The 119,781-nt window shown below is 37.7% G+C and overlaps 7 protein-coding genes and 1 long non-coding RNA gene across 9 annotated transcripts; 7 read left to right on the forward strand and 1 right to left on the reverse strand.

Annotated features, from left to right (window-relative positions):
* The first annotated feature begins 5,700 nt into the window (after window positions 1-5,700).
* LOC135469925 (EF-hand calcium-binding domain-containing protein 14-like) lies at window positions 5,701-23,213 on the forward strand. Of its 2 annotated transcripts, none has more exons than XM_064748567.1 (13): window positions 5,701-5,879; window positions 6,823-6,986; window positions 12,962-13,107; window positions 13,756-13,848; window positions 14,129-14,242; window positions 14,727-14,816; window positions 15,190-15,282; window positions 16,307-16,417; window positions 16,697-16,807; window positions 17,648-17,743; window positions 18,617-18,761; window positions 19,347-19,409; window positions 20,411-23,213. In XM_064748567.1, exons 1-13 carry the CDS (start codon window positions 5,752-5,754, stop codon window positions 20,497-20,499), a joined length of 1,443 nt encoding a protein of 480 aa, XP_064604637.1. In that variant the 5' UTR covers window positions 5,701-5,751; the 3' UTR covers window positions 20,500-23,213. The 2 variants fall into 2 exon arrangements, with proteins under 2 accessions (XP_064604637.1, XP_064604636.1); XM_064748566.1 differs by lacking the exons at window positions 5,701-5,879; window positions 6,823-6,986 and adding exons at window positions 8,508-8,825; window positions 11,732-11,880.
* A 7,987-nt stretch (window positions 23,214-31,200) lies between these two features.
* Window positions 31,201-65,810, forward strand: LOC135469788 (E3 ubiquitin-protein ligase Rnf220-like). Its single transcript, XM_064748385.1, has 14 exons — window positions 31,201-31,947; window positions 45,084-45,210; window positions 48,640-48,685; window positions 49,559-49,639; window positions 55,849-55,891; window positions 57,313-57,428; window positions 58,057-58,177; window positions 59,130-59,226; window positions 59,945-60,031; window positions 60,741-60,781; window positions 61,018-61,093; window positions 61,447-61,561; window positions 61,853-61,927; window positions 63,132-65,810. The coding sequence occupies exons 1-14, from the start codon at window positions 31,269-31,271 to the stop codon at window positions 63,201-63,203; spliced, it is 1,776 nt and encodes a 591-aa protein (XP_064604455.1). The 5' UTR covers window positions 31,201-31,268; the 3' UTR covers window positions 63,204-65,810.
* Window positions 65,811-67,187: 1,377 nt separating this feature from the next.
* LOC135471868 (mpv17-like protein 2) lies at window positions 67,188-73,409 on the forward strand. Its single transcript, XM_064751277.1, has 5 exons — window positions 67,188-67,613; window positions 69,087-69,248; window positions 70,378-70,454; window positions 70,767-70,895; window positions 71,441-73,409. Exons 1-5 carry the CDS (start codon window positions 67,406-67,408, stop codon window positions 71,495-71,497), a joined length of 633 nt encoding a protein of 210 aa, XP_064607347.1. The 5' UTR covers window positions 67,188-67,405; the 3' UTR covers window positions 71,498-73,409.
* A 13,984-nt stretch (window positions 73,410-87,393) lies between these two features.
* Window positions 87,394-89,283, forward strand: LOC135471872 (uncharacterized). Its single transcript, XR_010444476.1, has 2 exons — window positions 87,394-87,611; window positions 87,805-89,283. It is a non-coding gene; the product is annotated as an uncharacterized LOC135471872 (long non-coding RNA).
* Window positions 89,284-93,302: 4,019 nt separating this feature from the next.
* LOC135470879 (uncharacterized) lies at window positions 93,303-94,854 on the forward strand. Its single transcript, XM_064749927.1, has 4 exons — window positions 93,303-93,320; window positions 93,714-93,985; window positions 94,194-94,800; window positions 94,845-94,854. Exons 2-4 carry the CDS (start codon window positions 93,727-93,729, stop codon window positions 94,852-94,854), a joined length of 876 nt encoding a protein of 291 aa, XP_064605997.1. The 5' UTR covers window positions 93,303-93,320; window positions 93,714-93,726.
* On the forward strand, window positions 94,836-95,583 carry LOC135471866 (uncharacterized). Its single transcript, XM_064751273.1, has one exon. It carries the CDS (start codon window positions 94,862-94,864, stop codon window positions 95,576-95,578), a length of 717 nt encoding a protein of 238 aa, XP_064607343.1. The 5' UTR covers window positions 94,836-94,861; the 3' UTR covers window positions 95,579-95,583.
* Window positions 95,584-96,346: 763 nt separating this feature from the next.
* LOC135471860 (uncharacterized) lies at window positions 96,347-98,925 on the reverse strand. Its single transcript, XM_064751264.1, has 2 exons — window positions 98,828-98,925; window positions 96,347-97,867 (listed from the first exon to the last, which is right to left on the reverse strand). Exons 1-2 carry the CDS (start codon window positions 98,918-98,920, stop codon window positions 96,347-96,349), a joined length of 1,614 nt encoding a protein of 537 aa, XP_064607334.1. The 5' UTR covers window positions 98,921-98,925.
* A 3,148-nt stretch (window positions 98,926-102,073) lies between these two features.
* LOC135470880 (uncharacterized) lies at window positions 102,074-113,791 on the forward strand. Its single transcript, XM_064749928.1, is given in 10 exon segments — window positions 102,074-102,110; window positions 103,513-103,927; window positions 105,838-105,969; window positions 108,231-108,460; window positions 109,092-111,040; window positions 111,442-111,606; window positions 111,929-112,038; window positions 112,040-112,210; window positions 112,781-112,966; window positions 113,368-113,791. Coding segments are annotated over 9 exon segments (3,105 nt in total). The 5' UTR covers window positions 102,074-102,110; window positions 103,513-103,834; the 3' UTR covers window positions 113,437-113,791.
* The last annotated feature ends 5,990 nt before the right edge of the window (window positions 113,792-119,781 follow it).

A 119,781-nucleotide genomic window follows, 5' to 3' on the forward strand; every position in this document is an offset into this window, starting at 1 on the left:
AAGAGCATGTGCTTTTCTTGAGCGGCGAAAGCAGGGCAATCATATAGATAGTATACACTATTTTCATTGCGATAATGACAATACTCACAGGAGTGATCTGCAATAATATTGAGCGCTCAGGCCGATTTCTATCCGGCAATGCAATATAGTCGCGAAATTATCGAAGGAAGAGTGCAATGAACATAATTTTCTTGGTCTCTTGGAAAAAATGTTTTTAATACAAATAAACTTGAATTCCTGATTCCTATTGTTAAATTATTCCAATCCTTCGTAAGTTAAAGAAGAAGGATGATGCAAATAAATTCATTCTAGTTTTGAAAAGACGACGATTAGACAAAATTCTTTATCCTATAAACCAGGTGCTATTCTAGAATTTAGAGTTGGAAGCAAATCAGAAAGGAATGAAAGCGAGAGACTATTTACGATTTTATGAAACAATATTATACCATGGTTTCTACAACGCCCATGTGGAGAGGTAATCCCAGTTAAGTTCATCCAGTAAACGAAGACTAAGGAGTACGACGAGGAGCACCAGAACAAATTGTAGCTGCTCTGCGTTGTAGTTTTTCTGATCTTTGCCTGAGGTTTGCACTGCAATTATCAAATATTACATCTGCATATTTTAACTTTCGACTTAGATCTAATAGTCTGTTTTACACTGGCCATGATGCACAGCGTTTTGTTGCTTCTACAAATAACGTCATTAATATATCATGGTCCCATTTGCAATTTTCCTGCAGTGTAATGCCAAGATGTTTATGGGGCCGAAATACTTGCAAATAGACTCAATGCATTGTTTAATTCTAAAGCTAACGAAATTATCAAACGGCATTGATACATGCACTGTTCTAAATGAAGCACTTAATACGTAGTATAGCTTTGAGTCTCGTAAGTCCATGCATGGGACAAAGCCCAAAATTTCACATATTAGTACCGTCCAAGATGGCCAATTCTCCTTGATGCTTTTAACTTGATACATGTCTTAGTTCATGTTCATATATGATAACTCCAGCAAACAGGAAGCTTTATAGGGGTTACCTCACCTTTAATGCACACACTGTATTGGCGAATGTGTTGACTTAAACTTTGCAAAATGCAGTGCAATAACATCGCTTTTTAAATCCTCAGTCAACTCAGAAACCATGTTTTTATCTTCTGGAATACGAACTCAACTAATGCAAGCAATTCGTGTCTAACATGATGGAATAATAAGTGTTATTATAATTGTTGATGGAGCTAGGGGGACATTCAATGCCTTTCTTGATTTGAACGACAGATGGCGAGAGGACATTTTCCTTTGCAATCCATTTTTATTTTATCAAGTCACACACTTCGCATGTAGCTGACAATTAGGAATTACCGATAGCCAATGAACATTTATAAGTATAAAAGTATCCAATAAAACAGTTTCCTTGATGATGGAGAAAGACAAATTGTGAAAATACTTCTTGGAGCATAGGATCGCCTCCACAAACGATTTATTTAAGTGCTATTACTGCTTGCCTTATATATTTAATTGACGCATCTGATATTTTTAATTGAGTAAATGATTTTCCAATCGAACGAGTAAATATCTGACTAAATGATGATGGTCAGTTCAATTCCAAAAGAAGACTTTCGCGTGTCCGTCGAATCAGGTGGGAAAACGAAGTGACATATAATCGTAGCGAGGCATATAGGCAGTGTCTGGCTTGATTTAATGAGGATATTGCTACCATGCAAAACACGAAAAAATATACGCCAAATATATGTCAATTTTTCTGGAAATTAAGATCGTTCTGTTTTTTTTTTTTTTTTTTGTTTTGGTTTTCACGCTCACACCTGAAAATAAAATTAAAGTGTCACACCAGGTATATTCCTCTACGTATATATGTTTTGTTTTGTTTGTTTTGTTTTGGTTTTTCACGCTCACACCTGAAAATAAAATTAAAGTGTCACACCAGGTATATTCCTCTACGTATATATGCTCTCGTCTGCGCGTGTAGCCATATTTCATTGTGATGGGACAGATGTTTTGGGACATATCAGGCAATGTTTTGGGTGGAAGGTTCGCCAACTGTACCTTTGGAAAGAGACAAGTTTTCACACGAAGGAAATGTATTTTTGTTATTTTGTTATTTATTCATCTAATAATCTGTTGGCTACATCTGGAAGTGGGATGTACGTTATCTGATGATCACTACTGTTATAGGGCGTTCGACATACACCTCTCATCGACCCAAGGAGTCAGAATATCACTGGAGTTTACATAAAGGTCAAGAGAACACAAAAAGGATATATTTGCCAGATGAAGCAGAGCATGGGATACAAATTTTTTTTTTTTTTGTTACATTTGTCCCCAACCAGTAAAATGCTGTTGGGCCCAATTTGTATCAGTGACGCCACATCTATAAGTGTTTAAAGTAGCAAAAACACGGTGTGACATCACTTAATTCAATATATATATATGGTCAAAACGGCCACCACGGCCATGGCAGAATGCAGTATTTCACATGCATTTTACTAGGGTTCACTACTCAGGGACATTCTTTAATGGTCTTTCATATACTTGTTTTGTTTGTCTTTGAATTCAAAGGAGTCACCTATACCCTTTGTGAAAACCTTAGTCTTGGTGGTTGGCAGTTCTTATAATAAATATTTGTTAAAAGATAAAATATATCATCAGTTAATAGCAATGACAATGTAATATATGAATAACATGTAAGACTATAACGTGAATATAACTATACTTGAGTTAATTCACGTTATCTAAACCTAAATAATGACAGTTGTAAAAGAAAAGGCTACATAGCTGTGGCTATCAGGCCAACTGAAAAGGTCGCAGATTTTACATGCGAAGGTACCGGTCAGAGGAATATTTTGCTAATAGCTCATATTAACACATTGTTTATGCAAAAAAGTTGATTGTTAAATTTGCATAAACATAAACAATACAAACCAGGTTTTTTTTAGCATGCCTTTACTTTTTTGTTGACTGAGAATGTGAGACATATGGCGTTTCTCTTGCTTTCGTCATTTACACAACACGGAAAATGATCATTTTTCACTTTCTCAAAATATGTGATAAAGCACATAAAGCATTGTCGAAAGGCTATCGTATCTTAATTTACTTATACTGAGCCTGTAAACATGTTAGTACCATTTATTTTGGCCTCAGGTGGTACCAATATAAGGTCTGGCCCATGGACTACCAGGGAGGGCTCTTCAATGCGTTATCCAATATAACTTATATATTGATATATTATTGAAAATCACATGGTTTACATAAAAAAGTATCCTTTTTAAAAGTTTTGGGGAACATGTATGACTAATACTTATGTTAATGAAAAGTAAAAAAAAACCTCTGTATATGTCTAAATAAAGCAGCCTCAAAATGAATTAAGGCTGATCCCCAATAAACTAGGCCATGGACACCAAAATAAAGCTGATTCTTCATAATGCCTATGCCGTGTATATAACTTCGGTAAACATTAAGGGATAGATTTAACAAAATAATGGATCCAGACACAGACCCAATGACCTTGAAAAAATAAGCTAAGGTTTACACTGATAAACAGAAGGGTTTTTTTCTGCATGACTATAGCTGGACATGTGGTGAAAGTTGAATGCAGCGCTATATATATGACAACGGCCAATTTTGATTGTGTGAAAGAAAGAAACGGAATCATGCAACGGTGTAAATGCCCACATGTCAGCTGCAACACGTCTCATCAACAGTTCAACTGCATGGATTGAGAATTAAAAGCGATGAATTTAATAGACTCAGACATTTTGTGCGCTTGGACAAGAAAGTGATAAAACGTAAAACGTACGCGTTTAAACGCCAAGCTGTTGTATGATAGACATGCATGTAGGCTTATATAAGCACTCCGTGTTTGTGATTTAAGCGCAAAAATGCATGCATGTAAAAATCCAGGCCGAGAGAGCATGTGCGCCTTGTTTTAGGTTGGAGAAAAAAATACGAAAACTGTATGCTCAAACAACGGATTAGTGCTCTCGCGCTGAGGACAAAACCATTCACAAAAAATACCATGGCCAAACAATAATGCGCTTGAGAATATAGTGATTCGTATATATTCATGCAAGCCGCCAGAAATTAACTACCCGGAACGAAGTTGACAAACACTGTATTGATATATTGATATACTGAGATGTCAGATTTTGCAGTCCATATACGTTAAAAAGAGTGGACACGTATATATATATATATATATATATATATATATATATATATATATATATATATATATATATATATATATATATATATATGATTGGAATTAGGTCAAACTTCGATCATCAAGCTGAACCAGTCAACAAGCTAGAATAGAACAATATAATAATGTGCATGAGGCATGCAGTGGTATGGCTCAAGCAGATCATACGTAATTATAAGGAAATGAGAAAAAAATAAATAAAAATAAAAACATGTCCAAACAATCTGAATATGCAAGAAAGGTAAAATTATATGGTGCGTATATTCACCCATACCATGCATCAAGTTAAGGCCTATATAGGCCTATAGTTCAAATTAAGTATATACAAAAGTGGACAACTACCAAATTTCCATCAAGAAAGTGAAATAAACGTTTACTTGTAGACCTACAAGTTGATTGGTTTTGCCAAATATATATAGAACTGATTTACACGGGATCCACACATTCAAGTTGCAGTCAGCACTCTTGCATGCGTGACGACTTGAAACTGATGCATAGTTATAATAATTCACACATGGACTACGTAATCCTTTTAGCATGATAATATATTTTCCTGGTAGACATGTATGCGTAAATAGATAAACTAATATAAAGGGGGAAAATGTAAACACTATTGGCTACATGCACGAACAAAAGTTGTGTGTTATTTCTACGTGTATAATACTTTGTGGAACAAAATGTACAATTGTTTAAACTTGTGTATAGAAGGCTTGCTTGCGCGTTTTTTCGTTACACATACCGCGTTATACGTTGTCTTATATACATTTTAACGCTACAATGTGTATAATTGACATTTTACTTCGTATATAAAGGCCTATACATTTTAATGCTACAATGTACATATAATTTAAATTTTGGATAATTGTCCAAGTCTGTCGATCTGCAGTCTTATTACAGCATTCTGTGACTTTACCTGCGGAGGTATACATATAATAATCATGTCAGTTTGCGATACTACCAATATTAGCAATTTTTTACATTTATTTGAATGGTATATTTATGTGTAGGAATGTAGCGTATACATGTCTGCTTTATACAATTCATGCATATGTGACAATCAAACAATCTTGTGTAAGATATTGTATTCCAGATGTGACCAAGACAAAAGAAAGTTCCAAATTAACAATCATAGTTGAAAGCCTTCCCAATTCAGTGCTGCACAATTCTCGTTTTCTTTTTTAGCGGAGTGCATGACATGACTGACCATGCAGTGAAGTGCATATAAAAAGCCTTCATACGAGTTATGTCCCCCTTTTTGTTACTCCCAGTATTTATTTTCTGTGCAAATGCGATACTGCATGGATAAGTTCATTCAAACACAATTTTCGTGTTAACTTGCGGGGTTTTAGTGTAAGCAAAGTTCGCGGAATCTTCTTGCACAGAAAAAGTCCAGCAGCATACAGAGCCGGTTCAATCATGAGAGGCCTAAGCTTGTGGTCGAACTTCTTGTGACGTCATACAGAACTTATTCGCGGAAGTTTGTAAACTAGGCTGACGACTTCCACGTTGTTAAGAAGAGTTTGCTTCCTTAATTATGAGTTTTGATTTCAACTCTGGAACTAAAGACCTGATGAAGCTGATAGATTCTGTTAGTGACAGCGACACTGTGGAGTTGCTAACCCTCCCGCCCCCGAAGAAATCAAGCAGCAAACCGTCGAAAAGGTGAGATCTCAAAGCATGTGATCTTACAGTTTCAGCATAATAGAACTTGTAAGTTGGGATGCTTCATCCGAAGTCATATAACACGACCTATGACATGGTTTATTATCAGTGAGAGCGTTGGGGTAGGACCATGGGAAGTGGGTGAAAGCATGGTATATTCAGTGTATTTTGTATAACTTTTTTTGCAGGGCAATGTGCAATGATATACAAATAAATCAATATGATATCAATAGGCTTATTAGGTATCACCACTTCAAAAAAGAAATGATGATTTTAATTTATAATAAATTTTATAATCCTCTTAGATTATAGTAGATGATATGTACATAGGCCTATATAGGGATATATGTGATATCTTAGTGAATATCGTTTACAAATTAAATTGTCAAACTAAAACACTCAGAACAATCTTCTCATTCTAGTTATAAAAAGTAGGGCCTAAGGGATATGGACAAGATTTCCTGCACTCTGAGCGGAAACAACTGTTCCTTGTATTGAGTGGGCAAAGGAGTCCATCGTATAAGAATAGGTTAAGAAAGGAAGTAGAACACAAGTTTGGAAACAACAGAAAATAAGTTTTGTAACATATAAATGTATGCATATTGTGGACTCCATTATCAACACGTTTGAGTAAAGCTTGATTTTGTGGGCCAGTGACCAATGCCATCTTCTCTTTCGAAAATTGGATTACACTTTTAAACTGCTGGTCAGAGTAGTACAGTAATATTAATTACACCTAACCTATATCAAAGACTCCACATAATAACATTAAGAATTTTTGAAAACTTAGATTGCATTAGATTGTATCTGAAAAAGTGTTCAAAAGATTTAAAATCTGATTGTCGTGCTGATCACTTGCACTAGGTAATAGCGAATATTTTTCCCTGGCAGTGACAATGTAACATACATGTATATTGTATTCTTTACTTTCATGCACAAATAGGCGAAAGAGCCATTCATATGGCCAAAATATGTGTTCCATCTGGGTGCTCCTTAAGATGATACTGGCTCTGGTTCTTATTGGTGCCATGTCCTTCTTTGGGGTGACCACTTTTCAACTGACTAAACGGGTTGAAGATCTACAGGCTCAGGTGAAGAAAATTCAAGGTGAGCTTTTTGATGAGACCAGTCATAATATAACGTTCTTTGAACATAGCCCACCTGTGGGAAAAACACTTCTCCTCACCAAGCTATCAAGTTTTCATGATTTCACATGCTTTAAGGTTAGTTTTGTCAGCCAATCGTAATAGCCCTTTTCATGCATTCAGATTTTGCCCATGCAGTTCCTCCCAAACGACGATGCTGACTTTTATGATAGTTGCCAGTACATCTTACCTGTCACCTGAACTTGTGCATGCTTAACTTTAATTACAATTGAGTAATTATTGTCATAATTACCTTGACTTAGGACTTTGCGAAATACTAGTAGTAATTTTCCAGGTATTCAGACTTTGTCCCTGAAACTCTTTTTGAAGTACTGAACATATTGCCATGAAAGATGGTATCATCTAAACTGATGCAGGATTATGCTTAAGCACAATGAGTTAATTATGTTCATAGTTACTCCTGTCCAGGTACTTCTGATTGCTATGTTTCTCTGTTCAAACTGGATGTAGTGTAATCCATGAACACTGCAAATGGTCTATGGAAGAATCTACATAAAGCCAAACTTGTCATATGAATTCCTGTCATTTCTTTTAACGTTTTGTTTCTTTTATTTTTGAAAATGTTGATGGATGGAAGGGGGTATTTCGAACTTCTGGATTCTAGTTTTGTGTATGTGTTACAGTTTCTAGCTTATTAAATATGTCATGAATTATTTACACAAAGAGTTGGAAGACTTCCACAATTTTATATTTTATTGAAAGTGATGCAGATCACCTGTGACTGCATTTTAATAGATTCTGTGACAAGTTATTATCTCAACCTTCTTTATTTATTTGATAAGTGTTTTGCGCCATATCTCAACAATGTAGATTGCTGTATAGATGCAGTGTACAAATACTTATATATGTATTGGGTGGATTGTGTTCATATATTTTCATGTTTAATTGTGTAAAAACTCGAAGATAAACCCAAACTGCCTGTATCTTTTTTTAAGTGATATTTCTTAGTAAACCATCAGGAGCATATTGAGAGTTTTTGAAATTTATATTATATATGGACCTGAAAATGATTTTTCTGGATTTTTTAGCTGTCATTGGACATGATTTAATCTGTTTTGATTATGTATTTCATATGATGTTGCAATGAGAAAGATTAAATATTTCGTTTGGTTCAGATTAGATTGATTCTCTCCTTTACATTCTTTTTAATTTTTTGTCTGTTGTTTTAGTTCAGGATATTGCTATAAATAATGTTTTCTGCTTTTTACAAAAATTTTGTCAATGTACAGTATTCTACTTGTCAAGTCCTAATGTATGTTGTAATTTTATGGGTAAGTTTGCTGTTCATCAATATTTTTAGTTGTTTGGTTTGAAAAAGCTGGAAAAAATTATCTAAAGAAGGGAGTGAACTGTGTACATTTTCAGACAAAATTATTTCCCTTGATTGTATGACGATTTTTAACCAATCGTGTTAGCTGCTCTCGTTTTCATCCGTTAATTGCATGCGTAGTCGTCCAACATTTCCGGGGTTAAGTTGATGCTGTGAAGCCCAAAAACTAGCAATATCACGATAAATTTGTTATGTCTGAATGCGTTCTGTACACTGAACGACACACCTTATGGTGAGAAAGCACGACAAGCTGGATTCCGGCGGGAGACTAATCAATGTGGAGTTCAAACACGGCAAAAAGATGAAAAAGCGTCGTGAACTGGACGCGCTTGTCAGCAATGGAAAGGCCCGGCGAAAAACCAGAAGCGGTCACGAACTTCTGCGAAATGAATCGGATTCTTCTGAAATCGAGGAGTTTAGCTCACCAGACACGAAAATCAGTGTTAGAAAGTGAGACAGTATTTTTTCTTATTCAGTGGATACATAATATAATATTAGTTCAGTTAAATTAAACGTTGAGTTATATTTCCAACAATTTCAGCTATTTACCGGCCTCAAAGTTTAATCATTGAATTCAGAAACGTTGTAGGTCTATTCTGCAAGGCAGTTTGCGAAATGAAGTGGGTCCGTAAATCCACTGTAAAACAGCACCATACTCCAATTTCTGTTGAGGATTGAAGGGAAAATGATGTCTTCAATCAAGCATACAAGTTTAAATCCATTTCAAATTAGTTATATAGAGAAAATCTGATGAAGTGTTGACTTTCCTCTTCAAAATCGTGGTGTGCACAGGGGACGCATCAGGTGCATCCAAAATTAGGAATGTATCTGAGGGCATCAACGGAAAACATGGATAATGAAGCAGATGCGCATTTGATAGCCGCAAGACTTGATTGGAACCTGTAGAATATAATTTTTCTCATTTAACTGACCGAGTAACATGTTCTTTCTATTTTACATCCATGATGACTGATGAAATCATTGCTGGATGTCATAATACCTAAGACTAGTTTCGTGGTCTTGTTCGATTGATTTCTGTATCTTTTTGTGCAGTTCCGAGATTTTAGTACACCCAATTCACTATGACAGCACAAAGTTATTTTGACAAGCGAGAAGAAAATATATCTGTGGATTTCAACAACATTTCATCTCGGGAATGGATTTCCACTTGCAGGAGTGGTAATAAAGGTACTATTCTCTTTAATGCACACTAGAATTCAGCACGTCTCCGTTTTGGAGTGGATTCATCGGCCAACTTCGTTCCGCAAAGTGCCTTGCGGGATGGACCGCATTTTTAAATCCAACGATTTAACCTTGAGGCAGGTAAAGATCAGAAATTGTTGAAAATAGACATCATTTAATTTAATTTTAACTAAATACTGTATCAGTTTCACACAGGCCCCTTTAGCCATAGTTATCAGTACTTGGAGTTAAACACCATTTTGGCATAATGCCCCAGGAGTCTCTCACCAGTGCGGTCCCTGTGAGTTCAAGTCCAGCTCATGCTGGCTTCCTCTCCGGCCGTAAGTGGGAAGGTCTGTCAGCAACCTGCGGATGGTCCTGGGTTTCTTCCGGGCTCTGCCCGGTTTCCTCCCACCATAATGCTGGCCGAGGTCATATAAGTGAACTATTCTTGAGTACGGCGTAAAACACCAATCAAATAAAATAAATAATAAATCAACACCATTTTGAAGCTCAAGCTGGAATTTAAGCAAATCATTATTTATCAGTCGGAGTCATGACAGGACTTTAATAAATGGTGGGGGGTGGAGAGTTTTGGGTCTTTACTCTTAGGTCTGCGAAATTTATTCAATTCCCCAAAATGCCTATACCTAACCTGTGTTTTGATGAATAAGCCCAATCGATGTTTCGGGGGTCTAGTGAGTTCACACAGATATCAGCATGGAAGCTCTCGCAAACTAATGTAGATAAAAGACGTTATTTAACAGTGGTTGCTAGATTAAATACACGTATCTGTTGACTTGATGGCACCGTTGGCACCTGACGTATGATCACGTCTTTTAGCTGTGTTAGTTTGCAAGAGCTTCCACCTGTCTCACCCACATCTGCATGAACTAGCAAGACACCTGCAATGCCGATTTGAAGACAGGAAAGTTGGTGCTATTACTCTAACTTACTAATCTAATTTATTTTATTTCATTGATGTAATCTATATAAAATCAATCAAGAGTTAGGAAATTGTGATATCATTTCACGCCAATAGTTCACCATGTCAAATGCTCCACGGCTATTCATTAACTGGGGGCGGATGGTATAACGTTTACCTCACAACCCCTGTGGTACTAACGATGACAGTTTCAAAGTAAGATGAAAATGAACAGGCCAAGGTTGGTATCCACCCTTCACCAAAAAGAACATGGCCAGATTTCAGTTTGAAATGTATTATATTTAGTTATTTTATAATTCAAATCATTTGATCCCATCGCCTGTTTCTGATCTGTTTAAAACTGAAACCATCTAAAGACCATAACTCAAACCGAACAGGCCTGCACTTTAAGAAACTGTAAGTGAAATGACTCACAACCCTTAACATGTGTTTTAATGTTGTAGGGAAACAAAAACAGTCACACAGAGATATACTGGTATAGAAAACATAGCATATTAATTTGCATGTGAAGCATTCAGCAGCATCATCTGTATTTGAAATAATGAATGCTGTGCATATTTTGATAATCTTAGTGTCAAGTCTGCTGTGTCTATTCATAAAAGTTAGAGAAATGACTAAACACAGTGTTTTGGCAATTCTTTCACGGTGGGTGGTGTCTTTATAGGCTATCATATTTATAGCAGAACAAATGGTAAACCACGTACATTCCATTTTGTAATATCATGCCAGCCCCAAATTTTCTACGCAACACAGTGCTTCACAACAAATGGGCGATAGAGTATTTCTTTTCAGGTTTAACACATGCACTGTCCAGATACAAGACCCCTTTCCAGACCCATAACTGTGGTTAAGGCAAAATTGCTTGGGCTTCAACAATATGTATGCCATGAGCTTTGGGATGGTGTCATTATTGAGTCATATAAACAGTATGTGTATGAAGTGAGTATTGTGAAAGGTGAAAGCCACAGTTCACACATGTTTGATGGAAGACATCGTTTATAAAGGACTTATCAGACTCTGTGTTAAGTGGTGTATGGTTTACCATTTGCTTCTGCCTTGGCTATGATACTCGGTAAGCCCATTATAAAAATTGAAGTCAAATAGCCACCTGGGGTGTAGAAGGAAGAAAAACCACTGTTGATGCAATATTATGATAAGCCTTTATATGCAGAGTTACAAGTTTTGTGTGAGTTTTTCTGTCACAAAAGAATGTTTTGGCTTATTTCAGTCGACGTGGTGGTTCTTTGTGTGGCACATGCCTGACTGTCTTGGCCTTCCTACTGCTTCTGGCATGTGTTGTGGCCTGTGCAGGCCTGATGTGGGTGCATCTGGAGCTAAAGACAGAGATAGATACATTGAGGGGCAGAATTCAATCAGGTACACAGGGTTTGGTGAAAGAATTGTGATATTTTAACAATGTTCATTTTTCTTTCAGGCCATTTAATTATACTTATGAAAACTACTACTGTGTTTTAGCCTTATTACTGGTGGCTATTAGTTGAAATAACAAAGCTTATTTGTTTTTTTGTGAATCAGTAGCAGGTGTACAAGGGATAGATTGTCTGTACGCTGTTATGATCAACTAACATCAAACATGTCCATGCACTTGTCTGAATTTACTGCTTAGTTTTAAATTTTCATACATTTATTTGATTTCCTGGTTGGAAGTTGAGAGATGTGCATTATATATACATCTGAATATATCATTGATGTTGGCAGAAAAAAAAGAAAGTGAATTTTATTATTCTTGTGCTAAACCCATTTGTAAACGCATAATTTGATGGTAATAATTTCATGGTAATGGATTGTAATTGTTCATTTGAGTGTCAGTCTGAAGACATACACTTCCTGTATGATATGTAGAAAACACAACATTTTGTCATAAAGTATATCCTCATTTGACACTCCAACTGTTTTTTGTTTGTTTTTTTTTAATGATGCGGTTAAAATATCATTGTGTAACCTGATGATAGTATAAATTATATATTATTTATAAATAAGTTTTGTAATTATGTGTACATTTTATTTGCTTACTTTTTGGGGGTTATATGTTATCCTCTTCTGTAACATTTGTGTTTCTATTATTGCAACAGATGTAGGTGATTTTTAAGACAGCTATTACACCTTTGTTATATTTGGTATTAGTTAACATTTTTGACACATCTATGATACATATGTATACTTCTGTGATTTTGCTCTAACAGGAGCCTTCTTTTTATATTTGCGTTGACTCAGTAGGTTATAATAATTCATGTTAAAGTGCTACATGTACAATTGTTGTCTGATGTTTTTATGCAACAAACAAAGCACATGTATTTTCTGTTATCCTTATTAGGCATTTTTGAAATTGTTATTGTTGAAATGTCGAAGGAGATTTCAGGTTTCATAACATCTGACTTCCCAGTGGTGGTCTCACATTCATGTTCTGTCTTCAACATATTTTTTCTTTTAATTCCAGCTGAAAACAGTAATCAAGGTGTACCTGCAGAATTGGAGAGTATCAAATCTCAATTACAGGACTGGAATAAAACTCTGTTGGGTTATCGCAGTGGGAAACAAGGCCTGGAAGAGGTGATCAAAAATCTTACCACTGTTAGTCAACAGGTGAGTTTCTTTGAATCTGTGTGAGTGGAATATACATAGACATTGCTTGTCAATGTAATGCCAGATTTTCAGAAGCAGAACTAGTTTGTGGGTAATAATATGTTTAAATCAAAGGGAAGTCTTTAAATCAATCTTGACATGTATAAAATACCACATATGTAGATTTGTTTCGCTTTGATATAGGAGATGAAAATGGGTAGCAGTATCATGGCCATATAAGTGACACCCTTGTTCAAGCTTCTAATGAAATGAAATGGGACACTGGATTGGATTAGGCCCTTAAAAAACTTTTTTGTTGGCCCGAGTAAAATAACATATTATCTTCATTTCATTCATTAAAACATGATTACCACAGTTGAGAGCTTTGATCTACGCTGAAAGAGGAGAGGATTGATGTCTCCTTGTATTTAAGCTGTCATTACCTGAGAGTCCACTGAGGTAATGGAATATAAAGGATTGGACATAACACTTTTTTTGAATTCTGCTATCCCATCTAAACTGGGAAATTGTGGAATCAAGGAAGTAGGTGAGAAAGTACATGCGCAGCATAAATTAAAGGGACATTCATGTATGAATTGATATAGATGTGTTTAGGTCAAACGGTGGCATTGTCTTTGTTTGATGGGGTTCTTTTTTTCATCTTTAAAGGTAAAATTACTACAGACGTTGCTGACAGAAATCAAGAAGAAGATGGGTCAACACCCTGACGAATCTAGCATGGATGGCCAAAATCTTGCTAAAGTGAGTTCATTATGCATTGTCAGGTATAGCTGTACTACCTTCATTGTTGGTAGTTCATCTTGAAAAAAATTTGGTAAGATAATATGTCCTGTATGTGACAAGGGAGGTCCAGAAACTTACTGGTCTATACTAGCAAGAACTGTTTATATATGGTATTCATTGCTCGTTTTACAAATCTGCTTTTGACCTCCATGTACAGAAAGTTACTTCCGAAGGCATCAAGGTAATTTGATTGATTAAAATGTTCATGGCGTTGGCGATTCTTTTGTCCGATTGATAGAGCATGGCAGATATTGGCAGTGACTTGGAGACTGTTAAGAAACAACATGCACAGCTTGAGGACAAAACAAAGAAAAATATTCAGAAGTTGGAGGATAGAGTTGCGCAGCTTGAGGTAAGTTAGCAGAATTACCATAGACGGTGAAACTGGCTTTAGGGTGGTAAGGGGGTGGGGTATGTTTCCCTCCCCCCCCCCCCCACTCCCCTCACTATCCAAATTAATATATATATAATGTTCTGCCGCTCCTGTTACTTAGCATTGCCTTGTATCAGATCTCAAGGCAATAGCCAGCTGCTGGGCTTACATTATAAGCATGCAGATACATCATGAAGAATAGTTAAACATGCTTCTGTTTGTTTAAACTGTACCTACATTTAAGAGAACAGGTTTATTTTCATATATACATCCATGCACTTTATAATGGCAAAGCGTGTGTCTCACCTTTTAATGGTTCTGACTATTTGCAACACTTTAATGCACCAAGTATACTTCAAGTTCACAGCAAGATCAGAGACTATGTTAAAGTTTTAATAACATGCTTGGTTTATCTAATTATGTCTATCACTTTGTATCAAAATTCCATGCACAACTTTTTCAGAATCAGCTGAAAATGATGGTTATGCCTTCACTCCCTCCTACTCCAGCTGTAGCTTCTATGAATAAGGAGCAGACTACTGAACTGACACTTGTAAGTATCTGTCTATTGGATTTCCATATTTTCATTTGGTTAGTCGATGGACATAGACAAAAACTTACACGCTCAGAAAATTGCATTTAGTCTTGAGAGGTGAAATTCATTTTACTGAGTGATGATAAAAGACAAATATAAATATTGAATGTATAACGGACTGTTGTGTATATTTTTAGTCCTTTAGTTTTTTGCACCAGACACACATGGATAATAAATTCTCTACACGGAAAATGCTGCCTCTTTATGTGAAGTTAACATATAGCCCTTGATCATTTGGCTTTTCCAGATACATTTTATGTTTGCTACGCGTTCAATTGTCTGATTAGAGTGACTTATATATGTTCTATGTTTTTTTTTTTTTCGTTTATAGCAGCTTGAGCAGATGCAGAAGGAATTACAGACAACCAATGCATCTTTGTATGGGGAGATCAATGTTATAAGACAGGAGCTCTCTAATCATGAGGTTTGTTTTTTGATATATAGTTTGGATACTTCGGATACTTAAATCTCCAGAGCTGTAGGTGTAAGAAATGGTATGTTTGTTAATGGCTAAAGATTCTGTAGAGCCTAGAATAGAAGCCACAGTTCTTTCAGGTCACAGGTTAATTTTGGTGTTATTGATAAATTTGGATGTATTGAAAAGGCTCAGTGAAAGCATCTCTAATACCATATCTAATTTTTTATTTCTAATTTTTAGAGGTACAAGGAGATAATGTGCATCCATCAGTCTGTTACAGAAAACCCTGATTTGATTTATGTGCTGGACTTAAAAATTCGACCTCATCGTCATATGACTGAAAAATTGTAAAGTACATCGTTAAAACCCAAGTATCCACCCATCCTATAAAACTCGAACTTGTTTATATCACATTGAATTCTAAACTTTGACAAAATATTCCTTTTGATTGTGCCAATATCAGTGAAATATTGTATCTGGATTCAATTTTATCGGGTCAGTGGATCATTTTATAAACTTGATTTGACTGTGGGACCTGTCAAATGCCTGGCAGCAGCTTCTTAACATCATTTTAGTCAAAGGTTCTTTTCCTACATGTAGCTCTTCATGATGGTGTCACATTAGGCACAGTATGACAGTACAGAACAGAGTGATACATTGTAATATTGTAAACGTTGGGCTACAATCAATTTTTGATGTAACAATGGCTTGAGGTCCTGTTTTGCACTAGTGCTACCTCACAGGATTAAAAAATATGCCGGCCCTCTATTGACGTTAAATTAAAGCTCAAATTATGTTATGAAGCTCTAAACTTACATCAGTAAAACCATTGGTGTGACCATTCTCTCCCCATATTCAGACAAGGTAGTTTGCTGACTTTTTTTTTTCTTGTTTGTTTTTTTTTTTTTTTTCTCATGGAAGACCATGTACCAGTTGACGGAAGGTATGAACTACTTTTGTTTTCCTTCTTCTGGTATAATTGTTGCCCTTTCTGTAATTTGTTCTTTATGGATATTATCATTTGTTGCAGAGTCAATTTGAAGCCCTAGAAAGTCAATCTTCCAAGAAACCTGTTTCCATCAACACAACAGCTATTATGGTCAATTTGAGAAGTGAGCTAACTACTTACATACAGTCCATGGTAAGTGCTGAAGGGGGTTCCTGAGTTTCATATCTGATGTTCTTTTGGGTTTGATGGTAACCTGCAGAGTTATGCCCCTTGATGATATTTATCTGGGGCATAGCAGAGGTTTTCTTTTTAAACAAAGAGCCATGAATAAATGCAGATTGGCAAAAAATTCAAAGATGTTTAATGTAGCAGAACTGTAAGACCTGAAATTCAGCCTACAGGTAGAAAAGGGGGACAAAATGTTCATGTCCAGTCACAATTATTACAAAAAATCTTGATCTTTTTCTCCAGCTTTCTAATTCTAGCAAGTCTGCTGCTCCAGTGGTCCCAGACTCTGTCCTGGATACGATCAAAGATGAAGTTAAGAATATTTCTGTGGCAGTAGGCAGTCTGGAACAGCAGGTAATAGGAGAAATCAGTTACCAAACAGAACTTTTTAGAAATCCATAATGTACATCAGACCTGGCATGAGATTTTCCAACATGCAAGATATTCAAGACAGATTTTTGTCAGACTTTTTGTGGAATTACTTTCATTTTCCCTTGTTATAGAGGTATGGCGTTTTATGTTATAGAGATTTCATCCGTCTGTCTGTGTTCTTGTCCAGGCTGTAACTCTAACAGTTTTCAGCATAGAGTTTTCATTTTTGGTGGATACATACACCGATGACGATGGCGCGACTCACATTTGTCCAGTTCCGTGGTTGTCATGGTTACCAGGTTGCCATTTCCCTTTCTATATCATAGATGTGATTTCATGTCCGAGATAAAGATAGATACATGTGATGATGTGTCGTGACTTGCATTTGACCATTTTCACGGTTGTCATGGTAACCGCTTAACTGTTTTCCCTATAGATAATATATAAATAGGAATGATTTCATGTCCGGGCTATAACTTGAACTGTGTTCCGCATAAAGTTTTCATTTGTGGTGGACACATTTGTCCACTAGTGCAGTTGTCAAGGTAACCACATACCTACCATTAACACCCATGAAGATTCCCCTCGGGTTATAATCACGACAATGCTGTATTCTTTTATACATTTCAAACAAATGCATTTGTTGGGGGTGTATGTTGTTTTTCACCTGAACTCTTGTTTCATCTTTTGTAAGTATTGATTCTTGATAATTTGGATTTTCATGCTCATTCATTTGATTCCACTCCCTATCCCCAACACACTCGCCTACCCAAAATGTACATCTGTAAGCCCTTAGTGAGGAAAATACTTTTGGTGTTTCAGATTAATACAGAAGGAAGCTCGGCAGACTCTGTTAATATGGCTAAAACACTTGCAGTACTGCATGGTCATATTAACTCTACAGACAACAATGTACAAGTAAGACAGCCTTTGTGTTGATTTAGAATTGCACTGATTTGTGCATTGGATTTCTAATGCTTTTTTATGTATTTGTTTATTTATTTGATTTGCGTTTTAAGTCATACTCAAGAATATATCACTTATATGACAGGGGTCAGTGTTACGATTACGAGGAAACCGAGCAGTGCCTAATGTTTCTAATTAATGCAACTAATTAAAGAAAATTACAAGGAGGGAGGACATGGCTCAGTGATAAAAGTGCAGATCTCTTACACATTAGGCACTGGAGGTGCGGGGTCACTTCAGCCTTGGAAATAAAAGGGAATTTATACCTGAAGCAGTTGATGTTTGTCAATTGATTGGAATAATTTTATGTGTATTGAAGACGACTTGTCTTCTACTTACATGATGAATAAGTGAACATCACATAGTGCTAAATTTCCTCCATAACTGGCCTAAGGTTATTGGTTTATCACAGGCAGTACAGTTTCCTCCATCCATAGGCATAAAACTGATCATTGAAAATTATGAATCCAGCATGTAATTGTTCACAAAGTGCAAATATTCAGAAGAAGAAAACTACCCAAATTCAACTTTTTGGCATGTGAAAGGATGCAATTTGTGCAACTTTTTGATTTTGGAGACAAATCTACATTGGTTGAGTTGGCCACTTTCTGATTATCACTAGAAGTAATGTGATTACCAGTTTAGGCAAAGTAATGCTTTCAGAATATAAATGAATAAACATCTTGCTAACATACTTAAAGTTTAAAGAACTACAGTATGCACGCTTTAGAAGGCTACCCATCAAGCATCATGACTTGGAACCTTAGGTCGTGTGATTGTATTCGGTTGAAATTACCTCCCCTTAATGTGTTTCTTCAATTTTAGAACTTGAACAATTCTGTTGGCAAGCTGGAGACTACAGTGGAGAAACTGATGCATCTATATGTTGAAGAGAAGAATGTGATAATGAATTTGACCCATAATGTTCATGGAATTCTCAGATATGTTGACCGACTTTCAGGTCCTCAAAGTGAGTAAATTCTCAATGTATAAACCTGTATGTCCAATCATCCAAGTCAATCTTGGGGTACATTTTTATTCTAGAGTTTTTGTAGTAATAGAATTACTGTATTTTACCCAAAGTGAAACTTTTTGCAGTCTGCACATTCTGCTTGATTCTCATTGAGCAATTTAAGATTTTGCTGTGAAATTTGATTAATCGTTTTGGAATGGTTATCAAAAATATCATTTTCAGGCCTTTATGTGCTTCTGAACGTAAATTTTTGCAGGCAACTCAGATTTAAACATGAGATTTTACACTCGAGTCAGCAGTTACCGCACTGCAATCATAAAGAGGGCATATCCTGTTTTGAGTCTTATCCCACATGTCATGATATGAACAGGACAAGAATCTTTTCCCTTTGTTAGAATATTAAGGTGTCATGTCAAAGGCATGAGCTAATGACTTCAATTTTGTGTCATTACATATTTACATATGTATTCATTCAAGTAGTAAAATCTGAATAAAGAGCAATCTTGACTTTTGTCATTATTTGATGTTTGTATCTTTTTTTTTTTTTTTTGAGTGTGTAATTTTGTGTTTTATTTGCTTCAGATACTCTGAATAGTGATACCACAGAATCCAATACCACACCTGCACCTCAGCTGGATACCCAGAGTAAGTAAGAAAACCATCACAAATCCTTCACATTTAAACAGTATAGCCAGTCATATGTCCCAGTGACATCACTCTTTGGTATGAAATGGTGATGTTCTTAGGCGCCAGCTGCACACGGGGAAGTAAATGTGGAGCTGTGTGTATCTGTAGGTATGGTTTTACTTAAATTATACAGCAAGATTTTGGGAAAGCTAAAACAGTGCATGGGGGCCTCCGTGGCTCAGTCGGTTAGCGCGCTAGCGCAGCGTAGTGACCCAGAAGCCTCTCACCAATGCGGTCGCTGTGAGTTCAAGACCAGCTCATGCTGGCTTCCTCTCCGGGCGTACGTGGGAAGGTCTGTCAGCAACCTGCGGATGGTCGTGGGTTTCCGCCAGGCTCTGCCCGGTTTCCACCCACCATAATGCTGGCCGCCGTCGTATAAGTGAAATATTCTTGAGTACGGCGTAAAACACCAATCAAAAAAAAAAAAAAAAAAAAAAAAAAACAGTGCATGAAAAGAAGAAAATCATACACTGTCTATGTTTCTTGTAATAAGTATTATTGATTGTACTGAATTAAGAGCTTAGTTTTCATGTGACAACTTGAAACAGTTAACCTTTAACCAGGTTCAAACTTTGTAACCACTCTTGATCATGTATGCCTTTAACTCTTTAAGTACATATAAAAGAGTATGTTGTGGCTGAGTGATTTAGAACCTTGTCTTTCGATACTTGTCTTTTTTATATACTTCAATTGGATGGCCATTTGGATTGTGTTACATCCAAATACGTATGTTTGTTAGAGAAAATTTACCTTCGACCAGTATGACAGAGATCTGAACAACTGGCAAAGATTATTAGGCATTCATGATGGCCTGATGACTTCTATTTCCTCAGCCAGGAAACTGTATACTGTTGTATTAGTGAAAAATTTTTAGTATGCCATTAAAATCCAATCAAATAAACAAAAACTTTCAAATATAAAGTTATCAATCACCTGATGTGTTAATTTTACATTTACAGCAACTGAAGGCATTTCTGAAACCACCAGGACCGAAAACCGCCGAGATACATCGAACTTAAAAGAAGAATTACATGAAATTTTTGAATAATGCTTAATAGAGATGGTGGTGAATGTCGTGTACGGGTCTGAAAATCTCTATAAATTATCCCGCTTCTTCACATTTCCGCCATTCATGTGAACATTTCCAAAGTATAAATATATATTGTATTGTTTATCTGCTTTGACCTTGTTGCAGACTATAGTTAGTAAGCTTTACAAAATGTTATTCATTTGTTTGATGACTGTTAGGCACAGTGATCAGTGTGGGCAAACCCAGCTGTCAGTATCTTCATGTAGCTCTGTTGAAACCTTATCTTGATTTGGAAGTGCATATTGTTAAATTATGAAAAGAAATATTTTAAATTTTTGTATAAAGCTTACCTAGTATTGAGAGCTTAGGATAATGTTAATGTTTCATCTTTAGTCATCTTTAGTTTCATCCTGTCAATATGCAGGTTTTTTCTTTTCTTTGAGGCTTATGAGTAGGACTTGTACAAGATGGAATGTGTAATTGATATGTGATATGTTGCTTTAATAGACTGTTATGACAACCAATAATTATGTTATAGTGTAGATTATTTTCATACATCATGTTGCTAAATCTTGTTATATTGTTAACTTGGCTTGAATTCTTTGAAGAACAAAGTTTATAATATTTATGCCCTTTTTGCCCCATTGTTTTTGTGTATGTTCTTCTGTTGGTGTCAAAATTTGTAAGTGTTGCTCATTTTCATGTCACATTGCAAGTCTATATTCAAAACACACTCTTTATTCAAAGACAGCCCTATTTTGGAAGGCACCTCCAGATTTGGTATTTGACTGTCAATGCACTGCCAGCTTGACCTGATAATAATAAAACTAAAAATTGGAGCAAAGTTACAAATGTATTTATGACGAATTCTAATGTTCTGGATTTACTGAATCATCTTTGTGTATGGAGCATTTCTGTTGGATAGTCCAATCCTTAAAAGAAGAAATTTGTTCTACTGTATGCACCTGTTCCAGCTCTAAGAAAACTAACAAATTTGTAAAACTTGGTTTGATGGCTTGGGTCTTGTGCTCTTCAGGTAAAAATCTGTGTTCATGGAATTTGTTGTATATCTCTGTTGGCCATTACAAATGTGCACTCGTGCTTGTGAACTGCAGGTGGCCTTCAAAGATAAGTTTGTGTAACTATTACCCTGTGTGCCAGTGCTGGGGGAAAAGCCTGAATGGTGCTCATAGAATTATGACGAAGAAATAAGTAGATGTGCCATCGTTCTGCAACAGCTTTATTCCAGATTATTCAGTCACTAGTATAAAATTTAACAAAAAGTAAAATGCAGCATTTTTCTGAAATAATTATGATTTTTCAAATGAACATGAAGTCTCTTTTTATTTTTATTTTTTCATTTCCATTTCCATTTGTGAATCTGCTGCAATGTGCAGATTGTAAGTTTTGTATTTTAAGTAATGGTACTATAAAAAATTGGATAAATGAGCTAATATGTATACTGTATATTAAGCTAGCCACATTGTGAATTTGTATTGTAATACTGCATTTACCTGTACAAAGCCTGTTAGCTAGATGTATTGTCATGTTCAAATCCAATTGACTTTTTTCCCTACTGTATTAATAACTGTTCTTTTGTTTAATTTGTGTTCAGCTGCAGGTATTTGTTTGTAATCACATTTTGTCTGTACATTCAGTTGGCTTGAATAGTCAGTTTGTCTATCTTCAATTTGTCAGTATTTTCAATCTGTAATGTCAGTTTCTGAAGAAGTCCCTATTTCTTTCCTTATATTTTAAATGAGATTTTTATGAATGCTTTGAACTTATGTTCATTTTAGGTACTATGATAACTTTACTACTGCACATGGGTTGATATGTAGAATGATTGCAGAAAGAGACGTATGTTATGTACCAGGTATAAAACCATTAGGAGACATTTGGTTTCTCCACTGACTTAAATAGTAGATCTGATAGTTTCCATAATTTATTTGATATTATGAAATAATGTGCAGTAGCTTAAGACATAATAAAGGAAGAATGTGTGTGCAATTCTTATAATGATAGATCTATTTGACTTCAGATTATCCTGATTCATAATTTAGAAACCATTGTTATGGTGTGAAAAGTAGAGTATCATGTTAAATCTTAGATAATCTTAGATAATTAGATATTGGTTTGTTTTCACTCCATCATTGACTCTTGGCACAAGATTTCTTTTTCAAATACTTTAAATATTTTGCCTATCACAAAGCAATAAAATTGTTAAAAGCTTTCTCAACCATCACAAAAGTATGGAAGTTGCATATTTTAATAGTTTATTTCAAACGTTTATTTCGGAAGTAGAAACTCTGAATCTTTAAAATAGCACCAAAAATGACCTGAACCATGTGTAAATAATGTAGATAGATTGAAAGTGTACTGTGCTTTGAACCATATCCCACGAGAATGTACATACGTAGTCTCAGCATTGTGTACATAAGCAGACTGAATCCAGTAACACAGGTGTGACTACGCCAAAAAAAAAAAATAAATAAATGAAAAACCGTAAGTGTCGAAATAATAAGTGAATGCTAAGCAGCATGGCTTGTCATGCTTGATGTATATGTACGAACACTACCTGGCCCGAAGCTCAAAAAAAATATCAATATTGCACGTCCCAAAATAAGTAATCGGTCAGTGTTCTAGAACTCCTAGCGACGTCTCATGTTATACAATATCAACACTGGATGTAAAATGTTATTACATATCATTGCTGTGATAAAGAATTAAACACCAATTGAATTATATTTCTTGTTGGTCTTTGTTTTATTTACTGTTGTTGTAGGTTGCTTGCCATCACATGTTTCAGGATATACTACATGTTATGTGAACACGTAGCGCGCCTATTGGTGACGGAGGTACCTACATGTATATAACTCGCTCGACACGTGTACAGTATATTCTAGGTTCGGACTTTAAGAAGTTTACAACGCACCAGCACATTTCAAATCCAACACCATCTGGCTCGGCTACAGTCATGTGTTTGGAGGATTGACGGTTCTATGTGCATTTTACTTACGGTATACATATCCGACTGTACCGCCGCTTATACGTAAAACGTATACATATATATATTGCTGACTGCATAAAGACATTGGCATGTTTCCATTTTCTAACAGCAATTAGAAGAGAATATTAATTTTCACGTTCACAAACGACGCTCGCATGATATTTTATGATAGGTAATTATTTGGGCTATTCTACAATAAAAAGATAAGTGGAAGCTTCATGTTGGATTGTCTTGTTTTGGTCAGAATTATGGCGATGGTTCTACGTACACATTACGAAAGTAGTTTTCTGTCCGTCAGTCATCGGATTATCTTATGTCAATCTGTTAAAACGGTATTAATTATGTGATGAAAGTCATAATGTGCAGAATTTGAAATTCGATATATGCGACCTGAATGTTGTGATAAACTATTCTTAATAATGGAAACCGATTTATGCAGTTATATATAAAACTGTATATATATGAAGTACAAATTAAGGCTTTGATGTAGAGACATACATGTTCTCGCCTGAGACCAAGTTCTTGATATACTTTTCCTTTACACACACACATACATGTTTAAGTCTGGTTTGTCACATATCATGTGTATATATATATCTCTGCGTAAACCATACTAAAATATAGCACTGTAAGCAATACACTCGGGCATACACATGGATCACGAAGCCTGCATATAACCCAGACATCGCCATTTACGAAAAAAAGGTTCTACAGAAGAAATTGGATTTACCTTTTAAACCCGTGCAAATGATCATGTAGCTTTAAATTCAATTTACTATAATGTAGTAAATTAAAGGTTACATGGTCATAAGCTATATGTTTCTATTTAAGGCTTTGACATGTGTATAATACGGAGGAAATTCAATGCCTTATACACATGCTCATGCACGACGAAGATGAAGATTCTTGTATCTTTTACTGTATATATACTGTATTTTTGCAATTTGGAATGCGAAGTAAGAAAACTCATCACCTCATGAGAATCCATTACTGATGTCTATACTGATATATATATACATGTATATATATATATATATCAAACATATGTAGAGCTTTGAATACGAAGAGACAAAGTTCTTTTCCCTAACATTAGTTGTGGTATACAGAGTTGTGACTCAGGCTACAGCAACATGAATCCTTTTGATACACTGTCCATTTGTGTGTTTGCTTTTTTCAAACACTTAACCTATCCGGCGTTAAATGTGTTTGTAGTTAGATGGGTGGCAGTATGTAGTTAATTTCTCGTCATGGTTTCGAACCCAAGTTGTGCATCCATGCATGGCCACAAAACTTATTCAAGGCTACATGAAGGTGCTACCATTGTTCCAGTATAGTGCAGGACGAAAAGCACCGATCTCACGGCACAGAATGAATTGCGCAGCGTTGTGATTCAGAATTGTTCGTGAGGGTCATCGAATCACCATTGAAACACCTGCGGCCGTCACTTAGCACGCTGCCATTAGATGTCACATCCGTTCTCGAGATGACGTAACGGCTTGTAAAATTCACATCATTCCTGTACAAAGTAAACAAACACTTGTCAGATGAAATACAGCCACTTTCTTTTTATCGCTGCCTAAAACCCACATTATACGACGACACAAAGATGGGGTTTATCTTCCAATTAAAAGGCTATACCTATACTATACATCAGTGTTGAACTCTTCTGTGTAATAGTTATTATGTCATTAATTTCTGCTATATTTACCTTAAGTGTATTACAAAGAGAATAATATAGCTCCAAAACGTAGTTCCTGAAACACACACATATACAGAGGATTATGTGGCCTAATAAACAGCGATTGATACTGCTCCATGACGTACATACTGTAGTATAGGATTTTATATTTCGTAAATCCTTTTCTTTCCGCCGCCCAAGATTTACTGCATTCAGATAATTCAAAAAAATATGATATTTATATAATTCTTGCTATATAGTTCACAACACTTTAATATGTTCTAACCATTGAAAGTCACACATGCAAAACATCATGCTATGAAGCAAGAAAACGTGTAAAAGTATCGCAGTTATGCTTTTATTGCAACTGATATAAGCACAGTGGTGAGATTAAAACTGCGCTATATATACAAACATGTCCAGCAAACCATGACTTCAGGATGATATACACAAGCAATTATGGTCTGATAAGCAGATAACAAATAAATTCTTTGATGTATATTTGACTGCCATTTTAGGCGTATCCCGCAGACACACTCTTTTTTTGTAACATAATTTCTACATGAATGTTCAGCATGCATACATGTTTTAATGTTCGGAAACTATATAGCAAATTTAGGCTGTTCCTTTGTTTTGACAGAACAATGCGGAATTTGGAGATATACGCTGGTATAAAGGACAAACGTATCCAGGCAAACATGATGGACTTTAAATACAACTAAATATGCTTTCTTTTGAAAAATCAAAAAGCTTAATTGTAGTATTAAGTCTTAAAACAGGAAGCCTTGCACTGTGGGGACAAAACGTTAAGTCATGTACCTCAGAAGGTCAGGCGGCCAATGTGACCTTTGACACCAGATGGTCCAAGGAGGTCATTTCCACTTGAGAGGTCAGGACTTCCTTGATCGTGCATTGAGACACAGTACAGTCTTTCACCTGAAGACCGGGAAGTTGCCATCGCCACTAATCGACCGGAAATTATATTCTTTAAAGTCTTCACGGAAGGTGCAAAAATTTTACGGTCTCTTGAGCACCAGATGCAGATTGGAGATAAATGATCCCGACATCGAGGAAGGCGCACTTTCATCTATTGTTTCATTACAGGATCGGCAGATCGTTCAGCGTGAAAGGAGCCCCCATTATGCCCAATCTCAACACGTCTAATGCACTGCCCACATTAAACTTTGACTAAATTGTGAATAGTAATTAGGAGTCACGTCTTCAGTCACAACTCAACACCAGCTAGATGTACAATGGTGCTGATTTTGATGGCCAGGCTTTCAAGTAATATAGTTTCCCGATGCTCATTCAGCTAACGTTATCACTTCGAAAGACGCTAGTACACGCAGTTTTACTGTCCACCATACTTTCATTCTAACTACACTATATTTTTATTTCTCAAAAAAAAATTGATAAACTGAAACCATTTTAAAATGTATTTGCAAACGAGGCTTGCATAAAAAGAATGACACATAAATGACTTGTATATATCATTAGTTGAATATGCTGTCAACAGTTTAAGAATAATTCACCTTAGATGTCGTAAACATATATGGCTTAAATCATTCATAAACTGTATTATGGCCAACAAGCAGAGATCTACTATAGTTTAGAGCACAAACTTGTGCATATACATTCTCTAAGTAGGATAAATTTACACCTATTTATCAATATACCGATATTACCATGTTCAAAGGTGTATAGTATATTTCAAAGACCCTGTCGCCACCATGCTCACTGCTGTGTGGTTCTGATCTATACTCATACCCCTATGGCATGCTGGCTCTTAAAAACCATTTTGTCCTTGTCTGTAACGATATATGTCTATGTCATGCACATGCCCATTTCTACAGTATCGGACTATACTCAAACAATTGTCACGTTCACCCTTGAAAACAGGGTCAATATAATTATGCCTATATATATATATGTATATACCATGTTTCGCTTTTGACAAAACTATATTTTTATATATGAATTAAGGAATGATGCATTGCAACATAATGGAGAAAAGCATAAATGTATGTACATGGATGTCTTTTGGAAACATTTATGATAAAATGATTTCTTTAAATAATTATGTAACATTATATTATAATGACGCGTGCCGTGGCCGTGGAATAGTAGTTAAGGTGTTTCCCTTTCATGTGTTATAAGCCACACGCGGTGCGGGTTCAATCTACAGGGAATCAGCAGATTCCCCAACTTTCACTGTTTATGGAGACATGGTCGACAACGATTGTAGCCGTTTGCACATTGTATCGTTCGCTGAAGATAACTTGCCTTGCACCAATAATACGTGCACATGTTACAATTCGTCAGTAAATGCTTGCCATGCAAGTTTAGCTGGAAAGCCAGATCGCATTTATCAAGTTTTGTCACATTCAATTCTTAATTTCTTTACGCATGACGTCATGCATCAATATGCAGTTTCATCTAAGTTCGTCCATGCACGATGATAAATCGTACATTCACGTGACATTCTTAAAAAAATATATGTAATCGGATCGATGTGTTCTCCTGCAGTTGTAAAGAAATGTTTGTATTCGCCTCTTAAGTTCTGGTGGTGGTATTTCATGAACTAGTGGACTCAGTTAAGTTAATGCCTGGCAGTTTTTTGCACTTACATGTATACAGATCCTATATATTGACATATTACATGCACGCACAAAGGTTAAGGGTTAAGGGTTATAAGGGGCATTTACATGCAGCACTATTAGATACCCACCATTGCTACATTCGTACATGTGTGTGTGCAAGAACATGATTTGCATATCGTACATAAATGTTTACTTTATATACATGCATAACATACAAAATATAATTATTTCTATGGACACGGCTAATCCTCATACAAACATGTGTGCCATCCATACATGTCACGCTGTATTTTACGCTGTACTTTGTATAAGGTGATCTTGTGGACCAGTTTTTCTGCAGATGCCATTTCTTTGTTCTTTCACAAGTGGTTGTGTAAAATAAATTAGGGTACATCGCATATGCATGTATATCTGAGGGTTCTACTTTTCGTTGTATAATATAGGTAATGTCAGATATGTGTTTTACAATTAACAATCTTAGATGGATTATAAAATAACATTTAAAATTTTACTGTTACACTATCGTATATATGTAGATTTCGTACATTCCTCAAAATTCACGTCTATGTATGTGGACAATATCTATAGGCTCCATTTGTGTGTGTGTGTGTATATATATATATATAGGCCTATATATATATATATATATATATATATATATATATATATATATATATATATATATATATAAATGAAGAGTTCGGAAAATCTCAGGAAAATAAAGGACATCGTATTTTGTCCTTACCCTTGGCCGCACCGGGCGTTCTGATCCAGGGTAAAAGCACAGGGTTTAGAAGTGAATGAGAATAGGCTGACGAGGGTGACGGGCGATGAAGTGGGCTTAACACGGACCGATTGACAAAGGATTTGGTTCTCTTAACGCCGTCAACCAATGCTCCAAGTCGATGCAAGTATTCATGAGGCTGAGGAGTGTATATACGGTTAAACACAGTGCCGCCGTATAATTTGCTGCGCTATGGGGTTTAAGACTCGGGGATAATCAATGCAACATTAGCAGGATCCGGTGTCAAATGGGCACTATTGTTTAGCCACCTCGTTACGTGAAGCGGGTGGATCTTTTAGAGGATACTGAGCCCTGTCTTAAATAGGGCTACCGACATGACCAGCAACGGCCTAAGGTTTCCCTTCGAACGGCTAATAATGGACACGACAGAAAATTGCCCCCAAATGGCTTAGCCAAGCTAAAAATGCACTGAGTTCCTTTCTAAAGCTCCGAAATCCGCTTGATCACTTTGTTAAAATCACACTCGATGTTTCTCTTAACAGGTAAATTGCATTGTGACAGTGAAACCTCTGTTATGGATCTTAAAATAAAATGGCCATTTTACAAATGTCATGCCAGCTGTAAAGTTTTCCCCATTAAACCCTATACATTAATACATTTTGAGCGATTTACGCTCAGTGCAGTGCATGTGTTACATCAGTAGTGGATGACGTGACGATTTCAGAATCAGTTAGAATTATCTCCTTTTTATGCGGGAAAGCTTGCACAGTGCCAAAGACGGGAGTACGTGTAATGTGTTTTATTGACTGAGATATGGCACCACTGATAAGTCTGTCGTACAATTTATAAAAGACTGGCATTAACGTCCAAGCAGACCATTTTATTGCCAGTTACATTGCCTATTATACGCCTACATTTTATATTTCTATTTTATTACGTTTGGTTCTCTGAATATCGTTATCTTACAGAAGAAAAAATCAATACCTGGTGTAGCCCACAAGTTATTCTCATCGAGTGCACTGATAGCGTAAATATCCATATGGTCTTCATGTATATGAGTATACAAGTATATGCTACTATACTCGCATCCATACAATGAATATATGTACAGACTTGGACAGTGTAAGGAAAATGCTCATGATAGGCTAAAACAGCCCTTCTCAATGTTTTTTTTTTCTTTTTGGAAAATGGTAAATTGAAACTGCATTGGTAAATTCAATAAGATTGAAGCCGATTGCGATCGGGGTGCCTCTTGGTCTATAGGCCTACCGTAGGTGTAGATGCACATGTAGCTATAGATTCGTTGATGCATTATCTCAACCTGTAAATAAAACCATATTTTTCATTTAATTCAAACCTAATACCACTTCGCTTCTATTTCTGTGTACAATGCAGCGCGGCAACGAGCCGAACACTCTTTTTATTCTAGTTGGTCACACGTTATCCATAGACAGTGGCGTGGCAAGGGCACCCCGTTAGACCCTCTTCCGTATTAATGCATGGTTCGACTGTACATGTACACTTGCAAACTTTGTGACAAATGCTGTGTATGGTTTATGGCTTTTAGGTGTTCTTTTTTTTGTAATCAGATATATATTGTTTAAAAGCATAAATATAACTGTAATAATAGCAATAAAATAAACAAAAGACTCATTTATTTCATTTCAAACACTGTGCGGAATTCCAATGTTTTGATTTGGCGCAGGAAACGAGGGGATTCCTCCGTTTCCCATAATTCCATTTTGGAGATTCCCTATTTGAAAACGAGGCTGTCAATTACTCTTAGGCGGTGAGTATCAAGTGAATGATAGGCAGTTTTATCCATTCAATACTTCTGTCATCGATCTAATTCTTCTCACTATTTGATCAGTAATTCCTTTATCTGCTTTGTATTAATCGATCTGTGTGCTTATTTTACTGATCTCCGCTGTGCATGACCCGAAAAACTTTCCACGAAGTTGCGATGGTCCCACTGTGAACTGTCGTCTCGCGGGCCTTGTTTACCTTCAGCAGGGCGCCGTTCTAAATCCGCCCCCATCGTGCTTCATCCAACGATAGCGCGCGAACAAAATGTCACGATTTACATATGAATAAAGTAAACTATTGGATTATGTGTTATTTGGCCTGTTTTAGGGATCTAACGCGTCCCACTTACATTCCTGCCACATTGAGGGAAACCTCTCAGACCTGCCTACTCCTGTTAGAGCACTGAATGAATTTATGACAGACAGGTCATGTGGTCAACCTGCGTTAGGGGCAGGGCTATTGATACTCTCTCACAGGATTTGTTAATATTTCATAGCTACAATCCCACCTTGTCATGAAATGGAATAGTCAATCCGATTTGTAGTTTTAATTGGTGCGTCTGTGTGTAAATGCAAAGGAAATGTGTTGATAATCCGATAGCCCAAATAACACTATTCGAGAAGTGCCAGCACTGGGCCCTGACGAGGGGGATTGTAAAATGGTGTGCGCAGGCATTATACCAGACAGTTCCCAGGCGGACAGCTCACTGGCTGTGTAGGACTAGAGCAAGCGGACAGTGTACTACGCAGACACCTGATCAACTTCTATAAAACTTATCGCTTCTTTGTTCTTCGTGATTCTTTAAGAAAAAAGGACGGGGCATGCACGGACATCAAAAATGGGTCCATACATATTGAGAATTGGAACTGATTAATTTAAATGAAACGGTGTTTACAAAAATTTTAGCTTTTTTTTTAAAAGCTGTCATTGCCTCAAGACTTATCACAAATGAGTAACAGTTTTGATTTAATGATGTTTAGGTTTAATTTGTGGGCCAAGCCGTTTTTCCCACCACCCCAGTCTGTGGGTCCAGGGATGGAGAACTCTACCTATTTACCCAACCCTTTGACGTCCCCTGCCCTCATGGTGCTGGCAAGTACAGCTGAGGCGACCCGAGACGGCACCCGGCACCCTGCGCCACACCCTTTCCCTGGCCAAGGGGTTGCGGACAAGGATGGTATGGTTTCGCCCTACAGCAGCTCTTTCCCCACCATGTACCGACAGGGTGACCCTTTTCCCTCGCCCATGTATGCCCCCCTCCCCCCATTTGTTCGCCCCTCCCTGGAGCGTGGGGTGGGTTTCATCAACCCTGGAGGAGGAAGTGCATTTCGTCCAGTGTCAACCACTGGGGATGCCTCTGAGGGTTATCAGTCTGCTTTTACTCCAGCTAAACGGTCAAAACATGAGGAATCTGAAACTACTGGACTTTTCAGTAATGGTCGGACAGATCGTGGTCAGTTGGGCCTGGAGAAAAAACATGACACCTCGTCAAACAGAGGTTCTCCAGTGGTCAAGGAAGAGAGACCATCAAGCAACCACTCTTTGTGTGACACAAACTCTGAATCTCAGTCAGAACATGGAGATTTAGGGGATCGAAACACGCCAGATGAAGGCCGAAATCTAAGAAGTAAGTTGCTTTAATAAGATATAGATGTACATGTGCTCCTCTAAACAGGGGGCATTGAATGCTTTAAATGAATGTAAATGACACAAGTCAGATGTGTATGAAGGGTTCATTTGAAGTTTTTAATGCTGAAGTTTTTCAATTCTTTCGCATTAAATTATTTTGTTGTTAATTTGTATAAAATTGAATAACCAACTGGTGCACAGAGGAGCACTATGCTAAATGCAAAACTAAATTTACAGTCTACTGTACCTCCAACTTTTGTCTGTCAGTATCAGATACAAAAAAAAAATTAACAGGACAAATTATTTTTCAAGAATTCTTTTCCTAATGTGTTACACAAGCACTAGAAATCAGAATCCCAAGTGTCACAGCAAATAGTTGACAACTTGACATAGACCACACCTGTGACTGTCATGGGACATGTTAGACAATTTAATTATTTCAGTCTGGGAAGGTCTTCTAAGGAATATTTCAAAAGTTACATGAATTGAAGTTCAAAACGTAGGTAAGCTTGCTTGCTTTAAAAATATTTAACAGCCTCCTTTAATAAGTCTATTGGTATGCATGTAGATTAGGTTTGGAATGGCAACTCAGAATTATCAACAGAAACATTAAAAAGAGACTTCAGCACCTCTTACAGATAAATGAAAAAGTGGATCTGTACAAGTAGTGTGACATTCCAAAACATTCATTGTGTATAGTGACAGATAATATGTGCAGGAAATAAGTTTGAATTTTATTAAAATGAATTATAATTGTATACATATGTACCAACTTCTGCAGCCAGGCTACGGTCAGGTCTCTGTGTGCCAGGTACATTGTAGGATTGCATATAAGATCACAAGAACTTCTTCAGATGATCCTATTAGTATTACACATTACCTGGTAATTTACCAACATTTTGCATATTGAAGAGGACAATTGTAGATGCAATTTATAGTCAGATGTGCAAAATATAATATACATGTGCATGCTAGTATGTATTCTCAGAATACTTTAAAAGTTGGAATAAATTATTCATTTTGCCTGATTTTGAGAGTTCTATTGATCTTAGAGTAAATATGTGGAAAACACAGAATGACAACACATGGAAAGGTTGAGAATTTTTAGAAAGAGGTTATTATGTGTATGTATTTTAAGTGTCTTATGAAAAACAAGAGGCTTTTAAAGGCTATGGAGGAAACCTGTATACATTTTAAGTGAAAATTGAATTTTCAACATTTTTTTTTTTGTAATCAGAATTGTTTGCAGGGCAGGTATTTGGTAAGATCATAACAAACATTATTGTTCATTACTATGCATGTAACTGAGGATATTAGTATAACTCTTTTGAATTGTGGGAAAACATAATATTTTGGTTATGTACATCGACCTTTTCTTTGGAAAAGTATTTTGTCTTGTGACTGGGGAAATATTTGGAATGAAAGTTAGGCTTACAGGTTTTATACAGCAGTAGACCTGACTTAATTCCTCAACCTTTTCTCATATGAAAGATCTACTTTTGGTGCAATTTATGCACATTTTTAAGTTGATTTGGGAGACAACTACTTATCAAACTTCACAAAAAGTTTAATTTAATCCATCTACACAGATTAATGTGTATAGAATATGCTTCAATAAACACCTTGTAAAATATCTGAAAAGTGAAAAATCCTAATTTTGCAAGATCTTTTTGAATGAATATCCCCAAAACGCAATAAAAATTGTGGCATCTAATTAGTGTATGACCATTGGAACTGTATGTACACAGATCATTTCCAAGGTTTTATGTCTTTTTACTGGTTTAATTGGTTACATCGTACATGATAATGTAAGTGACAGTTGGTATCTTACATTGAACTGGTAATATCTGTCCATGGTTAAACCATGCACCAGCCCGTTTCATGAAAAATTTTATACTTCTGGTCATGTTTGTGAAAGAAATTAGACTGTGAAACATGAGCTCTGCAACGATTCCTCGTGGCAAATTTCTTTCTGTCTTAACATCAGTTTTATTCTATACATTCTTCTTAGCTGTAAGTATAAACTGTAGGAGAGTCTCATCTGACATCTCTCTTTATCTCCCCATTTCTCGATTTCCACTTGACAATTTATTTGTCTGTCGTACTTTGCTGAAAGAAACTTCTTCATGTACGTGTATTATCAGGATTAGTTACAAGTTGATTTTTTCATCATCAAGGAGAAAACTGAAAGATGGATATATTAGTATTCTGAGTGTCCACTAACCAGACATAAATGAGTCAGAATGAGGAGTGATCACTTCTACATGTACATGTAGATTGCTGAATATGTCTGCAGTTGTCAGACTATCTTCAGTTGTTGTTGTTGTGTTGTGTTTAAAGCTGTTTTAACTCCACACAGGTAGTAGTAATGATTAAATGTTTTGTCAAGGCTCAGTTGCAGTGCTCGGGATATACAAACTGTCCTGAGCTGGCAGCTTCCTTCATGACAGTGGGCAGTATGTATTATACCTGATAATGTCCATTGTCCTGTTCTGATCCAGGAGTATAAGCCCTGTCCAAGTGGTTTAGGTCTGTGGCCGTTAGACCTTGTGAGATTATCACTCTTGTGTCAGGGTTTACTAAAGTGTTTAAGGAGAAATTCTCTCCAAACAGTCCTGTAAATATTTATCCAACACAAGACTGTGCAGATTGCAGAGCTAAGCATTGGACTCTGATATCATGGCTAGATCATCGTGTTAATGCTTATGCACAGCTGACTGTGTGAATTTAGTTTAAGTACGTTTACTTGATGTAAAATTTTGACTTATGAAAAATGATCAAAACCTATCTGTAAAACCAATTACCTGTTATACATGTTCTATGGAAATCTAGATGCAGTCATGAAGGTTCTATGGAAATCTAGATGCAGTCATGAAGGTTCTATGGAAATCTAGATGCAGTCATGAAGGTTCTATGGAAATCTAGATGCAGCCATGAAGGTTATGTTTGTTCAAGAGAATGCCATTCAAACACCAGTAGGCCTAATTTGGTGAAATTGCTGCAAACATGATAAGTATGGGCTTTAAAGCACCATGTTCTATATTTACAGGTAGCTGTTTCTGAAGAAATGGTTTGAGATTTATATGATCAATATGTGACAAAAGATGAATGTTATTTTAAGCTTAAAAAAGTATGAAGTTTAATATTCAGTTTAGTATAACTTTATGTACTTCATAAAAGTTACAGCTACTGTCTGTTGGAGATTTAGACCTCTGGTATGTTTCATGTTTGTCCACATTGCGACCTATTATTGGTTGATTTTCAGTGGTGGTGTTTTACGTTATCCCTTGTGGTTGAGATGTTTACAGTATTTTTTTAGAGGACCTCCGGCACAGGTCATATACATGTATGCCTTTGTTACGAATTCCACGCAGATTGGCTTAATCTTGCTCATACAAATTGTTACATTAATGCAGGAGATGTAGCTACAAGTACATGTACATGTATCCTAAATAATGCTGCTTTCATCTGTGGTTCACAGGGTTAAACCATTGCGGCCTTTCGAAATGTAACAACTGAAGATTTTATATTCATAGGCTATTTCAGTTTATTGCTCTATCCAATGAGATGGACTTGGCCAAGGAAGATGAAGAGAATGAGGTTTATTATAAAATAAGCCTGCCAGAGTGTCGAGTTGATGTAAAGGCTCTATGTGATGTTAGGATTGGGAAGGTATGAAGTTAAGGGGGCCATGTTGAATTCAAGAGACAGAAAAAAAAAGGGAGAATGTTGTGGAGGGGAGGGAAGTAGAGTAGGGAAGCTTACAGAATAAGTTTTGGAAACCTTAAATCTTTCGTAGTTTACGTGAGGTGAAAAATAATTGCCTTCAATACATACCAGGTATGTTGTATTTTTTCTTACGGTAACTCTAGCATTTACACATTACAAGTAGAAAATAAAGTATTTAAAATCCTTCAGACAAGTTCTACAAATTCCCCTATTCTCATATCAAAATGTTGATGGTTTATGCAGGACATAGCAGGTGGGAGTTGAAAGGGAGTTAGGGCTTAACTATTTGATGTCTTTGTTGTGAGCACCCTTTGTGGTTGAGTATAACACAAAACAAAGTATAGCCTTCTGAATCACCACTCTGGATTACGTGCTCTGAGAACTGCCAATAGGCCTCTAACAACACCCAATATGTGAGTAAGGAGAGAGAGGCATAATTAAGAGTTCACTCAAAGTGGCCATATGTCTGTCGTACTGTAATTATTGCTCAACTCCATCATGACAGTTTTACCTGGGTACCTCACAACCATCAAATCACGGCTGCAGCAAACAGTACTCAAAGCTGCCTTGTCGACCCAGGCTCTTCGCCGATTATTGGCCGTTTAAATATCGATGTTATCAAAAGTAATTTAAAAGTGGTGGAAAGTGGCCTATTGTTCTCACAGGTGACGTTTATTATGGTGTTGTCAGTAAGCTTCCTGGCAACCCCAGAGTTGTGGCTGATCGGGACGACCGTAATAAAGTTGTCCCGTCATCTTGTAATGTTGAGAAGGCGCTATCGCCACTGATCTGCAGCTCTCTCTCTCTCTCCGATATTGCCACCAGATCTCCCAACACAAGCTGATTGGTTAAGCCGAGAAGTTTACCTGCAGAGATAAAGCCTGTGATAAAAACCTGCTTGTGAAGACATGCCAACTCCACCTGAAATTTGACGGCCAGAATCTGAATATTAAAGATCTTATCATAAGATGATTTTATCACAGACTTCTTTCTCTGTGGGCACTTGCCTTAGGAAAAATCTGAATACAGCTCATTTAACGACTGGAAAAGCAAATAAACTTCCAGGGCTGTACACTTGTGTTGTAAGTCCTTACTGATTAATTCATGAAATTTATATATAATTTCAATCCCAATAATTTGGAAGTTATAAAGCATACAATATGATAGGTTTCCCTAATATGGCAAGATGGAGAGTATTTAACATGGAAGCTTACATAATGCTACATTTGGAATTTATTTGCAGGATTCATTTTTGTGTCAGACTTTATGGAGTTGTAGTCAAGAAAATATCTTTGTGTAAGTCTTATTTCACGTTACTGTTTCACAAAGACGGATTTTAATGATTTAGTCTTTCTTAAAATGGCTTTTAACGTAAGTGCAAGGTTTAGTTATTAAAAACATTGTTAATTTATAATTTGAAACGAAAACGGTTTATGAAGTTTTTAAACTGTTACATCTGTCCTTAATAGAAAAGATAAAAGGTGTTTTTGTGTACATGTGTATGTAAACACGTATTCTGTATGTAAGTGATAAAAAAAACCCTGCATCTAGCAGAAAAAGAAGTTGAGGTCATCAATCAACTTGTCAATAAATGTCTTATGTCTTTTACACTTCGGTACATCTTGTCATCATCACTCAAGTGAAGGTACATGTACATATTGTGTCCAGGTGCTGTTAGACTACGCAAAGTACATGTCCATGTATTTGTATTAGTGACAAAGTTTTTACTGCACTACAGAAAACTAAGAGACATGGTGAGGGTCTCAGCCTTTGCTCCTGCCAATCTACCCGTGAGTGTCTAAACACTCAAACAACATGTTAAATACAATAACGGATTGTGTGTGTTTCCAGTAGGAGCTTAGAGTGCTTTTGTCCTGTAAATCAAGAATGGACCAAACGAGAATCGAATGCAATTATTTTTTCCGAGGCTGAAGTATTTGTTTGGCTGGTTTATGAAGCGTTATCAGGCAGCATGGGACAGCAAGATGGAAGTAGAGCCGTTAGTCTCTCGGAAGTTTCTCCCGAACACAGATGGCATAATGGGAGGTTGATTGTCCAAGTGGCCTTTGATAGAAGCTGAGCTCTTCAGTACGCTTAGCAACACGGCACTAGCCAGCCTGGCGGGTCTGAGGGCCCAGCTTTATGGCTATGCCGTAGCCCAGTAAGCTCGGGAAACACAATTACATCAGTAAAGGAGATATGTACTGAGTATTGAACAAATTCTGATGGCATTTCGTGTTGCGTAGTTTTTATTTGGGCTCTCATCGTGTGCTGAAGTGCCCGGAAAGTGGACATGAAGCCCTTTTGGCGGGTTGAAGAGGATTGAGCCAGGATGGCTGTTGTCATCTGTCTCCCACACTCTCTGCTCCATGCGCCTTCATTTATCTTCATATCCCTGTCACCGAGTTAAGACAAGATTTCTTGCCAAGCCACCCTCTCACCTCTCACTCACCACTGCCTCACTCATCCAGCTGGAGAGATATCGGAAGTTATTGGTAAAGAAAAGAACATTATTTAGACTTTGTATGAGCTTTTCAACTGAGCTTGTGACAAAAAGGAATTGAGCCAAATGTGTGCATAATCTTTGTACGAAATTGAAATCACCAGCCAGGGTTTTACAAAAGAGCAGAGACTGGGTCATTTATTAACTGGTTTTAAAGTGTCAATTCTTGCCATATGAATTCTCCTCTATCATCTCGCCAGCCTGTTTTGTCAATGATACATTTAGACATGTACAAACTGCGTCAGGCAACTATAGGATTGAGTGTGACAGTGCATTCATAGGTGTCCTGTTGTCTCCTCTTGCTGGAGATAAAATGAACGGCCAGTCATTACCAATGTCTGATATCCGTCTCTAACTAGGGTAATCCAGGGATGTCCAGACTTAGAAACTTGTGACACATTTGACAGACAACAATCTCTGTTCCTCACAATTCATCTGAACTTGACACTCCCCAAAGGTTAACTTAAATTGCTTCCAGAGTTTTGCAAAATATCTGAGAATTAATTTGACAATGTCACTATCATCAATTTTTTTATTGAATGTACCTACCTGTTCATTTCAGTGTCTGTAATATGAATATTAAGAGTTTGCATCATCTTAACTGTTTCAAGAAAATGCTTTATTTCCTTTATTAAAGAATTGTTTTCTTTTTACCTGTAATATTTTCGATCACTTGCATATTTTTTGTTCATGTGTACAGTCTATGGAGAAGTGTTAGCTGAAAGATGCTGTATTTCACCTAAAATTTGGTATGTACAAATGCTTTTCAGAAGCACAGAAAGGCCTTAAAATGATGCTTTCAATGCTAAAACTAAAGTTTTATCTGATGAAGAATTAAGCTTCGCAAAAACTTTTTACGTGGCCATAGAGGTGGATAAATCAGTCTAAAATGAAGCAGAATTTGTCAGTTGAAAAATGCTATACTTTGTGTCAAATACTTTGTCAACACATACATTCCTTATTTATTATGAGGAGAATAAAAGACTCGCATACAATCAGCTATTTTTGATGCAGTTCCATAAAACTAGCCTATAACAGTTTTGATAATTTGTTAAAACGAAGCCTTGCAAAAAAAGTTGAAGGGATGAAGGGGTTTCTCTGTAATGGCCCTTCTTCCTGGATGAGTTTGTCCAGATGGTAAATCGGAGGTGTGAGATCCTGCTGACTGTTTGTCCTCTGATCAGGGTTCAATGGCCACTCTAATGTATACGTGTATTCTCATCCACAGCCACAAGCAAACACGCCTGGGCTCAATTCTCAACAGATTTCTATGGTCTCTAGAATTTAGACTGATCGGCCCTTGGAATCAGGACAATTTGTCTGGCTTGCTCAGTTAGCCCAAACTCCCGGCTGCTGTTTGTTAGGTCTTTATGTGGTTTATACACAGATAGAGCTGTACCTAGGGGTGTTAGCACAGCCAGGCCCTACTGAAGTCTATGCTTTTCTTGACCAGGTGATAGGGCTCAGCCCTTCCGCCCACAAAACTTTCATGGCTGCCTAAATGTTTGACCTTGCTCCATGTAAAAAAAAAAACCCATTCAAAGGGATTTAAACCAGGGACATGTTGATATGTATATAGGTATAAGATATAAACAAGTAAATAACTTCTTAACAGACGGCTTCTTAGGTTGTAAATTTTCAGACGTGTGGAAAATTTATTCTGAGTATGCCTTATCGCTGTATCCAAATGTTCATGTGTGTAGTAACATAAAATATTTTATAAATAAATTCAGTTAGTAGTGACATCAAACCATTGAAACTGCATTTTAATAGTTGCATCCGACCAGTTTAGATCATGTTGATTGAAGGAGAACTTGGCAGATGCATCAAGATCATTTTTTTTTTTTTGCTTAATAAACTTTACTTAATAAAATGAGTGTATTCTAGTGACCAAGTTTTCTTCATGCTTAATATTTTAATTAGGTGCCTTTAACTGCACTGGTTTCCATTTTTCTCAAAAAAACAGTTAATGGGTCAGATATACATGAATCACTAAATATGTGTCCTATTATAGCTGCAAGTCTTTGTTTTTTCAATCATTTTATGAATATCAGGACTTGTTATTCAGCTTTAGTGCATAGTTCAGAATTGAGTCTAGAAAGTGTCAAGTGATTATGTATTTCTTGGTCTTTCCTGAATAATTCAATGAATAATCGCCATGGCCAGTTGCAGATTGAGTTATTTCTGATTGATTCAATAAACTTTCTTCAGTAAAAAATAGAAACCATTGAAAATCCATATCCATGTTTTCCAGAGGCTCTCTGTCTGGTCTCTGCAACAGCTGGGTGTGAATAAACATATTTTTGCAGTTTTTTGTAACTTCTGTGTGCCACACTTGTTTTGTGCCGAGATATGTAACATAAACCCATAAAATCTGACAAATACTAGTATGGTAATGTAAATGGTAGGTACATTTACTATAATGTCTTAACATCCTCGCATATAAAGTAAATTTATTAAGATGTGAATGGTTCTTGGAAGCATGAGGATTTGGAACAACATATTCCCTTCATTTACTCTGATCCACCCCAAATTGTCTTTGCCCAAACTGAATACATACATCTGAACATGCGTTGAACTCCTGCTTATTTCTTTTGTACCATAATTGTGAGAACAGATGCTCTATAATGCACCTCAGTTTTTAATCAGCCTCACAGAATAATATGACCAGAATATCCTTGAATAAAAACCTTGAAAGCATGCAAAAAAAGGTTGAACTCCAGTAGGTAGGCATCATGGATTCAAGAAGTGCACAAGAAATTAGGTACATAGTATTTAAATATCAACTCTTATAAACTTTGCTTTATGATAAGTGCTGTAAGTTTGTTCATAGTCACTTTTTATCCAAAACCTGGTAAAATCAATAAGATAACTTAATAACTTAATTATGTTGATGGCTGTCAGAATAATGAGAACTGTGGTTGCTGAATTAAATACTGGCTCTGTGTTTGGCTTGCCAGTGTAGAGTCTGACCCCACTAAGTTCAGCAGACTGGATTAGCATGGATTATCTGTAGCTTAGTCTCTGACTAGTTACCCCAAAAGGGCTAGAGTTGTCAATCGGAGGCAGTGCGAGCCAGGGAAGTCCCGTCATTCTGTTAGTCCGTCTGACTGTCACCTTGGTCATTGAGCTGAGCCCCTTGAGTGGCCGTTGACCGTAGCTGGACAGGGGTCAGCCCTGACTTAACACCAGGTATCTGCGCACATCCCCTTGTCACCGTGCTGCCAGGCGATTGAGCCCTAGAGACCTGGGCCACCAGTGCTGTCATATCAGCAGGCAAAATCACGGAAAAAGTTTAGAATCCAGGTCCAAAGTTGGATCATGGGATTGACAGGTTTGGATGAGAGAAATGGTAGGAGTGCTGTGATGCCCTTGTCTCCGTTTATCCCTGCTGCATTACCAACTGTCACATGGGCAATGGGAGGGCTAAGCAAGTCTCCCCAGCCCTCGCAGTCGCTAACATTCTTTTATTCATTCACCGTGTATAATATTCATGTGTGCTGACGAGAAAATCTCCCCCTGCAAGCCCAGCAGAAAAAATTGTTAGTCTAAACAGACCAGGGATTTTCCCTAATCTGCTGAATTCCGTCTTAAATTCCAAGAATGTGGGGCTGAAGCCAGCACATTTAACTTCACATACCTAGTTTGTTTAAAAGGTTACTTCAACAATTCTCACCTTAAATCCACTCTTATTCTCACCCTGTTCAGGCTACAGGCCTCACACTTCTTGCCTATCCTAGGTCCGGGTTTAGTGTCCATGTCTGAAAACCGGGATCTGATTAAACAGGCTATTATTTAATGATTTTTAACCAACCAGTGTGGGGAGGAAACTTCAAACAAACCTGTTTTCTGTGTTCTGAATTATAATGTATATACATGTCATTATAATATGATAAAAGAATTTAACATTGAACAGTATTTCCTGTTCCTGAAAGAGATTTGTACACTGTATCAGATCACCATTGTTCTCATGAAGATCAGTATAAGAGCAACTTATCACATGTAAAAATAAGATCTTAACACATGGAATCAACTTAGTGGACTGGACGGTGGGAGAAGGCAGATAGAAGTACCTTCTATTATGTTCCTCTTTGCATCATTGCATAGTGTAAAATTGTAATATCATAAAAGATTTTTATGCTGTAGGAGTAATTTCAAATTGCAAGTCTGAAAAGTGCTTAATTACAGCATTTATTTCCAAGCTCTGACACATTTTGGATAAAATATAGTCAAATATTTGATTTGATTTCTTTGGTGTTTTACACTGTACTCAAGAATATTTTACGGATACCATGGCAGCCAAGATTATGGTGGAGAGAAACGTCTAATAATTAAAGTTGAATGTGAAGGTTAATAAAGCCTGCCTGAATTGTTTTTGGGTAGGCTGTCCATAAAAATGTGGAATTGATCCAATTTCAGTTCAAACAAATTAGGTGCACATTTATGTCTTAGTGTAGAAAAAAGTAAATCAAGTTTTCAAGATTAAAGAAGATATGAAATTATGGGACATTAAATTCTACTTGAGTTAATACATTTTATTACCTACATGTACATTGTAAACTGCTTGCTGAAAATTTCTGATATGATGTAGTGGCTAGTGCTTGCAGAATTGCTCATACATTGTTGTGGTGAACATTGGCTCTGGTGCTAAAATCTGCGACAGGTGTGTGTAATGTGTGATGTTTACATGTTTGTGGATGTATTTTGGAGTGGTTTTTGTGTTGCCATACAGCAGGCATTCATATCAAGATTGACCTGTTTGTCATTTGAGGATAACTAAAGCCTTTGCATCGTTTGAGCCGGCCGAGTCCCCGATTTGTACCCTCCCATCATTCTTAGCTCTGTGTCTTTTTTTTTTTTTTAAATCTGAAAGAAAAAATTGTCTTTGGGCAGGCGGCCCATCAAAAGCGGGAGTGATGCAAATCCGGTGCAAGTCCAACCTTATCCACATTTCTACTTTTGATGGGTCCCAATTGTTGAACATAATTCCACTGAATCCGCGCCCGCACATGCTGCGAGGTGTGAAGTAAGCCTGGCTACAGGTATTATATCTACACATATCTCTGCATACAACATTGATCATAATAAAAAAATGTCAGTGAGACGGATGTGGCAGTTACCCTTGGCTTAACTCGTGAACAAAACCCCTGCCGGATTTGTAACCCAGCATTCAGTTTTTACCTTTACCTGGCCAAAAAGTACAGGTTGTACTTATGTCTCAGGTGTTAGCACTTAGAGAAATTGATAATACTTCTCAGGTTGACTTCAAGTTTTGTCATTAATTAAAGTTAAGCTGTAAAGAATATTTGTATGAATTTTAAATAAAAATGAAAAAGCATCCTACATTTACCTATGATTATAACCTGGATCCTTTTGTATACTGTGGCAGCGAGCTGTGTGACATCTATGCATACATGCATAGCCATGGCCAGATGAAGCCATTGCTGAGCATGTTTTGGTGACTATCAAGATATTTTCCACACATTTTAGTGGTATATATTTTTAAATTGAATTTTTAAATTGACTAATTTGAATTTAAAGTAGGACATGCTTACATCTGTCTGTAAGGAATGTGCCTCTAAAATAAGTATATCAACAATTTTCATTGGAACTAACCAGTGAAATATTAACTACCTTGAAAATAAAATGTGTTATGCAGGACTGCTACATGCATCAGGAAAACAAAGCTATCTTATGCTTACCACTTGGTCCTGAACATTGGACATTATCATCACAAATTACCACATACAAGTACCCATAGGGACAATTTTATCCCATTCATGTAATCAGAGTGTCTCTGTATTTTTTGGTTTAAGAGATGGTTGAGGTGTTGTGCTAAGCAATAATCTATCATACAGTCAGTCAGGCGGCAGCTGGTTTCTCCTTCCCTCTGCACGAAATGGCTCATGTACCAAAGATTTACATGTTCAAGTATTTCCGTCTGTCTGGCCAATTATTTGTAAATACAAGTGTTTTAAACCTTGTAGATAAGTAACTACATTGATACGCTTTAGCCTTGGAGATAACCTATTTCATTTTCTCTGACCCTGGCTCATTTTGTCAAGGTCTTTAGAAGTTACAGTTTTTATTACAAGCTTGTGGAAAATATCTCTTGAACTCTTTCAACAGTTTTCATTGATGACCTATTTTTCAAGGACATTAGGCTTGTGCCTCTGTGTACAGTATTTTTTGGAACTGTGTTTATGACCAAAAGGATATTAATTGTGAATTTCAGAGTGGTTTGTATTGTTACACTATTAATGTGTAACATTTACCCTAATTTCTCAACATTATTGCACATGAAACATCAATTTTCAGTGCAATTTATGCACATTTATAATTTGATTTTGGAGACAAGCTACATTGGTTGGATTGGACAATTTCAGAGCTTCAGAAAAAGTATAATTTTATCAGTCTACATAGAATAATTCCGTCAGAATATGCCTGAATAAACACCTTGCAAACATGCGAAAAGGTTGAAGAATGACAGCATCATGTAAAAACAACACTGTTTTCTTTATATGTCCATAGTACTAGTATTTTAAATACTAGTTGAAATTCAATGTGGAATAGAATATAAAAATTTGTATACATTCATCTCATGATGCCTGACTTTAATAAACATAAACATGTCTGCCATATATGAAGAGGAATTGGAATTGTGCTTTGGGAAATAAATATGAAATTTGCCCTCATTGGCAGGCTTATCATGTAGACTATCACCTGTCAGGGTGTTCCTTACAGGTATGAAACGATCAGAGTAACATTTATTAATTACTCAGTGCATTTATATAAATACAAATTTCCATATGTCATCTGTTTGTTTTACTTTTTTACCCCAGCTATACTGCTGTCTTGGCTAAAGCAATGTTAAGGTAAACATGTTTTTATTTTACCTTCAGAACAGAGGAAGCGCAGTTTGTTAGATGGCCAGACACCATGTTGTCCAGTCTGTGGCATCACTCTCAGGTCTGGTGAGGTAGAAGCTCATTACATCATGGAACTGGAAAAACTGGACAAAATCTCAAGGTAATCTTATAAGGAAAAGTCTTTTACAAGCATTTGTTTTTGTTTGGCTTTAATTGCTTATTTCTTTCCTGAATGTCTAACAAGTTCATTGCTTTTATATACAAAAGCCTACAAGTGGACTTAAGTAAAATAGTAAATCTGTTTCATTTACAACCTGGGGGATCATTAGAGATAGTAATGTTTGTTTTTTTTTAATGCACAATTTTGTATATATGTATTTCAGTTGTATGCTGCATGTAAATGTACCAGTTAAGACATTGTTAGATCTAGGGCTTTGTTTGATGATCATGCATTTAAGCTCCAGATCTTCAATCAAGGGAAATACTGGACCACAACCTTAATGACCTTTGATAACCAGTGCTGACAAGAAGGACAGACAGAGTAGTTATTAATCTGGGTAATAAGAGATGATAATAGAATCTTCCTGGCCGTAATCCCATTAATGGGGGTTTTGATTTGAGTTCGTTACTGTTCACTCCTCTGTCCCAATGCCGCACTCTGAAATATCCATCATCGTTATGGGTCATACTTTTTTCTCCTCTATGTACAAAAGATTTGACTGTGAGAGAGATGAAACGAATGTCTGTTGAACAGGCTTTTGTATACACTGTAAAAATATGAAGCATTTGTCAGCGGACTGTACAAACCGTTGAGGCGAGTGTCATGAATTGATACTTGTTTGATGACTAAATTGCCGGAGAAATATTGTCAGTGGTGGTTTCATGAACATTTCTAGCAGGGCTCCAGCAGAGGGTAGGCTGCTGCCAGGCGCTACTGAGACAGATAAAACTTTGATGATGTGAGAATTACTTTGTCAGTAGCCAGGCCCAAATTAAATTACTGGTGCATATTCAACCAATAAATTTGTCAAGAGACGGAAATTCTGGGGAAATAATGTAATCAAGTGAGCTGTAAATGAGTGGCAAATATCAGTGAACCCCCTCTCACTTTCTCCCTCACAATAGATATTAACTTGGCATTACCGGCACCCATCTTGCGCCATTGGAGTATCCAGTGTGAGGGTTATGGGGTAATGTTAGCACAGAAACTTCTGCAAGTCGAATCACTTGTGTTTGTATATTCATGTATATACTTCCACTTATATACATGTTTGAAAATTATTAGTATTGTAAGCATCATCTTTGCACATAAAAATTTGCTGCATATGTTTATTTCATGGTATAACATTTGCTGTTTTATACTTGCTATGCAGCATTCTTTACTCACACATATATATTTCATCTAGTTCATTATAGTGACAGACTTTCTAAATAAAAAAAATATTTGTATATTGTCTAACAACGAAGAAAGAACTATATTTGAAGAAGTGTTGCACTGTTTTCTGAACTAAACATTCAGTCATAGCAAAACACTTGAAAACAGCAAGTACTACTTATGGTTTGAGCACTACCTGTATCATACTTTGCTCTGTGTGGCTGATTGTCACAATTGTGGCAAGGCTGATGGTTGAAACCAAGATGTGTTTAGTATGTTGGGAAAGTGTTATTCGTTTAGCCTCAATAATTTGAATGGCTGAGAAATAAGAGAAATTGAGAATTCATGCTTCTTTTCAATGTTTCCAGATCTAATGATACTAAAAATCCAAGCTGAAAAAAAAAGACTTCCTTTTGCAATGTGGTTGTATTAAATTTTCAAGACCAGTCCCTGTTGGTTTGCAATAAAATATACATTTCAATATGGCAAACTCAAGAGTATTTGATTCATTGTATAGTGTCTTTGAAATATAATTTTGATTTCTGTGAACGGGTGTGGTGGTTGCTCAACTTCACAGCTCACATTAAATAAGAATTCACGCAAAGCTGCTCATTTTATATGACACCTAAAAGGAGGCCAGGTTGCTTTGTTTGGCAACAAAGTCTGAGATTTCCGCAGCTGTGAGCAGTGGTGTTGCTATGAGGCCTCAAAAGTTGAATTTTTTATGGTATTGGTTTTGTACGACACTTAACACTTTCATCCAGACCATGGTTTGAACTGAGAGATAATGGAGGGGGGTTAAAAAAAGTTAAGTAATTCATACCTGTGAAAAATGAAATTTTAATTGCGTAGAAAAGGAGCGATCTTGCCCTTTTGGTAGTTTGTAGCTTTAGTTAAACATTCTTGCTAGGTGGTCCCCTTACAACCCCAGAGAAATCATCATGATGAACTTAAGCTTGCCATTGTACAGAAAACCTACTCAATTGTGAGAGAACTGGATCTTTTGTGACTGGGTTGAAACTCTGGATATAAATCAAGTGCAGGGAGTGTGAAGACTGACAGCACTTGAACTTCTGCTATTGTCTGCCTGTTCTTCGAAGTAGATTAGTTGTGCTTCTAAAGAATATGAAATCCTGTGTAATTGTTCAGAGAACAGCCCCACCAAAATGCGACCAGTTCATAAATCTGTGGGGCGTTAAGACACAGAATGGTTGTTGAAGCTTGCGTGCATCTCCCTGGCTCAGGAATGTGGTACTAGGGAGGGAGCTGTCTAGGTTGTGACCAGACCTTGTACATCACCTACAGAAAACATCCCCATATGTCTTCATGTCTGTCAACACAAGCACTATCTCTAAATACTCTTTGTAATTCACAGCTTTTTTTGCCAATATGTACATGTACATCTGTGCAACAGCTCCCATCCCCCCTTCTTCTCTCTTCCTCCTTAACACCTGGGTTTTTACCTTTTAACCGCCCCTAATAACATGGTTAATCATCTCGCGATATGTGTCGGTTTAAACAAGATCAGCAATCATCTCAGACCCCTGTAGTAAAGGGAAATTTATTGTAAAAGACTTACAATAGCTTGTATCAGGGTCACATCAGTATTACTATTGAGATTTAAAGAAAAAATGTCAGCTTTGTTCCCAATTTTACCTTAAATTTGTAAACAAAAACATTGTGAATATTTTTGAATACACATGTACATTGGTAAAGCTAAGATACTTTATCTTTTTTAGGTTTTATCTAGACATTAGCAAGTTTGATGTCTGTCGTACTGAAGATTTTTTTATGTTTTTATTTGTGATTTCAGCGATATATAGAAGGATCACCACCAAACCTTCCCTAGTACTCACAGATTTTGTTTAATTTGAATTGTTTCAATCACAATTTTTGGAAACCTGATAAAGTAATCATGCATTATTAAAAGGAATTGTTCGTGGTTTAGGCAATGGAAAGTGTGTGATGTAAAATGTGATATTGTTCTTGATTGTGCACAGATCAAGAAAGTTGTGTTGAAATTTGTATGTTGACTGTTTGTACTGTAACTGGTAGGCATGTTAGATGCAAAGTCGTTAACATATTTGATTTACAGGTTATTCAGAATATTTAAGACAATCTGGATATTCCATATAGTAGAAAGATTTAGTGCTTAAGTTATAAATTATACCTAAAGTGTTTCCGATGTACAAGGTAAGATTTTCTTGCTTTCAGAAATGGAAAGAAGTGTACAAGAGACTCTACGCCACAAGGAAAGAAGGTTAGACATTATTTTGATAAAATATTTGAGAAAGACGTTTTAAAACAGGTGGGCGAGGATCTTAAGCTGTGAAGAATATACAATGTACCTGTTTGAGAGCTCAGTGGAAGGATTGTCAGTTGATTTGATTTATTGGATTGGTGTTTTGACGCCATACTCAATATTTCACTTATACGACGACAGCCAGCATTATAATGGAAGAAAACCGAGCTCAAATGAAACCCATGATCATCCGCAGGATGTGAACAGACCTTCCCATAGACCCATAGACGGCCGGAGAGGAAACCAGTAAGAGCTGGACTAGAAATTGCCAGTTGATATTTGAGATTATGAAATGCAGGTTTAAATGAAGAATTGTCTGTCTTTGTGATGTTCATTTTTTTTATATTCATAGAGAGGCACGTTTTGATCTGTGCCTTTTACATTTTTGACATAAACCTCCACAGGTTACACCAGCTTAAGTTGGAGAACCTCTTAATATGTCATTGAAATTTTCCCCAAGTAATCACTCTGCTTGAGTATTACAGTTAGAGAAAAGTTATTAGAAATTTTATGTACGTGTAATTAACAGTTAATAGTTTTCATCCATGTATAAACCTTCTGTACTGCAGTTTGTTCAGCAAGGTCATTTGTTGGTGACAAACTGCATGAAATCATCTGTGATAATTTTCAACTTGCATCTTCTGATGGTTCTTATTATTTTAGTCCATACTACCTGTGATAATGGTACATAACAAGGATTCCAACCCCCCTCCCCCCTCCAGTGTCTTTCAGTCAGACCACAGAGAAATGGTTCTCCACTGTTGAGAATTGATGTACATGTACTGTAGTAATCAGACAATGAAGCATTGAGTGTCTGTGGTTTGTCTCTAGGGCCAGTTGTCCCCATCCACTAGCAGAGCAGGGCGTGAGTCTCCCGTGGAATCCGACTGTATTCCAAACTCCAGGTTTGAGGTAAGTTGAACTCACCTGTAGACTATAGTTGTATCAGCAACAACCAACAGGTCTTCACCACTGGTAATGGTTACTGTATTCTACTCAGTGATGGTTTCTCTGCGCTTAGACTTACATTAACATGTCAGCTATTCCTTTTACATGAAGCCCAAAAGTAAGGTTTTATGTTTATATTTATTTTTTTCTTCTTGATCATGCTGTGAAGATGCATATGTCTTAATTCATCCAGAGTACAGATTTTATGTTTGGGTCAAATACAAATGTAGTCTCAAAGTTGGAGTATGCTTTCAAAAGTACTAAGTTTCTGACGTGGCCAATTTCTTATCTGATTTAGTAGGCTATTGATAAAGCCACCAGAGTAAGGTTTTGTATTTCCGTCAACTAGTCATTCATTCATTCAATTTATCCATGAAATTTTATGGGCCTGATGAACATGCTTTGAAGAAGTAGACATCTTAATTTTGAGATTTTTTTGGAATTTTATTCTTCAGAATGATCAGGTTATAAACAAAGTTTAATACTTGTAGTCCCTTAGTAAGAGGGACATGGTACATAATGTCCTGTGCATGTAGTCTTAATGCACAGATTCAGGATTGGGGAGACTCTTTGTGTTTTCTTTTCATCCTTTCTTGTTCTGAAAGTTAAGGTTCTTCTGACATTGTGAAATATAAGATTTCCCTGGCAGTTGGCTGTAGGATGTAGGATAAGCAATCTTTTGTTATTGTATTTTAAAACAATTTTTTTTTGTCTGTAAAATGTATCCACTATCCACAATCTGCAATGGAAACACTCTTACAAGTGTTAGTGTTCACATGGACATGATTGGCATCGCAATGCTTGTTTTTCTTTTTTTTTTGTTGTTATTGAAATAGTGTGGTTTTTGTTTGTCATGTGCAATATGTATGCACATATACACCCATGTTATCTTTAAACTAACATGTCTCAATTGCAACTTCAAATTTTGACTTAAGTCAGAAATGGCTTTGAGGAATCGGCCCCAGGGGCCAGTTTCACCAAGCTCTCTTGACTCCACGAGCTCGCTATTACCATGATGACGTAATGCTTACAGTACTGGTTGCCATGGTAGTTAGGTGAACGTAATGTTAAAAGTGCTTCGTGAAACCGGGCCCAGGTCTGCTATTTAGGAAAATTATAGGTGTAGACCTGTATGTCATATTTTTAAACAGAAGAGTGATAAGCATTAAAAGAAAATTCGGTAACATGTAATGTTGTTAGAGGTAGTTATACATTCCCATGTACAAGTAGTGTAGACTAGTAGTGTTTTCTCCTTCAGAAATATTCAGAATAAATATATTCAAAACTACTACAACCAAAATATTTTTTGAACTACAAAAAACAATTTGTAAATGGTCAAAGAAACATATAATACCAGTGCTTCTAATAATGTGAAACAGTTTCTTCAGAAACTTAAGATCTATTCTGGGCTGGTTGTTCTAAAGTCCTTGACATCCCCATTCCTGTTGTATCCATGGGTGGAACCATGTAATACATGTTATTACAGTTCTGATCCCAATAATCTGTTATTGTTGGAAATGTAAGCCTAATCAGAACCGTTTTTGTGAGAAAATTTGGATTGCTCTCTAAATGAAGCAATAGAGGTATGGGTGAGTGGTTGAAATATGTTCCTATCAGCACAATCATAAAGCTTGTATCCAGGTTTGAAGGGTAGGGCTTGGTGCAGTAATAGAAACTGATAGAGCTGTTCCAGTGTAAATAGACGGGGAGATATGGTGGTTTTGATTTTCATCCTTCATGGCCTGATATTAAATTGAACGCAGGGTGAAAAAAAGTGATGAGGTGATTGTATAACTGACAAACTGATCGTCGAGTGTACGTAGCGGAATCGTGGCAGAATGACAGTGATGGGCAGTTGAAAGTGGAATTCCCCAGTCTCTCATTCCAAAAACGAATGGCTGGGTTTTTAGTTGTCGAAAACTTCAGGAAATATTCGAAACGGGGCAGTTAGATATTCATAGGAACTCTTGTGGGAGTTGGGGTGAGTTTAGGCTGTGTAAATGTCAACCACCGGCCCTGTTGACACAGCATGCATCAAAATTTGTAGCTGATACATTGACTGCCGATCTGCTAGCAAGGCCAGCAGTTGTCTAGGCTCACTGCTTCAGCCAACCGCGGGATGGTGTTTCACTAATAACGGGTCTTCTCTGAGCCCAGTAATGTCCCTTGCTCAATGCATGTTTATTCAATTTGAAGTCATTTGATTTCATTCTAAATTCTGTAATGGGCCTTACAAAGCAGATGGGGCTCCCATGGGATTGACGATGAGTACATTACTGTTTTGTAAATTACCCTGCGCCGCTCGTGTGCAGTAAGGTACTCAGAGGGGACATTGCTCACTAACGACTGATCAAAGATAAGAGCTTTGATACAAAAAAAGCCCAATTGCTCTGAAAACTTTGAGAGTAGGGGAGCTAGTCGCCAGTGCACTTTGGCCTGCATGAATAATACTGTCACAGATTATGGAAATGACAGTGAGAAGTTTGCCTCGCAAGTTCGACTACTGTTGATCTCTTGACACTCTCAGTGTAATGTACTTTGTCTACCCATGGTGGACACTTGGTAATACCATGCATATTTTACCACCCAGTCCAGCTTAATGTGTTTTCTACAAAGTGAATGTGCGACAACAATTCAATAAAAGAAACCCGAAGTGTACTTTGCAGCCTGTATCATGCATACTTGTATGGACAAGATCCTGAGCAAATCTGTACACTTGCCTACAAATTATGTACTGTACACTTAAATTTTTTTTTTTTTTTTTTGCTTTTTGGTCGGCTTTGTTTGTTTTTGAGGAAGGAGTAATTAATTGTAGTGAATAAAAAGGTAGAAAAAAAAATTAAATCAAGTCATGGTCAAAATAATGAAGAATTGAATGTCAATAAGCACAGAAAGCTGTTAGGACAGACTTCTGGTAAAATGTTTAAAGGGATAAAAGTTAATTTGTACTTATTTAATTTTTTAAATAAGTGATTTTCTCTTATACAATTGCAGTTAGGTCTACTTTTAGTAAAAATGTGTGCATAATAAACAAATGAATTTGTTCTGCACAAAACTGCCTTAAGTGTAATTAAGTGAAGCAACACGTCATATCTGAAATTCTCAATGCTTGTGAGTATAAAGGTAAGGGATAGTGTTCTGGTGTTTAAGCTGTTTGTACAATGCAAGATATACAAGTACGTCCTTATTTTCTCGACTTTCCATGATGACAGAGTTCATGAACATGTACAGTTTATGCATTTCTTCCTCCAATCATTCATGTACATATTGTCCTGCTTGCTGTTTTATATTAAGCCAATCATTCTGGAGTACAAGGTAAAAACCCACTGGAAAATAAAATAGATTCGGAGTAAATTTCACATTCCTACTGAACTAAGGCTTGTACCCTATTTTTCCCCCAAAATATTTTTTTGTGTAAAATAACTGGGATCTTAGCATTGTATTTAAGGCCTTGAGGAATGACTCCGCAACATTGCTCAGCAGTACATGTAAGTAGTGGTAGCCCATGGTGTCAGTTCAGTCTTGATCCATGAGACAATTTCTTGATTCCTGCTTTATGGTCTCGCCCAAGTATATTAGAAATGGCACTAAAGATTAAAGTCACTAGCAGGCATAAGTGTTTGATTGAGTGCATAGGTTCAATGCACAGTTCCATTTGTTGTGGATTATTATTATTGGTATTAATAAGTGCATTAAGTGTTGTAGCCTATAAATTTGGAGGGAAAGGGAGAGAACTGGGATATTGTAGATTTCTCCACCCTCAATGTTCTTGGGGCGATGGAGACAATAAGCGGTTGACAGTGCTCCTGAATGTTTGCATGGTCTACTGCTCATTGCAGACCACTTATCTTCCGCCTGTAGGGTGTGGAAATATGTACCTCACATGTGGGAATGTTTGTCAGTAACATGACAAAAAAGGTGGATTGTGTCTGGCACTTCATTTGTCTTCTTTAGACCTGACTGCCATTGTATGTATGTGAAAAATTGTTGAGTATTGCAATAAACAAAAACCAGATAAATAAAATTTCTGGAACAAATCAACGACAGTATAATTAGCAACCCGACAAGAAATAGGTGTTGTCCTTGAGGTCAGGTATTTGGACTACATCAAGCAATGAATGAGTGATACTAGAAATTGTGCAATGATTTTCTATAGTGTATTAGTGGGAAAATGTTGGTTTGTATCAAAATAACTCAACATGATTGTAGGAAATGAATGTACAAAGTGTTCAGCTGAAGTGCAGTAAGAAATTACATTAAATTAGAATATAAGAACAGTGAAATTGTTACAGGAGCAAACATTGGTTGTGTGTTAATTGATTTTCTTGTGCTCATCTCAAACAAGAAAACAGGTCCCTCACTCTAAGCTGTTGTAAATGCTGCATGTTAACTAAGCGCAGTTTGTTGGCAATTGCCAAAGATCACAATTAATAGAGATATTTGCTGCTGGGCGATGAAGAAATCGGTAAATGGTGCAGCTTGGACGGCAGGCTTACCGAATCAATTAATTGATAAACACTCCGTGCGATTGTTAGTGATCAGGAAGGGCAAATAATCCTTGAGCCTCTGGTTTTATCATCAATTCCATTGGGCCACGCTCCATTTGTGTCCCCGTTCATTTCCAACAAGTATCCGCAAACAACAGTTCAATGAGGGACTGTTTGCTGGCAGGCTGACTGAGCAAATCCAACAGCAAAGCATCTGTGCCTGACATATTTGCTTGTTAGATGACTGTCTACAACCCTGATTCTACTTGTGTGTGGTTTCTACTGTTATAAATTTTGTCTTTGGCATGACTGGTGTGCAGTCAGAAAGCATATGGACTTGCATATTTGATATTTATCTTTTTAGCCAGTTGCATTTTATGAACTTTGACATTCAAGTGTAATGCCACTGGTTTCCTTTAAAAGGTCTTCTGCTAACACTAAATTTTTTATTGTTTATTAAAGAGATAAATTTGTTTAATATAGTGTTTAGAATCTTCATATTACTAATGTGTATTTATTTCATTAAGCTATTTATTGAAACTACATGTACCTGTAATACATGTAAAGAAAAAACATAAAGGTAAGTATGACTAGTGGAAGAGTTTAGTCATCAACATAATTGCAATGGAAGAATATATAATTATAGTGAATCTTCAGTATACTGATGAAATAGTTAAGGGATAGTGGAATGTCCACGGTGTCTGCCAACCAGTAATATGGGCTCTCCTTATGTTGCCTCTGCTGTATTTTCTTAAAAGTTCTTTCGTGACTAAATTACTCTTTTTGCCTGATTCTGGGAGCTGTGCTGATCGCAGACAGGTGTTTAATGCGTATTTGGGAGGCACATGCAGGATCATGTCCTGTTGGAAATACCCGTTTCCACTGCAGAAGTAATATTTTGTTTGTGCCTCTGAAAATGCACTTTAAAGGACAAAAATCTGCAATGCAATACAGTGTTGTATCCATTTTGTGCTATTTGCCTTAATATACAAGCTTTATTTTAGCTCATGATTATAAAAAAATTTACATTACTGGAATTTTTTTTCTTGTTGTAAAGGGCATTGTTGAGTAGAGTATTACATGTGTATATCTTGTTGAACTATCAATACTTTCATGCGAATGTTGGTGTTGAATCTTGTACTACTTTTATGTATCACGACAGTAATGTATGATTACTATGCTTCCCTGCCTGAAACAATGTTTAACAGATATCTGTAGTCAATACAGAACACTGGAAGCAGGCCATGACCAAGTGGTTAAGGTGATAGCCTTTTAATTGCAAGAACACAAGTTCCATACCATTCTGGAGCAAGGAAATTTCAGGGTTCCAGGTTTCAGTAGTTCTCTGCTAGGTGGCAGTAATTGTCCAATGATGTTCTCTTATGAGGTCCTTCTTAAAGTTTACTTGAGACCACCTGCCTAGTACCCTGTAGGAGAGGTTGCCAGTAGCTGACGAAAAGCTAGTGGTTCACCTTGGTAATCTGGCTTCCTCCAACCATACAATTGGCCGCGATCATATAAGTGAAAATTTTTTAATATGTAGCATTTAACAGCAAATAAATAAATGTACATACAGCAAACATTTTCATTGTATGCTTTTGGACAAAATCCTCAGAAAAAAGAAAAGTTAAAAAGCTTTTGGTGAATTTTATACATCAAGGTTAAAGCACTATGATCTTCTTGCAGACATACCTTAGGATCAAGTGTAACCGGCAAAACAGATTAAGTGGTAAGTACATGTACTTCTTAAGAAAGGAATTTATATTTAGATGTTCGAATTATAAAGTTTGTCATGAGGATTTTGAAGTAAATGATGAATATCTCTATTCTTTCCATAAACAGCAGTTCTTTCTAGGTCTTTTAGAGTAAAAGAGCAAGTGACTTTTTCAACTCGAGAATGTTCACAAAACCTATAGCACCACACAGTGATGTAACATAATTTTTTTTGGTGCCTGCACCTGAAGTCTGCACCTGAAGTCAGCCTGTCCTCACTGGAAAGAGCCTGCCATAAGGGAACGTAATAGCCTTAATCAACCTGCCCACAGCCAGTGTTTAAGCCAAATATTACCAACTAAAATGCCTTTGACAGAATGGATGACACATTGAAGCACAAACATAACATATATTATATAAATTCATCATTCTTGTGGCTTAGTCATAATGGTTCAATTAAATTAAACCCTGATGTCTATAATTTTCAACAATTTCTAATATTTACCTGCCTGAACGTTTAATCATTGAATTAAAAAGCCTGGCAGGTCCATTACGTAAGGCACTTTGCGGAACGAAGTAGGCTTTTAAATCCACTTTGAAAAGGCTGCAATTGCTGATTTCTGGTGTACATTAAAGAGAATAGGACCTTTATTACCACTCTTGCGAGTATAAATCCATTCCTGAGTTGAAATGTTCTTAAAATCCACAGAAATATTTCCTTCTCCCCCATCAAAATAACTTTGTGCTGTCCTGGCAAGTCAGGTGTACTTAAATCTCAGAACCACGGGTCAAAAGATATGGAAATCAACCTAACAAGATAAGACCACAAAACAGTTCTTAAACGACAACTAGCGATGATTTCATCAGTTATCATGAATGTACAATGGAAAGAACAATTTGCCAAGTACATCGATTCTAAAGGTTCCAGTCAAGATATCATGAGCACGTCTGCTTCGTTGTCCATTTTTTCTGCCTGTGGCCTTAGATACAGTCCGGATTTTGGATGCACCTAATGCATTGCGCATGCACAATATGCTTATTCTGTGTGGATGGAGAATCCATTAATTCAGGGACCCATGCCTGTACATGTACAATTTAGGTGACATATGTAGGCATTCAGGGAGTGACCATACATTTGTAAACAATGAAAATACACAGTACATCTGTATGTATATGGTTTAGTTCATATTTTGGATTTTAGACCATTTGACAAAAATGTTCTGAAGGGAAGAGGAGACACTAAGATGTTCTCATCTGTCAAAAACAAGCTGCACTGTATGCATGTATGTACAGCAACTTCTGACATGAAAAAAAAAGTAAATAGGTCAACTACTGAGGCAGTGTACTTTTAGACAGACTCCTTTTGTATCATGAAGTAATACTTTTATTTGCGCTAACCATCAATCACATATGTGATTTTGTTCCCTATGTTTCCAGCAAGGAGTAGAAGCAAGAGAAAGAAGCCAGATGAAGCTGCCTGCCCAATCTGTAATGAGAAGTTGAGCGGCACCCCAGAAGAACTCAATGATCATGTGGAACAGTGCCTCAAAAGGGTAACCTTGATAGAGCAGACATTGAACAACGGTTCAAACTTAAAGATCTGAACTAAGCTCTCTGTACATATATTACCTTTAATTTTAAAACCTTAAATATTTATTAGTACATTTATGTGTAATTGATGTTTTCCTAATGCTTTCAAAGAAGGTTGGTGTTAGTTTTTTTTTTTTTTGACTTTTGCAATTTCCTCATGTCTTAATCAACCTGTTTTAATTGAGTACTCCCCATTTTTTTGGTCAAAAATGTTGATAGGTTTTCCAGTTAAAAAACACTCTAGTTCTTGTAAACATCAGTATGATTAATACACAACACTATGATAGCTGGATCATATAATAAAATATTCTTAAGTACAATGTTAAACACTAATCAAATAAATAAATAAATAAATCCTGTATCTAGCTGGAATGCAATTATTTTTTTTTTTAATATGTAAAACTATGGAGTATGGATTAGGCTGTACATAGAATACACGTTGGCAACTTGATACCTACCATATGAGATGCTACATATTATGTTGATTCAACGCAAACCACTTGTTCTCAGCAGAATGGACACAATTTTGTGAAAATCATTGCTGGTATGTTACAGGTTGTTGAGTCTATAAAGTGTTTTGGTTTGTTATAGCGAGGGGAGGTGGAGGATGAGCCTGTGGATGTTGAGGGGGACGGGGAACAGTTCGAGGAGTACACCTGGGCAGGGCAGACACGTGTCCGAGCAACTACCATGCTGCAGGGAGGATTTTCCAGTAAGTGTACTAAAAGGTTCACTTATATAGAATATGACTTTCAGATTTAATCCCAGCCTTCAGACAGGGAATATGTATTTCCCTGCTTTCATTGCTCTTGGAGCTATTGTCACTAATTTATTTATTTATTTGATTGGTGTTTTATGCCGTACTCAAGAATATTTCACTTTCACGGCAGTGGCCAACATTATGGTGGGAGGAAACTGGGCAGAGCCCTGGGGAAACCCATGGCCATCCGCAGGTTGCTGGAAGACCTTCCCACGTACGGCTGGGGAGGAAGCTGGACTTGAATACACAGTGACTGCATTGGTGAGAGGCTCCTGGGTCATTGCACCGTGCTGGTTTGCTAACCCCTGGGACATGGAGACTCCGTTGTCGCGAAGGCTGTGTTTTTACGAGTGCATTTGCGATACTTTATGCAATTACTTGATGCATTCATTTAACACCACCATTCCATCCCAGGAGTAAAATCCTTGTCTGATGCATAGGAAATGGAACGTGTTCTATACGCTCTGCAATAGCGCACGTGTTGAAGAATCAGGGAACAGGTAATCGCAAATACATGTCGGTGGAAAAACGGCATAAATACAGTCAACAGCACTCCTTGAGCTATTTGTACAGACATAACATTTGTTGAAGACAACTTTTCTGGCTTCAATATTATGTTCAGGGTATGATGTACTTGTAGCATGTGGGAAAGGTTATCAGTAACTTGCCAAAGGTCAGTGGCACTCTGATTTCCTGCACCCATAAAGCTGACGGTCATCATATACACATGTAAGTGAAAGAATGTTTATATTTTGCATTCATGAGCAACTCATTAAATAAGTCAATTTTATGCCTGAAATTGATAAAGAGTTTTGAACATAAAATATACATTTTTACTCGTTTTTGTTTTATTCCTTACACAGGACAGCATGTAAATTAATAAATTTTGTCTTTCTATTGCCAGATTTTGGGTTTCAAATTGCAACTAAACGTTGTGGTCAAGATGAAGATGTGGATTTAAATGTGGATGGAGATGAGACTGAAGTGTATGGGAAACCTCAGTATCCTTTTAAATTCCAGTGGTCTTAACTCACCTCCATGTCTGATTATCAGAGCCAGAATACATTTAAGCAGCTGCATCAGAAACATTGTAAATACATTACTTTTGAGGTAGTTCGGTTAAGCACAACTGCATTATGACTCATTCCCTCTTGGCTCAAGGTGTAATACGAGCCTGGGCTATGTCTATGGGTTTTATATACAGTAAGTCACTGCAGCAGTAATTACTTGTATGCTTTTTCTTTTTTAATCAGTTTCCCTTGGGCTCTGCTCGGTTTCAACCCACCATAATGCTGGCCGCCGTCATATAAGTGGAATATTCTTGAGTACGGCGTAAAACACCAATCAAATAAATGAATAAATCTTTTTTAATCCAGGACCTGCATTAAATGCTTCTGTTTTACTTCAGGAAGGGAGTATGTGAGATGGTGCAAGGCCTTATCCAGGGCATTTTTTAAACCGTTATAAGATTTTGGTCGTCCTAAATGAAAAATTTCGTATTTTTGTGTGATTTGCATGTATAAAAATGGTGATACTGACAGATTTGAAAATCAAATGGGTTCCCAAATTGGAGTGTTTTCCTTCTGCTATGATAGTAATTATATATGATAAATATTCTTAAGATTGTGTCTTAAGGTACCAGTTACGTATAAACACGCAGTAGGAGAGTGCTTTTGTTACAAACTGCTCCTCTTGTTTTATCTTAACTGTTGTGTCTAGATTTAGTGAAGCAGATATCATCCCATGTAGCTCTGATGAACCAGCTGAGGATCGAGCCAGGCAGGCATTGCGTGGAGCAGTTCTAGAGTAAGTAACAGATACTGTATTATTGTGGATATCCGTTCTTTTTTTTTTTTCATTGGCATAAGGCATGGCGTTACTAATTTGTGTGCTTAGGTCTCTTCGGTCATCAACATGATGAAGGTTGCTCTTATGTGAGGAGAGGGGATCACTGGATATATGCCATCTACAGTGATGTCAAAACTTGAGTCACTGGAAAGAGAGACTGATTAGTAGTATGGTGTTTCTGTTACTTGACTTTAAACTTTCAGTCATTTATTTGCGCTTAAAAATTGGCAGACACATTATGATTAAACAGTTTAAGACTATACATGTACATGTAGATGCAGGTCAAGCTTCATTGTTTTAATCCACCAGTAGGCTCTAGACGGGCCATTTCACTATAACTTGACATTTGGGACATTGTAATCAAAGGTCCATGGTAGATCATGGTAGAGATTGAAACCTACCGTTCAACTTGTCTACATAAGACATTGACAGAATCAAGATCAGATTTCATAGCTAGAGCTACGTATTAGTGCAGAATAGTACATGTAGGTCTACCCTGGAAACAGCCAGTTGTTCTTTTGAGCACTGAACTTTGATGATAACTTCTGTATGAAATACTGTTGTGTACTGCCTAAAATGCAGTTCAAATATTTGTATATGAGGAAAAAAAGATAAAATGTATGAAAGTAAACCTTGATAATGTGTATGTGACTTTCTCTGTATTCAGATTTGGTTCAACCCCTCCACCTAGTGCATCTCCCAGTTTAGGTGAGTCATACATGTGGTACATGTAGCAGACTGTGTTTTGACCTCAAAGATTTAATACTTATGTAGGTTTCATCTCCCATGTTGTGAAAAGTTAGCCCTGGTTTACTTTTATCATTGTTTTAAATGTAAAAGCTGCTACAATGTAACATTGCATGGATTCTGTGAAATGTAATACTAGTCAGACCATTTTCTCAGCCATAGTTATTTTCATCATTTGTCTATTCACTATTTGACAGCAATGGATCTAAGCAAATCTGCCAAGGATGGTTGTGAGAATGGTAAAGAGAATGGAGAGCTACCATGTTCAGACCTGTAAGTGAAAATTTCATTTTTGTTGCCTGAAGAGTGAAAATAATGACTACACTGATCTTGCACCTTCAGGACATGGCTTAACTACATAGGCTGAATTAAAAGATTACAACTGTTTGTCATATGGTTAAGGCTTTCCTCACAAAACATTTTCAGTGGTGTTGATTGGAAAAAGAATCACAGCACAGAAGCACTGTAAACTTGTATCTCTGTTTGATATTTGGTGTTCAGTCATTTTCCCTGTTTAGTTTCATGCCAGAATTATTATTTCTTAGAATAAAATTCATATAGCTACATATCAAGATAAATTTTAAGATAATTGCATCTTGTGATGATCTAAGGATTATTTTGAACAGATTAGAAGATGCCAGTATGTCAGGCAGCGCAGGGGAGATAATAAAGTCACTGAAGGCAAAACTGAAGGAGAGGGATCTGGTGAAGGGAGATAAATTCAAATGCCTCATTTGTATGGTGAGTACTTATTAGAGCTTATTCAGCTACTGTATTTTTCTGTGCACATTGCTTGTCCTAAGTGAAATATTCTTGAGTACGGCATAAAACACCAGTCAAATGAATAAATAAATAAATCATTGCTTGTCTTTAAGAATAGCCTGAACATTAGTTATATTTTAAGATGTAATGATATTTCTAATGGAGCAGAGTTTTATTAGATTTGCTAAGAAGGTTTCCATATTGTCTTTCACTGGGCCCTTTTCCAGAGTTGATAAAATGTGAAATATAGATATCTATTAATGATTTCAGGAGGCATACTCCAAACCACTGGTGTCAACACAGTGCTGGCATGTCCATTGTGAGGAGTGCTGGTTGAGAACCTTGGTGAGCTACATGTAGTTTATTTCATGCAAGCAGACACCTCAGGGTGATATAGAAATGTGAATTTTGCTCGGCCCAGCTAGTGTGTTTTTTTTTTCTTTTCTTTTTGTGCGGCATCAGCGTAATAGGTTGGAGATTGGGGTCTGTTTGGAGTTTGATTCATGTAGACTTCAATAAGAGTTTCTTGATATTGTATCTGACCATAAATTTCATCCATGACTAAGGCACTAATTTGCTCTGAATCATATCGCGGAAAGAAATTCTGTATTTTTTAGTGGGTTCAGCAAACTACAAAAATGAATTGTATTTGACTCCGAACTAAACCTCCTGGGCCTATATTTTCCAAAAAATGTCACTTAAGAGAATTATAATGGGAAATCAATCAATGGTCTAAACTGTTCGCACGACGAAATAACATGCAAATGATGCAGCCCAAATATTCCCACAATGTAACGTTTGCTGATGGGTTGCACATTAAACAATAGGACAGATTGAAAGTCAGTTAGAAGTCTAGTAAACCAAATACGATCTTCCTTTCTATCGACCATGTATTACAAAGTATCTGTAATTCCTTGCAATCTGCATGGCAGAATTTACATGGTAGGCTGCAAAATTACAACACAACCCCGTGTCGGACATTTTCACTGGAAATCTCCAGCCATCACACTACAAGAAGGGGGAGACGCAGTTAAAAAGTCAATTGTACGAATATAACGACTTGAGGGAGTCGATGATCAAAGGGTAACCACACATGAAACTGAAAATTCCATTGTCCAAGCAAAGTCAGATATATGTCAGTAGACATCTGGAAGTCTCAACTAGATGACATTTAAACTGACAGCACAATTTTTTTACCGTCAGCAATGTGTCTCTTAAGCATTTCTATTGGTCATAAAAAGGTGTTTTGAGGGTTGTTTGGAAGGTAGAGTGACGTCCTACCAGTAAATGTTACAGCACCAAAAGAAAAACTTTATTACCTTTTATTTGCCTCTAAAAATGTAATTTTTTGGGCCAATATTTAGGTAAAGTACAGTACTTGTGAAAAAATGTTAACCCCTAAAAAATATCAGTGTGGGATCCTACAATAGCATTCTGAAAAATGCTGTTGAAATATGTAAACATATATGTAAACAAAACAAGGATGGACTTTTTTTTTTTTTTTTAGTCTTTTAATTGCTTTTATTAATTGTATGTCTATCTCTTTCAGGGTGCCAAGAAGTTGTGCCCACAGTGTAACATGATTACCTCCCCTTCTGACTTACGACGACTCTACTTATAATGGACACTCTACAAATATGGAGTCACTTCAGAATTAGTGATGTAACTTTTCTGCGAAAATGGTTTAGAAGTGACAACCAGACACATGAAGCATACTAATGAGGATATACCAGGCACTTCATCTTCGTCTCTTGTAATGCCAAATTATTTTCTTCTGGAGAGACCCAGCTCATTGTCTTCATTTTTTCTTAATCTCTGAACTTTTGTTAATTTTATTCTGTCAGTGCTTTTATTTACTGTGTACTTATCCATTTGGAACTTAAAAAGAAGTTCAAAAAAACTAAATTTTGAGTCTAACATTCTATGTACAAGGTGAAACAGTCCTTAGTTCTGAGCACCACTGTGCATGTTCTAGCACCAGTTAACATTCATACAAACCACCAGTGCTAAATGTATGGATTAACTATCACATTGTAAAATTAAGTATTTCTGTGTACCAACAGATGTGAACACATACGGAAAGAAGTTTGATGGTCAACACATGTGATTTTACGTCCATTCTAAGCTAAACACAAATGAGATCAAGTTAAAGAAATATGTGGGATACCTGGGAGATATTTTAGCTGGAACATTTTCTTTATTCTGTATTCTAACTTGGCATGCTACTGGTATATCTTCATATGGAATTTGAATGCAAAAAAAAGGTGTTCAGCTGTTGTTAGAGGTATTTTTTGCAGTGGTGATGCTGACTTTGGCCTTTCTCCCAGTAACTTCCTTTTTATCTGCACTTACACATGATAAATGACAGCATATGAAAAACACATATGCAGGTGGATATCTTTAAAGTTAAAAAAAACTCACCAGAATATTTGGTGCTGCCAATATAAGCAGGTCTTGGTGGAAGTATGTGAACATAATAGGTGAATGCAATGTTCATTTGACATGATTCAAAATTTGTGAAATGTGAACCAATTTGCTATTTAAGGGCTAAAATCCATTTTAATGTACTTTGATGCCAAATTCTGTGGTTAAGTTTATCAAAAGGTAAATTTATTTTATTTTTGTTACTGGAAATCCAGAACAATGAACATAAAATACATAACAAAATGTAATGATATGTAATTGAATTTGTATAAAGTGAAAAAATATGACGTACTTATGTGCATAAGAGTGTACTGTATGTTACACTTTAGAGGACATTACTTCAAGTGTGAATTGTGATGTGTTGATTTGAGAGGAGTGATGGGAAGTTCAAAATTACAGATCTTTGCTGTGTTTATAAAAAGGACATTCATTTCCTTGGAAATGCAGAAACAATTATTTCTAAAGAATTTTTGATCATGAGGATGTGTTCAGAACTGTTTTTTGTACACAGTAACAGGTGTTCCATCAGTATTTGTTTATAAATACTATATATATGAACATCTTCATCTGTGAGAGAAGATTTATTGCATTGTTTGTTAGAGATAATGATATATATACATGTATAATGTTCCTCCTGCAGTGAGTTGAAAACTATCTGCAGTTAACGAGTTTCTAAACTCATACTTGTTAATGTTGCCTGGATGCAGTTTGGCATGGTTTCCAGGAATTGCTTGTGACATCTAACTGTTGTAATGTTTAATGCCGTGTACAATGTTAAGAGATGGTCAAGCACCCTGATTATTTGGCTTGTATACAGGTAAATGTACCTCACTTTATGCAGCGTCATGTGGACTGGAGCATAAAAATATTTCAACAGGTAGCCAATCAAGCACAAACAATAATATCATGGAGTGCACAACTGTCTGATTTTACATATCCAGATAGCTATAATGTCATGTAATACTAATTGTTTCTGTTTGAGAAATAGAAATGTAACGAAATGTAAAAATTCTTTTCTTAGCATCGTCTTCGACAAATAATCTCTTGTTTTCCACAAACACAACCTAGCTATGCCCAAAGAAATCAAAATCCCCAGCTGGGTATGAAAGTGTGTTCCCAGAAACGAGGTTGCTTATATTCTTCACATTTGTTGTGAAGTCGCTTTTTTCCCCCCCAAGGCAAAGGAACCATGGATTTAATTTCCAGAAAGGTCCAAAACATACACTGTACATATACATGCTTTGACATGCCACAATTGTAATGAGGCTAATGGAATGATAATGGTGGTTAAAATATAATGTAGGGAACAATGTTTTCAAATGTAATTGTGTTGTATATGGTTTCTAACAAATTTCTTTCTCTGGTTGTGTCCAAACTGTATAAAGGTTGTCTCATCAGTCTCTATCAAGCTGTTATGAGGTTGTTATCAAATATATATATGAACTGAGGTAGTGAGGAAAACTATACAGAAGCTTTAGGATGTCCTTGGGGTAAAAGTGTTTTGAGATATAAAGGAAATTTTTAATTACTTTCTTCTGATTTTCTCGAAGCATTTGAGTCCGTAGTAATATTGGATAAGTACATGTATATATGTCATCTTTGCTGATAGATGTATTTCAACATACCGGTAACTATTTCAGCTAGGTGATTTTTTGACATGGGTTTCCATTATACCAAAATGTCTTTTGTGCATAGGAATAAGACAGATCTTACCCTGTTCTGAGACCGGCTGGTATGAAAATGCACAAGGTCAGAAGTTTATTACATGTGGGAAGAAATTATTTTTATTTATTTTTTTTTATTATTTTTTTTTATCCTGCTAAGTGATCATTTAGAGTTGAGTTACCGGTACTTGAGTGATGTTGTACATATTGGTGTTACACAACTAAAATAAACAAATTCAGAATTCTTGATCAGCTTTGTTGTATTTTTCTGTCTTGAATTTGCTGAACAGTTTTTGATAGTTATTATCTGAAGTTCGAAAGATCCAAATATAGACATTAGACTGTTGACTGCATCATGAGCTCATGTTGGCTTCATCTCCGGTCATACGTAGAAAGGTTTGCAAGCAATCTGCTGATGGTTTGTGGGTTTCCTCCGGGTTCTGTGCAGTTTCCTTCCACCATAATGCTGGCTGCCATTGTGTAAGTGAAATATTCTTGCATACGAGATATACCTCACCCATTTTTTTTCCACTTCAAAGAATGTAACATTTCCTGTAGTGCTTTGTTTTTTGGTTCATTACCAAGATTGCAGAGCATGAAAATCAGGTGTTATCAACGTGAGCTATAAAAGAATCACGATATAAGCAACCTAAGAATCACATCGTTGAGCACTCTCAAACACTGAAGTCAAAAGTGAACAAACGTAAGCAGTGGGATATATACTGATTCATACAAAAAGCACTTTTTTTTTTTATTGGTGGTTCTACATTGGAACCTAAAGTGATGAACGTATTAATTTATGATAGATCTGAGTATTAATTTTCAATTTACTATATACATAATTGTACCATATCATTAAAACATGTAAATTTTTTAACTACTTTCATAGAACAGGCTTTTTTTCCAACTTCGGCTAAGGTGATGGGGCGTGAAAATTCTGTCCTACGCCAAATTCTTTTTGAAGAACTGCATGCCCTGTTAACAGAATGTTGGTTGGGATAAAATTTTCGCGGCCCATCACCCTTCCCTAAGATGAAACAATAATTCCAAACATGGCCGACGTTCATTTGAGTTGTCAAGAGACTGTTGAAAGATGGTTTACCAATGCTGGCTTTGACATATGACATTTCGGGAGTTTTAAGGAATCGATGAATAGCAAAAATAAGGTAGTGTTCAAGCCGGGTTTTTTGAGTGAAATTGTCCGCGCGGAAGTCTGTATGACCGAAGCTGGGCGTCCTGGTAGGGACGTCCAGCTTAGCTTAGGGCTAAGAATATATATATACATATATACCTTGAGGTGTATATATATACAGCCATATAGCCTGTAAGTAGGCTGGTATAGGCGTACATAATCTTTGACCCAGATTTTGACTGCAGACCTGCAAGTTATATCTTATTTACAAACGTCCTCCTTCCCCTAAAACGAGGTGAAATCAAATGACCAGTGGGTATTATGAATGAGAATGGACTCGCATGTCAGGCACAATCCGGTCAACAAAACGCTGACTGTAACCGGAAACTTGTAGTCCGTGCGATAACAGAGGTCCCACAGTAGACGCCCCCACACAAGATGGTTTAACTGCAGCATTCGGCACATGGAAGGGTTGCGGGCACGAAGGATGAAGGGGAAACAGATAAGGAGACTAAACATGTAACTGTTCCCTTGAAGGTTGGGCCTTAAACATAGGTCAAATTTCACTAGCAATGTGATAAATAAGTTTAAACTGACGGAGAAATGTTCGCTAGGGTGCGCTCCGCCACAAAGGTGCTTTTCAATAAGTATCTGATCGTTACAAACACTATAACTTGTGGCGGATTACTTGCGATCGGTGACGGAATCGTTCAGAATATTGAGCACATGGGGGAGAGCAAAGCTGAAAAGGTGGTGTCTGCAGGAAAGGAAGGAAAACCGGCAACATGGACTTACAACTGGCCCAGAACACGTAAGCAGAACTGACTGATCTCTTCCATGGCTGTTATTTGACGACAGTCACAGTGATTCGTTTTCTGGCTGAATTGACAAATTGCAGCTTTTACCTACGGTACCGGTAGCATGGGCGTCGGAAGGTGTCGGTACCGGGAGAGGAGTGCATAAGGGAACACATCTGCACTAGGCCTTTTGTTGGAAACCAGGGGCCCCAGGGTGGGTGAGGTGTTAGTGCACAAGGGGACACATCTACACTAGGCCTACTAGTTCAAGCTAGTAGGCACCTAGGTGGGAGGGGTGTTACAAGTGCATATAGGGGGACTGTAGGCCTACCGGTGGTAAGGGTGGGGCGTAGGGCGGCAAGTCTGGAAAGGGATAGGAGTGTAATCTTTGTTGGTAAAGTTATGTATGTATGCTTGGGAGGGAGGGAGGTGCCGTGGCTCATTTGGTTAACACGATTGCGCAGCGTAATGACCCAGGAACCTCTCTGTGAGTTCGCTGTGAGTTCAAGTCCAGCTCATGCTGGCTTCCTATCTGGCTGTGCGTGGGGAGGTCTGGCAGAAACTTGTGGATAGTCATGGGTTTTCCCCAGGCTCTGCCCGGTTGCCTCCCACCATAATGCTGGCTGCCGTCGTATAAGTGAAATATTCTTGAGTACAGTGTAAAACACCAATGAAATAATAAATAAATAAATGTGTGATTGGGGTTTAAGATCATACTTTTAACAGTTTTTATAAATAGTTAAATGAAAACAAGGAGTCATTAGGTGTGTGTAGGGGCATACACATACTGTGTCTTCTTGCAGCAGGGTGAGTCCATGCTGCTAAAGTGCTGCACAATCGAAGTATCATGGTGAAGGCAAAAGACAAACAGTATAATGTGTCAGTATAATGTGACTGGGTGGGGTGTCATGTCTGGTGTCTTCGGCAGTTACCAGATCAACCAGTCCTGTTTCCTTGCCCCAACTTCTCAGTTCTGAGAGCCAACGAAACATTGCTCGACAAGTTCCATGTTCATAGTCTTTGGTATGACCCGACCTGGGCTTATTCCTAGATCTCTGGACTTTGATGCAGGCGCTCTAGCCATTAGGCCACTGAAGCGGTCGTGGATTCGTTACAGACAACTTGACATGCACGAATATGGTGTAGATGTATAAGTCAAAACTGTCCAAAACTATTGTACCAGTGGAAAAGTATGCCGTTAAGCTAGCTAAATCAGTGCAGTCCTGCAATACAGACCTCAGCAGTAAGGCTGTATCCATCATGGCAATAGTTGCATTCAGAATGACTGAGTTGAACACCATATTTGATAGTGTCATCGAGTGAATCGCTGGGGATGCATCACTGGTTGAAACGGGAATATCAGACGACCGCTTTCAACAACAAATAAAGAATATTGATTTGATGTTATTCAGAAAAAATTTTTGAAATTTAAGCTTCCAAATCTTATTTAAGTAATGCAAATTTATGTGTTCTACTTTTATATTCAGGTCGCATGTTTGCGATGGGTTTTATTCTTGGTCCCTTTAACCATGGTTGGTACTCGTTACTGGACAAGGTGGTGAAAGGGTCAGGTGTCAAGGTTGTCATTAAGAAGATAGCATGTGACCAGGCTGTTGCTGCACCATTTTTCTGTTCAGCCTTCTTCATGGGTAAGACATCTGTACTAATCTTCATCATAAGCACATTTGCATTAATATAATGAGTGAAATATCTTGTGTAGATTTTATTATTTGGTACAGACCAGCCTGCTCATTCTTATAGAGAGCCCCTCACTGGTGGAACAACTAGCCCATAACCAATAAGAACACATTATGACAACCTTAAATTCTGCCAGTTCCAGTCTAATAAAGAAAAATAAATCATATCTTTGAATGAAAAGGAATAAAAATTGGATGCATTTCACCTATAAAATTGACCACCACCGTATTCCATAACACATAGTGACAAAATCTTGATCATCTGAACAACAATGAACTTTGGAAAAAAAGGAAACGTTTTTTTTTTCGCAATAATAAAAAGAATGTGGCTTAATGGGCAAGTGCTGTTGCGGAAATACAATTCAAAGAATTTCCTATAGAAAGATCGAGTGAAGTCCTGGGACAGTTTTGCCTAGATTTGAGGCCCGAAAACAGGGTGGGACCACACAAACCTTTATCCTTTGAATGTCTATGTCATTTCTACATATAGTTAAATCACAGTCCAGAAGCCTCTGTGTCCCAATACAAATCAATCAGTTTCGTCCCTGCCTGTTGATCACAACATTACCATGTTGGGCGTGAATGAGAGAAATTTGACCTGGGCAAAGACTGGGTGTTGAATGCAGAGATTTTCCCCTACAAACTATTGTTCCATCCGCATCGTTATCCAAATCGCCATCTTCTCTTCCAAAATCAAAATCGCCAGAATAACATCCATCACGATATTGTCATGTCGTCTTCTTGACCTCTCTAGGTAAGCAGTTGCCCTGGCCTGGTTAGCACCAGTTTTCCTCAGTTTAACATCTCAAAAATGCTCTTTATGGTGATAAATTCGTTAGATGACTACCTTCTGGAGTTGCGTAGGTAGATATTTGGCTTCATCCATTAATATTTTTTTCTTGGCTTAATCTCGGAAAAATATCTGCTTCAGCCAAATATTTACCCACATACCACTGGAAGGTTGTCATATAATAAATAGAATATAAAGAGATGAAATCATCTTACAGAGCTGCTTGGAAATGAGCTCACCAGTCCTATAAATATGTGTTCACTTTCATCATTGATCATAACCTTTCAACAGGAATGGGTTTAATGGAGGGAAAATCTTTAGACGGTTGTATAGAGGAGGTTAAAGACAAATTTATAACAGTTTATATGGTAAGTATCACATAAAAATTGATCCTTTGATATTTTCATAGTGAATATCAATGCCGTAATAATTTTTTTATTTTTGTAATAACAAGAATAACTTTGATGTTACAATTTTTTTTTTGTAAAGTTGCTGCAAGACAGACAAATAATGGCAAGGACATTACCAAAAGAATAGGAAAACTCCAGTTTTGCATGAGATTCTTAAAATTCTGGCTTATATGCTGCAAACCACAATACATACACCCCTTTGGTGTACAGACCTCACTCTCTTATTTTGATGTTAACGGACACTTCTCTGTCTCACTCCTTTTACTTCAGGTTGACTGGTGTGTTTGGCCACCTGCTCAGTTTATCAACTTTTATTTCCTGCCTACTCAGGCACGAGTGGTATACGTCTCAACCATAACACTGTGCTGGAATGCCTTCCTTTCCTGGATGAAACATAGAGTAAGTACTCTGTAGTCATTGAACTTATTTCATTTCTGATGAATTGTACATTTCGTAAGGGGCATAGGGAGCCATGTAAGAACATCGGATTGAAATCTGCACAAGGCATAATCTACCTGTGCACAGTGGGCCGATATTTTGCCCATTCCCAAATGGTCTGTTTCCCAAATTGCAATGACAAATGTCCCAGTGGGTTTCCAAAATACATGTACCCTAATTCTCATCGATCCTTTCGGTGCAATTTGTGCACTTTTGCATTTCAGGCCCATTAATGAAGCCCTGCGCGTGGTAATATACAAAGTTAGGGTCCATTAAACCACAGCATTCCAGTGTCAGCGAGGTTGCAATAATCACCATGTCATTGTAGCTGTACCTGTAAACTATAGTCAGAAACGTAGCATTATGATAAGAACAGAATAATGGTGTTAAGAATGGTTAAACCAAATCAAGCAAATTGAGTTGCTGGGTGTGGAAATAGTGATATTTAGAAATGATGTGAGTTTCTGATATTTAGAGTAATTACCACTTTATTCTTGTTCCAACAGGATCTTGTGCGTGCTGAACATCACCTTATAGACAGTGTTCCAGAATCAGTCCGTTAGTTGTCACGTACGGATGTAAATGTTTGGAAGATTCTGATGTGAAACTCTAAATTACCCTTCTTTACCATAACCCAGTAATATCATTGAATGTATTAAGTGATACTAAATGATATGTGTGCATTCATGTGGAACTCTACATCTAATGTATTATTTAAGAATTAAGAAATAATCTTTACCTCAAGATTCCTATATATGTAGGTGCAAATGTTTGGAAAAAAAGCATACCTGTGCCATGTATATAGAGAAGTATTAAATAAGTAATATTATTTCACTTCAAAGTGTCCAAATGTAGCACACCTGAAGAAGTACATGCACTCTTTGAAATGTGGTGTTTAAGCTCAGGGTTTGTACACAAATGCCATTTCGTATTTGATCATGGTTGCCGCTGGATATTATGCCTTTAGAGTGCTTTCATTTCTACTGTTACATCCGAAACAAATGTTTGAAGATCTCATTTATATGTTTGCGTTTAAACTTACTTAATTCTTAATTTGTGTAAGTTTGAAGGTTATTTGTTTTATCATTTCTGTGGTGCATCATAGTATGTAAACAGTAAATGAACAGATAACAGATATTGGAAGTTTTGTGTAGCCTTGCCATTTTAAACTAGGTATTATTGTTTTTATTGGTTTTAATGTCTGCTCTATGTTTGATCCATGAACATCAAACCTGTCTAAGATGCCTAAGGGATTATCAACTGTTATACGTTGTTTATATCTCGCTCTATGTATCGTTAGTGTACATGTGTAAAATATTGTTCTGTGACCAATCCTTAAAAACTGTTTTTCTTGTTTTACCTACATATAGACTGTTCTGCCTGACTGCCTGTTTTATTGACCTTATATTTGTTATATAAAATGTTGCTGCTCTTGGTTTCCAACAGAATCATCATGTCAGTTGTTGTTGTTTTTTTTTTTGGTTATGTGACTACTTTTGATGAGGGTAAATTGTGTGAGTAATACAGTTTGCTTATATGCGGCAGACATCATCAAAAACACAAATTACTCCCATTCAGAAGAAATATGTCACATTATCTCCACTAACTTTTCAGATTTAATTCACATTCAGATTTAATTTGTGTGTCAATTTACCTATTGCTATTTGGCAATAGGTAATTTGGCATGGTTGAATTGAAGAATGTAATAATCAACTTGAATCAGGAGTTGAAAACCAGACAGCTGTGTTCAGATACAAAATGTGTTACAAAATCATCATTGAGATTACCATAGTACTTGTATTAGTAGTCATCTTCTTTATATCTGTGTATTTCCAGTGTAATATTAACTTGTTTTCAGTTAAACAGTGAAAGTCTAGCAGTTTTATGATCATGTTGTTTAATAGCAATTTAAATTTTTATTAAAAATTTTATTCAGACGTGCCTATTTTAATGCTTTTAAAATGATCACTCACCTACAAGCACAGTACCCAGGCTTGTATTATAATACTGTATATACAGTATGTATGTCCATTTGTTTTCAGGGCATGAAATAGTTGCAGTGTATACAGGGTTGCGTTTAATTTTGTGTCTGAGAACAGAATAATAGTAGTAATAATAATGATGATAAAAGAATTTCAAATGCATTGTCATGAATTTCACTGTTATCCTGTTGTTACATGTTTTTGTTGTTGTTCAATATAGAGAGAAATATAACGCTGTTTTGGCATTCATGTAATGTCATGAGTATATGTTGTACCTTGTGGGCACTTCATTTATCCGGATTTATTTTTTCATGGTATTGGCGTTAATATATACTGTACTCAGGACGGCTTCACTTATGAAACATTGCCTTTATATAAGAAACCACGCCGAGCCCTGAGGCAGTCACCACCCATCGCCATCACACTCCTGATATATATATATATCTGTATAGTTCTGCAATGAATGCAAAATATATCCATCAGTTTGGAAGCAGTGTTCAATAATCAAGTCTCTTGCTTTCGTTTGGAATTTTCTTCTGCATGTTACAGTAAAGGTGCTCCGAAATCTAACACAATAACCAAATTTAGCATCGTCTAGGGTCAATCAGATCTACTTTCAAAAATCCAGGGGCCGGTTGTTCAAAAGTGTATTAAATGTTAAGGCAGGTGTAAAGCTTAATACCAGTCATGGCATAACATAAAACTAATGGTCCTTCAGTCCAGACTAACGTTAATACCGGGATTTGTAGTTGTAACATTGAAAATTAAATAATTTTCCAGTCGAGTTAAAACGCCATGTTATACAGAAAGGCCTCTGTCTCTAAACGCTGAATCACCATGGAGGAAATCTTGGTTGTGCTTGTGTGTGCTAGAAAAGATGGTCGAGGCATGTGATATATATTGTACACGTGTAATTTGGGATGCAAATTGATTATTGGTGTATACGATTTGACGGTACATGTAGATGTGCAGGAATGGATTGGCGCTTTGCTTGTCGGTATGGCTGTCACTTCACCCCCCCCCCCAAAAAAAAAAAATCAAACCTTTTTGAGTGACAATGGAGCGTGACATTTATGACGCGTGTATCAGGCTGGTCCTGATCCTGAATAATTCCACCCGAACCTTTTATAGTGCTGGAATAGAGAGAGACATGAGAGTTTTGTAGTGTACCTCTTCACGCGTCAGTTGACTGAATGTTTATTTATGTGTCTGTTCTTGGCTATTGAAAGACTTTCTTGGAAAACAGAATAAAGGCATTGTCCTTCACTGCTTTCTCCCATAATCGAATATTGATCTCTCTGACTACTCTGTCTGCGAGAGTCTATAGACATTATATAAAAGCAGCAAGGCTGAATGTTTCGAGTCCTGAGCCCTGTACCATTAGCAATCCGTTCGGTTTAGTCGATTGTTACTAAAATGGAAGCATGTATATGTTTAACAATTATGTTGCTACGGAAACGCGAGATGGCTATTGGTGTATCCTCCTCCCCTCGGCCTCGATTTCAATCAACGTCACAAGTTCTTACTACAAAAACTAGTGTGTCAAAGTTATTCCATCAAACGCCTTCACTGTAACTTTCTTAAGTTTTACAATGAGTATAATCCTCGTGTAAGTAAATATGGACAGTGTCCAGAATATTTGGCCCCCAGCTTCGTGAATGTGTCTGGTTCCGCTTAACCCGGCACTAGGGACTGTATATTCATCGTGTTGAATTAGATCGCCACTTCGGATGTATGAACATTTTCCACCAAAGTGCGACTGCGATGTATAGTTTATTATCCACAACTCATATGCTGTCATGCTATAGGATTTGAATGCTGATTTCCGCCATTCGCCCTGAAAAATTTTGCGCCTTTCCAACATCATTGAAAACTGATGACTGCTTCTCTTTGCATGATTCCTTCTTGGAACGTCCATATTGGGAATACGAATGTCTGTTTCGACGCATAGATAAGGCATAATTGTACAGTATATATTTTTCTCTTTCGTATTTGACGACTGATTATAGTTTTGTTGTCCCCTCTTGACCATTTTTATGACACTTACACACAGCAGCAGGGAAATCCGAAAATACACTCTAAAAGATGAGTTTCCATACAAAGACTGCGTATGCCGATTTAGTTAACCCAGTAATTGCTTAGTTCACCCGTTAACTGTTTCCATCTACTCAGGCTTTTAAGGTCCACAAACTGAATACACAACACATATGCGAAGAATGAACACTGAGTCATTTTTTGCCCGTTTGTATTTAATGGTGAACTTTAGATCGTCTAAAATCTCAATATAATGAGAAAAGAAATCAATGAAACGCTTTGGACAAAGTGATTTAATTAAAGAACTAAAACAGTGAACTGTGTTTTAGACGCAAGAAAACAGCAAGCCAGGTGACAACGTGAGTATTGAATTGTCTTCTGTACCCCTTTTTACACAAAGTTGCAACATTTTCCTTGAAAAATCAACATGTAGGCAACGCGAGCTGAAATATCTATTGTAATACAGATAACTTGTTGATTTGCTCATGATATAGCAAAAGAGCTATAACATTTGTCAAGTCAAGTCTTGACGGCAAAACAAAATCTTTCTCATTAGACAAGTATTTTTTGTTTTCATGGCAAGCAACTGAAAGTTTCAACGACGTGATCGTAATAGGAGAAAAATTGTTTTATGGAATGAATTTCATATCTGATGTGTATGTTTATGCTGAGATGGATTCCTATTTCAACTAAGGTTGTTTCGAAAAAATGTCTTGTTTCCATGTGAGCTGACTAAAAATGCTGTTCGTATGATGAGAACCAAATATATATGAAGGCGCTACGTATCACGCAGGATTAACTGGAATGAATCAGATTAAACATTTCAACTGAGGCTGTTCGATCAAATTTCTTATTGTCACGTCAGTGAACGCAATAGAAATCATATTTGGTTACTTGTCTCATTTCATTTTTTTATCATTCTTGAATGAAAGCCTTTCTCGATAAAAGTTTTAGCAAAAAAGCTCTTGTTGTAGTACATATACAAAGACAGACTTTCGCTGGAATTGCAATTTATCATTTATCAAATAGCTCGACATGTAAAGTAAAGCACGTAATAGGCACCGGAATGTATATGTATCGTGCAAAATGTGAAGTGTAAACAACTACACTTTTATGCGTAAAATAATGTTAAAACTTGGATGCGGTTCCCAGGTTAAAAGAAGTTGAACCCCTTTTGAAATAGACAATTTAAAGTACCGCCTAAAAAGCAATTTCCAAATTTGATCTTCATGATTTTCACAGTGAATAAATTGCAAATACAGGTTGTTGTTCTGCGGTAGAAGTTTTAGACCACATTGAACAAACGGAGTCTAAGTGACGTCACCTATTCTTACATCTTTGATTGCTTTATTTATAGGTTCAACCTATATTATGAATATACATGGACATGTATAGTACCACATCTATATCTGTGTTTAATGTGAAAATAGAGAAGTCCAGCAGTAAAAAAAATCCGTGGTGTCACTGTGCTTTAGTCTTCAAACAGTCCACGTTAGAGCCGCGATATTGTTGCTTTTTTCTTCACTATAAAAAGCTATATATGTGTTTGGAATCTGGTTGAAGTGGCTTTTCAAATGATGCGTGTTTTAATTAAAAGTGGTCTTTTCCTGTAAGGAATTATAGAGCCCCACATTGATATTTTGAGCTCAAAATCTTTCCCTCTATCCGGTTTCCTCCTCTTATCAGTCTGCATTACCAACCATATTGCATTCCGCATTAAACACTTATCCGATAAACAACCCTTGTGTTTCAGTATGAATACAGTAAATAAAGAAATTTTTTTCCAGTGTTGGAATAAATATAATAAAAGTAATAATCTAAGACTACCTGGTAACTATGAACCTAAAGGACCATTCACCGCTCTAACCATATACTTCTAGCATCCCATCATGTCAACGGTGTCTTCAAATCTTATATATATATATGGGTGTGAATTCGTAATTCCTCATGATGCTCTAGAATTCCCCAATTTGAACTCTAAGATAATGTATACTCTCAGCTGGATTCCTTGCCCTGTTGAATTTGTTTTTTCCTGTACTCTTCTTAAACTTCTTGTGCTGAAAATCTTCATAGTCTTCTACGTCAAACATTGGTTTGCAAATTTTAAACCGAGCACCTTTTTCTAGTTTTTGCACTGATGTGTCGGATCGATTGTTCGCATGCTGATCCAGGACATTCGACGTCGGACCTTGCATCTTTGGAGACATGCTTTTCAGGTAGAGAGAAGGTTCATCACTATTTGTTACATGGGAGTCCCATTTATGAACGCTGAAAGTATCATAGTCGCTTCCTGCAGAGGAATTTTTGGATGGCGACGTGCCCCTGGAAATTAACTGCTGGGTTATGACACCGTTGGGACAAATGTCTTTTGAGTGGTTTGTGTGTCCATTTGATGTCAAACTATCCTGTTTATTTAAGCCACTAGGCAAGGTGCCTTTTCTCTCCGTTGCAATATTTCCACTTTTGTCCGACAGTTTTGTCTCCAGCAGTGTTGCTCTGTTGCTGTATAATAAACTTTCGGGCATTTTCTGTCGGTCTGCCACCGTAGTGCGACCTGTATTTTTTACCAAACGTTCATTGACGCTTTTGGGTCTTCCTAACGCCACCATTTGTTGTTGTTCGTCCCATCTCAACAATGGAGAACCTCGCCATATTTTCTTTTGAAAAACTGGAACGCTCAGTTGAAGTAACTCTAACGATTTCGTAGATTCAACGTCTTTTCTTTCTTCCAGATGGCATGGAGGCTCACTTTTAGTCATTGGTACCTTAGGCACGTCAGAACAAACCGGGTGAATGTTGATTCCAGAAACGTAGACGTCAGAAGCATTGCCACCATGTGACGACGTCCGGCTAATTGCTAAACGCCAAGATTTTCTAAGAAGTATGTTGCCATGGGGATGAAAAATGCTGTTGTCTTGAGATGGATAGGTGGCTAGTTTCTTACCATCGATCACTGGTAGAGGTTTGGGTAAGTCTTTCCTTATTGGTGAAATAAGAGCTGGGTTTCCAGTCCTTTCTATATGACTATCTATTGAACCGCCCGATCTTCCCGTAACGCTGATACCTGATTTGTCAAGGGCCGTGGATTGAGACCGCTTGTTAGTCCATCGCCGACATGTTGGTCTCTTCTTCATGCGGTTAACTTGGGCTTGTTGGTGTGTCTCATCTGAAGAAATGACGGACTGAATGGACACTTGCATGGCGTCGCAATCCCCATCGCATTCTTGGTACGCTGTCCTAATGTAATCCGGTTTTCTTGTAAACATGTCACCCGTTGCGTTATCCAGATCTTTGGGGTATAACTGTTTCCTTACCACAATGCTTTGAAGGCCATCTCTGAAGTGAGACCTTGGGATAGATACGGATTTTTCTCGCGCTAGGTTTAAACTGTCAGATGTATGATTCTGTGTCAGTTGGAAAAGAGAGCTCGCCTGGGAGTCCTCAGTAGGCTGTTTTTTCGGCAGGAATTGGTCAGGTTGTCGGTACAACACTGTGTTCGCTTTTACCTTTCCGTAATTTGCTTCATTTTCCTTGGATCGAGTCACAGGCCTCTCCAAAGAGTTGACTACTTCAAAAATCTTTCCGTTCAGTACGCTCTCATTTACCACAGTTTCTCTGTCCCCCAGCTTATGCGTTCCGACTGTGAGCTTTCCGCTACTGTGCTCCAGAACAATTCGGCCACGGTTGGTATCGTCAATTTCACGGGTGGTAAATCCAAACCGATGACCCCGCTTCTCCGCCAAAGCCATGGTGCATGGACTTCAAATTGACCAAACACCTGGTGGTCATACATTCATGTGCATCTGCAGATTATACACTTGAGGTGCCAAGAACATGCTGTTAAGCTCGAGGTGGCGTGGGACATCCTTTCATCGAATATTCATCTACAAGTATGCAAAAGCTAAATAAAATACTGGGACAATGACATACACTTTCAATTAATCTAGTGATCTATTCTTTAAAATCTTCAGTGGTACTAATAGTACACAGTACTGAAGCAAAATGCATATCTACATGATTGTGTGTACCAGCAGTATACCAACTGTGTAACTTGTAACACATTCACGATGACATGTACAGATACATTTGCACATGACATTCTGGATGTGTAATTTTGTATACAGTCGTTTCAGAGTGTGTACATACGAGCATGAATGCTTGTACATGTATGAAAATTTAGTCTCTGTCGTCCTCAAAGCTATATGTAACAACAACTTTGGGCGTACTTATGTACATGTATCTCCTTCAAAGCAGGAAAATATTCCTACATATATAGTCTCTTTCTTTTAACTCCTCGTCTGTATTCAGTTTTCTGTAAAATCAGTTATATTCGCTACCAAAACTGACCTTCATCAGTAATATATAACATAAATGTGCAGAGCTGAATATAGGGGACAAGTTAAAGAAACGGAGTGTAGAAGAATTAAAGGTATCTTGATTGCAGGATATTTCTGACTGGCTCAAATTCGTGAGAATTTTAATGTAAGTATCACGGAATCATAAAAAGTGTAACACTATTTGACTCCATCTACTGTATATACTATTATAATATTCGTCGCCACGACCGTTTAGAGCCGGTCACTTCAATTGTAAGAATATATAAAAACAAATTAAGACGTACTGCATGGAGAGAAAAACCACAAAAGCGACGAATTTGTGATGGCTGGCAAATGGCCACACGTAACCGGTGAAATACGGCCGCTTGTCAATTTACCTTAGTGAGGGCTTTATTCTAACTTTTCAAGTAAATGCATCAATAGTAGCAATTTACACGCCCCCTAGCAGCACGGCTTATGTAGAATTAGGTAGAAAAGGGGGTGCAATAATGTTAAATTGCAATTTATCAGACGCCACTGGTCTAGAATGACCCAAAATGCTATGTGGTCATCGTATATGTCCAACGTTAAATGTAAGCGCGATTATCAATACTTGTATTTTGGCGTAGGTAACTTCCGGTGGAAGAACACTTACCTGTTTTTCTGTGAACATCAATACACCACGAGGAAAAGAATTAACAGAGTAATGGTATAAAACAGTTGTCTTTGGCGCATGCTCAGTGACATCCGTTACGGTAGACATCCGTGATCATGGCTAGCCTGATTCACTGGTGTGACGTGCTGAGCTGATTCTACGAACACATCAACCAAAGTTCTCTCTTACACCGCTATTATTCAATTCAGGAAATATTTCACTGATGGTAATGCTCCATTAAATCTCGGTGGCATATATGTATATCTGTTCATATTTCCATTTTGGATTGGGAATTGTCAAGAATTAGTAGGCTCCTTTTCCATCTGCATTTATATTATTAGAGCAAATTAATACACACGTGTTACAGAAAAGCTGTATGGCTTGGTTCCGCTTTTTTCTTTACCGCCTTCTGACAGCATGTGTACATTTCATATGGCCCACTTTCTCCTTCACTACCCATGACATGCGCTGGTTTGCATATAGATAATGAACCATTCATCTTATCACACACGTGAAACCCACGATGGGGCCATGCACTCCAAATAACACAAACTATAATGCCGCACGGTCCAAGTTTATATAATGGTTACTACAAGGCTCGGGGCTTGAGACTATCTAAATACATTATATTGTCAGCTTATTATATATACACAGGAGAGAAATTATCGGTTCTCTCATAAATCATTTAGACATGGGTCACACATTACAGTGGCTTATGTCTACCTAATTTCAAAACTCGAGTGGGTAATAAGAGCATTCCCTGAGTTATTTAGCTAAATAACTGAACATTACTTACATGTGTGTCCCAAGCCAGAATATATGGTTGACCTTACATGGTTATGGATTAACCTTGTTTCGTCCAAAATTCATTTATTACTTATATCAAAAGAATAAATTAATCTTTGAAGTAGGATAGAAAGTGCAAATATGAATGAGGAAACTTCAGCGAATAGGTGCTTACTTTATATGCAGTCGGTAACCATGTTTTATAGTAACATATCTTAAGAAGAACACTTTTATGATGCACAATTTCTTTCCAGATATTGTTGTTTGTTAGGCTAATTTTACAAACTCTGAAAGAAGTGATAAATGAAATGAATTATAAGAGATTAAGTTTTGGTGGGAATTCAACTATTATGAATGTCACGTAAAATCAAAATCGTAATACAGCTGAGCCGGGCTTTAAATACAATCGGTCAGAAATATCCAGGGTTAATAATTAACAGGAATATACAAACTGCGGTATGAACATGATCACGGGTGAGATGAGTTTTGAACAGTGAAAGAACGAAATGCATTGTCTTTGACGAAAGCGTATAATAGAAGTACCTATATAGTATATAGGCCTAAATACAGTTAAAGTATTTCAGATCTGTTCAATATGTTGTATACAGCACAGTGTAAAGGTGTTATTTAGAGAATGAATACACTTGATTGTACGGACATAACAGTGGATGACATGAATTTGACATAAAGTGTATTCCCGGGTTTCTTCTCACCATAATACTGGCCGCCATGGAAGAAGTCAAATATTTTCGAAAGACACCAATGAAATAAATAAATAAGTAAATAAATGTATTCATGACGGCCAAATCATTACAGTTCTGTGACTGTTACGAAAGCTGATCTCTGCAGGCCTGTTAAGTATTGAAATGAATGCATATATACAAGACATTTAAGACAAACTTAATAACTAAATGTACTAACAATCAGATAAATAAATAAACGTATGTCATGTTTAGAATTCGAAGGTTTTTCGTGCGGTTGTAAATTAAAATCAAACAACCAAATATAACGAAATAGGCCTATAGAATTTTACACTGATTCCTATCTTACCATGCTTGGTGCTGAATTCAAGAATCCCAAGAATCTCCTATCAAACCACCTTGGTCGTTTCACATCTGGACATTTTGCGCATGCAGTTGTTGTAGACTGATTCTGTTGACAGGTGCTACAGGGTCTACATAATAATATCAACAATGGCCGTTTTCCCCTATCTCGTTTAAAATGACTGACCTCATCTGCACGTATCTATAACAGAAAGTGTCACCTTTGTGTTTGTAAATTTATGGCAGGGAACAGTTAGGTCTATATAATAATCTAGCCAGCCTTTTCCCCGTTCAGCTGGGCGTATTAACTGTGATCTGTGCTAAGACTAGCTCATGTCTGACCTCCGCTATTGTAACAGGAGACGGTTGTATTGATAGGCCACTAAACCACTACCCCGATCCGCACAATACGGCGTATGAAACAAGCGACCTCTTATCAAAGACCGTGACATTAAATCTGAACAAGCAATAAACTTACACTGCTCGGATATACTGCAGTATAAGTTGTTTTCTCTAAAGCGGGTTTAAAGCTACATATATACACCTATAATCTGATATATATTGGAATTATAGGTTGTTGAGGTGCCTTAACCTGTAGTCTATGGGGTAACTGTACTTGAAGGTGGAAAGCTTTATAACGGACAATTTTTGCTGCCACTATATGTATTTTCTATAGAAATCATCTATACCATCTCTAGATAGGTTTGCAGATCTTCTAATAAAATTAATTTGTACACAACCGGGTAAGTGTCCTCACAACTTGCACAGCTAACTACGTTTTGAAGAATAAATCGTGTGGTTCAAGCATGCATATTTCTATACATAATAACTTGAAAATTGTGCCGGCTCTATGTCTTTTAATGCCGGTTAAGGGTTTACGCCTAACCAGGATATAGGCCTACTACTGAAGAAATTTCAGTTTCTAACCCGACTAATGATATCAACAACTTTGCAATAAAGTTACCAGTCTGTAGATACTTGGTACACGATTTTTTTACAGAAGGTCATTAAGTTATTGCTTTCCGGCTATAGGTAGCCAGGTAGCCATTTCAGCTCCTCTATACCTGGTTGGGGGAGTTTCATAGCCACAGCGGCAACCTGTGGTAAACCACACACCTTTTAACACCAAGCCCGATAAGTATGATAAGCCCTTTCTAAACCATGTCAGCAGTCCATACTGAGACAGAGAAATGCGTGACGGAATCACAAAATTTTCGTGACGGAATCACGAGTGTGATTTTTCAGAATTTTATGCATAAACATTAGTAAAATTCATCAAAAAAAATGAGAATATGTTTTCAGTCCTGTATATATTACGGGTCTACATGGTTGCAATGTAATGATATTTAAGTGTTGTGTGATATCCGTTTTCTTTGTCGTTACAAGACTTTCGTCGTTCTACTTGTCATATATTAAAGGGCAGATAACTCATTTCAAATATTCTGTAGATATTATGTAAATATGTTAACCAGTCATGGGGAACATTTCTTTTCTAGTTCAGGTCTAATCTGTGTAATCTATTGACCTTTGCGAGGCATTTTTGGGGCAAACTGATTACATATTAATCGTGCATTGCCAGAGAACAATATTCAAGTCAGCTTTGACTCGAGTCGCCATTGCGCCAGAAAAAGATCCCTGTTCAACTTATAAACTTGCATGGAACGCGATTTGGATACTGTTTTAATTTATTAGCCAAGGACATCCCTTGCTTGTTTTCATCATCACTGAAAACTGCTGATTGTTTCTCTTCGTATAAATCCGTCCTAATAGCTTACTTTACTTTCTTTGGTCTAGGGTGGTTTGTGTTGAACGTTGCGATTATTGATCCAGAACCCCAACGTTGGTTGTCAGATTGTAGACAAATGCCTTATGGTCATCTTTTTTTGTCTGGAAGTTCGTCTGTGGTATTTCCAATATGTCAGAGATCAGAGCTGGTTGATGAAATATGTCTATTTTTTTTAGTCTTTTATAAAATTCTAACACTCTAGCAGAAGTTTTTGTTCTCCAGCCAAACGTCAGTCTTAGGTGGGTTCCTTGTCGTCATGGCGTCGACGACCATATGAATGATTACAGGCAAAAAATCCATGGCATTCTCAACATACTGTTCATATTTGTATGCACGCTCTACTCGTTGTCTCATAAAGGTATACATTTTATAAAATTTGAATAAAAACAATGAAATTTTTCAACACAGTCAAATTGAAATGCTTATTGTAGTAAATTTCAGAAGCAACAACGAGAATCGCTGCAGTTCACCGCAAGCTTACCAGTCAATGTATTTAAAATCAATACAATTAACACGTTTTGCACTTCACAAATGTCAACTTATATCGATCAATTTGGCATTTTGGTAAGTTACCATTATTCCTTATGTTATCACTTACAATCGTTATAAATCAATGATAAATTAGCTCCATATTTATGGTTCTTATACAGTATGGATTCTCCTTTATCAGAGCTCAGTTGATTCATAGCTGTCATGTCTGAAGATGTGTGAAAAAGGCCCGTGTGCGGATCTATTCTAGAAAGACGTGGTCACGGTCCTCATAAATAAGAGATTAAACGTAGTTCCCAAAAGAACTTTCAGCTTTACACACATGTGAACTTCAAATAATGCACTGATCTAGAATTTATTAAGATTTCTTCCACATTGCAACAATTGTTTTCCGTGATATAGTGCTGTAGTAATTTTGCAGCCCTATACACTTATTTATGTTGTGTATAAGTAGAGTGATACTTAGTATTTAGGATTTAAAAAGAAATCTTACTGAAAGATCAAACCCTAAACTTACCTGAATTCAGAAGCTTGACAGCTGGTCTCTTTCGGAAGAACAAATGCGGCTCTCTTTTTACCAGGTACCGTATCCATAACATCATTGGTTCGTTTCCCTTAGCCAATCACCAGATATATATGTGTGCAATTTGATAACGGAGTGATCACACATTTGGCGTGTCACTTATCCCTTCTCAATATTTACCTGTCAGTCACGGTGTGATAATGTATGCCTTTATAACCAATTTAATAACAAAGGTGCTAATAACAATTCGTACAAATATAGGCACAATAACCGGGGGAAAATTCTTCTTTTTATTACGGTTTCATTATCGTGCCGTTAATCATTATCGATGATTTTTTTTTCGGCTTTCTGGCTTGCTTGTTGATTGGTTGACTGATTGAGTTAATATTAGATTTTGAATCCTTGGTTAAGTATTCCTAAACAACCACTCAGGTTGTACGCTTAAACATGCACTATGCAGCGTTTAAAGGATACCCAATATGAATATCACGCTTTAAAAGTTCATAATATATACCTAGAACAACTACTCGACCTGATGTTAAGTAAAACTTTTTTACATTCGCACGTGGCATGATGAAGTGTGAGGTACAAATTAATGCCATAATTATTCACTAGAACTGTCATTTCCCTCGGATAAAGGATTGTTTACCCTGACCCCCGGATGGTAGATAAGGCGCAACCTGACCACATGCTTGAATGGGTGTAAAATTATTGAACACCAGTAAACATCATCAGAGTCAACACGAGAAGTGATTTATCACAAGGCCTGGAGTGTATATGTCCCTGGTAACATTTCTTATCCCATAAGTACACATGCTATATTTATAGCCTTCAAAGTAAGCAATTACTAAATGGATCGTATTATACTGGTATATACCTAAAAATTTGTGATTTATCTTAAAGATTACCGGATAAAAAAGGCCGTCTGTGAACTAGTCTAAACGTCTGTCTATATATGTTCTATTGCCTTAATCCAGTCAGCCTGTCATATAAAGTTCGTGTAGACGTAGATGTCACGAGACCAGGATATGACTCAAGGTCAAGACGGATGAAATATTTGCCAATAAACGAAGTGTGTTCATAAGCCATTATACCGCTGCCAAGACGCATGATATATAGGTAAACATTCAACCCTGCCTCCCCTTTAAAGCCTTTAATTGGGTTTATAGTTAATCCAACTTTCACCCGCGTGGCGCTAACGCAGCATTACGGTCAAATGTCGTTATTGTGTGAACTAATCTCGGATACATGTTATAAAACCATGTATTGGCCTATTAATTACTATGTTGTTTGTCTTCCACATTAATAACTGCAAGATACCTTATAGATTGAAAAAGGTGGATGTTTACACAGTGTGATACAGCCATGAAACACTTTTCTGGTATGTAAGACGTTGTTTATGAATTCATAGCTTTCCGATATACATTGCGTGTATACCAAGGTCACGATGGATCCATTATTTGGAATGGTGGCTGTCAGAGACTCGAGAGCTATGGACGCCGCTCGACAGAAAAACAGTGGTCATGAAAAGGACCTTAAGCGTCGCATCGCCGGCTTGGAATACGAGTGTAATTCCAGCACTTCCAAAATCAATTCAAACGCTGACGAACTGTGTCAGTTGTTGCAGGACTCAATGATGCCTGAGCGTCAGGTCGTTTTCCCACATGGACTGTCCAATAGCCAAAAGGAAACGTACAAGGCAATGAGACGCAGCAGTTTGCAAAGTATGACCCTGGAGCAGTTTGACGTTAGGCTAAAAGAAGTTCTGAAAAGGCGCGAACTAGAACGAAAAACGTCTCAGTCATTACCATCGGGAAGAAACATACAAAAACGAGGCCGAAAGCAGACGAGCACTGTGTCAAACGTTAATCCATCGACGGTGCCCTCAGAACCAAAGATAGTGCAGGAATCACAGTTTCCTGTCACGAGACGACGTTCAAGTATATTGAAGGATGCGTTTCAAAGAACATTGTCGACACTCGATAAGAGTGAATCAGATGTTTTGAAACTACCGACGATTCCTACTTCCAGTGTTGAATTCGAAAAGGCCAGGCACAAAAATGGTCCAGTGGCATCCCTGTTACATAACAGCTGTGACCACAGCGTCAACAGCAGTCCATCACCGATTGGAAGAATGCGTAGTGGTTTTCAGAAACTGTTGCTAGATAGCCCACTGCCTGACGACAGAAAGACTAACCAACGTCGACGGGCAACCATGCCTACAATATCCGGCTTGGAAACCTTCAGACAAAAGCATGGAAATGATCCCAATGATGGAGAAAACGCTCTTTCAAGATTGGAGAACATAATTGAATCCTGGCGCTTCTCTCCTGCAGTGAGACCTGCTTGTTCTTCTACCAACCAGACCCCGCGGCATTAGACTTTGTATATAATAGTGTTTGGGTGTAAACGTTAGACTTACCTGTACGTGTGATTGTTATATACCGAATTTTTACTTAAGTCCTACGGTGAAAAACCATCGGAAACGAATTTGTTATGAACACATGAATACCGTGAGAAGGTATATAACTATGTGTACATGTACACTATTAAATTCAACAGCAGTTGAAGTTCATTTTATATTCTAGACACGAAAGCATGAGGTTTTACGCAGTTAAATTCAATAACAGTTCAGGTTCATTTTATATTCTAGTCACGAAAGCATGAGGTTTTGCGCAATTCAATAGCAGTGTAGGTTCATAGTTCATAGTTTATTCTGTGCAGATCTTGAAATTTTGAGGTATATTGCACAATAGTGCCAGCTTTCACTTTTGCTTTGAGATGGATATATATATATATATATATATACCTCAGGATATATTCAGAGTGTGTGTGTCAACAGAGAAAGAGCAGTTTTCTGCAAAGGTCTGTCTTGTCATATCTACTTACGATTGTCGGAAATCGGTTTCTTGGTCAATTTTAACAGCTGAATCCAGAACAAAAGTAATGGGTTATGGAAGACGAAACACTGGAAATACCAGGAGATATGGATATTTCCGATGTTCGAAATGTAATGCTACTTGGGAGAGTGCCCACGTATACCTGATACCAAATGGAGACATGGTAAGTTTTTAACACCTGTTAATCCCAGTGATTTATCAGAAGTAAGATCAAGCGACATAAAGGTAGGCTATACAAAAATCATCAGGTGTGACCATGCATGCAGTACTTTGATTTTGTGAATGATCGAGGTTCGGGACTTCTGCCAGTGTAGTTGTAAAAAGGTAAAATCTTCCTCTGTTTCATGTGTATGAAGACCAGCCAGTTCTTTGGCCAGGATTGTCGAAAATGTGGCCAGTCTTGCCAACCTTTCAGAGTGGAGAAACTCCGTTCATCAAGACACGGCCCGTACGACCGCACGTCCGAAAGGCCGCATCCAAGAGACCTTTGTCACCGCTGTAAAACAGGCCGACTCTGCAAAAGTGGTTACTAAAAACGTCATGCATATAGCATGGCTTACAAATGCCAAGAGCGTTATTTCTGACATACACCAACAGAGCTAAAAATTGGAAATTATCAGCCAGCGTTTTGAAAAGCTGTAAATTTCTAAAATATTTGCCTAGCATATTTATCACATATACTTTCAATATATTCGATTTAGAGAACCAACAAATAAGTTTATACTGGGCATTGCTTCTATTTTGTAGTAGGCTATAGTCTAGCTGGATATAGACAAATACGATCGTTGGAAGCTATATATTGTACTTATGATAGTTTGTAAGTTTCTTGCTTTGGCTATTTTAGTTTATCAGTTGAAGCCCTCTAGCTAACACTAGAGTTACTCCTCTTACAGAATATGTGGCATGGGCTATTCTCAACTTTCGCGAAAGAACCATGTGACCATGTCATAAAATTTTAGCAATTATTTGGAAGTATACTAGTACAGCCTATATAGGAAAGATGAGCGACTCCAACTAAAAGGCAGACTAGGGACACTCTTACGGCGCAATCCTTTCTAAAATGACTGCTATCGTCTAAGAGCAAAAAAACTTTTGTAAGACCATAAACAACAATCAGATAAATAAATTAAATTAAAAAGATACAAATAATTAGATCTGCATGGAGCTATATGGCTTTTCAAGCTATCTTCACACAGGATTTTTAGCAAGTGTTTCAGAACAAGTCTGTTTGATAGGCCCACTTTCTCCACGACAAGCCATTTATATCTATCAATTCTATGCTCTTTCGAAAGACCATATAGGTTTTTCTGAAACGTGAAAATCGAGAGGTAAATCCATATATTAGATAATGAACTCTCCGCACGAGGAAATTACCTGGCCAAAGTGGAATTAAGTCTTCATAATTATTCACAAAACTTACACAGATACAGAGTGCCGATTACTTAGTCTCGCATTTCGAACGAAATAAAAGTTACTTCAGTCATACATGAGGCCGATTCCACAAAGACATTTCTGACTTAAGTCAAAATTTAAAACGTTGTAACAAGGTTCAGTTTTCGGCAATGTAAGTTGAAATTTTGACATTTGTCATAAGATAATACTGATGGTGTGGTCCAACTTTTAACTGTTGACTTAAGTCAAAACTGGCTTTGTGGAATCGGTCCCTGGCGTCACGGTTGCCCACAAATAAACAATATCCATACTTAAACCAGATCTAAAACCCTATCAATGCATTTGGTAAAAACTGGCTCGTATTCATCTTTTTCTGTGCATTCAGTCACAGTAAGTTTAAAACAAAAACAACATTTCCCAGCCTATGACAGTACAGTCGCTTATGCGTTTGTACTTTGGGTTGAGAATGTAGCTAAACCCAACCATAACCATTTCGGATATGAAAGAACCTGGGCTGTGGAAAATGACATGTGCGCGAAGACTACTTTGGTGAGCTATTCACAATTTTATCATATTGTTATATATTGTTAATGGTTGTATTCTAGGCTTATATTGTGAATTACACGCAAGCCATATGTAGGTATGGAAGCTGATAGAGGACATCGACCTTTCTTATACCGGGCGAAGCAGCAAGGTAACGAGGTAACTATGCAGCGAGGGCAGAAGCGAGGCAGCGAGGTAGAGGAGCAAGGTGGCAAGGCGAGTCATTTCGTTGCCTCGCTACCTCGACCTTTCTCATACCAGGTGAGGCAGCGAGGTAACGAGACAGCGAGGGAGCAAGGTAGCAAGTTAGCGAAGAAAGGCAGCGAGTTAGCGAAGCGAGGTGAGTCATTTTGCTGCCTCGCTGCCTCTCGTCGCCACCTCGCTGCCTCATTTCGTTACCTTGCTAGCTCGCTGCCTCAGTTCGCTGCCTCGCTGCCTCACGTCGCCTCCTCGCCCTTTGGAGGCAGCGAGGTAACGAGGCGACGTAGGGAGGCGAGGAAGCGAGATTATGTCAGTTTCTCTAGGTCGCTGTCTCGCATTCTTACCTCGCTGTCTCGCATCGTTACCTCACTGTCTCGCATCGCTACATCGCTACTTCGTTACTTCGATACCTCCCCTAGAATTAGAAAGGTAGAGGTAGCGCGGTAGCGAGATGTCCTCTATCGGCCTCCATATGGAGGTAAAAAATCCCAGCTAAAAGCATTTCTAGGTTTGTTAGTTAGTTGTTACTTTTTCTCTTGTTTAACAATAAATGGAGTGCTCTTTCTAATTGTTGTCTTCACTTCATGATATCCAGTACAGGCCTACATATATAGGCCTACTGTTGAAGACAAGACGATGCGGTCGAGTTGTGTAGTCTTAAATTGTGAATTGGGTACAAAATATAGAAGGACTCCGCAAATGTGGCCTTATAACCTGGGTTTATGTTATGGTAGACAGAATGTGTTTTTTCAGTTCCAGCCTGTGATAGCGGATCATCCAGATTCCACAGTCTTCAAACCCGGCGAAAAAGTGCCGATCGAGCTGAGCTACTCTCCTTATATGATCCGTATAGCATCGGTCTGTCGTGAGAGATACCCAAATTTTAATGAGATTTTCTGCGGCGAGAAGCGGCGAGAAAAGTATATAACATGTTTTAAATTTCTTTCCTCTCGTTCCCAAAATATCACCCTTTGCGCAGGTCCTGAGGAAAGTGCGTTTGTGTCCAATCAAAAATCACTACAGTCTCACAACACGCGACAGCACCCTATTCAAATTTTTCGTTAAACCCTTTCCTAGAAGGTTCACGGATTGCATATTTCGTCAATATAAGGGATTAATCCATTCCTGATAAGGAATTAATCCGAAATTTGGAACGGATTAACCATTTGATCAACGAGATATACAATCCCTCAACCTTCAAGGAATGGGTTCAGCGAAAGATTTTTTTTAGCCAGCCTTATGACTTATTGTCGAAATATACGATGTGCATGTCGAGGACAAAGTGATTGAATTATCCACTGTTCAAACAGTGCAATAACAATAAATTTTCATGTTTTACTTATCCAGTGTTTTACTTATCCAATATTAATACATATATATATATATATATATATATTCAGGAATCCTGTAGAAATGTTTTGCACAATGCTTTCCGTCTGTTTGATACAATTATGTGGACCGGTTTAAGCCAACAAAGATTCTATTCTGATAAACCAACCTACATATACCTTGCCAGATACACTATTCCCAACATAAAGACACTCAGCTATGCTCGTAACTTCAGCGCACATACCTCACCATACTTCAGTTCGTTTTATAAGACACCAAGCTATACACGTCACGCTGTACTCGGCTTTACTTCTGAGAAATGTCTGTAAACTTCGTATTTCCATTACCTGCAGGCATAATAGCGACCAAAGCATTGTTTGGAAATTGCGAGATCCTTACATTTCAAAATAGAATGTTTTCCCATAAAGGCTGTTAAACATCTGGAGATAGACTGATTTGGGTGATTGATTAACCAAAATACTCCTTATACCGAATTCCATCATGAGGTATATATGGCCTAAACACATGTGTAGCCTGTACATTGTACATATATGACACAGTAGGTCACTGTGTATCTAATCTCTATCAATCAAATATATCTCATAAAGATTTAAAGATAAGTATCGGTACAAATGAACCGAATTAAAAACATAACTCGACATCGCCTACAGGCCTACAGGCCTACAAGAAGAACATTGATTTCATATATTTGATTGACTAATATTTATTGAATAAATGATTTATTGATCGCCCTTTGAATTTATGCAGACCTGTAAAGTGTTTGATCGATTGATTAATTGATTATTTATCATCCAGTCATGGTATCCATAAGTGATAACGGTCAAGGGCTTACAAGGCACGTGTTAAGCTGAGATTCCTTACATGCGGTAGCGGTATACGGTACGCGGTATGCGGTACGCGGCAAAAAATCGAAATAGTTCAAATAAGTTGCAATGATTCCATAGGTACGGTCGCGGATCCGTTTTTTCATGCGGAAACGTATACGGCAAAATCAATCGCACCATGTAGCGATCGGTGCGGTATGCGTTTTCAAAACCGGACAGGGTATCCCAAGAAATGACGTCACTGGTGGGGTGTTTCCCCGACACGTGGTCGGAACTTGTTTAAATTGTTCTCTGGTTAGACGAAAGTACTGTTGGAATTTTTCTCCATCCAGCTGCAATTCCGAGACCAAGTTATGGAAAGCTCCCTGCTGAGCTCTTTGCCGCAAAATACTGTGGACCCACCATCGGTGTTTTCTCTTTTTACGCTTCTTTAGTTACAACAACTTATATGACATTGCTATTATGGCAAGGTCTGAATCTTGCTCTAAAGCCACACGTCGTGAAATGGAGGAATGCGACATGTTTGCTCTGATAAAAACGTACCATGAATGAAAGAAAACGCATAGGTTACCGCATAAATGGAATCAGAGAAAGCGCATACCGCATGCCGTATCCGCGTACCGCGTGCCGTATACCGCAAACCGCATACCGCGTATATGGAATCTCAGCTTTACTTACTGTGCTATAAATTCATATCGTGGAAATCCTGCGACATGCATTGTTACTTTCATTTTCGTTTTCACAAGTATATTTCTGATCAGAAGCTCTATCAACTGCGTTAGCGACTTATGTAAGCGGTATTAGCAGAATAATTGTCAGTGCGTCAGTACGCCTGTCTGTGACAAGATGCCTAACTCATTACGAAGGTATGGATATTTCCACTGCCACACTTGCAACGGCAGATGGGAGAGCTCTCACGTTTATCTGCTGAGTAAAGACAGTAAGGTAAGGAAGTTTAAATTTATGTAGTATCCTCAGTAGGCCTATATTCTTTGGGATATGAATATGATCATAAATAAACGTTTTACGACTTCAATTTTAAACATGAAATACTGTTCCACGTATTACATGTCTATTCATCAAAATGACATCTCCAAACCGCTTTGGTTTTCACTAAGAGTAAATTTAAAGTTGACTTGTTTATTTACAGTTTTTTTACTTTATCACTTCAGCCCAGTGAGAAGGTTAGGTCAAATGTAGATACAGTATGATCTAATGTGAATCCTTGGGACAACTGTATATATATAAAATGTGGCACTGGTCAAATTCAGATCAGTAATGTGTCTCACCATGGCCTGACTGTAAACGCAATGGGTCTGTCCCACCCTGGCCCGTCTGCATAGGCAGGGGTGTGTCCCACCCTGACCCGACTGCAGACGCATTGGTGTGTCCCACCCTGGCCCGACATTATGTGCTGACAATTCGCGACTTTCCAGTTCAGCGCCTCCTAGCGGATGGTCGTACACGGACGACTGTCATGGCCGCGTATGGGGTCATCGGGCCGTCTCTAAGTTTTTTCTGTTATCAGGCCAGTTTCATTCCAAAGCCGCAAGAAAATCAAGGTAAAGTGAATTAACAGGACAAACTGTTTATAATGATTCACTGAATGGTTGTGAGAAGGGTATAGGACTTGAAATAGTACTGTTTACACAAAATACAACCAGCTAGCTTAGCCTCAACAACAACAACACAATTTACAATGTTCTAACCTTCGCAGTACTTTGGCGTTTGTAAGATGGAAAGTCCCTCCCGAGAACTGCTTTGTAGTGTAATACGCCTTACTTTAATCCCGTAGAGACTTGTTTATGTATGCACATGTTGTAAGCTTTTAAAACATAATAGGCCTATCAGCTGTAATTTAGTTTATGGATAGGTAGACTTATTCATTTAAATGTGAATGAATACATGTATGATTATATTCATTTTTCAATGATATTCTAATTTTGTTTAAACAGTTCGCCTAGAGCCATGAATTGCAAGAGAAAGAAACAAACTGTGGCTGAAGATATCAGTGATGCAAAAACCAGAAAGGAGGACACTCGCCTTTATTGTTTATGTAAACAATTAGATGATCCTGATAGAACAATGATCCAGTGTGATTTTTGTGACGAATGGTTCCATCCTGCCTGTGTTGATCTGGAAGAGGGTGAAGTTAATGATGTTGGAAGATGGTACTGCCCACCATGTACAGATGTTATGGCACAAAATCCATCACTGTCGCGTAAAGGTATAGAAAACGGGGTCATTTTACTTCTACTTACTTTTGGGCACATTAATATTATATTGACTGTTTATTGTAATGACTTAATTGATCTGACAGTGTTAATATGTTAGGCTATTTTCAGTCAGCTGTTACAATCATATTTGTAAAGTAACACGTCAGGACAGAAAAAGTTAACCCAGTCATGTGGTAATTTGTCAAAACTGCGTTTCAGGTTTTCTTGGGTTTCAAGGGAGAGTAGCACCGAAAGAGGGATGGGGAGAAGAATTTTTGTTGGAGGACATCGATGAGTCTGTCATTCAAGTAGAAACCAAAAGACATCGTGTTGAAGGCTGGAACCTGTTTCGAGAAGGTCGTGTTACTGGACTGAGCAGCAATAAAAACAGAAATTATGTATATTTCCGTAGTCAGTGTCAGGCATCCATGAGACAGCTGTCCTATAATGTGTTTATCTGTTTCAAGGGCAGTCGAAGGCTTAAGTGGTCAACCTGTTCGTGCCCTGCTGGAATCGATGGCCAGGGTAAGCATCTTGTGGCAACTTTGTATTGTTTGATAGATCTGTACAGACTAGGGATAAACAAAATCCCAGATGCTAAGACATGCACACAAAAACTTCAAATGTGGCATGTCCGAAAACCTGTGACAGACGAACCACTGCTTTTTTCTGACATAAACTTTGTTAAGCATGACCCAGAGAGACCAGTAAAAGGGGACCTTGGTTGTAGTGTGAAGCAACATAATCCTGTACCTGAGTTTGCAAGCACTGTGACACAGGTAAAAATTCAGAAACTTGTTAACTTATATGATTCCAATTGTATTATGTTACCAGTCATAGACACCATCAGGACCAATCAATGTATTCCAGTGTTGCCTAAACAGCAAATGGATGGAAGCCTTCATTCTGAACTTTTTGAATTAATGAATGGAACAGAATATAACTTTAGTGTGGATGATTACACAACTAAATTGACTGCATCAGAGAAACAACACTACAGTTCCATTGTGGAAGTAAATATTGAAACATCTAGATGTATTGAAAAGAAAACTCGATTACAGAGTAAGAGTAAGTTTTGGTTTGACCAGCGCCAACATAGAATAACGGCATCCAACTTTGGGACTTTCTGTAGACTAAAATCATGTACTAATCCAATAACAACTTTCAATAGAAAGCGGAAGTTTTTCACGTGCAGAAGTGTCCGCCATGGTGTAGATTATGAGTCAGCTGCATTTGCCAAGTATAGTGAAGTCCAACCCTGTGAAAGTTGCTCAGCAGGTTTAATAATAAATCCCAAAATACCATATTTAGGTGTTAGTCCTGATAAAATTGTGCTTACCAACAGTGAATTGAAACTTGTAGAAGTTAAGTGCCCTTACAGTGTGTTTCAAAAGAAAGTCAAAATTTGTCAACAAATTAAGGAAAATAATTTCTACTTAAAATATGTTGACGGAGAGGTGAAACTGTCTGAGACTCATGATTATTTTTATCAAATTCAAGGTCAGCTTAATATTACTGGTGTAAATATTTGTGATATGGTGGTGTTTGTGCCTCCAGATGATATTGTTATTGTTTCCATTAAAAAAAGACAAACACTTTTTTGAAAACAAAATGCTCCCAAAGCTATCTGATATTTATTTCCATCATTTGTTGCCTAGCTTTGTTGATCGCCTCCAATACACTCATTTGTAGAAATATTAAGCATTTTCAATTGTCATGTCAGAATTACATATTGTGGAGCAATGTTTTTCAAGAATGTCCAGTCATCATTTACTCTATTTACATGCACATGTGTATGACTGGAGAAATATGCCTACATACCATAGATTCGTTAATCACATTTCCATTTGTTATTTTCCCATGATACTAATAATGAAGCATTTTCAATCAAATTGTAAGAGAGTTTGAAGGAACTTCATCTATTATATAGAGCAAGTGATGATACATGTATATGTCTCCTTTGAGTATGATGAGTTTCCTTAAATAAAAGTAAAGCCAAGTGAAACAAAATTTGTTCGCAGTGTCACATGATATGTAACAATTCCATCCCATGCCAATCCTGAATTGTTGTAATTCACTTCTTGAAGCCAGCCAATGTATTATGAAATAATTTTTTTTTACTTATTATCAACTTACATTTAGTTGATTGATAATGCTGTACTTAAGAATTTTTTACTCATATGAGGGCTCGTGAAGTGTATGGTTGAAGAAAACCATAGTTTATTGGAGTAAACCATCGACCTTCGCCAAGTACCTGATAACCTACTGACTCGAAGCTGCAGTTAAAGCCCTTTGATGTTCGAGCAAACGAGACGCAATTCTAATCTTTAAAACCAGTTTACTTTAGACAAAGTGCTAACTGATCTAAGTTACTAACCTTTAAATAATGTACCTGTAAAGTTTGACAAATGGCCACACACAAGCCAAACTTTCTCTATCATTGGACACAAAGATATAGGAACAATGTTCCGAATGATCTCAAATTCCTTAACTTTTCTCACTGCTTGTTCTACATGAACTCGCACAGCTGCAACTCCCCTTGAGAATTTTAACTGTTCATCTGTGAACTGCTGTTGTCCATGCAGAAATGTTGGAATAATAAGAGAAGCCCCCCTTCTTTCAACATCTTCGCGAATGTCAAATCCCCGATCAACCATGAGGCTATCACCATCTTCCAGTAAGTCTAGGAGCCCACAGTGACGAATAATCTTTTTGTCAGAACATCTCCCAGCATATAATGGCGAAATAAAAGTAAGTTGACCTACCGGAGAAATTGCAATGAGTCCCTTCGCAGTGTTGTGGTGTTTGTAAGATGAGAAAGTCTCTCTTTGACAGTCAGATGCAGATGGTTGTTCAATGAATAGTTCTGTACAGTCCACAATAGCACGAGTTGTTGAATAATGTTCTCTAAAGCATGCTGGCATGGTCTTTCGCACTTGTTTAGCTTTTGGCCAGATTGGTAATGATCGAAATCTATCTGCTAAAAAAATAATCCATGTGTTGACAATTTTAGATACATGACCCTCAGATATGCTATACAGATCACCAATTAACCTTTCTTGTAGTCCTTTACGAAGACGCACTAGTGTTATGAAGAGCTCTTCCATTGGTGAGAGTGATCTAGATGGTCCACGTTTCTTTAATAAGTCATACGGTGTACCAGATGATGTGTTCTCTGTGCCCACATAATATAAAAAATTACATTCTGGCTGAAGAAACTGAAAAAAACATGATAAAGATATATAAGACTGAAATCCTGTATAGTACTTTATGTCACTGTCAGAATTGCAAAATCTGAGCAAAGTAAACTTTTCTTCATAGCGCAGTGTCATCAGATTTAAATTGGTCTGTAAAACAGAGGCTTTATCAGGTGAGACGCTAGGTTCATAATCTTCTAAACTGTCATCCCCACTACTGCTGCTCTCCAAATATCTTCTCAAAGTTGTAGGATATATAGTATACATAGCCCCATCAGTGTATTGGCGGGAATAAGAATGCTCCTCCACAGAAAACTGTTGAAGACCTGTAGCTGCTTTGTTCTCCTTGTTCTCGGATGCTACTGAGGAAATCTGTTTCTTAATCTTTCTCCTAGAATGCTGAGTGGAGGTGCCTTTACACCAATGAAAAACTGTTGGAATGGCATCCTTCACAAGACGACGTCTTATGCCTTGGTGTTTTGGATAACAATCCTCTGTAAAATGTAAAGAGCACACACAAGTGTGTCTGTTTATGGCAAAATCTTTACCAATGTCTCTCCTCATGTTCACAATCCATTTTTTTACCAAATCTTTGTCCGAAGGGAAACTGTGAAATGACAAATGTTTACAGCTCTCAAGTCTAGTGTCACTTGAACACAAAGGCACACAGCAATGATGAGGCATTTTAGATTCTTTCTGGAAGCAAACAGAAGAATAAGTTGTCAGTATAAGTGTAGATCTAGCATCCCTTCGTCTCTTTTATACCATTCTTTATGTACAAGAACATGAATAAGGTTTATTAAGTCCAAAATATTTCAAAAACATTGAATACCAATAGTAAACTATACATTTTAACAGGCCTATATTTAGCTGTGAACCTAAATGAACACCTAGATTGCACATGCATTCAAAACATGCTAAATGGATATATTTTTCTTAGAGCAATTTATGAACTAGTCAGAAATTACTACCTATGTATTTTATGCACTATGCATTACAAAGTAACCTTAAAATTTAAATTCAAAATTCCCCAACCAAGACTACATTGGTTAATGTAATTCTGAAATCAAGCAACACATTCATGAGATTTACGGAAGCAAACAGCTCCAGATATGTTGGATTGATCATGAGCGACATGTGCCACAGTTCACGCAGACATTAGAATTGTTGTCAATCCTCTGCCCTCTGTAAATGCCTATGAGCTAAAGTTTTCACGGCAATCATGTCTGTTCGTGAAATAATCCCATTTTCCTAGTGTATAGGATTTATTACCTTATCAAGATGGTGGTAGACCCTGAAAGTGTTACTGCCATAGTCCATGTTTGTCAAGGTCAATATAAGATTAAGTTAGATAATGTGTAAGAGCGTGAGGTTCGCCAGGGAAGACGAAATTACTGTAGACAGCGGTAAAAGTCGCTTACTGACAATCCGACACATTTGGGGATGTACTTTCTGTTAGTTTCACAGCTGTGTTGCTCGATCTCAGAGTGTTACATTCTGCATCTAAGAAACATTTACTGAACATGAAAGTGTTGTTGTTGTTTCAACGAGTCCGCTGCATCTACGTTGTCGAAGTATTGTATTTTAACACTAAATATGAGTTTCATGCAAAACACACGTGAGTATATAGATACATGGTTATTTCTAATCCCTCACCTCAATCACGCAGATGTCATGAAAAGAAAAAGACGACAGCTTTTGTGGAAAACAGGCGAAACTGCTACATGACCCCATACGCGGCCATGACATTCCTCCGTGTGCGATTCACCCGCTAGGAGGCGCTGAACTGGAAAGGGGCGAATTCCACTCAGACTGTAGTATAACGAATGCCAATGAAAGTTTTTAGTTTAAGTACTTAGCGACACAGACAACCGAAGGGATGTAACTTGTATAAGATCAAGACATGTTTATTATGACGTTGATTGTCTCCCTTCGTTTCCTACAGGCTTGCTATGCACAAGATTGCAAGAAATGTGGGACAGCGTGCAAACCATATCGTTTAGAGAGACTCCGCTGTGCTATTTGCCACGAGATTGATTGCATCTGCAGCAACGACGAAAAGAAGGCGAGACACATTGACCCTAAAAAGCCTCACAGGAGCGATTTGTGTCACAAATGTCAAAAGGGACAACCATGCTAAGGAGATCACTGAATTCCCCTTTACTCCTGTCAAATGTATCGACTTTCTATTTGTGATACCACTTGAACATTACAGCTTTAACACTCGTTATCTCGTTATTGTGATGGACTTCCGATAAAAACCCAGATATTTATACAATCACTCTACTGATAGATTTATTTCAGACTTTTTGTCAACTTGCAGAAATTTTCTTTTTGAAAATTTTTTTATTATATATGTTATTTTAACGCGAAGGCTTTGTCGCTTCATGTCTTAGCATGAAATAATTCAAAATATTTCATATGAAAAATTTGCTTCGGTTGTGTGCATATAGCTTGTTGTATAGAAGTTACCATTGCTCGGGTGTGGCCCAGATGATGTCGGACATCGCAAGCTTGATTAAACGAAGATGGTATGGCCAAGATGGGTCTATAATAACACGTATACGATAGCGCTAAGATTGACCAACCATATATTTACAAACACTGCATGGTTCGATGGACACATTCAAAGTAGCATCACAGATGCAGTTTAAATCTAAATATCCATTGTGAGCTCGACATTCTACATAAATGCCAAAACAGTGAAATCTGTTGAGTTCTGAAAATCTTTGAATGTGTTGTCGGCAGGCCTTTTGTTAAGAAAAAAACTTTATATAACATCATTAACCCTTTGAACCCTGGCCATTATGACAACATAGACCCCCCCCCCCCACCCTGAGCTCCCCGTTAATTAACAATGGGCTTTTCAGAACAAACCACACATCTGTTATTTGTAGTAGCATGAGGGGCTCTCTGAACTTCATGTTGCCCATAGTCAATGAGGCGGTTCTCAATGTCTTGGCGGGGTTGTGGTGTTGGATACGTACGAAAGTCGCCAACTAGATTATGACATAGCTTCTCAATGAACATGTGGAATGTAAGCTGCCTGTGGCCCTGAGGCATATGGGGGTGATAAAAACCTAATATTACATAGGCATTATATGCAGCCCACATAAAGAACTTCATCATCAAACGCCGAGGCTATTTATAATGCCGTCGACTTTTATATAGTTTGGTCATTTGGTCGTTTTTGTCGATGCCCCCCATAAACTGATTGTAGGCTTGAACTGCTTTGGGGCATTTTACTGGCACCTTTTTGTGTTCTGTGCCATCATACCTGTTCACATGTACTTCAGGTTCAGAAATAAATTTTGATGACACAAAATAAATTGGCTTTTTGTCACACCAAACTATTGCTCCAACAGTTCCGTTATACACAATTTCCGAATCCCCACAGTTCATGTCTTTTTTCCTTTTGATCAAAGATTTGGGGAAGTGTTTCTGGTTTGTCATAACAGTCCCGACAAGTTGTGTCCCCATATGTTCAACTAAATACTGGCACAGATTTACACTGGTGTAATAACGATCTACATAAACACAGTAGTTTTGATCCCTGACTGGTTCTATAAGCCTTACAACTAAATTTCCAGTAACGCCGAGGTTGGGGATGCTTTCAGAATCATCTCTTCTACCTGTGTACACTTCGGCATTGGAAATGTAACCGTTTGTGCTGTCACACACCAGAAATGTTTTGATGCCCCACTTAATCGGTTTGTCCTTTGTATACTGTTTTATTGACAATGCGTTCTTTGTTGGCACCATGCCTTCGTCAAGTGAGAGGTTGCTATCAGGTTTGTAATAACGTTGGAATCGTTCAAGAAGATATTTGAAAACCGGCCAGGACTTGTAAATTTTGTCTGATTTATCTAACTCTGGATCCTCTTCATCAACACAGTGTAACAGTGTCCAAATTGCCAAAAATCTGTCCTGCGGAAACACTTGCGAGAAACCAGGTGTCACAGTTAGAAAATTGTCCTTCATTCGCCAATATTGTTCATAACGGTATTTATGGATCAGCATCTCCATGGCAACATGGCAACCAAAAAATGCTTTCATTTCAGTTACATTGACGGGTAAAATTCTGAGCATAATAATGCTTTGGTCTTTTTGTCTGTTGTCTGACTGCCCCTTTGTTTGTCTCATCGACTAGAAGTTGCCACAGTACGTCGAATAAAGACAAAAACTCACTTGGCAAGCTGTCAGCATTTATAGAATCTGGGATGTTTTTTACTCCTGTCGGTTCATTAGGCTGAAACTGTTTGTCCACAAAACCTGATACATTAGTCCATTTCATTTGGTTGTCATTCACTGAATTTCGAACATTTCGCCTCACCTGTCCCACAGGCACACGCGCGTTACCTGTACCACGTCTATCACCATCACCTGTCCCTCCAATTCCATCACTGTCTGCATCTGAAGAATCGTTGTTCACAACGTTGTTGTTGTAACTACAACTGTCCGTGTCATTTTCCGATTCAAAATCACTTTCATGTCCGTAATCACTCTCATTTGGGTCACTTTCGCTATCGGACAACACCATCTGTAGCGCTTGCTCAGCAGTAACACGTGCGCGTCTCATATCCGCAAAAAAGCTCAAACTCGACAAAAAACGTACAGTGTGTTGCCTATCTACGATAACACATCTGTTAGAACTTCCGCCACACATCGAGGCCAAAAGCTATATGTAAAATGCAAGCTGATTAGCTAAAAACTCTGCCACAACTCATGTTTATTTATAGGCTTATGTCAAATGACGGTAAACCGGCCTTTTGGGGATAGACATTATAGAAGCATGCCGCAAAACCGGCCTCTCGGGTTCTATGGGTTAAGGTTCTAATATTGTAACATTGTATCAGTCGAGAAAAAACTTCCTTTTAATCACAACTTTTAAGGAGAAAACCCGTTCGCTTTCAACTGTAGTGTCAACAGGATATATAAGGTGCCTTTGTGGGGCAGTTTATCACGTCATGTTATGTACTGACGGTTTTACTGTAATGATTGGGGCATGGGTGGCAGTTCTAGCAGTGTAGAGGAACGATACTTTATAGGAGTTCATTCCTTTTATTCTCATATTACCCCTCTACGACTATATATCTACACATAAAGGACGATTATAGACTGCACTTTCATGCCACAATGTTGTCACAGGAACCTTTTCTATATTGTTTTTCGTCAACAGAAACGAAAGGGCTTGGTTGCGTTAACCAAAACAAAAACCAATACAAGATGGTTATAAAAAAAACATCCTGGGGGTTAAGCAAAACTATGATTTTGCGAAGGCTTTTGCTAAGCAAATTTTGGAGACCTCTAGATTTTTTTCATCCTTCTATTATAATGAGGCTTTAGTCGTTCTGTCAGTTGTTTGTCGGTGAAATAGTGCCGGTATCGACTAGAAAGGACCGTTAAAAAAAGACTGCATCACACATTCATTCGTTATGAAAGAATAGCGATCTCTATAGATATACTTTAATACTTTAACATTCTTCCGTCCACATTTGGATCAATGTCCGCATAAGATATTCTTCTTAGGTTATGCATAGAGAAAATTAACTTCCATCGCCCTTCGTGAAAATCCCTAAGGAGTTTTTTAATCATTTCTCGAATAATCTCCCTCATGCTCCTACATTGTAGATTTGAGAAATTCTTTTGCAACTTGATATGCTATAACAGGTAATAACATAAATTTATGCCACATTGTAAAAGTGTAATTATATAATGTTTGGTACTGGCTCTTGTACAATATTTTAATCAAAAATGCTTAGTAACTTCCAAGCCAAAAATCAGTCTTTCTTGTCTAACAGTTCATAATAAGACATCTTGCTTAATCAACTAATATAGTAGGCATAAGTCTTCGCGTGAGCCTGTATACTTAATGCGTGTAAATTGTAAGTCCATATGGGAAGCATTTTCAATTGGAGAGAAATAATTTTCTTTGAAACAAAAGGAAAGAAGTTAATTACAAGTTGGGTCCACAAAAGCCTTTTTAACTTGCTCAGTTAAGGTTATGCAAGGTCAACCAACACCGCGAGCCCCTTCAAAGGTTTGGGTGCGGAGATGTGGCAAATCAGTGGGAAACATGCAGGCACCGACCCGTATAGCAGTAATGTTAACGCCATTTAAAATTGAATAAGGTCCCTTTGTTAGCGGGGTTCCATAAGTATCGTTTTAAACAACCCGACAAGCATGTGCCTGTCTCTGCTGGTAATAAGCCTATGTGTGTATTTATATGTCCTTGTGTCGATTAGCGGACAAGCTTGAGCAGTGTGCAGGTTTCAACGGTATGAACATTCCGTTGGATATATCGACCAGTCTAGGTAAACAAACACTGTTGGTGGTTTCAGTTCCGATCTCTGACCACGCGCCAACACGCTGTCACGCACGCCCTGTATATATATATAGGACTACGTACAAACTTACGAGTTTGCAAGAGCAGTAACGACTGTTGGTAAGGGCTGCGTTGTTGTTTATCTTCTGTATTTTTTTTGTCGTCTGCTACGCACCTATATATATATATATACATAACTGTATAGTTTGCGGCAGATTTCTGACCGAACAACTGGAAACTGGCTTGACCTGTGAACGATTGTTGTTGCTGTTACCATTATTGGATTGACCCCAATCTTCGTTATGGCCAATATCTAAAGAGAATAGCCACCAGCAGCCATGGGATCCGGAGCTTCCACTGCCGGTAGGGTACCACGGTCTCGGTCCTCGTCAAGGTCTGTGTCTTCAGCAGAGGGTATCCATCACAGGCGGGTAAGGCTTAACTTATAGACATGCCATAACGTTATCCCTTATTGTCTAATAGGCGTCCCCTCATAATGTAGCAATAACTAAGACACACTACTAATTTATCTCAATTTAAACATATTCAAAACGGCTACAAATGACATAACCGTATGGTTTGTATCTCGTGGAAAAATAAGCCGTGTTGTGCCATTGAAAACAGCATTTGCCTTATGCCTCAATGTGAGTTATTCATCCCCCACTAACTGTTTGTGACCAATCCATCAGTTTAATCGCCAGATCGAAGAGCCACATTGTCCAACATCATGCAATGTATATCTAATTTAAGTATCCTCCACTATAAAATGGTCTACTTCCGATGTTCAAGAAGAACATGTTACTATAAGTAACCAGTTGGAAGAAATATTACTCAGATAATTGAGATAAATTTAATTAGCATTCCGAGCTAGCAGACTTTTTCTTAGATTCTCGCATATGCTGACCTGCATGTAAAGTAGATGACGGTCATGCATTGACCAAATATGAGCATAAGCAACTATTACTTAAAATTGGACAGGTTTTTTAATGTATTGAGTGCTACATGAGATCAACATCTTGGCCAATACCACATATGTCTATTTTCATGCGTATAATGGTTAACGTGAAATGTACAGTAATTTTGTAATTAAGGCAATTCTACTTAAGCATAACAGAGGGTAATGTATGAAATCGAGTCCGAATTTAGTGTGTGAATGTTGATATTTATAGGTGTGTACTGTATTTTCTTTTAGCTCTGACTCAGACGATTAATACATCTGTGCTTAGCCTTATTGTTTCGGGGGTTGTTATTTGTCGGTGTTGTTGGCTTTTGAATAACCCCTATATAATACCATTTAACAACTGCCACATAAAAAGGATGCATAATTTGTACACATTTCCTCTTCGTACACTAAAGCATATACCGTCAACGGGTTACAGCCAGCCTCGGATAGGTCCAACCGGTCCCTCCTCCCATACCTTTTTCACTCCCCCTACTTTGTACACCACAGCTGAACATGTTCGGTTTAATTTAAGACGAATAGCACAGGCCATTCATGTAACCATGGTGGTGTTTGGACGCAAGGTTATGCCCTGTGTCCAACAAAAGTTCTTTATCACGGGCGTGTATTAGGAAAGCGACATTCCACATCCAATAAACTAAGGTTGTTTATAACACACGGATGACACATTCTTCTTGCGGGGCGAAAACGCCCTGTTATTACTTGGCCGACGCAACTTTCATGACTAACTACATAAAGGTATTTTCAAGGACATGCACCCACCGTCTGTTCAGCTTGAGAAACGAGTAACGGATTTGTTGTCAATAGGTGACAGTGCCTGTTTATATGTAATATCTTTAGTTTTATTGACCATGAGGGCAAAGTTGACAAATGTAACTTTCAGCTTTCAGCGTTACAATCTGATTAAAATACCATTCGCGCGCTGCATATACAGACTAAAGTGGTGTGCGTATTGACTTGTACATTTTATACCATCGCCGGTGTTTGTTAAATTACAACACAGGACATTCCAATTCATGCACCCTCAATTGTCTACGGACATATTACCAAGAATCTGTACGCTAAAGTGGTATGAGTAAAACATGAAATGACAAGCTACACGTATGCAGCTATACTCGGTAAAGCAGAACAAATGAGGAGGTATATATACTAACAACAATGTGACTCTATGCCAATATGTGTTCACCTTTGAATTTCTTGTAAAACTATCAGTTTGTTAACCATTATTGTTCGCCACAAAAGAAAGAAAACAGGTAATTAGATGAGATACAAGAAAGAAAGAAAGAAAGAAAGAGATGCCTCATGAACGATTTAAATCGTATGTGTATGTGTAAATGACTTATATCAAATAAGACTAAATGGCATGTCCAATTGTTTCAGACATCACGAGCCTCTTCCGACGGATCCGACCAAATCAACAAACATGCTCCGCCACCATTTCCTCCGAAGATGCAGAAAGATCAGATCTATGATCCTTCAAAATACATGGATGTGGACAAGCACGCCATGCACGTATGTCAAATAAAAGTCTAGTTATCGATTTACAGGCACCACTAGCTCCATAATTATAGAGACAGCCTTCAGTCACTGATTATAGGATTCGGTCACTTTATAGGCAATTATAATGAACGTGATTTAGTCATTTCCAAAGGTCTTTGTTCAATAATCGTAATTGTATAGGAATTCACATGGTACTATACTATCCAAAAAAAGAAACGCATAGGTGTTTTGTTTCATTTTAAAATGAAATAAATACATTTTGTCTTCATTTCATGAGCAAAATGTGTTTTAATATTGTTAATAGTCACAGTTAGCACACATTTTATTCCTCAAAACATTTCTTGGTTGAAAATGTTGAGTTTGGAGGCCGTTTTTGGAAGAAGTAAAAAATACAGCACCACACTGCATCACGTGCAGTCTTACACGCCGAACTTACGCATGGAAAGCATGCAGTGTGTGACTATAAAACCGCAACTTCGGGCCGGAAATCGGCGTCTTTCAAGTGGTGTTTTCAAGCTGATTCAACATGCCACGTCTTGACACTGTCACAAGAAATATTGCCATTGGACGACTTCAAGCTGGAGAGTCCCAATCGTCCATTCCTAGGCGTCTACACGTCAGCCAGAGCACGATTTCACGGCTTGCTGCCCGCTACAACAATACTGGGACAACAAATGACCGTCGGCGTTCAGGTCGACCACGTGTCACTACAGCAGCCCAAGATCGCTACATGAGGGTCCTCCATTTGCGTGACCGTTGTGCTACAGCTGAAAGCACAGCAGCCAGCATACCGGGACTGAGGAGGATATCAGGTCAGACAGTGCGGAACAGGCTGAGGGAACATGGACTGAGAGCCAGGAGGCCCTATGTTGGGATCGTGCTGCGTCCTCACCATCGCACAAATCGCCTCCGATGGTGTAACAACGTGACTGCATGGAATCTACGCAACTGGCGACGCATTTGGTTCAGTGATGAGTCCAGATTCCTATTGCAGAGACGTGATGGTAGAAACCGGGTTTACAGACGTGCTCACGAACGTTATGCCCCTAACTGCGTACGCCAAGTGGACAGATTTGGTGGAGGGAGTGTGATGATGTGGGCAGCAATATCGTATACTGGTCGTACAAATCTTGTCCACGTTCAGGGAAATCTTACGGCCGTACGCTACCGAGACACCATCCTGCAGCCACACCTCTTACCTGTCATTGACGTTCAGCGGGAGTTGTTCCAGCAGGACAACGCCAGACCGCACACGGCACGTGTCACAAGGGACTTCCTCGCCAAAAACAATGTAAATGTGCTACCCTGGCCGTCCCGTTCCCCGGATCATAACCCAATTGAGCATCTGTGGGATGAACTTGATCGACGTCTACGCCAACGTCAACCTCAACCCCAAACGCTTCAAGAGCAAGTTGCATGTTTGCAGGAGGAGTGGCAGAACATTCCCCAGGCCTCTATCCAGCGTCCCATCCGGTCCATGACAAGGCGTGTCAGAACTGTTATTCGTGCCCGTGGTGGTCACAACAGATACTGACATTCCACTCAAGTGGGAGACTCATTGTGAGTGTCTTACCTCAAGTTGATGACCTTGTTGTCTAGATATGGACCCTTCCTTAATCTGTGTAAAAAAATATTTGCAGAATACCAATTCTTATTTAGTTATGCATAATTGAAAAGACTGCATCACCTCCGCAAAAAACCGGGTTATGCGTTTCTTTTTTTGGATAGTATATACTATTTATCATTAATTTTCTCCACAAATGCCTGTAGATAATGGCCATGTTTATTTAGACGCTAAAAGCAACTGTTTCGTCATTGAACACATTCCTGTTACATTTCAGAAGCACGTCGTGACGTTTATTCATAAAAAAATGAAGATATATGTTCATATATAGGAAACAAGGAAACAAGTCGGATGTTTACGTTGTAATGTTGTGGATATTTTCCATAATCAAACATAGTTCAGTAAACATTATACTGTGTTTATATTATAAGAGTAAAAAGCTGATTAACATGTAAAAACATTTACCATAGCAAACATAACCCTAAATACACTTCCTGTCAATATTCTCTAAATAATGAAATAGGACCTCTTTGACTAGATTGTGGACTATTTGAGTAACTTGCCAGGTGGCGAAACGTTAAAGAAAACCACGCTTACAAAACATAATTGTAACTCCAACAACTATACTAGAAAGAATTCGAGGAATGTGTAAATTAACCAATGCCATTTGCCAAAATAAGAAATTAGCTCTTTCTCTCTGATTTTCCAGATACCCAAATCAGTTCTGCGCGGAACCTTTTCCGATCTACTCGATGCAGTTATACAAGGCCCTTGGACAGAAATGGCTAAACTCCGGGCCATATTTCGATGGCTCACATCAATCGACGCCTACAATCTTGTAATCAACGAAACTCCCCCCACGTATTCCCCTCTGGAATATTTTAGAAAGATACAAGAAAACAAAGGCAATCACGCCCATCTTTTGTCTGGATTATGTCAGTAAGTCATGCGAAATGTAAAATACAAACAATCATAGATGAACAAAGTGTAAGCAAGTTGTTTATAGATCGTGTTTATTTATTTGATTGTTGTTTTACGCCGTACTCAAGAATATTTCACTTATATGACGGGGGCCAGCATTATGGGAGGAGGAAACCGGGCAGAGCCCGAGGGAAACCTACGACCATCCACAGGCTGCTGTCAGGCCTTCTTCAAACGTATGGCCATAGAGAAAGTCAGCATGAGCTGGATTTGAGCTCAAAGCGATCGAATTGATGAAAGGACCTTGGGTCATTACGCCAGGGTGGCGTCCTAACCCCCTCGGCCACGGAGGCCCCCTAGATCAGATCTAAAATCCGAAAGTTAGTAGTTGTGTTCAATGACAGTCGTACTAATATTTTTTGATTTTTTGCAGTGGAACACGGGTGTGGAAACTACACGTAGATTTATCATGTTTCGAGAGCAGTTTATGCGCAGAGATCCCAAATTAGTGTTTCGAATTTCAAAACAGAGCGCTGGTATCTCACACTATAAATAGTACATTTACTTACTCATTTATCATGACGAAATAAGGACTACATTTAGATGATTTTTCAGACAACCTATTCATTTAATTTATTGTTCCTTTCAGAATGGCTGGAATACCATGTGTCATCATCAGCGGTATGAACAAAAGTGCAGCTTACCAAGTTGGAAAACCATTAGATCGGAAGTCCATGGGTGCCCAGTGGAACGCAGTATACGTGGAAGGAGAATGGAGGTTGATTGATTCCTTCTGGGCATGCTCGTGTGTGGTTGGAAAGAGAAGTGGCGAGTGGACTCTGATGGATGAGGACGGACAGGTTGTGGAAGCCAGCGAAGAGGAAGATGAAGGTTTTACTCAGCATAGGATCAACGAGTTTTACTTTCTTACTGATCCAGAAAAACTGATTTGGACTCATTTTCCCGATGACCCTAACTGGCAGTTGTTAAAAAGACCCATCTCGAAAGCTGAGTTTGAAGAGCATTTTTATGTGCGAGAGCGTTTCTACCACCTGGATATGGGCACCACACAAGAGAGTCAGATGAAGTGCATTCTCACAACTAAAAAGGGCCAGGCAGATATCCAGTTCTGCTTACCCCAGGTTAAGAGCAAAAATTTTAGGTTTAAATACATGTTGTATCTTTCCCGGGCAGCACTGAAAGAAAACAAGGCGAATTTTTTCTTGGACCGGTTTATATTCTTCGAACAGCGTTCTGATCTACTTCTCTTAGCACTGAGGTTTCCCATCAAAGGAACGTTCAAGTTGGATCTATTCGGGGTTGATACCGCGGACAGTGATGTGTTTGATCTGGTATGTACCTACCTCATCCAGTGTCCAGAACCACAGGCGAACTGTTTTCCCTTACCAGACGTGCCACCTTTAGGATGGGGACCATTGTATGTCACCTCTCAGGCTGGTCTTAAGCCAAAGACCCATCAGACGGGAGTGATTAACACAAAAGACGGTAACGTAGAAATCAAATTCGGCGTCGACCGAAAGGTGAAGGTTCACCAAGCTCTGCTTCACGCAGTCATTGACCAAGCCACTCTTAATAATTACTCAGTGACCAGAATGGAGAACGGTGAAGTGATTGTGAATGTCAGGTTACCCATGGGCGGAGAATATGCGCTAAAGCTGTATGCCCAGGAAGAGGGCGAGGACGGAGAAGCGCCAAACGTATGTAATTACCTAATAAGATGTGATAAAGACACGCTAAACAATATACCCTTTCCTAACGTGCCTACCGGGAGTCTGGGTAAACAGCACATGGGCGACAAACTCGGAGTAAAGGCACTCAGTCATCCAGTGGGTTGTGTTGAGACGAAGGACGGTCGACTGCCAATGACATTTGAAGCTCCAGAAAATGTGGAACTCATGTGTGAAATCCACAAGGTCAGCTCTGACGGAAATGTCATCAAAATGGCCGTCCAACCTAAAGTCCACAATGGTGTATGGTCCTTCGACGTGGATCTCCCAGTAACAGGAGAATACTCCCTCAATATATTCGCTAAAACTGAAGGAGATGAGGACAGAATTTACAATGTCCACTCATATCTCATAAACTCCAAAGGTCGAAAAAATGCGGAACTGGACCTGGAAGAGGAGACAACAACCGCCTGTAACCCTGTACCCGTTGAGACTGTGGAGACCGCAGACAACGAACTCTGGATACCGGCACCAGAAGGCTATGAAAACGTTGTGGCTGCTCTCCACAGGAAAAATGCCAGTGACCCGCCAACTATCCATCAAATATCGTTCCTTAAACAAGATGACCAAGACTTCATCCGCGTCAAGCTGCCAGAGTACGGTGACTATGTTATGAACTTGTACAACTCGAAAGAAAATGGCAATGTTGAAAATATCGCCAAATATCAGATAAACAGAAAGCCGCCTGCAGATCTTTTCCAAACTAATATTCAAACGATCATGGATGCAGTCGAAGGAGGCGAAGAGGATGATCCCGAAGGCAATACCATTAAAGCGGAATCTCCCGTTAGAGTTCCTTCGCCGATGTCATCCGTTTCAAGCAAAGGCAGTTCAGAGGACAATCTCGATGGTAACTATTTTCTAACGTTTTTTTAATTCACGGTTAAGGGTGAATAAGTCACACGTTCGATGATCTCGTCAGGTCTGTACTATTTGGCTATATTAATTATTTCAATTTTACCGTATTTCAAAGTTCATCATCATCTTGGTCATGGGTTTTATAATGCGTCTGTTATAGTTGTAGCTGTGAATTTCTCGCCTAGGAATAATATACAGCATTTTGTTTCTAGTTGTTGTGTATGTTGTTAACTTATTAATGCGATATGATGTAAAATGACATTTACATCTTGGGCTGCAAATATCTCGATTTCATGAGTTTTTCTGCACGTTGTCTGTGAAAAACGTGACAGAATTTTTTAACATTTACTTTTTCGTAAATTATTTAGATTTTTCTCAAACACTTACTTTTAGACGCTAAAAAGAAGACAGCAAAAAAGCAGCTCGAGAATGCCATGGAGACCAAAGACATTGGACGGTTGCGAAAAGCGTTGGCGGCCTGCACTGAGGCAAACGTCGGGGAAACGGAATTGTTAGAGAAAGCCAATCGACTGCTCCAAGTCCTGGAAGCCAAGAAAGGTTTGCTCCTTCAGATGTCTGTCTGTGTGTGCGTGCGTGCGTGCGTGTGTGTGTGTGTGTGTGTGTGTGTGTGTGTGTAAAATATGCTTGGATTGTCTTAGAATGAAATGGTCGATGGTTAATGAGAAGTACACTATCTTTGAACAATGTGCACTGTACTCTCTACACTGTATTCTCGCTAGTAGGCAATAAAGTTGTTGATATATCCCCTTTAACTCAATATTTAGTATCCCAACAAGTTATATACCAAAACTTCAATTAATCCAACTAAACAATGAAATAGTATGACTGCTAGGTTTTCTCTCCTATTGTTCCTAAACAGTTTTAATGGAAGCTTCGGCGAAAAGGAATCTGAAGATGTTGGATGATGCCATTAGCAATGCAAAGAATGCCAACTTTGACCACATGTTGGATCTACAGATCGCCATGGCAAAGAAAACTACGTGATCAACTGGCGAGGATAGAGAAACTCAGGCATCAAGTCCTGTCTATGGAACAGAAGACGATAGCAGAGATCAAGTCTTTTTCTAGTCCACCGGATGGTGTTTTCCAGACTATGCAGGCAGCCTTCCTGCTTTTGGGTCACACGAAGAAAGACGTCAAGGTGACCGTGGTTATGAATTTGTTTTTAAGGCAAAAAACTCTGCTAGTGGACTATGCTAGCTGGAGACCCGGCCTCTTTCCATCGTTTCCATATTACTATTTATTAAATGTAATGACAATATATCATTCTGAGGTGGCCAGTGATGTCTAATAAATTGCTGTAACTCAGTAACTGAGGTAAATTAATAAAAAAAAATGGTTTTCACCTGTTACGTGTGACCAGCTGACAACTTTCTACTACCTGCTTACTGTCTTCGCTGTTCTTCTTTGACTCTTCATGGTGTAGTCTTTTATATCAATTAAACAGGTATCAGTTAGCTGTAAAATACCATTTCATTCGGTGTCAATTCAAAAAGGTAGTTATGTATAGGTGATATTACTTGTGTGTACATTTTGAAATGTTAATCTATTAAACTAGAGGTAATTTAGCCAATTCTCTCATTCAAAGGCCATATTCTTTTTGTGTTAAGTACTCTTGTCCTTTAGAAGGTATGTCTGCTGTTCTTATTACCTGTACAAAAATTAATGTAAGACTAGTTCCCCATTTATATTTATAACCTTCGCTCTACAGGAATGGCCTATGGTAGTAGCACTTATGTCCAAGACTGGCAAAGAGTCCCTGATGCGAAAAGTGTCCATGTTTGAGCCACAAACAACTTATTTAGATTATGCCCGCAAAGCGAAAGAAACCGTCGCAGAATTTAGTTTGGAACGCATTCGGAACGTCAACTCAGGGGCTGCCACGTTTTATGTCTGGGTAAGTTACGGTCACTGATGATGTTAAATCTGCAAAGAAGCCCTGGTTGTCAGCATATTCACATTATTCATGTTAGCTGTTATATTGCTGCTTTGGCATTAATTCATCTTAATGATCTTTGCCTTTGAAATACCGTAATAATCTAGAACCACCTACACTTATTAATTTGGAATGTCCATAATTTTCAGTTAGCATTTACAAGTTTTTACCATTAGCCTCAAATCAAAGAAGAAATATATGAAATACGCATAACCAGGAAGTACAGATATACAGATACAGACATTTTCGTCCAAAACATCCTGTGTAAGGGACAGAGATCTGTGAATTGTAACGTATAAAGGTGTATCGTGCGGTCAAACCTTTGAAAAATTTATGACGTCCTTATACTTTCATTCAAACAGGTTACGGGAATGACAGAGGAGGTAGAGTCCACAGGAGGCGCAGGCATGTCTCCATCGAAAAGAAAATGATTAAATCTTCCGGTATAAAAAAGCTTAAGCTTTATTTTTACTTAATAATGATCCGTCCACATGCATGCACTTTATTAATAAGAATGAGTTTTAATTGATTTTCTGTGATAATACGATGCTTATTTTGAAAATAGTTTACTATGTTACAGATATAAATGTCTGATGTTATTGTTTTTTTAAAGATGATTTAGTAAATAAGTGATTCTTGAAATTTCCAACGGGAATGTCAACAAATTGTATGCAGTTAAGATATATTTGACGTCTACGTTTGAATGCAATCTTTGTACGCACGGTTCACAATTGTTCAGTTTAATTTTTGCAAAATTTACGAAATTAATAAACTGAGTTTTGAATATGCAACTGATATGATGTCACGCCATTCTTACTTGTACATTGTATCACAGGATGTGTTTCGGTTACAACATTACCACATATCAATAATGTTAGTCGGTACTTCGTTGTGGTTATGTTGTTAAGGTCTTCTCCAGTGAACAGAATGGAAAACTGAATTACCACAAGAGACATTGGTTCAATGAAATTTTCAAGGTCGCTGTTTGAATTTTTTTCGGAGCCATATTTGTAGGCAATTAACAGTGGACGGTACGCTAGCTCTGTTGTATTCTTAGTTAAAGCTGTCTTAAGACAACTTCTTTTCCACTAATCTGACATGACAAACATAGAAAAAATTATCACTATAACTTGCCAAAGGTCGGTGGTGTAATCTAGGTATTCCGGTTTCCTCCGCTCATAACATATTGACCGCAATCCTATGTGAAAAATTCATCATTATAGCGTTAATCAACAGTAATATACGGCTTCCATGTAAAAGTCATGTTAAGAACCTTTCATGGAGGTAGCAGAAATTTGAAGAATCACCTTTTTCCATTATTTTTGTGACGTTGGTGATAATGAATTTCGCTGTAAATCGCTTGCTTTTCATCCATATAACGTATGTCACGCTGGAAAGTTTCACAGCAATTTACCAAAAGTTGATGGTTTACTCCCCACACTCTGGTTTCCTCTAGCCATAAAGCTGGCCGTCATATTTGTTAGAAATTAGACTACTTGAGACATAATTCTGTGACTAAATTCACTTACTGGTTGATTGATAGGTGCTGAAGAATGTTTCACTTACATAAAGGTGGTCAAGTTTTTGAGTGGAGGAAACCGGAGTGTCCGGCGTAAACCACCGACATTCCCCAGGTTGAGAGTTGGATTTGAACATGCGACCCCATTGGTAAATGGTCTGATGGACAGAGGGAACTATACGCTTTGATCATCTGAGCCCGAAAGACCCTTCTGTGATTTGACTGGCATACTAGCGAACATTTACTGGTTTCAGGTTTTAGTTGAAGCCTGTGGTCCTCATCACTCTAGCTCCCAACGAACCTATCAGGTGTTATACTTGAATGTCATTTGTAGAGACTTGGGATATACACATAAATTAATGAGTTCGAGAAAGAAATAGTTTGAAGCCAATTAAATGCATAGTCTACTCTAAAATGAAGTATATATCAGATGAAAGACTATTAAAAACTGTTCAGGAAAATAGTTGGGTTATTTTTATTTTATTTATTTATTTTTTTAGGATTTTTCTATTCGGGTCAAATTGAGTTAAAAGATCAAATTCTACGGTGATCTGTTGGGACCCGGAAGGTGTCATTTACGTCACATCTATACCATTTGCCTGAAACAATTCGCTCAAATGTCAAAACAGAGAATGCATTCACAGATCTAGCTGTACATGTATTTTGAATGAAGAAAAGCAGCAGTCTATTCTGTGTTAGCAAAAACCTTCTGTGATATCACTGGTCCCGTTGTGGCCAGAAGAGGTCACCACAGAATTAAATATACAACTGCATCTTTCTAGATTAAACCAATTGTCAAAAAAAATAAATCCAACTATTTTCTTAGACAATTTTTATTGCTCTTCAGTCTGATACATACTTCATTTACTTTGCCTTTAGCCGGATGAAATTTATTAAGGTATTGCAGCAACAAGTTGGCTTTCTTGGATCACGATAATGCATATTTTAAAAATCCTATCCTTGGTAGTTGGACAGAATTACATGTATGATTGAAATATAACATTAAATGGCTTCGGTTTAGTCCAACAACTGGACAAAATATAATATCTGCAGTTGACAACTTATACCCCTTATTCTTTGAATGAATAAGTCATCTTTGCTTGACGGAAAACATATGGGAACCCTGAGCATGAGGAAGTCAATACATTTCAGACATAACTTGATAAAAGCACACATGTTCAACTGTCACCTCTTTCGAGTTTTCAAAATATATTTTTAAAACATTTGTTTATTTATTTTGTTGTTGTTTACTCTCATTCTAAAGAAACTTTTTACTTACACGGTGGCTGTCAGGGAGACTGAAGTGCCCACGATAAACTACCGAGCCTATTGGCGAACTTTCCCACTGTTAACTTACTTGGGGAAAAAAATGGTCTGCAACCTTAAACTGTGAAAACGGCCCATGGAGTTTGAAACAGTCCGATCAAGAAAAGGATTGAACCAATACGTGCCTGCGGCGAGGAGTCGATCTCCCTGTCTGTGGCCCATGTACCGCTCCCTTTTACGATTTTGTGATAAAATGCCTATATTGCCATTGTTGTCTATACATCACTAATGGATGGAGACTGGTTTCCATGACCAAAAGATGTTGATCTGGGGGAACACGTTTTCACATGATCGCTTGTAATTATATTCATGTATTATCTCCAATATTATACTGGTATATAGACCGTAAATAAGTCTCCTTGTTAACCTTCGCTAACAGCAATTTGACAGCAATTTACTCTATCCGGTTGGGCATCCAGTCCTTCAACAATCAGACATTAAGAAGTTAACTGCAGGGGTCGGTGAGAAACTGAGTACAAGCAGGAGTCAAACTGTCGGAGCTCACATGATTTAGAACAAGGGAATATTAGCATAGCAGATTAAAACTGAAGCTTTTATTCATGCTATTAAAGCCTCTATATATTGTAAAACTTAAAATTCTATTATTTCGCCGTTTAATAAAGACTACGCCCTCGGCAACCGTGGTCCCCCCTCACAGAGCGTGGAAGGCGTGGGGAACCCCAGATCTTCGCCTTTCCCATGTTCTGCTTGTTTTCTGGCACGAAGGATTATCCATCTTAATTACGGTATAATATACAACCTACAGGTACATATAAAAAGTAACAAGACATCACAAAACTACAAAGTGAGGGATTGTTTAAAGACATACTACATGTACCACATACGACAATAAATTATTCATAGGAACTCTGTACAAACACGCCGTCGTATAAGTGAAATATTCTTGAGTACGGCGTAAAATACCAATCAAATAAATAAATAAATCTCTGTACAAACAGGTGCGTTACGCATTGATGGTAAAATCACCTGAAGAAAATGTAGCTTTTCCTAACGACAAAAAAATTATACATGACACATAGCTTGCAAATGATATACTAAAAGGTGTGTAAAACAATTACACCCACAAATATAATAAAAAAAAGAAATGCTAAATGCGAATTAAACGAAATGTGAAGAAAATATAAATTAATATTTACTTGATATTTTAGTGGAAAAACTTCACAATGTCACAATAAAAGATTATTGAATGGCGTACACACTAATGTCTCGTTGTACAGGTGAAAATTTACTACCAGTTTCAAGCAAATATAATTCATCTGTATGTTCAAGTACTATCAATATCTCCAAAGGGTTAATTTATCATCCTCGGTGCCATTTTGATTTCTGTATCGTCGTGCCGGCAAACGGAGATATCGACACTTCTTTAGGGCTTCCATACTGTCTATGTCCTTTGTCATACTCGTGTTGTAATCATGTCTTGTGTCAGTCAGTCGCATTCTATACACCAAATTATGCATCTGGTTGATTTTCAGAGACGATTTTCGTCTAAAACTGCCATCTTCCTGAGTGCTTTCGTGTTTTTTTTCGCCTTTAACTTCGGACGCATCATTGTCGCTGTAAGCTTCAGTCGTATGATCAACTTCAGGCTCAAACAAAACATTGAATATTTTGTCAATAGTCGTGGGTCCATAATCGACAAATACATTGCTCTGTGTTGTCTTATTCCATGACGATTCTGAATGAACAGCACATTTGTATACAGATTTTAGTCGATCATCCTCTGGAGGAAAATTTCGAACGTTGTTTTCTTGTGATTCACACTTATGATCGGCATTTGTAGATTCTCCAGAAGGCACAGCAGAGGTCCCGAGTATTCTCATGCCTCCTTTTCTTTCCGTATCATGTCTTGTTGCTGTCCCATTTTCCACAGATATTCTCTTACCCACTGGTGGCGACGACGATACAGTGTGAGGAGAGTCTGATAAAATTCTGTCGCTTATCGACACCCTCTTTCCTCCAGACAAAGGCTTGTCGACGCACCCCTCTGTTGAGGTTTTGCTAGGAGTTTGCAGGCCTTTTGTAGAGTTTTTCTGCTTTAGCATTTCCACCCCATCCGTAGTGTTCTCCGCGTATGGTGTTGTCATCGATGATCGTCTCAGATCTGGGAGAGACGCAGCTCGGCATCTCAGTATTTTTCTAGAACTTCCTGATGTAATCCGTGTTGCTTGATTTGACGAACCAGGATCACTTTTTCGTCTCTGGGACGGAACCGTCGTGGGAGGCCTTCCTCTATATGCACTGGTTTTCCCCATGTTTTCAACTCTGGAAATCAAATGGCAATAGCGTCTGCGAAATACTGCCTCTTGTCGCTGGACGCTATGAATGGCGTAATCTTTCTCCACATTGATCCTTAGCATGTCTTGAGCGAACTGCCGATTCGGAAGATCACGTTTCATGCATATTGCTGTAACTGCCGGTAGTCTCACAAAACAAGTTTCCAGTCCAACGTTATGCATCTTGTCCATTCTGGAACACCAATATTAACGGTTTTATGAAATAACACTGAAGATTTTCACTCAAAAACGTCTATTCTGATGGTTAAATCCGAACGATACAAAGTAATTGACGAAAAATAATTCCATACAGTACAACAGCGACGGTCCAGTTTTTCGTTGCACGTCCATACACTTCTATATGCATGTATGTCTAAGTAGTTCAAACTTTTTCCGGTCCAACTAATTAAGTTTCCATGACCAAAAGATGTTAATCTGGGGGAACACGTTTTCACATGATCGCTTGTAATTATATTCATGTATTATCTCCAATATTATACTGGTATATAGACCGTAGATAAGTCTCCTTGTTAACCTTCGCTAACTAACAGCAATTTACTCTATCCGGTTGGACGTCCAGTCCTTCAACAATCGGCCATTAAAAAGTTAACTGCAGGGGTCGATGAGAAACTGAGTACAAGCAGGAGTCAAACTGTCGGAGCTCGCATGATTTAGAACAAGGGAATATTAGCATAGCAGATTAAGACTGGAGCTTTTATTCGTGTTGTTAAAGCCTCTATATATAGTAAAACTTAAAATTCTATTATTTCAAAAAAAATCGCACAGAACACCCTACATACAGATAGACGGTATCTACGTGCACATTATATACGTAATCACAGAATACAGCATGCACAAGAAAATACTTGTACAGTTGTTTTTACAAATGATAAAATTTCTGCTTTCCTATATTTATCGTGTTGAAAAGTTCCAATCAAAGCACAAATGAGATAAATATTTCATTAGTGCCCACTTATAGACGTTGAATGCTGATTTCACTTACTCGTCTAGAACGTACCTTGCGTCTTTCCAACATCATCGAATACTGTTGACTGCTTTTCCTCGCATAATACCCTCATAATTTCATACTTTATATACTTTAGTTCATTGGTGGTTTAGTGTTAAACATCGTTTCTGGGAACTGGCCTGGAGGTTATTGGCCTGCAACGTCAATTTTGATAGACAGCTGGTATACGAATGTCTGTATCGACCCATTTATTTGATTGGTGTTTTACGCCGAACTCAAGAATATTTCACTTATACGACGGCGGCCAGCATTATGGTGGGTGGAAACCGGTCACAGCCCGGGGGAAACCCACGACCATCCGCAGGTTGCTGGAAGACCTTCCCACTTACGGCCGGAGAGGTAGCTAGCATGAGCTGGACTGGAACTCACAGCGACCGCATTGGTGAGAGGCTCCTATGAGCCACCCATAGATAGTCTTATCGTACGTGTAGGAAGTGGGAAGACCAAATCGAGCTGGTCTTTGGTTAGTTTAAATCCTTCTTTCATTGTTTTGTTATATTTATTGACTCGACATAAGTGTTATGCAATACACTTCAATTAATCAAGTACATAGCCGCGAAGAAAGAATTGTGTGGTTTGCTCGTTTTCGATGAAAATCTGCAAAAATATG

Source organism: Liolophura sinensis, chromosome 7 (assembly GCF_032854445.1).
Source record: "Liolophura sinensis isolate JHLJ2023 chromosome 7, CUHK_Ljap_v2, whole genome shotgun sequence".
NCBI classification, from domain to species: Eukaryota; Metazoa; Mollusca; class Polyplacophora; order Chitonida; family Chitonidae; genus Liolophura; species Liolophura sinensis.

Excerpts from the sequence above, each read along its gene's own strand:
- LOC135471866 (XM_064751273.1), top strand. The coding sequence starts at position 94,862 with ATGGATGGAAGCCTTCATTCTGAACTTTTTGAATTAATGAATGGAACA.
- LOC135469788 (XM_064748385.1), top strand. The coding sequence starts at position 31,269 with ATGAGTAACAGTTTTGATTTAATGATGTTTAGGTTTAATTTGTGGGCC. Across the intron at positions 61,562-61,852 it reads TCAAATGCCTCATTTGTATG|GAGGCATACTCCAAACCACT; the intron begins GTGAGTACTTAT and ends TAATGATTTCAG. Across the intron at positions 61,928-63,131 it reads AGTGCTGGTTGAGAACCTTG|GGTGCCAAGAAGTTGTGCCC; the intron begins GTGAGCTACATG and ends TATCTCTTTCAG.
- LOC135471860 (XM_064751264.1), bottom strand. The coding sequence starts at position 98,920 with ATGTCATGGCCGCGTATGGGGTCATGTAGCAGTTTCGCCTGTTTTCCA. Across the intron at positions 97,868-98,827 it reads ATGACATCTGCGTGATTGAG|AAAGAATCTAAAATGCCTCA; the intron begins GTGAGGGATTAG and ends GTTTGCTTCCAG.
- LOC135470879 (XM_064749927.1), top strand. The coding sequence starts at position 93,727 with ATGAATTGCAAGAGAAAGAAACAAACTGTGGCTGAAGATATCAGTGAT. Across the intron at positions 93,986-94,193 it reads TCCATCACTGTCGCGTAAAG|GTTTTCTTGGGTTTCAAGGG; the intron begins GTATAGAAAACG and ends ACTGCGTTTCAG.
- LOC135469925 (XM_064748566.1), top strand. The coding sequence starts at position 8,605 with ATGGTGAGAAAGCACGACAAGCTGGATTCCGGCGGGAGACTAATCAAT. Across the intron at positions 15,283-16,306 it reads AGGAGCTCTCTAATCATGAG|AGTCAATTTGAAGCCCTAGA; the intron begins GTTTGTTTTTTG and ends CATTTGTTGCAG. Across the intron at positions 18,762-19,346 it reads CCGACTTTCAGGTCCTCAAA|ATACTCTGAATAGTGATACC; the intron begins GTGAGTAAATTC and ends TATTTGCTTCAG.
- LOC135471868 (XM_064751277.1), top strand. The coding sequence starts at position 67,406 with ATGTTCGCTAGGGTGCGCTCCGCCACAAAGGTGCTTTTCAATAAGTAT. Across the intron at positions 69,249-70,377 it reads CTGTTCAGCCTTCTTCATGG|GAATGGGTTTAATGGAGGGA; the intron begins GTAAGACATCTG and ends ACCTTTCAACAG. Across the intron at positions 70,455-70,766 it reads AATTTATAACAGTTTATATG|GTTGACTGGTGTGTTTGGCC; the intron begins GTAAGTATCACA and ends CTTTTACTTCAG.